This window comes from Xenopus tropicalis, chromosome 8 (genome assembly GCF_000004195.4).
Source record: "Xenopus tropicalis strain Nigerian chromosome 8, UCB_Xtro_10.0, whole genome shotgun sequence".
Lineage (NCBI taxonomy): Eukaryota > Metazoa > Chordata > Amphibia > Anura > Pipidae > Xenopus > Xenopus tropicalis.
In genome coordinates this window covers 25,373,142-25,509,647 of record NC_030684.2, presented here as the reverse complement: position 1 = coordinate 25,509,647, position 136,506 = coordinate 25,373,142, and the positions used below count along the sequence as shown (strand labels likewise).

General features: G+C 44.3%; 2 protein-coding genes across 5 annotated transcripts; one reads left to right on the top strand and one right to left on the bottom strand.

Moving 5' to 3' along the window:
* Positions 1-25,380: 25,380 nt before the first annotated feature.
* On the top strand, positions 25,381-125,204 carry fgd1 (FYVE, RhoGEF and PH domain containing 1). 3 transcript variants are annotated; one of them, XM_004914189.4, is made up of 18 exons: positions 25,381-26,372; positions 91,773-91,964; positions 93,928-94,108; positions 94,317-94,782; positions 100,764-100,853; positions 103,245-103,393; positions 103,619-103,775; positions 106,631-106,769; positions 111,821-111,879; positions 112,000-112,146; positions 113,119-113,211; positions 114,190-114,269; positions 115,330-115,360; positions 121,523-121,624; positions 121,999-122,124; positions 122,286-122,444; positions 122,685-122,828; positions 123,650-125,204. In XM_004914189.4, exons 1-18 carry the CDS (start codon positions 26,213-26,215, stop codon positions 123,914-123,916), a joined length of 2,742 nt encoding a protein of 913 aa, XP_004914246.1. In that variant the 5' UTR covers positions 25,381-26,212; the 3' UTR covers positions 123,917-125,204. The 3 variants fall into 3 exon arrangements, with proteins under 3 accessions (XP_004914246.1, XP_002939644.1, XP_012817252.1); XM_002939598.5 differs by lacking the exon at positions 25,381-26,372 and adding an exon at positions 65,973-67,138; XM_012961798.3 differs by lacking the exon at positions 25,381-26,372 and adding an exon at positions 86,280-86,402.
* A 1,825-nt stretch (positions 125,205-127,029) lies between these two features.
* Positions 127,030-135,255, bottom strand: tsr2 (TSR2, 20S rRNA accumulation, homolog). Of its 2 annotated transcripts, XM_002939592.5 has the most exons (5): positions 134,919-135,243; positions 134,735-134,825; positions 129,944-130,035; positions 128,700-128,873; positions 127,030-127,591 (listed from the first exon to the last, which is right to left on the bottom strand). In XM_002939592.5, the coding sequence occupies exons 1-5, from the start codon at positions 134,997-134,999 to the stop codon at positions 127,454-127,456; spliced, it is 576 nt and encodes a 191-aa protein (XP_002939638.1). In that variant the 5' UTR covers positions 135,000-135,243; the 3' UTR covers positions 127,030-127,453. The 2 variants fall into 2 exon arrangements, with proteins under 2 accessions (XP_002939638.1, XP_017952394.1); XM_018096905.2 differs by lacking the exon at positions 134,735-134,825 and having other exon boundaries at positions 134,919-135,255.
* Between the last annotated feature and the right edge of the window lie 1,251 nt (positions 135,256-136,506).

Below are 136,506 nucleotides of genomic sequence, written 5' to 3'. Positions count from 1 at the left end.
TCCCCGCCACTAGCGGTGTAGCCACAGAGGAAGGATTTATTTAAAGCAGACCCTCATGTAAGGGAGTCTACTTTTTCTATAGTTATGCCACTGCTTTGAGGGCCGGATTCTGTGAAAATGATGACGTCATACAGTGAGGTCCATGGAGCCCTTGAGCAGACTTGGGGGCATAAAAACCCTTTGGTAGGCAATATCTGGCCCATGGGCCTCCAGTTGGACAGCCTTGATGTATTGTAATAGACAGACGAATCAGGCACTATGTAAACATACACTCCAGCCTGCAAGGCTGTTACCATGTGACTGTTGGGGCTGATGGGAAAAAGAAAAGCAAGGTGATAAGAAAAGAACAGATCTGGCAGCAAAAACAAAGTGATCCTCCTCTGGGATACAAGTTTGGCAAAGTGCATATTCCCCTGTTTCTCTTACAGTGCCAGGCAAGGAAGGACTTCACTCTCCTTACACTTTAGACACAGGTTTATGTGCCAACAGGCCTGAACTGCAGGCATTGCAGATCTAGGGCCTAGTTAGGGCAAGCAAAATAAATGTATGTAGTGTTGTACAGTTGCGTCATGGCAGCCAGTTTACATGTCATTATTAGGGTTTGGCACAGTGGTATTTATTGCATTGTTTTGGAAATCATTCTTATTCTCTCCTAATATGGTTTGTGTAACAGAGAGAGATCTGTCTGCATTTTGGATAGTTGGTATTGCTTTAAGTAGGACACATTGTTGCACTGAGTTGCCTAATAATGTCTGAATGACTGAAATGGAACAATGTGCCCTACTTACAGCAATGCCAACTGTCCATAATGCTCTGCTTGTGCCAACAAAACACTAACAAATCTACTGTACCCGGTAGGGGGTAAGGTGGGTAAGTTTGTACCAGCTGAGACGCGTGCAGTCCAAAAAGGCATTTACAAACATTTGTCCAGTCTGTTGGGCTGCAATACTTAGCTCAAATTTACAGTGTGGCTAATATGTTAAAGGAACAGTAACATGAACAATGAAAATGTAGCAAAGTAATTAAAATATAATGTACTGTTGTGCTCCAGAAACACTACTAGTTTATATAAACAAAGCAGCTGGGTAGCTACTGAAATAGGAGTAAATGGCACAGGATAACAGATAGAAGAAAAGTTCTGTAAAACGCCATTGTTTTCTACAGAGCTAATCCTCTATCTGTTTTGTAATTTTCCCCAACCAGTGGCTCGGGAGCAGCATGTTGCTTACCACCCCCTTTGTTGTTGCTCCCAGCAGCCTCAAAGAAGGTTCCCATTTCTAAGCTTCTGGCTTGGAGGCAAGTTTTGAAAGCACCGAGACACCGTTTTACTCCAAGCAGAGCCTCCTGCAGGCCAGCAGTCCACATGCGGCTACCAAATAGCCAATCATAGTCCTTATTTGGCATCCCCAGAGAAATTGTTCATGCTTGTGTGGCTCACCAACACTTTTTACACCTGCATGTAGCTCATGAGTACAAAAGGTTGGGGATCTCTGCCTAAGACTTTAAACTCCACTGGTACAGGGGCTGGTGGAAATAATGTATAATCTCTTTAAAGCACTTTAGAATATGTTAGCCCGTTTGCCGGTTGCCAGGCCAGACCGGAGAGGCTTTCAACAACACAAGCTAAATGCTACACTGGACTCATTCACACTAAATGCTTGACTCCCTTGTTTTAATGGAGACATATAGGAAAAATGAAAAACCTCTAATCTTGTAGGCAATTATGACTAATATATGGTCTAAAAATTAATACTATCTGTAAAAGTCACCCCTTTGTTGGAGCTCCCTCTTGATCCTATCAGGGGTCCCTGTCTTAAAGGAGAAAGAAAGGTGAAAACTAAGTAAGCTTTATCAGAAAGGTCTATGTAAATACAGCCATAAGCACTCACAGAAACACTGCACTTAGTTCTCTGTCAAAGGATTTGTGTCAGTTATCCTCTGCCACAGACACGCAGCTCTCTGCTCTCTCCCCTCTCCTGCTCCCCCCCCCTCAAGAATGCTAAGAACTCACTCCCCCCCTTAGGAATGTGCATCTGAGCCAATCAGCAGGGAGCTGACTCATAGTCTAACTGACTGAGCATGTACACCGGTCTTGCTTTTGGTGCAGGAGCAAGGCATTATGGGAATTTTGTTTACACAGCTCAGTGGTTTTTTCTTCCTGTTTGGCCTCTGATCATCTGACCGGGAGAAATATTGGGTGACTTAAGGGCACCGAAGGTATGCCTGCAGCTTGAGATTAACTCTCACAGCCCTGCAGTCAAACAAGCAAAGACAGGCTTTGGCTCCCTATCAGGTCAGCCTAACTGCTGATTGGTTCATATTCTACAGTGCAGTGTGCTGAGTGCTGCCGGTCCCCATGCCCAGCCTGGCAAAGGAGGCAGCAGAAAGTGGAACAGATGGGTGGGGCGGGTCTGGGCGAGCAGGGTTTTTGCAGAAATGTTCAATACAGTTTAGTGCACATTCTATATTTAGATGAGTACAATTCATTGGCACAATATTGATTTTCAGACAATATGTCCCCTTTAAGGTCTGTAGTGTAAATCAGATTGCTGCACTCACAGTACAGTAGTAATCACATCCATTCCCTCCCACCCAAATCTTCTCCCAAGACCAGCACCTGACCATATCTGCTGAAGTATGCAGGAAAGAAAAAAACATGAGTGTCCAAGTTTCATAATAATCAATGACAGTCAGGCTGCTGACAGGCCTTATACTGGAGCTATCAGTCATTAGTTATCGAGCTGACATATTTTTGCAAATTCAGTAACCAGTAAGGGGTGCCGCTCCTCTCATGTTCCCCAAGGAATTCCTGCTGCAAGAATGTGCCTATGCTGCTTATGTTCCTTAATTATAACGGAAGATCCGTATTGCTTTAATCCCTGCTAAAGGTTTAGTGGGATAATACAATTATATATTTCCTGGTTTACAATGGAATTTCCCATGTTTGCAATACGGAATTTCCCTTTGTGGGACCAGGGAATGCTGAAGGCTTACTGGATGGGCATTTATCCCACTGTGGAGAAATGTGCTCATTCATGTGGGGGCATCAGACTGCATGACAGGGTGAGTCAGCGATGACAGCCAGGATGGTCAGTTCCGAGACATTGGCACACAGAGACAGCACACCCACTAACTGGTGTTCAGGCTGGGCCCCCTTAGCTCATAACAAGGTTACAGATATATAGAAACATTGGGGTAACAGTCACCCTGCTATAGTTCCAGGGGTAGCCAGGGCACAAATAAGCACTAACCCCAAATCCCCCCCTAACTGGCCTTCAGGCTGGGCCCCCTTAGCTCATAACAAGGTCACAGATATATAGAAACATTGAGATAACAGCTACCCTGCTATAGGATATATAGAATAATCTATCACAACATGTTTTACTGAACCCTTCAAGTAAAATAAAGGTAAAGTAACCCCTAATAATAAATGTTTCCACTAATAACGCTTCTATGCAGTCCTAGAGACACAAACAGCTTTTAGCATTTACAGATCATTTCTTCATAGGATTTACCATTTGACCTGAATACCATTAATAACTGTTGCTGGTAGTAACAGAATGTCTTGTATTTGGGTGAAATATTCATGTATCAAGTTCTGAAAGTATTTGTGGAATTTTTGTGTAAAAAACTGTAAAATTATACAAGTGAAAGAGTGATGGTTAGCTTTTCCAAGACCCGTGTAGCCAAACCTTTATTGAAACATCTTATCAGCCAGTGTCCCACTGCTCCCCCATACCTCTGCCCCCAGCAGACCCCTATTATATTGAGGCATTTAAACATAAGGGCTTTAAGACTGCAGCTCTTTTCTACCTGATTGTAGTAAAGATCAGTCTGCTCCATGTGTCATAGACCTTATGGCTATAGATCTCCTATAGCTCCAGATCCTATTCTTACTGCTTGCCTTCACCTTTGCCCCTGACAGCATTTTTTCCATGGTGTGTATCATCATAACATTAGGCTTGGGGTCATTACAGTATTTTGTTTTTATTGATCCTTCAACCTAGTGGTGCCCTGCCATGGGAGAAGGGCCATGAGAAGGCCATGATTGTGCTCCCTGTTGGAACAAAATGCTATGAGGATGTAAAGATGTACAGTTAGCAACAGTGTTTAAATAAGTTGTGCAAGCTGTCTGTTGGTTTTGGATTCCTGTGGTTATCCCTTAAAATAAAGGTGTAGGACAAGCTAAATTTTCATTTTGTTTAAATTGAAAATTCGGCTCTGCTAGTGCAGAATGGGACCCATTCCTGTTAATAACTGGGATGTGTCAAGGATCATATATATATATATGACACTAAATATCTGGGTGCTCATCATTTCATTGATTTTCTTTTTCTGTTTTAGATTCATGTGCAAGAAGGCAACCAAATGCCCCCCCCCCCCCCCCCGTGATGGATTCCATGCCAACAGAAATAACCATCTGTACACTTAGTATGTTATAATCCTCATATTTAACGACCGATGAATTAATAAAATGTCTTAATACTAAATACTATCATTCTACCTAACCTCACACACATTAGGGGTCCTTTAATTACTCAGGGGTGCAAATGCAAGTGAGCCAAGGGGAGCAAGAGTGTATCCCTTAGTAATAACTTATAGAGCAGTGGTTCTTAACCTTCCAAATGCTGCGACCCTTTAATACAGTTCCTCCTGTTATGGTGACCCCCAACCATAAAATTATTCCTAAGACCATCAGAAATAAGTGTTTTCCGATGGTCTAAGGCAACCCCTGTGAAAGGGGTCCCGACCCACAGGTTGAGAACCACTGTTATAGAGCACTGGTACAGCCATGATTGCTGCTCTTTGCACTGAGCACCGGATCAAAAATCGGCTCTTACGGCTGAAAGCAGCGTCAGAAGGTGCAGCCTGTGCCTTGTACCATTCCCAATCTTACATCTCTAAATGATGTGCAAGGCAGGGGGAGGGGAATGCCAACACACCTCCCTCGCCCACCCCTTACCTAAACACCACTTACTAATGCAGTCAGTGCTGTTTTAGTGAGGGGAGCCACAGGTCTCTTCTCTTTGAGAGGTCTGCGGCAAATTATACAGTGCAAGACAAATGGCTTTTTTTGTACTGTGTCCTGCATTGTAAATGAGCCCTTTGAGTTGTATTTTATTTATATCATCTGCCTTTATAAGTTGCTGTGCTCCTTTGTCTCCCTCTGGTGGGCGGTAGTGAACTATACCACCCACCAGAAGGAGACTTAGTGAGCTAATAAAATATCCAATCATTGGGCTGGGTTTCTTAAGCAGAACTCTACAATCTACATTTTAAACAGAACCTCGGTGGTAGTATTGAGAGTACCACCTTAGAATCTGTTCAGTGTGCAGGGTTTATTTGTGGGTTCCTACTGCTGTCTGAGGTGTGAAGAGGTGAACAATGTGGATGATTACAGTCTGAGCCTGAGGTGTGAACAATGCAGAGGGTGAACAATGTAGGGATTAAAAGGTGTGAACTATACACAGGATTACATGTTTAACCCTTTCACTGCCAGCCGTTTTGGTCAAAGCGGAACTTGTACTGCCAGACAGTTTTTGAACATTTTGCACTGTTTCACTTTAGGGGCCTTTCCTCGGGGGGACTTTTAGTTTACCCAGGAAAACTATATATTGTTTTTTTCAGAACAACCTAAGTTTTCAGAATATGGTATTTTGGTGTAATTCCAATTCTGTAACAAGATATAGGCTTCTAAGGGGCACATTTACTAATCCACGAATCCGAAACCCGAATGGGAAAAAATCGGATTGGAAATGAAAATTTTGCGACTTTTTCGTCGCCGTCGCGTTTTTTCCATATTCTGCGTGATTTTTTTCGTCGCCGTCACGACTTTATCGTAGTTTGCTCGACTTTTTCGGCGCCGTCGCAATTTTTTCGTATTGAGCAATTGTAAACGGCGGAAAAACGAATCCGATTTTTTTCGCACCGGCAACGAAAAAGTTGTGGAAAATATACGATAAAGTCGTAACGGCGACGAAAAAGTCGCGACGGCCACGGAAAAGTCGCAAAAATACCGATCATTACGAAAAAACGCGTTCGGATACTGGAAGCCCAGGTGATAGGTTCACTGGAGGAACTAAAAAACCTACTGTACAGGGGAACAAAGTATACAAAAAAGGCCTCCCCATTAATGAAGGTGACAATAAGGGCCTGGCAAGCAACCAATAGATTCTACCCTAAACCTCAAAAACACTACTCTGAATATACTCCGCTGTGGTGCAATCCCCATCTAAAGCATTTTAGATCAATACCAGATCCACAACTATGGGCTCAACACAACAATAAGTACCTGTCAGATATCATGGAGAACGGGATATTACTTCTTTACCCGGAACTTAAAAAAAAACATACACTTTCCAATAGGATGTTCTTCAGGTACTTACAACTAAGGCATGCTGCAGAAACTCAATTTGGGCATTTGCCAATTGAAACGACCCCAACCCACATAGAATCAATGATATACAGTGAAACTTTAAAGAAACCTCTCTCAAGCTTTTATGCACAGCTTATACAAGTGGGAAGTGTATCTTTGAATAGACTGTACACAAAATGGCAGGCGGATATCCCTCACCTTACTCAAGAGCACTGGGTAGATATCTTAGACTCAGCCTTTGAAGGAACTATTAGTAGCAAAGACAAGATGACGCAATTGAACTATCTACACAGTACCTACCTCACTCCACACAGACTACACGGCATGAATGCCAATATATCACAGAATTGGCCAAGATGTCAATACACGCCTGCAAATTTTATACATATGGTATGGGAATGCCCCATAATTAAAACCTACTGGAGTGAGGTTATACAGCAGATAAAAGAAAAAACTGATATAGCACTCCCAATGGATCCTATAACTATACTCCTTAACCAACTTGGGGAAATAACTCCAAGAAGGGCACAAAACACACTTTTATCCATACTGTGTATGTACGCCAAAAAAGCAATAGCGATCCACTGGAAGTCTAGAGGTGGACCATCACCACACTCTTGGGAACAACTGATAGAGATGGCAATTCCGCTCTACAAACTCACCTATATGAGAAGAGGCTGCCCAGATAAATTTTACAAAGTATGGGAACCCTGGATAGAAGTAGACCCAATTTCCGACTAGACCCTAGCACGACAAATACATAGAATTGGATGATATATACTTACTATACCTGTGAAACTCCTCCTAAATAGACTAGGTATGAACACATGAGAGAGAAAAACTCAGAAATCGAGGAAAAAAATGACACCATCATTGTTAATTTGTTAATTTGATTTATATAAATGTTTTATTATTTCTTATATTTTCTTTATTTCAATGTAAAACTGGGCAATGCAATGTAACTACATGTTTACAAATGTACAAATTTTCCTTTCTGTGATGCTCAATAAAAGAATTGTTAAAAAAAAAAAAACGCGTTCGGACTCTTTCAGTCCGTTCGTGGATTAGTAAATCTGCCCCTAAGTGTCTAAAAAATTTTTAAAAATCATATTTTCCATAATATAAACACATATACCAGAAACAAAAATTATTTTACGCACAAAAATTCAACTGATTTGGAAAGTCCCATGTCTCCTGAACATGCCAGTACCAAATATATATAGTTTTATGGAGATTTCTCACTTGTATAGGTCAAAAACTCCCAGCAGTACACTACCAAATTCCCAAAGCACTGCTCCAGAAAGCTGCATACTTTAGATTTCAAGGACAAAAATTCCACTAACAGAACAGATTCTGGGGAATCCAGAGTAGGCACAATTGTTTGTCTACTCCAAACTATCAATCTGTTCTAAAGTTATTGGTTTATATCAAAATTTGTGAAATTTTTAAAAAAATTGCTTCAAAGCTTCCAGTCTATAGTATCTTATCTCCTATAGGTCATAAAGTAACCAAATAAAACACCCTAAATATGAACGCCAGGGGACCACTGAACAGTTTGATGCCCAATATGTATAGGTTTACCTAAGTATGTGGCATATAGGGGCCCCAATGGGAACATATGATCTATCATTTCTGTCATTCCAGCTCCAGCAAAATCAACACATTTACATCATTATATGTGGGATAAAGCTAGTAAAAAGTACACTCACCCCAGAAAGTCATATCTTTTTGGAAAGTACACATTCCCCCAAATCTAAAAGCTTTGTGGCTTGGTACTTTGGAGTAGAAAGACATGAGTCTTTCTACTCCAAAGTTCCAAGCCACAAAGCTTTTCTAAATTTGGCAATTTTGATGACATCTCCAAAAAGCCCCTCAAAGCTTCAAATTTGCAGCATCTTATCTCCCACATAGCATTAGGTACCAAGATATAGCACCTAAATTTGAACGCCAGGGGTCTACTGAACAGTTTGATACCCAATATGTATAGGTTTACCTAAGTATGTGGCATGTAGGTAGTCATGCTGTCATAATAGGGAAAAGAAACTAAACTAAGTGGTAAAAAAAATAAAAAAAGTGTTTGTGTATACATGTGTGTACATGTGTAAAAGTTGTGTGTACCATATATACTCGAGTATAAGCCGAGTTTTCCAGCACTCAAAATGTGCTAAAAAAGGAAATCTCGGCTTATACTCGAGGCATGTAGTAGAGGCAGTGCGGGTTTACCTATCCAACCGGCCTTTTCCTTCGATTCCCCTGAGGGATCTACTTTAAAGATAAACTTGATTTCTTTGTCCGACGTAACAGGGATCGTGACACTGAGTCTATGGAGCTGTACATCACTTCACACGGCGCAAAGCACATCGCACGGCACGTCGCACAGCACAGCGCGTCACACAGCACGGCGCACATCACGCGATGTGCTGTCCATTCGCGCGATGTGCCGTGCGATGTGCTGTGCGACGTGCCGTGTGATGTGCTTTGCGCCGTGTGAAGTGATGTACAGCTCCATAGACTCAGTGTCACGATCCCTGTTACGTCGGACAAAGAAATCAAGTTTATCTTTAAAGTAGATCCCTCAGGGGAATCGAAGGAAAAGGCACAGAATAACCACAGTAACCACAGTGCATCATTCCTTGAACTCTGCCTCTGACTAATACCTGTGTGAGAACAATAACCTTGCCTTTCATGCTTCCCAATGTGTACAGTAAGTGAATATACTCTATCAGGATTGTGTAGGGGAACAGGGGGCCAATCTAGGTCAGGAGGCAGCTTTGACTGAACATCCAGCAATTCAGTCAGATCTTGGAACTGGCCACAGGGTTTGTGTTGTATAATAAGGCTTGGCTGTATATCATTTATAGTGCACACAATAATTGTTGCTTCAATGTACTAGAATTGGATGGTGAAAGTTGTAGTTCAGCTTGTTTAACAATGACTAAGCAAGGGCCTAATGTTAAGTGAAGATATTTTACTGATATAGTTGTAATGCTGGCAAAACAATATTGATCCAGGTTGTTATTTTGTCAGGCTGATGCCATATGGGGGCCAATTCTCAGCCTGTGCCGTGCGTGCGCGCGCACAACGGATGGCCAGTTGTATAGGTAATACGGGCTGCCCTTACTACTCGGACACAAGCTAGCATGCAGGTGTGTTAAAAGAAATGGATGCCTAGGCTTATACTTGGGTCAATAAGTTTTTCCAGTTTTCTTAGGTAAAATTAGGTACCTCGGCTTATATTCGGATCGGTTTATACTCGAGTATATACGGTATATGAGTGTATATAGGTGTATATAAGTGTGCAAAATGAAAAACAAAAAAACCCTGCAAAATTGTGTGCTGTAAGTGTGTGTAAATGCATGTAAGTGTATGCAAGTGTGTATAAATGTGTATAAATGCAAAAAAAAATCACCCTTACCTGTCTTGAAGCTTGCCTGGTCCTGGTGCTGCAGTCCTGTCCTCCATGTCACAGGAAGTCAGTCAGCCAGCACTGGGGGGAAGCAGGAAGTGGTACCAAGCAGCAGCGTCGCAGGGCCGACATGACAGCCCCCTTGGCTCGTTGCCCAGAGGGCTGTCATCGCTTCTGCAGAGAGTATCTTTATCTGCCAAACAACGTACGGTGCACGTTGTGTACAGATAATGCCTTTTACTACAACGACGTACGCCGTTGGCAGTAAAAGGGTTAAACAATACGGGGGTGTACAGCCTGAATCTGAGGTATGAGCAATGCAGGGGGCCAGTTAATCTCAGTACTGATACCATTTAAAGGTTAAACAGGTGGGGGGCCACACAGAGGGGGTGGCCCGCGGGCCGCCAGTTGGACAGCACTGGAATATTCTATTGAACACTTTTCTGCATCTAAGTTTACTAGGATCCCATGTTTGCATTTTTCCATGTTGTGTTGGTATATCAAGGCTAGGATCTGTCGTGGTGTCCTTTTGTGAAGTCTAATTGACAGGGTTAGTATCGTAGGTAAAATGTTGTAATCTGTCTTGCCTTCCAGTAGGAAGTAGGGTGGGGATGGACAAGCTGTAGCTGACTGTATGTTTGTGAACTACAACTCTCTGTACCCTACTGATTTGTCATAGGCTTTTGGGAGTATGTTGGGAGTTCAGCAGTGTCACATGATGCCCTTGCCTGATGTAGCCCTATGGCTTCCCCTATGTCTTATATACTTAAAATAGAATGTGTATAAGAACATCTGCATGTCACAAACATAGAACTCTCATTGGCTTTCATTTACCTGCTTACATTTTTATAACTCCCTATTGCAGGTAAATACCATAATATCACACTCACCCCTGGGGTCTTGCCTTGCTTTTTTTGAGCAGCTTGGGGACCTGTCACCTCGATAGGCAGTATGTTAACACTTTGTAAACATTCCTGGAAGACACAAATATCTTGGGTAAATGAAAGAGTTAAATTAACATTTGTTAATTCCCAATATTGTAGTAATAGTATGGGATCCCTTATCCAGAAATCAGTTATCCAGAAAGTTCCAAATTACGGAAAGGCCATCTCCCATAGACTCCATTATAAGAAAATAATCTTTTTTAAAAATGATTTCCTTTTTCTCTGTAATAATAAAACAGAACCTTGTACTTGATCTCAAATAAGATATAATGACTCCTTATCGGAGGCAAAACAATTCTATAATAATTTATTCTTGCATCCATTTTGCAGTTTCATTCATATACACTAGGTATTCTGATTTCTGTCCACATGATGGCAGCATTTACTTAAAGCATAATTACAAATTGACTATCAATCAGTGCTTCACAACAATGTGCAGTAGCTAGGGATGGGCAAAATGACGAATTGCGTGTTGACTTTTGACACATGTGTAGTTTTTTTTAAGCCCGCAGTGTTATTTGGAGGCACATGTCAAAAGAATGACGCTCACGTCAAAGAAAGCAAAGAAATCGTATTTTTCGCCGCGCAACTCATTTCGCCCATCCTTAGTAGTAGCTTTTCTGTGCATCTTTGTAGTGTTATGCGTCATCCAGTATTATTATTACATATTATTATTATTAGTACATTCCATCAGAAACAGATATGATGAATAGGGATGTGATGGAGTAGAGCCCGGGGGGTACTTGTGTATATTGCACAACAATGTAATAAGCTTTGCCAATCAATAGGAGGAAGGACTAGTAAAATTGTGTCCATGAATATGTATATGGTTGAGTATTGAGTAATGGGAGTAGTGGTTAATTTTGCCACTACTTTGTCACTAAGTGGAAAACACAGTGGGTGCTTTCAAGAAAGGGGTTGGGTATTGGGTTTTGGCAGCATAGGTTAATTTGCTATTTGTAATGCATTAGTAAGGCGCCAATTGGCATTAACAGTGGGTACTTTCGGTATATGGTTGAGTTTTGAATTATCAAAGGAGAGGTTAATATTGCCCATTTATAAAGTATTCAGAAGGCAGGTGCAGTGGGTATTTCCAAGAAAGGATTGGGTATGGAATTATGGGATTAGAGGTTAAATAGCCTGTCAATAAAGTGTTCAGAAGGCACCAAGTTGCAGATACAGTGAGTAAGTCACTATCATATTAGGGCACCTTGTGTGTGAGTTACACTTCCCCTTTAATTTAGAATCAAGGCCACGCTGTAGTCACACTTCTCATTTCTGTTTTCTTGGTTTGGATGATTTCAAATAGGCCTTTTAAAACTTTACCACATCCTCTCCCCTAGGTCTGATGTGTGTTTGTCAGCTTTGGTCTTGCTGCTGTTTAATCTTCTTCACAGCTGGACAGTAGGCGTGTAGACACCAAGTCTGCACTAGCCCGGGCCCCTTGGCTCATCTGCAGCTCATAAGGGGAGGCAGATTGTAGGAGGCAATAATTAGTGCTCTATCACGCAGCTTATTATTGCACACCAGTTGTTCTTTCCTTCTTACTCTCTCCTATTACTGGATGTTTTTGTCTGCCCTTTAGGCTAAGCCTGGCAATCTGTGAAATGTGGCAAATGCCAAAGGGACTGCTGGTAAGATGCTATAGACAGATGCTATAGACAGCCACGTCTATTTTTAGTTCCAGTCAGTAATTTCTGTACTTGCCCATAGTTATATTGGACCATGATCTCTTGATCACCAAGCTATGCCCCCTGTCTTCTTTTAAAGCAGTGTTGTCCAACTTTGTGGTACCAAGGGCCGGAATTTTTCTGGCCTACATGGTGAAGGGCCGATAATGGAAGCCAGGTTTGACCACTCCCCTTTTTAAAATCACATCCACTTCAAACCACACCCATGTTATCACAAGGACTTTTAAGACCATACCCACATTAATGGTGGTAGCACAGAAAAAAACCGAAGTGGTTGGTGCTCACTGTGGGGATATCACCCGTCATTCATATGTGAAAGAAGTTTATTATGTCATATCCATATTTCTCCTCCCCTGTGGATAGTACAGCAACCCACAGCATATAATTACACACCTTGGACACCATATAATATTTCCAAATGCTAACAAACCCCTGCCAGGTTCACCTCCCACAGGCAGCATAGGGCAGGCAGAGTATGGTAAACACAGGCAGCATAGGGCAGGCAGAGTATTGCACACAGGCAATATAAGACAGGCAGAGTATGGCACACACATGCAGGGTAGGGCAGGCAGCATAGGGCAGACAGAGTATTGCACACACAGGCAGCACAGGGCAGGTAGCGTATGGCACACACAGGCAGGGTAGGGCAGGCAGTATAGGGCAGACATAGTATGGCACACACAGGAGGCTTAGGGCAGGCAAAGTATGGCACACACAGGCAGCATAGGGCAGGCAGAGTATGGCACACAAAGATAGGGTAGGAAGTATGGCACACATGCAGGGTAGGGCAGGCAAAGTATGGCACACACAGGCAGCATTGGGCTGGTAGAGTATGGCACACACAGGCAGCATAGGGCAGGCAGAGTATGGCACACACAGGCAGAGTATGGCACACACAGGCAGCATAGGGCATGCAGAGTATGGCACACAAAGACAGGGTAGGGCAGGCGAAGTATGGCACACATGCAGGGTAGGGCAGGCAAAGTATGGCACACACAGGCAGCATTGGGCTGGTAGAGTATGGCACACACAGGCAGCATAGGACAGGCAGAGTATGGCACACACAGGCAGAGTATGGCACACACAGGCAGAGTATGGCACACACAGGCAGAGTATGGCACACACAGGCAGAGTATGGCACACACAGGCAGGGTAGGACAGGCAGTGCATACAGTGACACAATACTGGCACTGCTTCTACAGTCAGAGGTGTGAACAGGTGAATAATGTGGGTGCTTACAGTCTGATCTTGAGTTGTAAATAATGCAGGGGGTGAACAATGCAGGGATTAAAATTTGTGAACAATACAGGGAATTACAGCCTGAATCTGAGGTGTGAACAATGCAGGGGTCAAATTATTCCCAGTACTGATACCATTTAAATCTTACACAGAGTTAAGAAGATACAGCAGTGGAGGGCCACACAGGTGGAGGGCCACACAGGTGCGGCCGTGGGCCACCAATTGGACAGCACTGTTATAAAGAAATGGTGACACTACAAGAGGGAAAAGAGAGCTGATAAAGAAGATTATGGCTAGAGAGTCTCAAACAGTGGCAACCTTTCTAGGATAATACTGCAGGCAAGCAGAGTCAGTGTCACCCCTTTATAGAACCTAGATTTGACACTACAAATATATCACTGTTTTCCAGATTTTCTTTCTACCACAGACACCTTTAGATCAGCTTCAGACTTTAACACGTCTATGAAATCCATATTCTCCCAGGTATTGTACGATATTTTAAAGGGAGTTAGAAGAATGTTTAGAGGGCTTGTTTTATACTCTCTTGTGCCACCCCCATAAGACATTCTTGTAGAATCTATTTTATTTCCAACCACTATTGCAGCAGCAGTCATAAATAAGCCCCCATAGCTTTTAAAAATGTATTTGTTAGCTATCATTCAAATAAAGGGTTATGTGGCCACAAAAAAAAATTGAATCAGTTTACATTGATTATATATTAAATAGAACTATTACAAGAAGATTTGTCGCCTGCGGGAAATCTCCAGTACCCACTTGCAACAAATCTTAGCATTGGTGCTGGTATGAATCGCCTGCGATAAAACATAAGTGCAGTGATATTTCAAACATTGGTGTACAAGTTATTCAGATATCAGAATCCCAGATTTCCCCCTAACTGACCATCAAGTAGGGCTTTCAGGTGTTTCAAAGAGAGCAAATGGTGTTAGAGTTAGTGGCCTTTTAGCCGAGCCAAGCTACCACTGCTCTAGGTCCCACCACAGGGGCAGACTCAGTTTGAGAAACATTTTTATATGTAACTCCCCCAGTGATTGTAGTTAATGACCTTGTTTAGGTCCTGGCTGGTGCTTCTCTTTGCTGAAAGATACACCGGCCTGGGGTACATGCTGCCATCTTCAGCTGATTCCCAATGGCCCTTTTGGCTGTGCAGGACCGTAAACTAATCCAGACAAAACACACTATTTCTATTAGATGGCATCTCGTACAGGAACTGCAGTGGGTCTTAGTTGGTAAGTTACTACTCCCAAACCTATCTGTGCCACCTGAATGGGCTCTTAATTCCTTTATTTGCAGTTCCAAGTCTAGGAGGTAGGCAGGAGGTAATAAATAAGTGTGTTTGGAACTTGCTTTCAGGATGGGGCCAAAGTTACCCAAGTCAAGGAAGGTGTAACTATACCTGACTGTTGATAATACAAATAGAATCATAGACATTATTAAAAAAAGCAGCACATAATGTCCTTTTATCTTGAGCTTCGCTGAAACCTTTGAGCTAATGTCCGATTAGGTTGTTCGACCACAGAGAAATGCCTGAAACACCCATCCCACCTAGTGCTCTTTATGCTAGATTAAGCACCTTGCCTGATATTATCCTTAAAGTAAGGTCACACACCAATATTTTTATCACTATTATCTAGTAGGGTACTTTGGGCCTTCCCAGGGGTCCTGGAAGAAGTTCACTTGATGGCCAAGCCTGAAGGCCATTTAGGGTAATTTCTTATTTGCTCTTCTAGATCACACCAAAAAACCCAGCCTGAAGGTCAAGTAGGTGATATTTAGGGTGAATGCTTATGTACTACTCTGAGTATTTTTTTAACCTGTTGCTGACCGGTTTATAACAACAGAGTTGTAGAAGTGTAATCAATATGTTGGCTGCCTACATTGCTGAAGTTTAAGTGCTCATAGAATATTTATTGAGTGATACCAGACACCAACAGAGATGGTTGGCTGTAACAACAGAGCCCTGTGCACAGTTAAGCCCTCTAAGGGGCAAGAAACCCGCACAAAGATAAATCACTATAGATGCCTCTCTAATTGGCTGTTGCAATTTAAATCACAGTAAGGGAATTGCTAAAAGTATCTCCGCAGCAGCAGAATAATAGGCAATGTAGGTTATATGGTAGCCTGGTATTGAAACAAATTGAACTGATGGAATATAAATCTTGGGATTCTTAGAAAGTAAACATTTGTATGAACTTGACCTAAAGAAGAAAGTAGAGCACATATGGCTGAATATACCTACTTAGCTTCATTCTAGCTGATGCTGAAAATGTCAGCTCCTAGTGTTCAGGCTCCTGTTGCCTGTATGTATGTATATCTTTATGTATATAGTGCTACTAGGATACACAGTAGCACATTGTTCTTTGGCTGAAGAAGCCATAGTCTTAACCAGGGGTCCCAAACTTTTTACCTGTGAGCTTTATTCAAATGTAAAGAGTTGGGGAGCAGCACCACCCTGAAAAAAGTCCTAGGAGTGCCAAAAAAAGGCTGTGATTTGGTAGAACCCAGGTCAAAAGGGATTCTGGGAACAAATTCCTTAAGGCTCTTAGGATATGTTGGAAGCCATTTGTCCAGAGTGTAATTAATTGTTTTTAAGAGGAAAAAGCTATATCAAATATATAAATGACATTCCATGCTATGCCCTGGAATCCCGGCTATTTCCTGGTTGAATCGTGTATATATTTTGTTTCTTCGCAGAATTACGGGTGGGTACAGCGCTAACCATCACATTTCTGAAATAAAACAGAGAGGAGAAGAGGCAGAGGCCTGTAATTTGTACTAACCCTGTCTTTTTTGGAAGCAGACAGTTCCCTCCTCAAAGGAGCAGTGGAACATAAACGGAGTCTCTGAAACCAGGGTGGAAATGTTATAATCAAATAAATCTCTAACACAACCATGTGTGACATGAAAATCCTGTATAATTATCCAGCTTTGGTTCAATCTATTCATGTCACTTTGGCAATTAATACCAAAAACAAGTCTAATGGCTTGGCCACAGGGCAACATACACAAATTGCTTGTAGTGAATGTGATTGTAAGTACCGCTGGCATAGAACTTATGGGGATGATGTACAATCTCTGTAAAGTGCTGCGGTATATAGTGGTGCTACATCGTTAGGTGTGGGACCTGTTATCCAGAAACCCATTATCTAGAAAGTTATGGAAAAACCATCTCCTATAGACTTTATTATAAGCAAATTATTCTAATATTTTAAAATGATTGCTTTTTTCTCTGTAATAATAAAACAGTAGCCTGTACTTAATCCCAACTAAGGTATAATTTTAAAAAATCAGCCAAATATCATTTGGGAAGGTTTTGGCTTGTTGTTGTGGTCCTCTCCCTGACAGCCTACATCCCGCCAATGTGATTCAGTCGTTTGGCCCTTGGTCCAAATGATCGGATATCACCCATCTCAAGGTGGGCATATTGGGGAAAGATTCACTTCTTTGGCAATCTTGCCAACCGAGCGTATCTTTCAGTTTATGCTTTAATGGGGGCTAGCAGCAGCATGTAAATATCTGGCTTACTACACAATTACATTACATAGTGAAATATGCACAGTTTTTTTCTGTTGTTTATTGAACATATGTGCTCCAGATTACACAGGTCAGGGAAATGGCATTTTCACTTTTTTTTAATGTTCATCACAGCATACGCAAGTAGCACTGTATAAATAAAATATACTGTAAGTTAAAATTTGCAGTCAAAAAACTAAAACTCAGTAAGGAACTAGCCTATAAATGCTGCAGTGTTAAAGTGCAATACAAGGCAGCAGTCAACCATTTTTTACTTATTTATTGCACTATGCACACTGCTTTCTGCTCTTAACTAATTGCCAAACATCTCTGGGCTCTGTTCTGCATTCAGATGTGCTCATCGAGGGCCCTCCACCCCAACCATGGAGCCCCCTGACACCAATCCGAATCCCCCCTCGTGCAAGCCAAGCAGCTATGCTACAAGCTTAACTTAGTTAAGCTTAACTTCTTAACTGCTGCACAGAGCACACTGAGCATGTGCAGTGCCACTGACACTTAAAATATGTTAACAAGATCAGATGAGGAAAAATTGTAAGGGCCGGATTAGGACTGTTACAATTTGGATGAATCTCTGGGTTCGTATGGTAAATTCAGCAAATCTTGATCGGGCAGGTTTGTTCTTCTGTCGGGTGTGGTTTGTTGATGCTGTCCCTGATCCGACGACGCTTATGCCTGCCATTATAGTTTAATTATTTGGCCCTAGGGCTTTAAGTGGGCATATGGGGAGAATATCCACTCATTTGGCAACCTTTAGACCGATTTGCCAGCTTATCTGAACCTGTATGGGCAACACTGACGCGCTTTTCCAACCGACATCTGGCCTGAAATTGTCCTGATCTCGATTGGGCAGGTTTGATTTTTCAGTCAGATCGGGGACCACATCGCCTTGTTGATGCACCCCCCATTCGATGGCCCCTATGCATGCCGTTTTAATTTGGCCCTAGGGTCAAACAGTCGTAGGTGGGCACATCGGGAGAAGATCCACTCGCTTGGTGACCTCGCCAAGCGAGGGGATCTTACCGTGTATGGCCATCTTTAACTATCCCTACGGGGGACAGGTGTAAAGAGCAGGGAAGTGGCAGTATTACTATAGCAGTTTGACACACTGTTTTGGGGGCTACACCTAATGGCAGGTGCCCAACTTCTCTGTTGCCTGAAATGCAGTGACAGTTAAATCACTTGCCTAACATGATTGCAGGGTGTGCCCTTGTGTTTATTTTCCTTTGGAATCATACTTTTTTTGTGTTGTGGCCAATGCTAAATAGCGGTTATACTGCATAATATGCTATAAAATTACAAGGTGTGCAGAATGGATGTGCTTATTGAGCTTAGCATCTCCCAGACACTGAGGTACTACTTTGCCTTACTGAGCTAAAATTAGGACATTATGCAGGGAAACCATCTGAAAATCCAGAAAATGCTCCCACTGAAATGCATTAGTACATGAAGGTACTGCATAAAAAATAAGGTAAAATTTGGTTAAATGTAATACAAGAGAACATAAAATGGTGGGGTTTGATTTTAGTAATATTAAAGCCCTGTAGGTGGGCATGCATGCAGAACAATTCTTTGTTTAGCTATGGTTGTTTTTATGTTGCCTCCTAGTGAGTGAGCGCATGTAAGTCTCTAACAGTGAGTGGCACATAGTAATAGCTTTGTGGGCTAATGCTCCAAGGAGAGAGTAGTTTCTTGTGAGCGCGGGCAACTAATCTCTCCAAAATGCCTTTCCACCAGTAACAATGTGAATTGCTGGTGAAAAGGTCTACGCGTCACATCGTTTTTCTGAAGTCGCGCATGGTTTCCTCCTTTAGGCAACTTTGCGTGACTTCTGAAAGACAAAGTGATGCATAGGCCTTTCCACCAGTGATTCTCTTTGTTGCCAGTGGAAAGGCATTTCAGAGAGATTAGTCACCTGTGGTAGCAGAGATTTATCTTGATCTCTTCAAGGGGCATATTGGTCTTAAGATTGTAGGGAAAGATACCCTTAATTGGTGAGTTTGTCAAACTTTGGTCAAGGTAGATAAATCCAAGGTGGATACGATTGTTTCCTGCTAACTAAACTCCCAGCATCGCACTTTAAGCCATATACTTAAAGTAGGATCCGAAAGTTCAAAATCTGTGACAGCTGCTTGGGATTTTCCGCATAAGAAGTTTTACTATATTAAAAACATTTAACATTGCAAGGCAAGGCCTTCCCTGCCTTACCCCAAAACCAGCCCTGCCAAACCTAACATCAGTGGTATACCTGGTGGGGAGCAGACCCAATAAGGACACTTGGCCTCTGCACGCCTCACAGCCCATAATCCCCATTCTAGACCCTTGCAGCCCACAGTCTCTGTTCCTACAGCCCTTTGTGGACCCTCCTTTTACTTCTAGTACTAGTCTAGTGTGGGGGAAATAGAGGGTGGCAGGAGACCTTGGGTTACACTGAAGTTACGCTGCTTTCTAAAATTAATGTATCTACCTTAGGGTGAAGATACACAGAGCTACTTAGTAACAGCTACTTGTCATGGCTACTGAACGCCAGAATACCCTGCCATAGACAATACTGAGAATTTCCTCCACTAAAACACACGTAGAGACAGTTATCAGGAAATGATCAGCATTGTCTATTTTAGTAGCTGTTATATTAGCTGTTGCTAATAGTAGCTCTGTGTGTCTTCACCCTTATAACAATACTACTTACATCATATATGGCTATGCTTGGTGGCCCTGACCTTAAAAGGGACACTTTCATCATGAAAACATTTCAATATCATTTAAGGAATAAAAGTAGCACTCCTGTTACTGCTTTCCCCCACTGCTGTGATTCCAGCTCAGCCTTATTGAAATAACCTTGTCCTGGCTGATGCCACACGGGGCTGATTCTCAGCCAGTGAAAAAACACCATCGGGGATAAGCCCCTATGCTGGCACAAGCCTCCTGCCTTAACTGGAAGAACTGTCTCCACCTGAGTGCAGGCAGACACAGCTGATATCAGCCAAAAAATGCAAGAGTTTGCATTTCACAGCCGGTGTCAGTCGCATCTGCCTGCACCAGGGCAGAGACAGTGCTTCCGGGTGCAGTCAAGGTAGGAGGCTGATGCCAGTGTAGGGGCTGATGCCGGTGTAAGGGCTGATTCTCGGCCTGTGTTTTTCTGCAGGCTGAGAATCATCCCTGTGTGGCACTAGCCTAAAGGTGGCCATACACCGTAAGAAACGCTTGTTTGGCGAGGTCGCCAAGTGAGTGGATCTTCTCCCAATATCCCACCTTAGGGTGGGCGACATCAGGTTAATGTGGCCAAACGACCGTATTAGAACGGGGGGTATAGGTGCCCGTCGGTTTGGGGACCACATCAAAAGCCGTTGCGGTCCACGATACGACGAAGAATCAAATTTAACCCTTCTTATCTCTCCAGCCTGTTAATCATTGGTGATTTAAGTACAGTAGAAAGGACTATATGAACCGACTGGCTAGTGGTGGCTATATTTTTAATAGAAAATAATATACAATATAACATTTCAGGCGATAGTTTCCCTTTAAAGGGTAACATTTCACACTCCCCTGCTGCAGAGTTACAAGCCGGGCCATGCTCTGCCTATGGTCACACACTGGGAGTTGTGGCTGTGCAACAGCTGGAGTCCCCCACCCCGATTTCAGAACGTTTGACCTTGTCGGAGCTGTAGTTTCCCTTTTTAGGAGAATAAGCTCAGTGTATCCTGATGTATCAAGGGAAACATTCCCTCCTTTTCATCTCGTATCAGGTTGTGAAACCGTTGGGGCTCCGAGGGAGCAGAATCATTCAGCTTTACAGAGGGCAAAACAAGCGATGTCACAACTCCGTCTCTGGGTCATGGGACTCGGGAACCGTGCCTGGGGTGAACAAGCAAAGATGGTTATTATTTAGAGATTCCTAGCATTCCCCCAGCCTTCCACGAAGGAAGAACACTTATTTGGGGGGGGAGAAAAAAACAGGAAATAAAACGTAACTTGTTTTGGAATCAGGAGGGGTATTCTCAGTCCACAGTTTCAGATATGGATTTAATTAATTACTACTCTATATATAACAAAGCATACTACATATCCAGCTTTTCGCTTCACTTTTAGAATAAGCTGGCCGTACAAGAGACGATCTGCCTGATTTGGCCTTCTATTCCCTGAGGCCATTTAGGCTCACTCAGTAGCTAACAATGGGATTATACAGTTGAGCCTTTGGACAGCAGTATCAAGGGCCCACCAGGACTGCCACACCAGGGGCCCAACACCCCTTCAGGTGCCCCCTGCCCCAGTCGTGAACTGATGCTGCAACTCACTGCCCTACATGTATTTTATACTTACTTTGCCTATGGAGACCTGTCGAACAAGGATTGCATCAGTGTGTCCATGCAGTCCTTGGCTGACAGATATCTGTATATATAATCTGATAGATATCAGTTGCCAAGAACCCACACGAGGATAAGCTGCCATCTAAAGCTGGCCATACAAGTTCAGATCTTAGTCTTCTTCTGACGAAAGTTCGGAAATCGGTCGTACATTTAAATGTACATTGAGATTGTAGGGTAAAGCCCTTAAAATACAAATGAAATAGCTAGCAGACACCAATTGTACAAAAGTACTTCTATTGTAGGTCCCCCAAACATATTGCATGATACACAATCCATTCGCAGATTTTTTCGTTAGCTGATCAAAACTTTCTAACCTTGCTGATGGACACAATGGACGAAACAAGCAGTCGGCATGGTATGAAAATTATCGGGATGGTATTTGGGAGCGCACAAACGAAAAAAGATTTCGAACAATTTTATCAGTATGTGTATGGACAGCTTTATTTAGACAAATTGGCAGCTTTTATTGTCCTGTGTATGGGCAGCTTTATTTAGGATAACTATTTATTTAGACCCAGTCAACAACTTATTGGCCCATGTATGGGGCCATAAATTAATTGTGCTGGATTCAACATCCCACTCCTCACTCTAGTTGCCTGTATTTACCGTTGTTGTGATCCATGTACCAAACAATCAGATGAACCCACCATCACCCACCTTAACATGGGCATAGCAGGGAAATATACGCTAGCTTGGTAACTTTGCCAAAGGATCCTTAAATGTATGGCCAGCTTTATTCTCCCCAAGTGATCAACTGCTGTATATTCATGTATAATTATATATTCTTTAATGGAAAGCTATAACCCAAACAAAAACTTCACCTTTCTCCCCGTTCACCGAAATTCCATGTTATGCCAAATGCTGGAATAGTCACCTTGCAGAGAATGCTGGGAGATGAAGTTCAGTAACAGCATACATGGGCTGAAAAGCTGCCAACTCAGTCTTAAGAGGTGGAGTTGATAGCTTTTATAAGCCCATATATGACCAGTGAGCAAAAACTTAGTCTCCTCAAGAAGATATCAACTGATATATATATATTCATGTATAATTATATATTTTCCAGTGGAGAGGCTTTTTTGTTAGCCTCCCTAAACCCTCATCCCTTGATTTCTCAGACTTCCACGTAATGTTAAATGCAAATGAGAAGTCATCTTCCAGAGTACCATGAGTGATGTAGTTCAGCAACACTTATCCCTTGCGTTACAGAAGGAAGCCTATATTTCTGGTTGTGCTTCCAATAATAAACAGTGCCTGTATGTGTATTATTTTCATGGTTAGTAATGCAGAGGCATATCAGCATGTACAGTGTATACTGAAGGTGCACAAGAACCCTTATTTGTATGATGTGAGTGTATATTAAGGCTGGGAGCAACCTCTGCTCTGTCAGCAGTGGCAGGTTTTCTTCAAAGAGACAGCACAGTTCTAAGCCCTTTGTTAAAATTCTGTCACTTCCAACCATAGTGCCATCTGAGCACTCCTACAGTGTGGCCCTATTCCCACAGATGGGGTTGGGTTGTCACTTGGAACATCATGCTTGCATGCACTGCACTGTGCCTCGGGGTGAGAGAAGGTCAGACTTGACAGTGTTATTTATCTTCGTGGGAATGGTATTTGACTGTGTTTTAACAGGGGCCCATGTATTAAGTTCTACCTGCCTCTAGCACTGGTTAACCATACCATTTTTTCTTTCTTTAAAAAAGAGTTCAGTCTATCTGGTTTATATCTGGCTATTTTGCTGGGAGGAGAGTTGTCATGGTTGTCACTTAGGGGCCCCATCTCCAAACAGCTCCTGCATCTAGTATGTCCCTACAGTAAGGGATTGATCCATAATTAACCGAATGTTCACTTTTTGGCTGTGTCATCACTAGGAAGCAACTGTGGCTGTGGGATAGCAGGTATAGTAGGGGGAGATTGTGCCTATAGTAGCAGTGGGATAATAGCCTCTGGGAAGGGACTGTGGCTGTGGGATAGCAGGTATAGTAGGAGGAGATGATGCCTATAGTAGCAGTGGGGGGATAATAGCCTCTGGGAAGGGGCTGTGGCTGTGGGGCAGCAGGTATAGTAGGGAGAGATTGTGCCTATAGTAACAGTGGGATAATAGCCTCTGGGAAGGGACTGGGGCTGTGGGATAGCAGGTATAGTAGGGAGAGATGGTGCCTATAGTAGCAGTGGGGGGATAATAGCCTCTGGGAAGGGACTGGGGCTGTGGGATAGCAGGTATAGTAGGGAGAGATGGTGCCTATAGTAGCAGTGGGGGGATAATAGGTTCTGGGAAGGGACTGGGGCTGTGGGATAGCAGGTATAGTGGGAAGAGATGGTGCCTATAGTAACAGTGGGATAATAGCCTCTGGGGACTGTGGCTGTGGGATAGCAGGTATAGTAGGGAGAGATGGTGCCTTTAGCAACAGTGGGGATAATAGCTTCTGGGAAGGGACTGTGGCTGTGGGATAGCAGGTATAGTAGGGAGAGATTGTGCCTATAGTAGCAGTGGGGGGATAATAGCTTCTTGGAAGGGACAGTGGCTGTGGGATAGCAGGTATAGTAGGGAGAGATGGTGCCTATAGTAGCAGTGGGGGGGATAATAGCCTCTGGGAAGGGACTGTGGCTGTGGGATAGCAGGTATAGTAGGGAGAGATGGTGCCTTTAGCAACAGTGGGGATAATAGCTTCTGGGAAGGGACTGTGGCTGTGGGATAGCAGGTATAGTAGGGAGAGATTGTGCCTATAGTAGCAGTGGGGGGATAATAGCTTCTTGGAAGGGACAGTGGCTGTGGGATAGCAGGTATAGTAGGGAGAGATGGTGCCTATAGTAGCAGTGGGGGGGATAATAGCCTCTGGGAAGGGACTGTGGCTGTGGGATAGCAGGTATAGTAGGGAGAGATGGTGCCTATAGTAGCAGTGGGGGTAATAGCCTCTGGGAAGAGACTGTGGCTGTGGGATAGCAGGTATAGTAGGGAGAGATGGTGCCCATAGTAGCAGTGGGGGGGATAATAGCCTCTGGGAAGAGACTGTGGCTGTGGGATAGCAGGTATAGTAGGGAGAGATGGTGCCTATAGTAGCAGTGGGGGGATAATAGCCTCTGGGAAGGGACTGTGGCTGTGGGATAGCAGGTATAGTAGGGAGAGATGGTGCCTATAGTAGCAGTGGGGGAATAATAGTCTCTGGGAAGGGACTGGGGCTGTGGGATAGCAGGTATAGTAGGGAGAGATGGTGCCTTTAGTAACAGTGGGGATAATAGCTTCTGTGGGATAGCAGGTTCTAGATTTGCAGCATAAGCATTCAGCCCTCAGTTGTCAGAGATGTTTTGTGATACCTGTTGGCAGGGAAGCAGCAGTCTGGACTTGCTTTGAGGCTGAGATCCTAGTTGTTTTTAGTTCAGGACTCTCGCACTGACCAAATGCTGGACAAAGAAAATAAAGAAATCTGAGCAAGTTACAGTAAACAACATTATGGATACAAAAGAAGTAATTTTATTTTAATGGCTTATAGTTAGAAACAAAGAACAGCATTGGTCAAATTTGGGATGAGCTGTATAAATAATGTGATGTATTGCTGGGCTCCTAGTGTGCCTAGGTACAAAGAAGGTATGAATTGCACCTATAGACACAGAAAGCCCAGCAAGGGGATAGAGTGTTTATGGTTTTGGTGCCAGATGTGCTGCAATAGCAATCCATGCAACTCGCAGTGCAGGATGTTGCCTAAGACCTGATGAGGAAAAAAAGGGACACAGTATCACAGGGAGTGAAGGGGGAAACCATGTGCTGCTGGGAGGGGGGAATCCAGACCAGATTTTAAATACATCTGACGTGAAATTCAGCGGCAAGGAAAGAGAGTCAGATTTCACATAGACAGGGGAAAAAACTGAAGAGAAAGCAAGGCAAAAAAAACCCCTGAAAGCTGGAGTGTGTGTGAATGCCAAAATCAGCAGCAGTTACAGAGGAGAGAACAAAGAGGAGGAAGGAACAGGCTTATGTGAGGTGTAAGCCCTGCTTTTCTGCATTGATCAGCACCCAAGGGTGCTACTGAGGCTGCTACAGCTGGGGGTGCCCCTTCCAGAGAATGGCATTTCTTCAGTGCCTTGGATAACAGAGAGCAGGTAATTCATTGCAGCAGTAAAGGACTGTTCCAAAGCCAGCTGACCTTCAGGTCGAGAGATCTGCTTACTATGGAGAACAGAACTGGTGATGGGGAAGGCACCACAGGATATGCTCCATGCATGTAAATGGCTTGTGAATAAGCACAAAGTGACCCCCAGGATGGGCTCAGCCTCCTTACACAGGGCTGTAAAGGGTCTGTACATCGCTTCATGATACAAGCTACTGTGCAGCTGCTGCACAGGGTTGCTGGTGTTTTGCTGCAGTGCATCGTGAAAATTCCCAGCGGAACAGGACATGGACATCTAATGATGCTGGGATAAGGACACCTAAGGGTACTTAAACAGAAAAAGCATATACCCAAAACTAAACCATATCTTGGGAAATTTCATACAGGAAATCGTTGAGCACTAGGCATCGTTGCCAATGTGCTTCCACCAATGCCTGGACGTCCTTTCTGTTTGTGCAGCCGGACTCCTGATGCAGATCTCCCTATGCTGAATTGGGATTTAAAGGGACACAGGCCTAATTGCTCAAACCTACAAGCATGCAGGTGAACCGTCCAAGGAGCACTGCTTTCACCTATCCGCCATCCAACCCTCGGGAGCAAGCAGGAAGCTATGCCAGGCAGTACCAAACCAGACGTTTCTCCTACCATATTGGGGGGGCAGCACCTGCCCTTACCCCCCATTCTATACAGTATGAGGGTGAGTAGAACATATTGCTGCAGCAACCTAATCCATCAAAAATTCCCTGCTGTTTCCCTACTGTTAATCACTGCATGCTAAAATTTATATTCTAAGATTTTGATTTTAGAAGGCTCCTAAAGAATGAGAAAATGGTATATATTTATTCAGATTCCACACATATATATTAGATAATCAATAGGTAGGAGGGATGGTTCAAACCAATATGGCATCTCGTTAAAAGCTGTAGTTTTTTATATGATAGATATGATTTAGTTTGTCGTGTCAGTGGCTTTATTTGAATAGGCAAACTGCTGTTTTGCTGCTTCCCTTCCTTGACAGCCTTATGCCACTGAAGTTAAAGGCTTAGAAACCTACCTTCTGGGGGTCACCCTCCTTTAAGTCCAGGTTAATATGCTCAGTAAGAATGCACACCCTGCCCCTGAGGTATTGCAGTGCAAGTGCAGGAGCATTGGAATACCAATAGAGGTATGCCACTTGATTATCATTGCCCCAGTCTGGGAATCATTGGAGCGGCTTAGAGCAGCTGCCTTTGAGAAGTGTATACGAGTGGTAGGGCTGTGAAGTCATGTTTAATTGGAACTTTAGTTACTTTTTAGTGTCCATGTTACATTCATTTTAGCTTGGAATCATTTGGCAGCTTTTTTTTCTTCTATATCATTGGAAGGCAATGAATCAAGGATTTCTTGTGGGATTCAGTCAAATTCCATGGTTGTTATGCAGAATTCATGTTTGGACATATTTATTTTCAATCCTTGATACCAGGCTTGATTTTACTAGGCAACTGGTACAATTGGTAGGCCGGGGAGAAAACTACCTCCCAATTTGCACCTTTCGTTGAGCACCTGTGGACAATGACCTGTGCTTTTCCAATACACACTGTCTGTTTGGCAGTGCTGTATTCATGAATAATACATCACATGTCAAGTTCAGCCTTTATGGCTGTGGCACACTGGGGCAATTAAAGTGTTTCATTTTACATATGCAAATTAAGCTTCAGATTTGGTTAAATCTTTTGTGGAGGATTCAGTAAATTCAAGAATAAAATAATTCTGTGCATCGCTACTATTGGCTGTTTGGATTCCTGAGTATAGGGACCTAAAACTTACAGATGGAACTTTATTTTATGGCTATGGTCCCTTCAGTATGTGGGTTTGTTACAATCAGCAACGTTCCTATGGCCATTAAATACCAGCCAGGACATTATGGGGCTGATTTACTAAGACACGATTTCGAATCCGAATTGGAAAAATTCCGATTGGAAACGAACATTTTGCGACTTTTTCGTATGTTTTGCGATTTTTTCGGCGTCTTTACGATTTTTGCGTAAAAACGCGAGTTTTTCGGCGTCTTTACGATTTTTGCGTAAAAACGCGAGTTTTTTGGCATCTTTACGAAAGTTGCGCAAAGTCGTGTTTTTTTCGTAGCATTAACACTTGCGCGCAAAGTCGCGCCTTTTTCGTAGCGTTAAAACTTAAAAGGCGCGACGTTTTGTGCAAGTTTTAACGCTACGAAAAAATCGCGACTTTGCGCAACTTTCGTAAAGACGACGAAAAACTTGCGTTTTTACGCAAAAATCGTAAAGACGCCGAAAAACTTGCGTTTTTACGCAAAAATCGTAAAGACGCCGAAAAAAATCGCAACGTTACCGATCATTACGAAAAAAACGCAATCGGACGCATTCGGCCCGTTCGTGGGTTAGTAAATGTGCCCCTATGATTTCCTTGTGTGTAATGCAAGACATTGGCTAATGTCACCTGTGGGCATTAGTAGGATATCTAGAGATCCCCAAATGGAAATCCTTCCTCTGGCTTATAGTCTTGTCAGTGATACATCTCAGTCTATTACTAGGCAACTAGTATATAGACACTTTGTCTTTATAGACCATGTGAGGGTATTTGAGTGATTAGATTAATCTTAATTTCCCCCAAACGAGTGGATCTCACCCTGTATGACCATCTTAAGTGACCACAAATCCCATCCTTATCGATCCTTAGGTTTTTCCATCAGCTGTTTTTATGGACCAGTCATTTCGCTGATCTTCTGTCTTGATACTGAACATTTTAGAGACACATAACATGTCTGAATAATAATTAAGATTTACACTGATTAGAACTTGGAGATGCCCTTGACCTGCACTTATGACTCATTTAGGCATAATCTGATGCACTGGGACAGGCGTAGGGAGCCTGAATTACTTTTATTCCACAGCTGGGGTTTGTGGGGAGGGGTGAATGTAGAATTTGCTTGAGTTTATGCACCGAAGGTTGTGTTTCAGCATGAAACCAAAAGAATACTCAACCGCTGAATAGTTTTGCTTACCTAATGCATATTTCCCCACTCCAGTGTATCCTTCCTGTAGAATAGAATATTCCAAGCCAATGTAGATTCCTTTCCTCCTCTGTGTTCTTGCCAGCGATCCTAGTGTGAATGAAAGTCTAACGACTACATGAATCAGAATCCTTGGTTCTCTTACCTGTGAAATCAGATATTGTTTGGTGGGGTTGGTTCTAGTCATGTGAGTAGAGCTTAGGTACAGTTTGGGAAGTGTTGGCCCAGAATAGACTCACTGCCATTTCCTGATCTGCTTCTTCTCATTGGGGGGGGGATGTATGGTATATGAAAAATCTACTGGAATCAGCAGACAAGCTCTGTTCCTTATTTAGGGCTGCATTGTTGAGGCCTGGCTGTGTTTATAAAGCGTAGGCTGGAGAACATCTGGACAGCGAGTCAGCTAACCCATTTGAGTAACCAGTTTGTGTTTCTAGTGGGCCAAGCCAGACATAGATGTTTCCCAAAGAAACATGGCCCTTCTCTTATAACTTATGAAACAGTATATAGAGTGCTGATTTATTTGAAAGAAGGATCAGTTTGCTTACAGCAACTTAATAGTAAGTATAGTAAGTTGTTAGATGGAAAGTAAATATCACTCCGCCCCCCCCCCCCAATAATTGTACAGAAAAGCTTTCATTTAGTTTCAGTTAGAGTTCCGGGATTTTAACTGGTGGGACCTAAGGGCATGACGTCCTTGTAGAACAACAAAAGCTTTGGGAATGGACTTGTTGGACCTTTCTTTGTGACTCACAGGTTTTGCACCATAAGACCAGATTTACTTATTACTGAATGTTTTACAGTAAATTACAGATAAAGCAAACCCCGTAGTTGCAGTGGGGCCCAGGAGTGTAGAAGGCCCAGTGAAGTCCTAATTAATGTGCAATTTCAATATATCTCTGTAGAATAGGTCAACTTGGGGCCCTAAATTAAATTTGCTGTTGGACCCAGTACTATGCCACTGCCCTCTCCTTTGGAACTAAAGCTGGCATAAATTTGGATGGACAGTTTGGACAATTTGGACCATACAGTCCAACCACCTGGCTATGTATGGAAAGTCTAGAGGGCTGACTTGGTCAGACAAGAAGTGAAGAGAAGCCGCAACTCTTACAAATGTATAATTAGGTATTTTGAAGCCTGCCAGGTCATGTTTCTTTTCTTCCGTACATATATTCTTTACTTTATGCTGTTCTGCTTTTTTTGGTACCTGGCCCAAACAAACTGAACAATACAAAAATGGGCATACATATGTTCGGTCCCTTGTGCAGGTATTAGACCTATTATCCAGAATATGCGGGACCTGGGATTTTCCAGGTAAGGGATTTTTCTTTGATTTGGATCTGCTAACAAATAATTTCAACGCTAAATAAACCCAATAGGATTGTTTTGCCTCCAATAAGAATTAATTATATTGTAGCTGGTAAGTGTAAGGTACTGTTTTATTATTATTACAGAGAAAAAGGAAATAATGTAAAACTTTTAATTATTTGGTTGTAATGGAGTCTATGGGAGCCTTCTTGTAATTCAGAGCTTTCTGGATAATGGGTTTCCAGATAACAGATCCCATACCTGTATAGTATCTGTCAGAATACAGAAACTCCATGTAGCTTTAGCAAAGTCTTATAATGCTCCGGCACCAAATTTAGATAGTAAGCTCACATGGGCAGGTTATTTTTATTAGAGTAGATTTCGCTCTAGTACATTTCACCCTAGGCAACCAATGTGATATTTACTATAATTATTCTAATTGCAACAAACTGATCAAAGCTACAGTTGCTTATTGGTTGCTATGTGCCTTTCTAGGTAATGTGTTTGAAGTACAATACAGGAAAAGAATGCTCGTGGGCCCTGCACTTGAATTCCATGAGATAGGAGGTTCTTTAATGAAGGATTCTGGGGGTTATATTAACACTCTGAGAGTTTTAGAAAGGGACTATAAAAATATAAAGAATAATGTAGCCTTTCTTGTAAAATGTAAGATATTAGAAGTCACCAAGGAGTTCCATGACCATGTACAGATCATGGAAATCTAAGGTTGAATCCCCTGTTATATACTTTACAACAGGGGGTACGTTGTTTTTTTACAGTATGAGTCATGTGACACAAATAACATAACAAAACAGCGATTTTTAACTGATAGCAGCACTAATTGCCATTTAGAAGGATACCATTTACAGGATTTTTAAAAATTCTATCTGCAGAGGTCCGCAGATAGAAATGTAAAGGTTTCAAAAACAGAACAATGAATATCTGAAATTTCCAGTGCTATTTTTCCAGCATCGCTTTCCACCACTGATGTTTTTGATTGCCCCGGGCCCTTTAAATACACTGTATGCTTAGGTGTGTAATTACTCCAACATGCTCTCAGAAACACAGTATGAGTGGCATCTTTCAGCAAGCAGCTGGTTCAAAACAAGGTAACTGGCAATTATTTCATTTAATGTATTAACACATTTTTTGCATTTTTTAAACATTACTAGAACGCTGACCTTTACCCAAATTAGCAGTTTATAAAATGAGGAAAAAAGAAAACAACAAAATAGTTTAATGTAACCTTGTACAAAATTATCAGTGAGTGTAATAATGTCGTAAAAAAACATTTCCATTGAATTATTATTTAATTCCTTCTCTGCCTGTTTTCAGCCTGGGACTGAAAATGCAATCTGGTTGTCACAGTCACTGACCATGGCAAACAGATACATTTTTTAAAAGTTCTTCTCCTATTGATGTCCCATTTTGAATTGTAAACATTTGACTGGTTAATAGGGTAGTTAACAGACCTGGACTGGGATTCAAAATAGGCCCTGGCATTTCAAGTAGACAAAGGTTCAAACAACCCACCACAGGCCCTATAAATAATGACTGTCTATAGCATCTTACAGCAGCCTCTCTGGCATTTGCCAGAATCCAGAGAGTGCCAGTCCTGACCATGTGGGTAAGGTGAAGGAAAGTCATAGACCCCCCCCTCCAACTGGCCCAGGATACTCCTGTGCTGGCTAAACTGTTATTTTCCCAGGGAAAATGCTGTGTGTATTCTGAAGAGTAGCTCTGGCCCCTGGGTCTGAGGTTAGCGTGCCTAACAAATTGCCACCCCCTGTGCTTATGCCTTTCCTTCAACATCAAACCCTAGGAACAAGATAGCAGTTGAAATTGACAAACCTATCAGTTGCAGAACTAAAAAATTTAGATATTTCAAAAAACAATAAAAATGCAGACTAAGGGGCTGATTTACTAACCCACGAATCCGACCCGAATTGGAAAAGTTCCGACTTGAAAACGAACATTTTGCGACTTTTTCGTATGTTTTGCGATTTTTTCGGATTCTGTACGAATTTTTCGTTACCAATACGATTTTTGCGTAAAAACGCGAGTTTTTCGTATCCATTACGAAAGTTGCGTAAAAAGTTGCGCATTTTTCGTAGCGTTAAAGCTTACGCGAAAAGTTGCGCATTTTTCGTAGCGTTAAAACTTAACGCTACGAAAAATGCGCAACTTTTCGCGTAAGTTTTAACGCTACGCAAAATGTGCAACTTTTTACGCAACTTTCGTAATGGATAGGAAAACTCGCGTTTTTACGCAAAAATCGTATTGGATCCGAAAAATTCGTAAAGAATCCGAAAAAATCGCAAAACATACGAAAAAATCGCAAAGTACCGATCATTACGAAAAAAACGCAATCGGACTCCATTCGACCCGTTCGTGGGTAAGTAAATCAGCCCCTAATTGTAAGTTGCCTAAATATAACACAGGTATGGGATCCATTATCCGGAAACCCATTATCCCAAGCTCCGAATTATGGAAAGCCTGTCTCCCGTAGACTCCATTTTAATTAAATAGATTTTTTAAATTGATTTCCTTTTTTCTGTAATAATAAAACAGTACCTTGTACTTGATCCCAACTAAGATATAATTAATCCTTATTGGAGGCAAAACAATCCTAGACTTAAGGTATGGAGATCCAAATCTTGGTCCCGAGCATTCTGGATAACAGGTTCTATACCTGTACTGTCTACCTGTACTGTCTACATTGTGATAAAAGTTGATCTACCCCTTTAAAGAATAATAATTCCTTAAAACCATTTTGGGGTGATTTTTGCTGCCTGAGGTAGCAGATACAGTGCCCCCCCTGCCGTGCCTACCACTCCTGTGCTCAGGCTGGGACAGAGGTGAATTCACAAGTGCGGAGAGTATCATTGTTTTCTCCTACAAGATAGGAGCAGAATTGCTGCTTTAAAAAATGAAAATTCTGCTTAAAGTTACCAGCCACCCCTGTTAAAAAAAAAAAGTTACCACCCCTGTTAATGTGCCGCCTAAGGCACCTTATAGCGTGGCAAAAGCACCCTGCAGGGTCAGACTGGGCTGCCAGGGCACCGGGAAAAAACCCGGTGGGTCCCGAAGGCCCAGACCCGATCGCTGTCACCATTCCCCCGGCCACTGGTGTCCCTTCCCTGATTCGTTGAGTATTATGTAAGTAAGTTTCGGGAAGACGTCGGCCGGGTGCACCCAAGTTATCACAAGAGCTTTTAGGACCATGCCCACATTAATGGTGGTAGCGCAGCAAAAACACGAATGCTTGGTGCTCACTATGGTGCTCACTATATCAACCAGCATTCATATGTGAAAGAACTATATTATGGCATATTAAGACACACCCTTAAATCCATATGCCTCCTCCTCCCCTGTGGATAGTACAGCAACCCCCAGCACATAATTACACACCTTAGGGACCATTTAATGGCTAATTCCGACTGCTAACAAACCCCTGCCAGGTTCACCTCCCACAGCCAGCATAGGGCAGGCAAAGTATGGCACACACAGGCAGTATTCTGCCTGCCCTATGCTACCTGTGTGTGCCATACTCTGCCTGCCCTATGCTTCCTGTGTGTGCCATGCTCTGCCTGCCCTACCCTGCCTTTGTGTGCCATACTCTGCCTGTCCTGTGCTGCCTGTGTGTGACATACTCTACCTGTCCTATGCTGCCTGTGTGTGCCATACTTTGCCTGCCCTATGCTGCATATGTGTGCCATACTCTGCCTGCCCTATGCTGCCTGTGTGTGCCATACTCTGCCTGCCCTATGCTGCCTGTGTGTGCCATACTCTGCCTGCCCTATGCTGCCTGTGTGTGCCATACTCTGCCTGTCCTTAGCTGCCTGTGTGTGCCATACTCTGCCTGCCCTATGCTGCCTGTGTGTGCCATACTCTGCCTGTCCTTAGCTGCCTGTGTGTGCCATACTCTGCCTGCCCTATGCTGCCTGTGTGTGCCATACTCTGCCTGCCCTATGCTGCCTGTGTGTGCCATACACACAGGCAGTACATACAGTGACACAATGCTGGCATGTGAAGAGGTAAACAATGTGGGTGCTTACAGTCTGAGCCTGAGGTGTAAACAATGCAGGGGTGAACAATGCAGAAATTAAAAGGTGTGAACAGATTAGGGGATTACATGTTTAAACAATGCAAGGGAATTACAGGCTGAATCTGAGGTGTGAACCATGCAGGGGGCCAGTTAATCTCAATACTGATACAATTAAAAGTTTATATAAAGGTAAGCCATCAAAGCAGCCAGACAGTTGGAAAGGCCACACAGAGCAGGATCATGCAGCCCCCGGGCCGCCAGTTGGACAGCACTGCTATAGAGGATGCGGACCCCGAAGTCCGCCCCCCCAACTGCTCCTCAATGGGGCCTGCTTCCTCTATATTTACGCTAGTGTCCCCTGGTATTTGCAGCACTGCCACCTGCAACCATATAATCAGAATTCATATCTCGAATTTGGAAGTGACAATATCCAAGGGCAGGACAGGTGATGGAGAGTATCTCCAGCAGAATCCTGCATTGAAATACATTTTTCTATAATGCAAACTGTTTTTTTATATTTAATTTTGAAAATTTACATGGGGCTAGCCATATTCTTTATTTTGCAAGTTGCTACAGCCATGTGACCTGTGTTCTGATAAACTTCAGTCACACTTTACTGCTGCGCTGCAAGTTGGAGTGATATCACCCCTTCCCTTTCCCCCCAGCAGCCAATCAGCAGAACAATGGGAAGGGAGCAAGAAAGCAGCTCCTAGTAGATATCAGAATAGCACAATAGTAAGAAATCCAAGTCCGGCTTGGGACTCCTCCAGGCTACATGGGCGTAGGAGAAACAATAAGTTACCTGAAAACATTTCTAATGTGTAGCGCTGGCTCCTTCTGAAAGCTCAGGCTCAGGCACAATGCACTGAAATGGTGCCTACACACTAATATTACTGCTAACAATAATACATTTAAAATAGTAGAGTGAATTATTTGCTATGTAAACAGTATAATTTAGAAGTAGAAAGAATACCATAAAAATCATAACAGTATCCCTTTAAACAGACTGTAGATATTTTGCCACCCCCATAAGCTAATGCTTTTGTGACAACACGGCACGACTGGCAAACGCCTGACAGTCTGACTGCCTGGCCTGATTTCATCACTTGGAAAAGAGCCCATGGCCTGAAATGAGGCATGTCTGATTCATTTTCCAGGGCTTCCCATGAGTTTGTTTCTGGTAACACGGCTGCAGATCTTGGGGATTCCCATCTCTTTGTGTCCCCTGATCTTTCTGATACAATGCTGTATAATTGCATTGGGAATAAAGGAAAGTGGGGGGGGTGGCTCAAGTTACAACTGGCCTTGAACTTCCAGGCAATTCCCATTCATTTCAAGTGTGAAATCACCATATAAAACCTGTCCCTACTCTACTTGTAGATTTATAGGGTAAATGTCTTATTTGTTCTATCTATTATTAGGCTAAATCCCCAATCTACCCATCTCTAATGAATATTACACATTGTTTTAAGCTCAAGTAAATACTTTGTTTAATGATAGTGTAAAAGGAGAACGAAAGCCATAGATTAAAGTTCATCCAATCTGGACCTGACTTCCAACTGCAAATACACTATGTTTGGAATAAACACTTTCAGTAGAAGATTTGGCAAGGTGGCACCCGCCAGTTCCTCTCCGCTACTCTGCTTTTTGTTAACGAACACAAGGCCCACCTACAGGTATGTGACGGAGAATGGACATGGTAGGCCCATGCATGGCTGCCTTTAGCGTGAGACTCGGCCCTAATCTTGAATGGCAATATAATAAATAAATACAAATAGAACTGTGTTTAGCCTACCTATAGTAGATTCTTAGTTTGTTCTAGCACAACCACAACCTTATTAATTACCTCTAGTACTCCTTATGTTGTGCTGTAATTGTCTTGCAGGAAGCCAGATAGGGGTATGGGTTAAGGTCTCCATACACAGGCTTATAAAAGTCGATATTTGGCCAAAAACTGGCCAGATGTCAAACAGTCAGGTCATTGTCTTGACAGCTTCTACCCCACCAATGTGATTTGATCGTGATGTGAACCAGCCCGAGTGCTAAATGACTGGATCAATCCAGTATCGCTCACCTCAAGGCAGCATATCAGGAAAAGATCCATTCATTTGGCAAATGAGTGGGCCTTTCATTGTATGACCACCTTAGAAGTCTAACATGTCCCCATTGCAGGGATACCTCTTTAGGTTTTCTCATAGCATGTAGAGCAGTGATCCCCAACCAGTGGTTCATGAACATGTTGCTTACCAACCCCTTGGATGTTGCTCCCAGTGGCCTCAAAGTAGGTGCTTATTTTTGCATTTCTGCTTTGGAGGCCTAGAAGAGCCTTCTATAGGCTACCTGTCCACATAGGGGTTACCAAATAGCCAATTATAGCTCTTATTTGCACCCTCAGGAACTATTTCCATGCTTGTGTTGCTCCCCAACACTTTTTCCATTTGAATGTGGCTCACAGGTATAAATGGTTGGGGACCCTGATGTAGAGTAAGGTGCTATGAATCTATACCAGCTTAGGTAGACCCAGTTCCTGCGAACAATTTAAGATTATTATTTTTATTATAGCCTAAAACCTAGAAACAAAAGACATTGTGCTCCGTTCTGACATCTTTCTGCCAGCATTTTCTTGCCATTTCAACGATTCAGAATGAAAGCTGGGTGCCAAGAGAGGAAAGCTGCCAAAAAAAAATTGTGGAAAATAGCATGAAAATAATGCAGCATTCGTTTAGACTGCACACTGACTCAAGGCAATGATACAGATGCTGCATGTAAAAACACATTTATTACAGAGTTGAGCCCGATGGATTTTTCACTCGAAGCAACAAAGCCCCACAAGCTTGAAACTCTGAATAGGAAACGTTAGCAGCAACCTAAGCAGCAGCTCAAGCAGAGCCAGCTGAGCTCTTGCCAAGGGCACGCTGAGTATCAGATCTACAGCTTGCCTTGCCTTTCAACCTGGAGCACTGCTAGAACAAACAAAGCTTGGCCAGCTATTGGCAAAACACCCTGGGCCAAGGACATAAGCATAAGAGAAGGTTTTGGACTATAGGGGTCATTTGCTATGTGCAAGGCAGTGAGAAAGGGCAAAACAGGACACAACGTTTTAGCACTCTGCTCCTTTCTTTATATATTGAATTAGTGTAAGGCTGGCCATACACGCACCGATAATAGCGTACAAAACCTTGTTCCGAACAATATCCGGTGCGTGTATGGCAAGTTGGCGAGTCGACCGATATCGCAGGAGGCTGCTAATATCGGTCGACTCGCCGATCCGGCGGGTTAAAAGATTTTGATCGGGCGCCATAGAAGGCGCCTGATCAAAATCTGCCTTCAGGGCTGAATTGGCAGAAGGAGGTAGAAATCCTATTGTTTCTACCTCCTTATCTGCCGTTTCAGCCCTGAACGTTAGTGGCCGATTGCAATGATATTTTGTGTGACCGATGGTCGCACGAAAGATCGGAAATCGCCACATGTGTGGCCACCTTAAGCCCAATTTTGGACCACAGAGACCTGCATATGTCCCATGAATACAGTGCAATCAGCACCACTGTATTCATGATGGACGGGCATAGAGATGCATTTCACCACCCCATGCATCCCCTAACATGCATGTCATGTAGACTATGCTCTGTACTACGCCTGACCAAGGTGCATAGTACAGCCAGATGCTGGACATAAGGGGTATGCTTTTGCACTCTTCTTGCATTATTCTTGGTCTTTTATCCACGGTCTTCATAAATAATAATAGGCTGCAGCCATCTGCGCCAAAATGCATTTAATTGTACATAAAATTATATATTGTTCCATAACTCTATTGCTGGTTCATTTGGCTTTAAAGCCATAGTATCTGGACCATTCAGCTATGTAATCATGATAAGACTTTGGAGAAAAAAGTGCAGAAAAATTGCCTGGACATTATATGACATGATGATTGCCCACTAATGGCATAATCGGCTTGTCCTGAACCTGAGGTATAAGTAACAGTAATGGATTGCCCAGTGACCAAATCTGGACTGTTCTGCTTATTTCAATACAGTTGGACTGTATGTCATAGCTGCATCTCAGGGCGAGTCTAGTGGGTGCTGGTAGGCCCTTGATTTTTATTTGATGCAAGCTGTGCCTTTACCAAGTCTTGTCCAGGTGGTGGGTGTGGATAAAGACCTGTATGTCTGTAGCGTGTCTCTCTTATAGGGGCCATCTATTTTATAGACTTGTGTAATGTCTAGGAATCCGATTTGCATCACGGATCAGTAATGGTAATTATTGTAGGCTGTACCTAGATACTTGGCAACCATCTTGTCTCCGCTGACGCAGGCAGTCATCTATAAACCTTGACACTTGAGTGAAACTCCTGGATTGATCTGCTGCTGCCTTAAACATGAATTCATTAGCATTCTCCTAGCGCTTCTATGCATTCATGTGAGTGTAGCCAATCTCTGCAGCAGCAAGGGCCTGAGCCGTGCACACAATTCTTGCTGATGCTAACAGATCCCTGCAAGCTGCCCTGTAATTTTCACCTTCTATTTTGGGACTGTGTGTTTCCCCTCCAGGGAGTCCAAATGGCTTTCATGCATTCTCTTTGATTTTAACTTATGATTTTTTTCTTCTAGTGCTGGCAGAGTTGTGAGAGCTGATATATATATAGAGAGTGAATCTGTCAGTCTCCTAGAATTTCCCTGTATTTGCAGTTCATTTCAGATTGTAATTACTGGAGTGAGAGAATATACATCATAGCTGCCAACAAAGGCATTATAACAAGGAAATAAACGTTTTCCTGTATTAAAGGCATATTGTCAGCCCTTATATATTTAATATTTAGAACGGGACACTGAGTTTATAGTGTGGTACTTTTTTTTGTTTGGTTACAGAAACATTTGGTTAACAGTCACCCTGCTGTAGTTCCAGGGGTACCCAGGGCACAAATAAGCACTTGTCCCAAATCTCCCCATAACTGGCCTTCAGGCTGGGCCCCCTTAGCTCATAACAAAGTTACAAATATATAAAAACGTTGGGGTAACAGTCACCCTGCTATAGTTCCAGGGGTACCCAGGGCACAAATAAGCACTCGTCCCAAATCTCCCCCTAACTGGCCTTCAGGCTGGGCCCCCTTAGCTCATAACAAGGTTACAGATATACAGAAACATTGGGGTAACAGTCACCCTGCTGTAGTTCCAAGGGTACCCAGGGCACAAATAAGCACTCACCCCAAATCTCGCCCTAAAAGACCTTCAGACTGAGCCCCCTTAACTCATAACAAGGTTACAGATATATAGAAGCACTGGGGTCACTCCCCCCAAATCTCACCTAATCAATCATGCTGAGCCAACTGAGCCACTAGAGCACTAGAACTACACACTGCCTTGCCTTTGGATCCAGAGCATTACTAAAACAAATAAAGCATGGCCAGCTATTGGGAAGACACCCTGTGACAGGGGTATAAGCATAGATAAAGGGGACAACCATAACTCAAACAAACATATTAGTTAATTTTTATTTGCCATTGTGGACACCTGTAAATATAGTGAAACTGCTTTTTGAACTGTGGTTTATCTGCAGCTGACTGAAACTTAATGCATTACAACTGCCCATCAGACAAGATCCTTTCATGTGCAAGGCTGATTCAGCTCTGTTGTAGTTTCTAATATTGTTCTTTTGTGCAAGTTGCCTATTAAGAGTTTGTTTATTAGTGTGGTTGAGATTCAATAAGATATTTTGTGTATTGCTTTACAAGGCACAAATATCTAAAGGACCATTATACTCTTATCCAAGCCAATCCAGGCCTGGATTGGCAGTATATGAATTGTTGCAAATGCCAGAGGGGCTGCTATAAGATGCCATAGACAGCTGCTAATTATTGGGCTGGTGGGGGGGCTATTTGGGTATCTGTGTACTTTAAATGCCGGTCCAGACCTGGTTTTGTTCTTTTGTGTTCCCCAATAAATCTTTAGCCTTAAAGAGAAGGAAATTGCTAATGAAAAGCGGTGTATTAGGCAGTGTCTGAAGGCATCAAGTTGCACAATAAAAAGATTTTTATCATTTAATTGTGCTATAGAAGTGGTCAGTGGACTGAAGAGATTGTGGCTCTGGGAGGGGATGTATAGGGTTGCAATAATCACGGTCAATCACTAGGGCAGCTTTTTGCTCTAGGTCTGGAAAAGACGGAAAGGAGAAAATGCAGACAGCAACACAGATATTTCTTGGATACTCCTTTCCAGTTTTTCTTTTAGGACATGAGGTTGATGATGTTTTTTCCCAAATGCCTTTTTAGACCATTTTAAATTACCTTGTCCTATATAGATTATTGCCTAAGAAAATGTCTGACTATGGTTCATCATAATTGAAAATGTGCCTTCTGGTGTGCAATGCTAAACAGGAGTTTGATGTGATGGATACCTACTTCAAGAGGGTCTACAAGAGTAATTATGATAGGGTGCCTTTACCTAAAGCAACACGTTCTTTTAATGAAATTAATTTTATTTTGTTGGGATTCAGCCAAACCCAGCACCTTATTCATCTGAATCTTTAGAGTTTGGCTTTAGTTTGGTAGAGGTTTAAAGTATTTGACTAATCTCTTGCAGAGGATTCATAGTTTGGCCAAATGCAGACTACCTTCTGACAACTTGGTTTGGATTTACTCATTCAGAGCCCACTGAACCAAAATTAAAGGTCAAGATTCTTAAGGCCACACATTAATCCTTTTGTTGCTAGAGGGTCTTCCAGTCACTTAATATATACTATTTCTAAGCTTTCTTGAATGACCCTAGCAAAGTCATGTATTTAGGTGCCTTTCACAAAGAATAAGCACCTACTTTAATTTGTTTTTAAATGCATACCTCCCAACTGTCCCGATTTTCGCGGGACAGTCCCGCTTTTGACAGCTCAACCCGCAGTCCCGGATTCTTACTGAAAAGTCCTTAATTTCTCTTTGATCTCCTGCACTGAAGCTAAAAAAGATACAAATTTAGGCTGATGTCAGACGTGGCGTATGGCGTATATTTTCGGCAAGCGGAAAAACGCAGACAATACCGCCATACGCCTCCTACCTGTGCCTGCACCCGAATGAATGAGATACGCTTGGGTGCAGGCACATGTAGCCTATATCTGCATAATAACGTGAGAGAATGCAAAGTCTCACGTTTTTAATGCGTATTTTGGCTACATGTGCCTGCACCCGAGCGTATCTCATTCATTCGGGTGCAGGCACAGGTAGAAGGCGTATGGCGTCTGACATCAGCCTTAATTAGAAGTAGCTTTTGGCAGAGAGCCCAGAAATCTTAACAAGCATCATCTGCACTTAGAAACATTGTTTCTCGCTTTTAATTAAATAAGTGGGCTTTTGGCAGAGAGCCCAGAAAGGTAAAAAGCCACAACTGCACTGAGATACAATTGTAACTAAGTCTGATGTCAGATGAGGCGTAATGCGGATATTTTCTGAAAATTCCGCCCTACGCCTCCTACTTGTGCCTGCACCTGAATGAATGGAATACGCTTGGGCACATGTAGCGGAAATACGCATAAAAACGCAAAAGTTTGAAAGTCTCGCATTTTTATGCGTGCCGAAAATATCCGTATTGTCTGGCATTAGCCTAATAAGCTAAACAGATCTCTAGGGGGAACTGAGACACACAGCTTAAAGGAACAGTAACACCAAAAAATGAAAGTGTTCTAAAGTAATTGAAATATAATCTACTGTTGCCCTGCAATGGTAAAACTGGTAAGTTTGCAACAGAAACGCTACTATAGTTTATATAAATACCCTGCTGTGTAGCCCCGGGGGCAGCCATTCAAGCTGGAAAAAAGGAGAAAAGGCACAGGTTCCATAACAGATAACAGATAAGACACCATTGTATTCTACAGGGTTTATCTGTTAGCTGCTATATAACCTGTGCCTTTTCTTCTTTTGAATGGCAGCCCCCATGGCTACACAGCAGGGTTTATATAAACTCTAGTAATGTTTCTAAAGCAAACACACAACTTTTACCAGTGCAGGGCAGTAGTACATTATAGTTTAATTTCTTCAAAATATATACATTTTTTGGTGTTACTGTTCCTTTAAAGGGCAAATTCACCTTTTCAGCAAAAAGAAAATAAAAAAAACACACAAAACAGGACCCCAAAACCCCCAGAAATGTGTTCGAACTTTAAATAACCTGCCAAATTTAGTCAAATGGGAGTGGTATTTAGGGGGTGTGGTCGCAAAAATGGGCGTGGTCAAAATATTTTGCTGCGCACAGCATTTATTTTTGTCCCTCTTTCATAGTAACATAGTAACATAGTAAGTTGGGTTGAAAAAAGACATACGTCCATCTAGTTCAACCATAATGCCTATATATAACCTGCCTAACTACTAGTTGATCCAGAGGAAGGCAAAAAACCCCATCTGAAGCCTCTCTAATTTGCCACAGAGGGGAAAAAATTCCTTCCTGACTCCAAGATGGCAATCGGACCAGTCCCTGGATCAATTTGTACTAAGAGCTATCTCCCATAACCCTGTATTCCCTCACTTGCTAAGAATCCATCCAGCCCCTTCTTAAAGTTATATAATGTATCAGCCAGCACAACTGATTCGGGGAGGGAATTCCAGAACCTCACAGCTCTCACTGTAAAAAATCCTTTCCGAATGTTTAAATGGAACCTCCCTTCTTCTAAACGGAGTGGGTGCCCTCGTGTTCGTTGGAAGGGCCTACTGGCAAATAAAACATTAGAGAGGTTATTATATGATCCCTTTATATATTTATACATAGTTATCATGTCACCTCTTAAGCGCCTCTTCTCCAGTGTAAACAGACCCAACTTGGCCAGTCTTTCTTCATAACTGAGACTTTCCATACCCTTTACCAGCTTAGTTGCCCTTCTCTGGACCCTCTCTAACTCAGTAATGTCCCGTTTGAGCACTGGAGACCAAAACTGAACAGCATATTCTAGATGGGGCCTTACCAGCGCTCTGTAAAGGGGAAGAATAACCCCCTCCTCCCGTGAATCTATACCCCTTTTAATACAGCTCAAAACCTTGTTTGCCCTTGCAGCTGCTGCCTGGCATTGCTTGCTACAGCCAAGTTTATTATCTACAAGGACTCCAAGGTCCTTCTCCATTATGGATTTACCTAGTGCAGTCCCATTAAGGGTATACGGGGCTTGCATATTTTTACATCCCAGGTGCATGACCTTACATTTATCCACATTAAATCTCATCTGCCACTTAGCTGCCCAGATTGCCAGTTGGTCAAGATCCTGCTGCAGGGATGTCACATCCTGGATAGAATTGACTGCTCTGCAGAGTTTTGTGTCATCTGCAAACACTGATACATTACTCATAATACCCTCCCCTAAGTCATTTATGAACAAATTAAACAAAAGTGGACCCAGTACAGAACCCTGAGGGACCCCACTGAGGACCTTATTCCAAGTAGAGAATGTACCATTAACAACCACCCTCTGTACCCGATCCTGTAGCCAGTTTTCTATCCATGTGCAAACGGCTTCACTAAGACCAATAGACCTTAGCTTAGAAAGCAGTCGTTTGTGGGGAACGGTATCAAATGCTTTGGCAAAATCCAAATAGATGATATCTACTGCATCCCCAATGTCCAGCTTCTTACTTACCTCATCATAAAAAGCAATTAAATTGGTCTGACATGACCTGTCCTTCATAAAGCCATGCTGATTACTGCTCATAATGGCATTCTCCACTACATAATTTTGTATGTGATCCCTTAACAAGCCTTCAAATAACTTGCCCACCACGGATGTCAAACTTACAGGCCTATAATTGCCAGGCTGAGATCTTACTCCCTTTTTAAATATGGGAATGACATTCGCCTTCTTCCAATCCCTAGGTACCATACCTGATGAAAGAGAGTCTGAGAATATCAGAAACAAGGGCCACTGCAATTCTGCCCCTAGCTCTCTCAGTACCCGAGGGTGTATTCCATCTGGCCCAGGTGCCTTGTTTACATTTATCGTGTGTAACCCTTTAAGCACCATATCCTGTGCCAACCACTGTGTAGTTGGAGCTGAGGCAACAGTGAAGCTATTGGGTGGGACTTGGCCCACTGGCTCCTCTACTGTATACACAGAAGAAAAGAACTGGTTAAGCACATCTGCCTTTTCTGTATCCGCTGTAACCATATTGTTATTATAACTCAATGGGGCCACACCCTCAACCTGCATCTTTTTACTATTAATATACTTAAAAAACTTTTTGGGGTTAGTCTTGGCCTCGGCCGCGATGCGCTCCTCATTTTCTATCTTTGCCTTCCGGATTGCTGTTTTACAACACTTGTTATAGTGTTTATAATCATTAAACGCATCTACTGTCCCCTCTGACTTATATTTCTTAAAAGCTTTCCTTTTTCTCCCTATTAACTTCTTTACCTCAGAGTTAAGCCACATAGGGTGATTCTTAACACTTCTACTTTTTCTTATTAATGGAATAAATTGAGAACAGTAATGATTTAATATCATTTTAAATGACAACCATTTCTGCTCTGTGTTTTTATCAGAAAACATAATGCCCCAATCTATGCCCTGAAGCGCTGCCCTTAAGGAGCTAAAATTTGCCTTCCTAAAATTCATTGTCTTTGTTGCCCCCGTGTAAATTTGTTTCCTGCACCAAACATTAAATGAAATAACATTATGGTCACTATTACCCAGGGGTTCAACCACTTGCACATTTGCAATACGTTCTGGGTCATTAGAGAACACTAGATCCAGTATAGCATGGTTCCTGGTTGGCTCCTCAACAACCTGTGACATAAAGTTGTCATGCAGCAAGTTTATAAACTTGTTCCCATTTACTGTCCTGGCAGTACTATTGCCCCAGTCAATATCAGGGTAATTAAAATCCCCCATTATTATCACTTGCCCCAAACTAGCAGCCTTTTCTATTTGCAACAGGAGCTGGGCCTCCTCCTCTTCGCTTACATTAGGGGGTCTATAGCATACCCCTACAATTAGTTTGGTAGATTCTTTACTATCTGTGAGAAGCTCAACCCATAAGGATTCAGCTCCCTCTGTTAACCCCATCACTTCCTCCCTAATATTTGCTTTTAATTCCTGCTTAATGAACAGACACACTCCTCCTCCTTTTCTATTGCCCCTGTCCCTCCGAAACAATGTATACCCCCCAATATTAACTGCCCAGTCATGAGACTCATTCAACCAAGTTTCAGCAACTCCAATCACATCATATTTCCGCTCCAACGCCAGTACCTCCAGCTCTCCCATTTTACCAGTCAGACTCCTTGCATTGGTAAACATACATTTAATACTTTGAGGCTATCTGCATTCTTGGGTGACCATGCAGGAGTTAACATATTGCATTATTGGATGAGACAGGCTTTGTGTTTTCCATGCTCTTTGCTCTTTACTCTTTGCATAAAATCATCTTACCACTTCGGTGGCACTCTTTCCCCGCCTGGGGCACTGTCCGCCAGACAACATGTTTACTGCTATTACATAGAAATATAGCATGGTCAGACAATAAAGCTTGGAGCACTACATAGTATGCTCCTTTCTGTCTGGGACACGTGACAGAGAGATGCAGTAACAGCTTCAGCGCACAATATTGGCTGAGTCACATTAACAAAATGGAGTCAGAGAAACCACTGAAAGACATCAGACAGGATATGCCTGAGCATATACCACCCAAACCAAAGAAAGCTACTTGAAAAAAGTCTACTAGTAAGAGGGCTGTAGATACCAGGACACACAAGTGCACTATTTGTAAACATACCCTATTCAAGAATGAGTAGGACCCTTGCTTGGATTGTAGGGAGGTGCTGGAGGAATCTCAAACACAGGTTTTTAAAGAAGCAACAGAAGAGGGATCTGACATATTACAGTTAGAACAGGATACTGCTCAGCTACAAGTATTCTTATCAACTACTTCACAAATAACTGATGATAATCCTCAATCCTCAGCGATATTACCACCACAAATATTGATTGGTTGAAATCCATCGTTACAACCACTTTAAAACAGCCAGAGGTGTCAGCACACTCACATAGCAAGAAAAGACTTCTACAACAGCTTACATCTGATTCATCAGATTCAGACTCTGGGAATAATACTGATTCCGATTCAGGAGAGATCCATGATACTTTTTTTAGAGAATTCAGATATACAGTAGATGAAAGACAGTTCACTATCACAGGGCCAGACACAGTGAAAAGCTTGGTAAAGAAATTGCTAACTACTTTCGAGATCAAGGATGAACACACAACGGAATCAAAGGCTGACCGGGTACTAGGTAGTCGAGCCAAAAAAATAGGACTTTCCCAATACTCAATTCTATTACACGATTGAAACAGAGTGGTCAAAACCAGACCTCAGAATTGCACTTACACAGAGATTCTGCAGTATGTACCCCATTCCGGAAGACCAGAAGAAGACCTGGGATAGACCACCAAAAGTGGATTCAGCAGTGGGAAGACTGTAAAAAAATACAACCTTACCAGCAGAGGACGTGACCCTCACAGAACCTATGGACAAAAGAATGGAGGCCATGCTTCAGAAAGGGTTTGTTCATTCAAAGTCCATCCTTAGGCTAGCGATAGCATTAGCAGGACTCATACGTACGGCAAGACACTGGTGCCAGGAACTTCTAAAACATCCCCCAAGGTCCCAACAAGAGTTCATGATGGAATTATAAAAACTCATTCAAGCATTAGCATTTTTGGCAGATGCATCCATGGACCTGGTCAGGCTGCCTGCTAAGTCCAGTATCAACACAGTAGTAGCCAGAGTAGTAGTAGCCTTTGGCTGTGTCATTGGGCGGGAGACACGGCTTCTAAGCACAGGCTCCTATCACTCAAATTTACCAGGGACTCACTATTCGGCCAGACCTAAAACAGATCATAGCTGATGTTACGGGTGGCAAGAGCACCTTTCTTCCTTCAGGAAAGAAACCTAGACAGGAGACTTCACATAATCCTTACAACCAACGTTCCTGGAACTCGCAGAATAGGTCCTTTTACTCCTTTCAGGGCTCCACATATAAATCAAACCAGTTCACACAGGACTCCAAGCATAGTAGACCAACATGGCAGACACAACAGAGATCAAATAAGAGACCAACCAATACAAAAAACAATTCTGCATGACAATCAAAGAGTCATACAAACCGCAGGGGTAGAAGGAAGACTGGCAACTTACTTCTCCACATGGCATATACATGTACATTGGGTACTCATGGTCAACAGAGTTGGATATCTAATTACATTTTCCTCGCGCCCAACTCACACAGATTTGTAACCTCCACACCCAGAGACCTGAAAAAATCCAGGCCCTGCACACCGCAATAGACAACCTATTAGAGAGCAACGTTATAATTCCAGTACCAACTCAGCAGAGGTGCCAATTATATTCTTAGTAAAGAAACAGGAAGGAAAATTCCCACCGGTACTCAACCTAAAGGCCCTCAGCCCATTCATCAAGAACCAGAGGTTCCAGACTCTAAATCCTGTACTCACAGCAATTGAACCAGAGACCTATCTCATGACAATAGATTTGCAGGATGCATAGCTGCACATACCCATCAGAGAAATGTCTCAGAGATATCTACGTTTCACGACGCAGGGACAACACTTCCAGTTTCAAGCACTACCGATTGGACTCTGCACAGTGCCCTGTTACTTTACCAAGGTGCTCAACCATATCAGACAGAACTTGTGTCAACACATTGACACAACACAGATGTGTCATAAACTACAAGAAGAGCCATCTAACATGTACTCAAGAAATAAAATTTCTTGGGATGATCTTCAACACAAAGAAATAATCAATCAGACTTCCTCCAGACAAAGTGAACAAGATCATCGAGGAGGTGAGACAGACTTGCTCCAAGGAATGGAGATCAGTAGAGGTTTCTCCATTCCATAAAAACAAACAGATTAACCTGCCATCACTTGTGTCCATAACTGTCCAATGAGAAAGAAAAAGACCTACATACCTACATAGATGTAGATAGAGCAATTAAACACTACCTGCATAGTACAGCGCTGTGTTCATAAGTAGTGCTTTATAAATAAAGACATACATACATACATAGAACCAAGGAATTCAGAAAATCAGATGCATTTCTTGGCATATGGCATAACCAAGAAATGGTCACCGGCCTCAAACAGAACTATAAGTAGGTGGATAGTGGAAAATATAAATTTTGTTTACAGCACTAGGAAGGCATTCTCATTAGATCCCACTCTCTACTTTTGCTTTCTACAGTTATTGTTATACTATATTTTTTCTGCCTGTTGTGTGGTATGTCATTTTGTTTTGTATTGTTACTACACAGAAAATAGTGTGCGACTTAAAACTGGATCTGGTGGGAGGAGTACAGCCTTATATGGAGGAGGTGTGCCACCCTTTTCAAGTTTTTCTTCTGTCCTGCTTCCAGAGGTCAAGAAATTCTCAAACCCCCTAACAGTCCGGGCCTACGAGAAAAGGAAATCCTCTTATTTGAATGATCCTTGAATGACTAACAGCAGAATGCCAAATTTAAACCATTTGCCCATTTCAGAAAGAGAAGTCTTAAAGAACAAGAAGTTTAAGGGAGAAGCTTTACAATAAGATCACATGAGTAAAGAGTGACTTAAACGGTGGAGAACTTCATATGAAAACATGTAATACATCTAATACACATGTGGCAATCTATGAGAGAGTGCTTCTTCTTGTGTGTACTGTGCTATAGCTACAACCTGGTATTTATGTGGGTCCATTGGGCACTATTTGGATCTGACTAACAGAGAATCGTTGCCAGGGAGTGTATGGCAGACTGGCCCTGAACCCCTTTCAGGACATTACAGGGAACTAGATGTTCTGTATGAAATGGAGAGTGGGAGGATTGAAGGTCCTATGCAAGGCAAAGCAGCTTTATGGGCCAAGCAGCTGCTAGTAATTTCATACCTTGCCTGTGTGATGTGGTAGCATGACTGCTTATTCCTCCTGCATGCAGGTGGGTAGCAGAAAGTGTGTCAGGCAGGAATTCCAGGAAAACAATCAGCGACGTGTTCCTGCCTATATATGTTAGGAAGTATTTGGGACACTAATGGACAACACTTGTTCTTCTCTTTGCTGCTTTTAAGGGCCTCATTTAAATAACACATTCCTCCTTTCTATGACAAGAGACCACAACGCCCCCCAACACTTGCTTTAAGCAATACCACTGTACTGCAGTACCAGCGTATTTTGATCCCCCATGTACATGAGATGCCATTAGAACACCATTGGTTGTTTGACCTCTGTGTGGCTTTGTGTATTTGGCAGCATTTTTACCCAGAAGACCCTTATTCCCCTTCATGCAGTCTTTTTTTTTTTTTTTTTATAAACACGAGCTACCCCAGTTCTTAGGTGGGGCTTGTCTAAATAGCACAAGTGAAGATTACTCCCAGATGTGAGCCTGGAATCTGCATTGCCATCTTATTGACATGCTGGAGTCTCAATTGCCCAGTATGAAATGTGTTTGGCCAGGGGAGGAGGGTGAATTTTTTTTGTCTGTGGAGGTTACCAATAGATGACTATATGTAGGGCAGTTGGACTTCCTAAAGCTTCATTATTGTCCTCCTACGAACATGGCCATATCTTATAATACCAGTTGCTGTTCATATTCATTTTTTGGTCAAATATTATTTTAATTCGACTTCCTCTCTGGGTTTGGTACCGTACATTGTGAGACATAATAAGTGCCAACTGCTTTTCATGTTTTCTGTCAATATTCAGGCCATCCAGCCAGTATCAGACTGGATTAACTGGGGCCAACACCCCACTGTACACCATACCCCCCCCCACCCACCCACTGGGGCCCACCTGTATTTCTCCTGGTACCCTGATGGACCAGTTCAGTCCTGCATCCAGTCATTGAGGTGAAAATGTTAAAGGAAAACTATACCCCCGAACAATATATATTGCATAAAACAGGCCATATGTAAAACCCTGGTTCATCGAGAAAAATAAACCATTTTCATAAAAATGTATTTTTTTAGTTCGATGTGGGTACTCGGCAATCTTAAATAGAAAATAGACATATTAAATACTAAAGGCCTTCCCCTGGAATCATATAATTCATAGTGCACTCAAACAAACCAAGGGCACATGTACATGTTAGGTCACATCAGCCAATTAATGGACAGAGTTCTGTCTTTTACTCCAACGCTACTTCCTCTTACAATTAGAGCTGCATTATTTCCTGTCAGGTGATCTCTGATGGAACACACAGTCTATCACAAAATGGTGGCTCAAGGTAGTAATATTTACTGATGTAAACAGATGTTTTTTATATTTAATTTTGAAATTTCACATGGGGCTAGCCATATTCTTTATTTCCTAGGCTGCAACAGCCATGTAAACTTGCGCTGCAAGTTGGAGTGATATCCCCCCCTCCCAGCAGCCGACCAGCAGAACAATTGGATGGGAGCAAGATAGCAGCTCCCAGTAGATATCAGAATAGCTCTCAATAGTAAGAAATCCCAAGTCCAGCTTGGGACTCCTCCGGTTACATGGGAGTAGGAGAAACAATAGGTTACCTGAAAGCAGTTCTAATGTGTAGCGCTGGCTTCTTTTGAAAGCTCAGACTTAGGCACAATGCACTAAGATGGCTGCCTACACACCAGTATTACAAAAAAATACATTTGTTGGTTCAAGAATAATATTTTAAATGGTAGAGTGAATTATTTGCTATGTAAACAGTGTAATTTAAAAATTAAACGTATGCCATAAAAATCATAACAGTATTCATTCTGATGATGGGAATCACAGTTGAGGGAAAGACCTATCACACAGTGACCTGAGTTAATGTGAATATATATAAGGGTGTTGGTTCATTTTCCAACAGTGCACTGCTTAGAACTGACCACAGCCACTTAATCCCACAATTGAGAACCTGCTTGAAATGAGTGTGGCTAGATGGGAATTCCATATACTTTTTGAGGGCAAACTGTGTTTGATAACATTGTATGTGGGTGAGTAACTTCCCCTTCTTCCTGGGCAGTTCCACTCTCTATTGTATCCCCCTTTCCATCTTACACCTCTCCTTTCCAGATACTCCCCTCTCTTATAATTTCCCACATCCTTACTGGCAAATCCCTTCCCAGCTGCTGCATTCTATCTTACAGAGGGGAGTGGGGGCTGTACCAAGATTTCTGCAGTGCTAAGCCTAAGCAAGGAAATAGTTATCTTTGTAAAACAGAGGGCACCAAATGACCTTCAGTGCGTGGCCTCAGAGATTGCCTAACAATTAGACAGGTTTTCTTACAAACACCTGCACAGTAAAAAAAAAAAACTCTAGCAAATACAGAGGGACAATGTGACCACCTTGACCCATGAAGACTTGCATGCAGCTCAGACCCGAGATCAGAGACCCCAACCAGTGGCTCTTGAGCAACATGTCGATCACCGCCCCCTTTGAAGTTGATCCCAATGGCCTCAAAGTAGGTGCCCATTTTTAAATTTCTGGCTTAGAGGCAAGTTTTGGAAGCACAGAGACACAGTTTTACTTCAAGCAGCAGAGCCTCCTGCAGGCCAGTAGTCCACATGGGGCTAACAAATAGCCAATAACAGTCCTTATTTGTCATCCCCAAAGAACTTTTTTTCATGCCTGTGTGGCTCACAAACACTTTTTACATCTGAGTGTGGCTAACAAGTAAAAAAGGTTGGGCATCTCTGCCCTATATAGATACTCAGTCTTAAGACCAACCTGACTGACCCAGAGGTAAACCTATAAGAATCCAGCCACCCTAGACTACAAGGTCATCAGAGCTTGTCCTGATTTTGTTGAGCGTTACACAATTTTCAACCCCTGCCCCCCAGCCTCCCGTCATTATGCCTAATTCCCATAATCTACCGTCATGTAATAGAGGTGGAGTAACCATGTCATTTAAGGGTATTGCAAATTTACCAGCAACTACATTGGCAGGTAAATTTGTAATACTTGCCCTAAGCTTGGCAGGTGTTTTACCAGCTAGGCTTCGCTAGAAGTAAAGCAGTGACTGCTTATGCAAGGCTTAAGGTGGCCATACACAGGCCAATTCTAGCTGCTGATATCGACCAATTCGGCAGCTTATCTGCCCATGTATGGGCACAAATGACGAGCCTCCCCGACCAACATCTGGGCTGAAATCATCCAGATTGCGATTGGGCATGTTTGATATTTCCGTCAGATCAGGGAACCGCATCGGCCATTGATGCGGTTTCTGATCCAATGCCATTCTAATTCAATACCCAGGGCCAAACGACTGAATTACATGATATTGCCCACCTGTAGGTGGGGACATCTGGAAAAGAGCTGCTTGCTTGGCGACCTCACCAAGTGAGCGCATCTTACCGTGTATGGCCAGCTTCAGGCTAGTGTCACACTGTTCTGATTGTGGGCCTGCATGAGAATCTGCCCCATGTGGCACTAGACTGGGCAGGAACAAATATGTAGAAGGTTGCAGACATAAAACGAAAGGAAAATATATATGCATATTGTTCCTTTATTTATTTTCCAGAGGGAAAATAAGTTTTGATAGTATCCCTTTAAAAGAAAAGTAACACTAACATTTTTTAAGTAAAAAATCTATTCTACCCTGCTCCAATAATTGCCCTATCCTTCCCAGCGTTTATTATTTTAAATGCTTTATTAGAAAATACCTTGTAAAACGTTGCATCCAGTCATTTCAAATACGGCGATAGGGCGATCCAGAAGATGCAGAATCCACTATGCAACGATGGACATCTCCTCTTAGCCCAACTCCTTCCTGTACAGAAGGAAGACTAGGAGGAGATGTCGATCGTCACATAGTGAATTCTGCATCTTCTGGATCGCCGTATTTGAAAAGACCAGATGCAACGTGTTACAAGGTATTTTCTAATAAAGCATTTAAAATAATAAACACTGGGAAGGATAGAGCAATTATTGGAACAGGGTAGAATAGATTTTTTACTTGAAAAATTTTAGCGTTACTTTTCCTTTAAGGAATAGCATCTGTGAAGGTAAACATATGCACACCAATGCTAATTTCTGTCATTTTATACCAACCAATAATGGATTCAGGATATAATCTGTTTTATTTGGCATTTTATCCTGGCTACAATAAGGGAACTCCCATGTCTGAGAGGTTCTGTATATTCAGTAGTATTTGCTTGGCAGAGATGGGAAAGCATTCCTCCATTTTTTTCCTGATAATCTGGCCACTAGAGGGTGCCTGTGGATGAGGCACAGAGCAATCACAGTGGCACCCGCTGATATTCAATTTTTGAATATCACAATTTTTTTTATATATATATATACACACATATGCAACAAATACATTTTTGTTTAACCGCTTACATGCCATAGATCTCTAGGACTGATTTGTTAAGTGCATGACAGCACATAAAATATATGGGGCGATCCATAGATCTTACGCTTCCAGTTTCTCCTCTGATCTGTTGAGTGCCACGTAGCAAGATCAAAGAATTCATGTGGGGAAAGGGTTAAAGGAGTGCTGCTCTTTAATTTTTTGTGTGAATGTGTTAGTGATGTGTGGGTATATCCTATACTGTAGGTTAACCTGCTGTTTGGGTCACAAAGTGGCATTGCTGGTACAGGTTTGGCAGATGGAGGCAGTACCAAGAGGCCAAGAGTACTTGAGGCAAGTTCTTGGAAATTTCAACCTCCTTCTTTGACCATTGCTTCTTGTCTGTGTATGAACTTAGAGCAAGCTAGGGCAGGAAGATGGCAGGAAAGGGGTCATGGAGGGGGGAGTTCTATAATGGCTTTCAGCCACTGTATTAATATGTAAATATATAAAACTTCTATGGGTAAGATACAGCCATGTAGGCATTCAGTGAATGGGGATGCTATAAGTTCTAGATCAGCACCAGATGGGTCAGTTTCTGATTTGGAACCTTCCCCACGCAGCAGCAAATACCTAGAATGCTGTGTGCATCAGGTGGCGTTTCCTCCACGTAACCCCAGCCCACCGCCGCCGTCGCTGCAGCAAAAATGCTATCCTAAGCTGTTTAGCAACAAAAAACCTGAATCTGCTCACAAGTAGCTTTTCTTTCTTCTAGCAAATCGCTGCTTTAGCCCTCTAATACTTTCCACATGTCACATTGGGGGAAATGGAGAAAAAAAAAAAGAAAAAGCACAGTTGGATGGAGCAGTGCAGAGCTGGCAGTAACCACTAGGCTCTTGGTCCTGTTGCCGGCGCTGCATTCCAAAGAGATGTATATAATGGAATTTCCAGACTGTCAGGACGTATGGATAAAGGACATTTTATCTTTGGAAAGGTCTAGTGAAAGCTTGCTCGATTGTGCTCCTGTGCTATCTGTTTTAAGGCTATTAGATATATATTTTCCCCTGCAAGTTGTGGCCACGTGGAAACCAAACAATGGCAATCAGGGTCATGTGCCCTAGGTACAGAGGGTAGCCAGACTCTGGATGCAAGTGCTTTTGTACCTCATAGTGCTCTTGAACTCATGTTTTAAAATGTCCCCTTAGGTGCTGCACTCTGCAAAAGTGCACCCTCTTGTGTTCATTCTGAATGTATTTGTGAATAGGGTATGCCTATGCCCTGCACCTAATTGCAGAGGGCAGCGCCAATGGGTGTAAGGCAGCCCTGTCCTATCACCTGCCATAGAGCAGACAGTAAATGCAGGCCTCTCATTGGTTGGTTACGGGTTAATTAGAAAAGTTTTGCCAGGTAGCCTTGGTGGACATACATGCCCAGTTGGTCAAATAGTGATATAAGAGTAATATAAGATTTCTGCAGTGCATTTGTGACCTTAGAGATCCTTACTGTTGACACAAATTCACTGGGTGTTATATATAGGCAGATTTAATAGCATGGATCAGTGCATTAGACGTACTATAAATAATTATAACACAGAGTTAATGAGCTGCTGCCACCCATTATTGGAGCAATAAGAACGACACGTAGCTATTAGCTTAATAAGTAACTGTGTTCAAGCAGTGATGGTGGTATTGTAATGCATGCTGATTGAGCCGGAAGGTAGTAAGCATGAGTTGTTGCACCCCGACAGTGGGGCACTTATTGCAATAACAGGCAATATCTGAATATGGTAAGAAGGTGGGTAGCTGCACATTTATCAGTAGGCCATAAGCACTGATATCACTGAAATAACCTTATATATTCAGCCTGTGATCGAGTGCCCTCGCTCTCTCGATCACAGGCTGAATATATAAGGTTATTTCTATGCCGGCCCATGAGTGCTCATGACTCTCAGATTAGAGCGTCTCTAAGCAACAGCTCAGATAAGACCAGACTGGGTGCTGATAGCTGAGCTTAGTTGAGCACGGGGATGGCCATGCCCTGTCACGTTATCTGTGGAACTGCGGTGGCCCACTTACAAAGGCACCTCTAGGCAATCAGCTGGATATCTGACCACCCCATTCCTCATTGCGGCCTTATGAGTAAGTCATGCTTATTATTTACAATAGAGGACTATTATTCCCTATATACAACACAAAAGCCATGAATTTCCTGTAAAATATATCCTTATAAACCATGCCAGGGTCTGATTACTCACTAGGCACCTGCCTGTCAATGGGACCTAAATAGCTCCATAGTCAGGCTGTATGACTCTAGTGTCAAGCTGTAGGTATCAGGGCCCACCAGAAACCACACCCCAAGGGCCCTCCACCCCTGTTGTGTAACCACCTTCCTCCAGCCACTATCAAGATCCAAAGCTGCAAACATGCACCCTTGGACAAAATGCTCCCCCCATCTCGGCAGCAGATTCTGGGTCGGCAGCAGCCCAGGTGTTGTGGCACCCACAATGTACTAATGTACTAGCGGGTCATTCTAACCTTGTATGATTTCCCTGCCTGTCTTCAGGAGCTGTTCAGGAATATCCAGGTGTCATAAAGACACCCATATTTGATTACCGGGCATTACCTGGGTATGTATCTGCCCATAGTTCTTTAAAGTTATTGCAGTCCCAGTTGATAAGCAGCCAGCCATAGTACAACCATTTCTTCTGTTCTATCTGAGGATTGGCTCAGGGGGTGATGACAGCCCCCACCGGCCCACTAAACAGCGATTGTCTTGGCATCTTACAGCAGCTTATCAGGCATGCTTCTGAATCCACAGATTGCCAGTCTGGGCCTTTGACTCTCGCCTTGCTGACCGATGAAGGCGCTGTGCTGTCTATCATATGTAATGAAATACAACCATGGGTGGAAGCACCGTTGGGTTTTGGACCACTGGTGAGAGAAGAGACCTTACCTGGGGGGTTTTGGTTATGACACATGTGAGTGTGGGAATTAAAAAACCTCCCAAAGTGTATTGCCAGTAGGATTTGGTGCATTTGGTTGTTATCACTTTCAAACAAAGATCTCCAATCCTCACCTTTTTTTTAATCTAATTTATCTTTTCCCCCCTTAGGGTGAAGACACATGGAGCTACTAGTACCAGCTACTTGCCGTGGCTATAAAAACAGACAATGCTGATCATTTACTGATAATTGTCTCTACGTGTGTTTAGCAGAGGCAATTCTCAGTATTGTCTATGGCAGGGGATTTTCTGGCGTTTAGTAGCCATGGCAAGTAGCTGCTACTAGTAGCTCAGTGTGTCCTCACCCTTAAACAGCGCAGCATAAAGGCAGTGCCTATTGAACATGTACACAATATATGCATATGAGCAGCCATATGCATGAATGGGCACTGATTGATGGCACGCCTCAGCTGAGCCATTCTCCATAGACATTCAATATAATTGCTGAGCGGTTATTTAATGATTGTGCTATTCTGTTGCAGTCAATGGGGAATACCTCTTGTGAGGAAATCAATATGGCAGCTGTCGTTCGTGTGTATAAATGCAAATGTGTAGCAAAGTAATAACTTTGGGCATACAATAAGGTAGCTATCTCCCCCATTGGTTATTAGATAGCACAGTTAGCCTTCAGAGAAGGACGCCACAGCATTTGGGATCGTTTCAGTGTCTTTCTGTCGTCTCTGCAAAGATGAGATTAACAGTCCCTATGAGTCAGTCCACACTACTGGCTCCCATTTAGCAATGCTGTTTGTTAAGCGATAATCATCCTTAAAAAAAAAAGAGAAACCATATTTCTAGGTTTACAATAGACAAGGAACAAGATGGCTGCCCACAACAAAATCTACACTACTGGGAATGCCACATGATCCATATAATCATCACGTGGCCTTGGCTGTTATTTTATTGGCTAATCCAATGAAATACCAGCTGGGGGCAACCCTAACGGCACCAGGGCACTAAATGAAATCCTGGTGGGCCCCTGTGCTGTTGGTATGAGGGTATGATTGCCATCAGCTGTTAACCAGCAACAGGGTTGGGAGGAAGTAGTACAGAGACAGATAGTGGGCCCTGGTCTGAACTGAGATTCAAACTAGGCGCTGCACACACAGCCCACACAGGCCCAATAAATAGTGACTGTCTATGGCATCTTACAGCAGCCCCCCCCCCCCCCCCCACAATGTAAAGATGCTGGTACTGTGACTGGTTTGGTAGTGCAAGGAGGAGGGCAGGCTGCAGACTTAAAGGACAAATGGATTATGAAAATAAACAACAAAAACTGAAGCAGCATGCCATCAGTGGTGTAACTATGTATATAGCAGACCCTGCGGTCACGTGGGGGGGGGGCCCGGGCAACATAGGGCTTGGACCGCGGGTCTGCTGTACTATAGTCCCCCCACCCTAGCCCTTCTCCTACCTTTAAATATAGCAGTGCAGTCGAGGCCAGGAGGTGGTGGGGCAGGGGAGGAAGCACTGGTTGAGCCGGGCCCCCTTAGAGGATTTTTTTGCAGGGGGCCCGGAGTTGCGCTGCTGCATGCCATGGCCAAATCTAATAAAATCTAACTTTATTATACACAAGAGCACAGTAAAATAAATCCTTATAATTTCTAATATCCTTATAAGTATGGCGTGGGGCAAAGTTCCCATGGAGCAGGACCTGGTTACTGGGTTTTATGAGCGCTGTGAGTGCCTGGTAAAGGTGCCACTGAATATCGCAGTTTCTAGTGGGGAAACTGCACCTGGTGATCTTTTTGTGATTCTATTAGAGTGCATGTTGCTCAGCTGTTGCCCCCTATCCACAAGTGCATGCTCCACCGGCAGATGACAAAGTGGAGCTGAAGCTACTTTCTTCTGCCTGCAACTCCGTCAGTGTGGGAATAGCCTGCCAGAGTACCAGAGGACTTCCCAGTGGTCCCACTCTGGCATAACTCCATTTACACTGTCTAATTGTTGTGACATTGGCCCCTGGGTGATAGGTTCTCTGGTGGGCCCTGTAATACCCAGTCTGACACTGGCCAGCACAAATGAACAGAACAGGAATATGGCTATATACTATAAGTTTATGGCTGCTTGATCGGCGTTTGGCCTTCGCCCCCCAGTGTTTGACTGGGGTGTCTGGGGCTGTCACCTCAGGGGCCCCCCATCCCAATCACAAACCTTCCTACTCCTTCCCTTTCCCCCTGTACCACATGTACGTTGTATCTCTTACTTGCAGGGGGTTGAGAAAGAGCACCCAAATATCCTGGCTCGGAGCAGGGAGTGTGCCTGGAGCAGCAGAGCCCACTAGGTTATTTCCAAGTGGCACAGTCCAGCCCTGTTTGCCCAACCAATTGGATATTGAAGCATACTTACTAGCAGACCTGGACTGGGTTTCAGAATAGACCCTGGCATTTCAGGTACAAAGAGCCCCAAACAGCACCCACCAGCTCAATAAATAGCGACTGTCTATGGCATCTTACAGCAGCCTCTTTGGCATTTCCCAGAACTTGCAGATTGCTGGTCCAGGGCATGCTGATCAGTTAATGGCCACCTTTATACCAGCAACATTTGCTGCCTAATAGTAAACAAGAATCTTGTTCTGGTGTTTTACATGAGCTGATCAGCTGCTACTGGCAGGACAGACAGATCCAGAGGCCACTGAACTGTGAGCAGTAACAGACAGCCCTTCTGTATGCATTTCTGTTGGGGGAGGCCCTAGTGCGCTCAGTACCCACTGATATCCCAGGCGGCAGCAGCCTCAGCACAGGAGTTAAATATAGTAACAGCCCCGCAGCACATGGCAAGACAAGGAGGTCCCATTATAAGAATCTAAGGAGGGGACTGGACAGGAAATGGGGTGGAAGGGGGGCCACGTGGGTTCAGTACAAGGTACACAAAACATATTCTCTTTGGGAAGCCCAATCATGCGTGTCACATTGTGGCCCTTCCTTAAATTGACTTTATGAGCTCCTTGCATGGTGTGTGAGCCTGAACAGATATCAGCAGAGCTGCTTGAAACCCTCAGGCACCGGCAAGGTATAATACCCCCTTGGGGCCCATTAATCTACTGGAAAGCACAGCTCCATTTTTTATGCTCCACTTCCTCCCTTTTGCTTCAGGATTCTTAGGACAAATGACACACTTGTGCATTGTAAGGAATTTGTGCCTCCCCAAATTGCGTCCCAGTTGTTGCTGAACTGCATCTCCCCACATGCTTTAGCAGCCAGATGCTGTTCGATCAACTTGGGAATTGTATATTAACTATAGATCAAGGTATACAAGATGAGCATCCGTAGTATAGGACCTAACGAGGAAAGTTTCAACTGTTGCACTCTTTATGTATTATATGTATTATGTTAATGTTATTTGTAATTGCACTTTCTGGCTGATGCCATACAGGGCTGATTCTTGGCCTGCAGGAAACAACAGGCCGGATAAGCCCCTCTGCTGGCATCGGCCTACACATCGCTTCCTGCACATCTATTCTTTGCACTGCTGGTCCTAACTGTTGAAACAGAGTAGCTATCCTCAGGCCTCCAGTTTCTACAATACCTTGCATGTAAAATCTAGAAAAGCATTTTGGTGGAGAGGAGTTATACTCCTTTTTAACAACTTCCAATCCTAATTAGCGCATATGTTAATTTGGATTTGGTTCGAGATTCTGCAGAATCATTCAGGGTGGGTTTGGGAGTTTTAGGGACAGGTTTCAATATGCCAAGAAAAACACATTGGTAAGTTGATGCGTTCCACGTCTGACTGGTCAATGTAGACCCCAATGGATGATCAAACCGTTGGCTACATTAGCCAGATGTCAATTGGGCAGTATTCAATATGCCATCTGAGGAGGAACGCACTGGCATGTTGATGTGGCTCTCATCCAGCTAGTCTGTGTTTGTCCCAATGGATGATCCGACCATTGGCCAGACACCAAATGGGCTGGTTTAAAAACCCTGTTGAATGAGGAGTGCATCAGCCCAGGGCCAACAATTGGATTGAGCCAGATCTGCTTATTTAAGGTCCCCATACACCGGATTATCTAGGCGGCAATGGGGCAGTCGGTTCGGGGACCGCATCAACGAGCCAATGCGGCCCCCGATCCGACTGAATCTTTTAACCTGGCCGACCGATATCTGGCCAATTTCAGGCCAGATAACGGTCGGCCAGCCCGCTCCTTTCTGCCCCTACACAGGCAGATAAGCTGCCGAATCGGTCCAAGGGACCGATATCGGCAGCTTCTATCGGCCCGTGTATGGGGGCCTTTACTATCCTTGCCAAACAAACAAACTGAATGTGCCTGTGTACTGCCAATTTTAGGATCAGTATTGTAGAGAATATAAAGGGGCGGGAGAAGAGCTACCTCTTGAGTTACAGTAAGTTACTAGGTAGCCTGAGTTCAATTCCTGTAAACTAAAGATGATCTCCCCAGTGGTACTGATGAGCCATATATATGTGCAGAGCTGTCCTTGTGCCCTCAGGCTTTGTCTTAAAATTAGTGTAACAATTTATTTGAAGAAGCTAATGTTCCTTTAAATGAACTAGATTTGCTATTAGATTAGCCATGTGCATGTAATTGTATTTGTATGGCTACAAGGGAGATCCTTTCATGTGACTGAGATTGAATCATTTGATAGGCTATGCTGGCCATAAGGAGAGGTTTACCAAGCAATTTAACATGGATTATAAAACCCCTTATCTCTAACCAACCGTTAACATTCTAAATGCCTATAATGTGCGGTGCTATAACTGATAAAGAGAAGTCTCTAGTGGCATGCATGCAATGATAGCACAGCACTAGTCCTTTCTGATAACAGTCTGGGATGCACAGGGCTCCCTCTGCTTATGGCACTCACTGTTACTCATTGTTTTCCTCTAGTTGCACAGCAGCAGATGTAGCTTACCAAATATCCAATAACACACCGCAAAGTCATTTCTTGATTATGCGCTGCTACATCACCTATAGAAACAGTGAGATAACAATGCGCAGCGGCGCGTTTTTGCGCAAATCGCCGAAAAAGCCTTGCAAGTCTTTTTCGGCGATTTCCTGAAATCGCGCCGCCGCGTGTGCCATCCCACCGGCGACTTACATTTTCGCTGGTGGGATGGCAGGTGAACGCAACTCGGGGAGATTAGTCTCCCGCGAACAGGGAGTTATACATACATACATACATACAACTTGCCAATGTGTTTTTCTTGGCATATTGAAACCTGTCCAATTGGGCAGTGGTACACGGGAAGATTAATCGCCCTGCAACAAATCTTTGTTGCTTAACCTAAAATTATACCTACATACATACAGTGGGGATAAGGCACTGTGGCTGTGGGATAGCAGGTATAGTAGGGAGAAATGGTGCCTATAGTAACAGTGGGATAATAGCCTCTGGGAAGGGACTGTGGCTGTGAGATAGCAGGTATAGTAGGGAGAGATGGTGCCTATAGTAAAAGTGGGATAATAGCCTTTTGGGAAGGGACTGGGGCTGTGGGATAGCAGGTATAGTAGGTAGAGATGGTGCCTATAGTAGCAGTGGGGGGATAATAGCCTCTGAGAAGGGACTGTGGCTGTGGGATAGCAGGTATAGTACGGAGAGATGGTGCCTATAGTAGCAGTGGGATAATAGCCTCTGGGAAGGGACTGTGGCTGTGGGATAGCAGGTATAGTAGGGAGAGATGGTGCCTATAGTAGCAGTGGGATAATAGCCTCTGGGAAGGGACTGTGGCTGTGGGATAGCAGGTATAGTAGGGAGAGATGGTGCCTATAGTAACAGTGGGGGGATAATAGCCTCTGGGAAGGGACTGGGGCTGTGGGATAGCAGGTATAGTAGGGAGAGATGGTGCCTATAGTAGCAGTGGGATAATAGCCTCTGGGAAGGGACTGGGACTGTGGGATAGCAGGTATAGTAGGGAGAGATGGTGCCTATAGTAGCAGTGGGATAATAGCCTCTGGGAAGGGACTGGGGCTGTGGGATAGCAGGTATAGTAGGGAGAGATGGTGCCTATAGTAGCAGTGGGGGGATAATAGCCTCTGGGAAGGGACTGTGGCTGTGGGAAAGCAGGTATAGTAGGGAGAGATGGTGCCTATAGTAGCAGTGGGGATATTGTAGGGCAAGATGGCAGCAGTTTCTGTGTTAGCAGGGTTGCCCAAGCTGCAGGCTTTTCACCTTTTGTTGCTCTACTGAAGAATGTCCCACTGGCAGCTTCCACCTGGGGTCTTATGGTGAAAGAAAGAAAGAGTGAAACTGGCTGTACACGTTAAGATTTTTAAAAGATACTTTAGTTATTGTAGGACCAAGCTTATCCTGAAACGATTGTTTAAAATTATGATTTGTCCATCAACGAAAACAACCATTTCAAGCTATATCGTCTAGTTGAAGCTAGGAACACTACCTGCTTGGTCTTGCAAACAATTAGACAATGGGCAAATGAGCTAAGGATGAAAATTCTCAAACCTGCCCAATCGATTTTCTGACTGATGTAGGATGAAAAATCACTAGGTGTGCGATCATTCTGTGCCCACTAACCTTATGATAATTTAACGGATTTGTAAAATCAAACTGAAATTGGTCGTTAGGGAGAAAAATATAGTGTCATGGTGTAATTGTTGATTAAAACGAGCATTGTGGCTTTCCTGGGAGATGTTTCAGATAACAGCTATTGCAGTAAAAATGGCTAATTGTGGGCCCTGTAGGGCACTTTTTGCCTATTTGCCTTTATGTAAATAACCATGTAAGTAACTGTGTAAGTAGCTATATTTTCCCCCTGGCCCCTGTCACCATTATGCCCTGGGTACTATTTTCTTTAGTTTTTTCCAGTAAATGCAGCAGAAGGCATCTGTATGTGGGCTTGGAGCACAGACACTCATGTGCATATGAATGGGGCAGGATTGATAAATGCTTTACCTTTCAAAAGGTGTTGAATATTGTGGGGGTGGAACAGGTCCGACAAGCCTTTACCTGGAATTGTTTCTTTTGCATTTGAATAGGCCTTAGCTATGGCTGCCTGCACAATTACTGAGGTGTCTGGGTAAAACACATTATCCTTTTATAGATTTGTATGTTTTTAATTGCCTCCATTCTAGCAGGGGATTTGGTCTTCAATACCAAAATGTGTGTCTTTCCACATCAAATGTATAAGGCTAGGCCTAAGGGTAACAACAAATCAGTTGGAGTGTAAAGGGCCCATTGGGGTCTTTACTAATGTACAGGTTTACTGTTTAATGTGTGGTGCACAGTAACTGTACAAAAGTTTATGGGGGGTTAGAAATGCCTGCATGTATATACACTAGGGGGCATATTTATTAAACTGTGTAAAATGAATTCGCTGAAAAAAACGGTGTAAAAAGCTGGATGAACGCCAGATTTTACACTGTTATTTTCCGTAAGTTATGGCGGAAAAAAAAAACGCATAAAAAAATGACGCCGATTTTACGCCTTTTAGCTTATAACAAGGTTCCAAATATAGGAAAACAGTGATCTATTGGTCATTCAGCCACAGTTCATTGGTCATTCAGTAAATAAGTTTGTACCCTAGATCTTTACATAACTGACCTTCAACATTGGATTGTATCTAGAAGTGCAAATTATGGAATTATCCCCAAATTTCACCCCTAGTGGCCTTTAGACCCATGCCAGAACCACTGCTCTAAGTTATGGCTAACCAGTCAGACTGGGCCAGAGGGACTAGGGTGAAAACCCCCCTCCAGAAATCCTGGGCACCCCCCCGATCTTCCCCCTCTCCAATCACAGGTGCAAGGGAGAGTACAAGGTTGGGGACTAGGGGGCTAAGGCGTTGCTTGGATCTTACAACTGGAGCAGGGGGCCCTAGGGGTGTGTTGGGGCTCCTTACATGGCAGTGCCAATGGGCCCTGGATCCCCCAGTTTAACAGTTACAGCTAAAGGGGGAAATGGGAAATTTCCAGCATAGTTCCTGAAAATACCCTGACATTAGGATCCATGGGAATCGCCTCCTTAGGGCAGTGGTACACGGGAAGATTAGTTGCCCTGCGCCAAATCTTCGTTGTCGCGCGCAACTAATCTCCCCGCAATGCCATCCCACCGGCTAGAATGTAAATCGCTGGAGGGATGGCATACATGTTACTGTGATGTCCTGTAGTCGCCCAAAGTTGTCTTGAGAGGAAACTGGGCGTCTGCGGGACATCGCAGCAACTTGTATGCCATCCCACCAGCGATTTACATTCTAGCCGGTGGGATGGCATTGCGGGGAGATAAGTCGCCTGCAACAACAAAGATTTGTCACAAGGTAACTAATCTCCCTGTGTACCAGTGCCCTTATTGTGTCAAAAGGCAACTGGCAGGTAAAACATATGAATTGCATCCCAAGGGACCCCCATTTTCCTGCAATTGACAAAGGTCCCCTTGTGCCATCACCCGTAGAGTCCAGGAAAAGTGCCAATTTGCAACAGTCTGTGCTTTAATTGTAACTCAGTCTGGGCTTTCTAACCAGGCTGGGGGAAACATTTTTGGTTGCACCAGTGGCTTCCTGAAGTTTGTAAGCAATAAATAAAGAAAAAAGGAGCCATGTGCTTCTCCTACGGTATCTTACACTAAAAGCACAAACGTGTGCCCAGAAAAGTAGGCAACTCTTACCCCCCCCCCATATTCAGAACTCAGAGGGCAATATTAATGTATTACACCATGCCGAATTACTGTTCGCTCTACAAATCAGCATCTGCACACAATGTAACATATGGCAGCAAGCGTTGATTTGGTGAGGGTGTCCCTTTAAGAGGTCCATTCACGCAGAATAATCTGGTCTCTAGGGATCCAGCTGTCAGATTTGCTCAGAAATCAAATTACATTTGTATAATTGTGAGTCCGGGGCAGAAATACGTTAGAGAGCATACTAGGCTGGAAAATGTGATTGCAACAGATAAAATCATTCCAGCAGCCCTGGCACAGCCCCGCGTGTGTGGTCACGGCAGAGCAAATTTAGGAGATTTTCGTCTCCATGTTGAGCGATGTGGTGAGCAATGTCTGCTTGCGGAAGACAAACGTACAGACAGAGACACACAGACAGGCACAGATGCCCCCAGACACAGGCTCACTACTGGCTAGCAGCTGATATATCATATGGTGTGTATATATACAATAGTATTCCCAAATGGCCACATTGCCCTTAAATTGCAGAATATAAATAATATAATATAAATTGCAGCTCTGTAATTACCCCTGACCTGGAAGGCAGTGGCACAATCAATACCCCATTTCATTACTAGAAAAGGGTCAATGTCAGGGCACCCTGTGTTACATGATACCCCCTAGATTACTCCCTGGGGGGGGGGGGTCATTGTCCCATTGCCCAGATTGTACCCCCAGGTCACATATAGCAAGGACAACATTAAACAAGATTAATTTTTTCCTGTTGCAACACTTTATTGATGAAGTATTTCAGTTCTGTCCTGTAATATTTATATTTGTCTTTCTTTCGGTCCCCCTCCTCCTCCATCTTCTTCTTTTCCCCCCTTCGCTTCTTTCCTCTCCTCCCTTTCAATTTTTTTTTACAATCCCCTCCCTACTCTCCTCCTCTTCTCCTTCCCACTACACTTCTTCTCTTCCCCCTTCTCATAAAGATGTGATTCCGCCTTCCAGGCTTTGCAGTATTTTCATTCGTTAACGCTGTCCTGTAGGCCTCTATTAGTTGCCATGGAAATGCTTTTTGAATGGGAGGGGGGTTTTGTTTAGGGAGGGGAGCGTGCAGCTAAAATTACAGTGGGTGCAAAAATTAGTGAAAAGCTGTGAGGGGGCAGTGCTTTGCCAGAAAAGGAGGAGGGGGAAGCTCCCAGACTCAGTTCCTGGATTCCCAGATTTGCAAAGGATTCCTGGGAAGATTTTGGGACAGGAGCCAAAGTCCCCCCCCACACACACACACACATCCTGTCCCTGTCAGACGGCAGCCAACGGAGGTCCTGGTGTTCCCATCCACACGGTGTCCTAAGACTTGGAACCCCTTGAAAGTTGCCATTTGGATGGAGGGCTTCAGCCTGCAAATGAGTGAGTGACTCTCTGCACATCTCCGTGGGCCTTGTAACGTGGACTTCAAGCTCAATGAGTCAAAAGTGGACCATAAAGATTGTGACTGGGTTTAGATCTGCAGGAATAAGTGAATCCTGAATTATTATTGGCCTTCATCCTTAGATGGTCAACCTACTCTACATAATGACTGTTCTGCTCCCCTAGAATTTCCCTCCACCCCAGCAAGGGGCATCGTGCCAGCAAAGCAGGGGAAACGACCTTTTGGATCCATTGGATTGCGCACACACAGGATCCAGGGAAATTGGGAAGTTGCCTGTTGGAATGGAGTAAAAATAACGGATCTATGGAGCTAAAAATATTTGGCATTTTTCTGTAACAATGGTTCCACCACGATGCCTGGATACTCAGCTGCTGGATTCATTTAGCTTTCTTCTCAGTGGAAAACTATACTATTTCATATAGCACTGGAAAATGCCTGGATTCCTCTTTTTTTTGTATTAAGCTTTGCTGGCGATATTTCAGTGTAGTGCACAATTCAAGGGGCAAGGAGGGTTTCTGATGGGTGAGCAATGCTGAAACCAGACCAGAAGCAACCCCAATCAGTGAGTGCTTGCTTGCCTGATCTGTCTGCCCATGCCTGATCCGTCTGCCCATGCCTGATCTGTCTGCCTATGCCTCATTTGCTTGTAGAAATGCCCTTACCAACAGTGAGTCCAAACCAAGGCTAATAACTGTGGCCTTGTGGATTGGACAACAGCTACATCCCCCCATAATTAGGAGGAAGGTGTGAGATCTTTCTGTCTTGATAGAGTGGATTTGCTTGCGCGCAATCTTCTTCATGTATATGGATAAGAGCAACCTGCGAGGTAAGTTGAATTTAGAGTATTCTTTGGGTGGGAGTGGGGTTTCAAATGATGGAAGGTATTAAATGTTATATAATGCACCATGCAATCACCTTTTATTATTGCATCTGTAGTAGCAATGGCATAATAGCCTCTGGGAAGGGACTGTGGCTGTGGGATAGCAGGTATAGTAGGGAGAGATGGTGCCTATAGTAGCAGTGGGGGGATAATAGCCTCTGGGAAGGGACTGTGGCTGTGGGATAGCAGGTATAGTAGGGAGAGATGGTGCCTATAGTAGCAGTGGGATAATAGCCTCTGGGAAGGGTCTGTGGCTGTGGGATAGCAGGTATAGTAGGGAGAGATGGTGCCTATAGTAGCAGTGGGGGGATAATAGCCTCTGGGAAGGTACTGGGACTGTGGGATAGCAGGTATAGTAGGGAGAGATGGTGCCTATAGTAGCAGTGGGGGTAATAGCCTCTGGGAAGGGACTGTGGCTGTGGGATAGCAGGTATAGTAGGGAGAGATGGTGCCTATAGTAGCAGTGGGATAATAGCCTCTGGGAAGGGACTGGGGCTGTGGGATAGCAGGTATAGTAGGGAGAGATGGTGCCTATAGTAGCAGTGGGGGGATAATAGCCTCTGGGAAGGGACTGTGGCTGTGGGATAGCAGGTATAGTAGGGAGAGATGGTGCCTATAGTAGCAGTGGGATAATAGCCTCTGGGAAGGGTCTGTGGCTGTGGGATAGCAGGTATAGTAGGGAGAGATGGTGCCTATAGTAGCAGTGGGGGGATAATAGCCTCTGGGAAGGGACTGGGACTGTGGGATAGCAGGTATAGTAGGGAGAGATGGTGCCTATAGTAGCAGTGGGGGGATAATAGCCTCTGGGAAGGGACTGTGGCTGTGGGATAGCAGATATAGTAGGGAGAGATGGTGCCTATAATAGCAGTGGGATAATAGCCTCTGGGAAGGGACTGTGGCTGTGGGATAGCAGGTATAGTAGGGAGAGATGGTGCCTATAGTAGCAGTGGGGGGATAATAGCCTCTGGGAAGGGACTGTGGCTGTGGGATAGCAGGTATAGTAGGGAGAGATGGTAACTATAGTAACAGTGGGATAATAGGTTCTGGGAAGGGACTGTGGCTGTGGGATAGCAGGTATAGAAGGGAGAGATGGTGCCTATAGTAGCAGAGGAATAAGGGTGAAGACACATGGAGCTACTTGATCTGGCTACTAAAATAGATAATGCCTTTCATTTACTGATAATTGTCTCTACGTGTGTTTTAGCAGAGGCAAGTTATTTTTTGGGGTTTAGTAGCCATGAAAAAGTAGCTGCTACTAGTCGCTCAGTGTGTCTTCACCCTAAGGGATGTAGTTTTGCAGGTATAGTAGGTAGAGATGGTGCCTAAAGTAGCAGTGGAGTTAGTTGTTCACAGGAAGGCAAAATAGTGGTGGAATAACAGGAATAGTATAGAGAGAGCATAACAGTAAAACATGTTTGTGCTTATGGGAGCTGTAGTTTAGCAGTACCTGAAGGGCACATGGTTGGACAACCCTCAAATACATAAACAATTCCTTTTTTGTCCGGCCAAAATTAGGAGACCAGCCATGGTTTAGGCTGTAAATGTGCTGTAGAGAGCAGTGAAGGTTACAGGGTCACCATCCTTCTATTGCTATACACAGCCTGTACCCTGTTGGCGCTAACCTCTGTCTATGCAATCAGTGTCTGTGCCTTTTGCTGCCACCGGGGAGCATGCCCAGAGCTGTTTAATGTGCTATCATAATTATTTCCCCTCTTTCTGGAGCCTGACAGATGTCCGCCCCCACAGATTATTTGGAGTCTGCTTTTCCTTACCAGCAGCCGGCATTTTTAGAAATAGTGGCAGTTGGGTTACGTCTGTCTTGGCATTGATCTGCCGTGCCCTGGCATTGCTGAGAGCTATTATCATATTTAATCACTTCTGTTACCCAATCGCGTCTAGGTGACTTGGAGCGGCGGCAGTTTGAGGGGGGGGGGGGGGGGGGTTCACTTTACAGATCCCTTGGTAAAAAATGGCTTAATAAAAAATGACTCATGGCTTGTTTAATAATTAAGACAAGAGTTAATTATTAATGTGCAGAACAGCTGCCGACTTGACGCCTTTCTGTGCCAAAGAAACTGGAGAGAAAACTCCTAGTTGCTGACATGGAAGTTTGATGTTATCAGTAAGAACCACTGACTGCTTTTCTCCACGATCTCCCAGCAGCCTTTGCTAACTGAGGTATGCTGGGAGTTGTATTGCACCATTGCCAGCTTGAACTCCCACCCACATCCAGTTAGAAGTGGCAGAATGGAGAGTGTGAAGGGCAGTTTAATACATTCTAGGTTGCCCCTTATTGGAGGCAGAGCACAGAGGAGTGGAACGCAATTGTGTGCAGTGCAGGGTGCAGTGATTATGATTGCAGTTCAGCCAACACAGTCCCACAGAAATGTGGGGGAAACAGCTAAGGTAGTCCCAGTTTTAAGATGGCCATGCACGTTCAGATTTATGATGGTGATTGGCCCCTTCAGACCAAGTCAGCAGCTAATCTACCCATGCATGGTCCCTCCCCGGCAGATATTTGGCTAAAGGTTGGCCAGATATCAGGCAGATGTAAAAATCCCTCCTGGCAAACCACTTTGGCTTGTTGATGTGGTCCTGTGTTGACGGTCTCTTTTATTGCCAGCTTGAGTCTGCTTGAGTTGCTTTGCTTCATCACTTTGGGCTGTTAATCAATTCAATACTAAACAGACAATTGCATACAAAAGGATATCTGGGTGACTTAGTTTACATATGTTAGCATCTCGTTAATTAAGTGCTTTTATACTGGGCTATGGGGAGCCACCACCAGATAATTAAATCTGTATATATCACTGTCATATGTAAAAAGATTGCGAAGTATAGGAAGTTGTCATGTGCTAAACACATGGGGGGACAGTGTTTATGCTGCACTTCACTTCCTGCTCTGGAGTCATCAATGTATTGTGCAATACTAGTTGGACATTTAAACTTATAGTTGTGGATTATACATTGAATTTTGAGCCCCATGTCAATGGTATTGCACACACTAAGGCTGCTTCCATCAGGAAGTACAATGTAAGTGCAATATAAATATTGTTCCCCCAGGCTGCTACTTTTAGCACATGACAGACGTATGATCCTTCAGTTCCTCTGCTGCTATCATAATTGTGTTTAAATGGCAATACAGATGATTTATATATGGTTCCCATAAGTAGTAATGGGGAGCTGATTTGGGGATTTTTACACAATAGTCCTGAGGCTCTCAATGAAAACTGCTGCCTTTATCTGCCAGCATACCCTGCTGTGTGTCCTGTGGTGCTGCAGGCTAGTGATACTATTGCTTTATATATGCGGCTCTAACCCTTATTAAAGCAGAGCCATGTGCCCTCTCTGGCTGCCATGAGGAGTGAGAATGACACCCCCCCCCCCAAAAAAAGCCACCCCCCTAACATTATGATCACATAATAGCATCAGTCACACACAGACACTGGTAGCGCATACAAGCTCCCCACATATAGTTCCCTGGTTGGATTCGAACCTAGGACCTCAGTAGTGAAAGACAACATTTTTTTTTTTTTTTAATCAAGCAGCACCCCAAGAGACACTAAAAGTTAAGGTGGCCATACAGCTCGAGATTCTCTTGTTTGGCACCTTTCCCCACGAAATTCCCACCTTGAGTGGCCGATATTGTGCTAATGCAATTGTTTGGCCCTAGGGGCAAATGATCTTATGACAATGAAAGGGAAACAAGAGGTTGGCTCGAGGACCACATCCATGAGCCTATGTAGCCCTTGATCCAATAGGAGTATTAATTAAAAGTTGCGGCATATTAGGGTGAAGACACAAAGAGCTACTTAGTAGCAGCTACTTGTCATGGCTACTAAACGCCAGAAAATCCCCTGCCATAAACAATACTGACAATTGCCTCTGCTAAAACACATGTAGAGACAATTATCAGTAAAAGATCAGCATTGTCTATTTTAGTAGCCGTGACAAGTAAATGCTACTATTAGCTCTGTGTATCTTCACCTTAAGGGCTCTGGCACACGGGGAGATTAGTCGCCCGCGACAAAACTCCCTGTTCGCGGGCGACTAATCTCCCTGAGTTGCCATCACCTGCCATCGGCGAAAATGTAAGTCGCTGGTGGGATGGCACACACGGCTGCGCGATTTCAGCAAATCGGCGAAAAAGCCTTGCGAGGCTACTTCGGCGATTTGCCAAAATCGTGCCGCCGCGTGTGCCATTTCACCAGCGACTTACATTTTCGCCGGTGGGATGGCAGGTGAGGCCAACTCGGGTGATTAGTCGCCCGCGAACAGGGAGATTTTTCGCGGGCGACTAATCTCCCCGTGTGCCAGAGCCCTAAAGGTGGCCATACACAGTAAGATCTGCTCGCTTATCGAGGTCACCAAGTGAAAAGATCTTTTCCTGATATCCCCACCTACGGGTGGGCGATGTCAGGCTAATTCAGTCGTTTGGCCCTGGGGCCAAACGATCGAATTAGAACGGCGAGTATAGATGTCTGTTGGTTCGGAGTCCACATCAATTAGCAGATGCTGCCCCCAATCCAAAAAAAAATCAAACCTGCCCGATCAAGATATGGCCATCGAGAATTCAGGCATGCCCGTCGTTAGTGCCCATACACGAGCTGATAATCTGCCGAATCCGTCTAAAGGACTGATATTGGCAGCTAGAATTGGCCCATGTATGGCCACCTTTATACCCCTTATTGTAATTTGATTGTTTGGACCTAGGATCCCTGTTATCTGTTATTGCCCACTTTAGGAGGTAATATCAGGAGAAAAATCCACTTATTTGATGACCTTGCCGCCTACCTTAACCTACTGGTTAGTAATTCTGCCTAGGGCACCAGGTTTGATTCCAGCCATGAAACAATCTGCTAATGCTTTCTTATGGCCCATTTGTTTTGCTGTGCCAAGCAGCTACACTATCTTCCTCAAGGGAAGTAGACGTCAGCATAAGATGAGGGATGCCAATAAGCGGTCTATGAAATTGTACATGCTGGGTAAACTCTGAATGTAGCCTCGCCTGTATCGATCAGGTGGCCTTCCCCCCTCTTGTGTTTCCCATCCTACGTCTTTCTCCTTTAGGGTGGCACTTTACCAAGTTAACTTTTATAGTGATATAGATAGGGATGCACCGAACCCAGTTTTTTGGGTTCGGCCGAACCCCTGAATCCATGTTAAGGGAAAATTTTTACACTTCTGTGTTTATGCGGCGACATTAACACTTCCAAATCCTAATTAGCAAATGCTAATTAGGCTTTGGATTCAGTTCAGCCAGGACCGTGGATTCGCCTGAATCCGAACCCTGCTGAAAAAGGCCGAATCATGGGCGAATACCGAACCGAATCCTAGATATAGATGGTATCATTTTAAAAAATCAGCTACCCTCAGGCTTGGAATTACAGCTGCTGTCTTGTTGCTAGGGCCCCGCAACCAGCAAGTGTCAAAAATACATTGTAATCCAGAAAAATGGGAATCGGCACTTGTAAAACACTCTACACGCAGCAACCCAGCAGCAAAGGGCATATACCGATGGTTTGACTCCTACAGGCTACAAAGCAATATATCTGATTTTGCCCTAAACTAAGCCCTTGAGGTTGATTTATTTTCTTTTTAATTGCTACGTTCAGTGACCCTGACAACCAGCAATTTTATTAGTAGGTTGGAAAGAGACTGAGGAGAAACGTGATGGAACTAAACACCCACAGTCCAAGGTGCAGATTTGATTTTGCAGCTCCCCCCACAATGCACCACATTGTATCCCATTAGGCCTGCAGAGAATCAGCCCCTATGCTGGTATCAGCCTTTCCCTGTGCCGACACTTAGAGCTATTTCCTTGGCCCAGGTGCAGGTATATGGGGCGGATTTTGGCCCTGAAATGCACGATTATGCATTGCAGAGCCAAAATCCACTCTGTGTACTTACTGACGCAGTGGACTGTGCACTGTGGTGAGTGCAGGCCAGCCCTGTCCTTAGCACCTACCATGAACAGGAATTAAAGGAATCAAAACTATACCCCAAGAATGAATACCGTATATACTCGAGTATAAGCCGATCCGAATATAAGCCGAGGTACCTAATTTTACCTAAGAAAACTGGAAAAACTTATTGACTCGAGTATAAGCCTAGGGTGGGAAATGCAGCCGCTACTAAATAATAAAAGGACACTCAGCGTAACCCCCTGAGAACTCTTCATAAATATATCATGTTGGCAGCTGCAGATAAGGGAAAGGTGGATGGAGGACCCTTTGACCATCCTGCCTTTAAGAGTTACAGCACTGCTGATAACTTCAGGGAAAGAAAAATGCTACAGTAGCAGACAAAAGCAGGTTATTCTCCCTCTTTATGCAGCACCCATTCTCCCTCTGTATGCAGCACCCATTCTCCCTCTGTATGCAGCACCCATTCTCCCTCTGTATGCAGCACCCATTCTCCCTCTGTATGCAGCACCCATTCTCCCTCTGTATGCAGCACCCGTTCTCCCTCTGTATGCAGCACCCGTTCTCCCTCTGTATGCAGCACCCGTTCTCCCTCTGTATGCAGCACCCGTTCTCCCTCTTTATGCAGCACCTGTTCTCCCTCTGTTCCATGTACACTCCCTCAGTATGCCGACGCTCTCACGCTCTTCCGCTCTCCCTCTGTATGTAGACTTGACTCCATGCAAGCACCTCCTCCATGGACGCGCGATGTAAAATGCCCTTTCAGTTGACTCTATTTCATTGATCCAGCACCTCGCCAGCCATCGGGTGCGCAACTTACTCTAATTCATATCCAGAACCGGGAATCTGTTGCGCACACACACGTCACGTACCTTTCCAGCGATTGGTCGCGTTGCACGTATCCACCACACACGTCACGCGCATGAGGGGGGGGGGGGCTGGATACGTGCATGCGATTGCGACAGATGCCCAGGGCTGGATATGAATTAGAGTAAGTTGCGCGCCCGATGGCTGGCGAGGTGCTGGATCAATGAAATAGAGTCAACTGAAAGGGCATTTTACATCGCGCGTCCATGGAGGAGGTGCTTGCATGGAGTCAAGTCTACATACAGAGGGAGAGCGGAAGAGCGTGAGAGCGTCGGCATACTGAGGGAGTGCACATGGAACACAGGGAGAACAGGTGCTGCATAAAGAGGGAGAACGGGAAAGTAAGTCAACGCTCGCAAGCGAGCGCACGGCCGGGAGAACGTAACTACCGTATATACCCGAGTATAAGCCGAGGGTGCCTTTTTGAGCACATTATTAGGGCTGAAAAACTCGGCTTATACTCGAGTATATACGGTACTTAACCAACAGATAGTTTAAATTATGTTAAGTGGCCTATTAAAGAATCTTGCCAAATTGGAATATAAATATCAGTAAATATTGCCCTTTTACATCCTTTCCCTTGATCCCCCATTTAGTGATTGGCTATGTGCTCTTTTAGAGATCACATGACAGGAAATAATGCAGCTCTAACTATAACAAGAAGTAGTGTGGGAGTAAAAGACAGAGCTGATGGGGCCTAGCATGTATGTGTGCCTTGGCTTGTTTGTGTGCACTGTGAATCCCTTAATTCTTAAAATGGCAATTTTCTATTTAGGATTACCCATGGCACATACTAGTAAAATAGTATATTTTTATGAAAATGGTTTATTTAGATGAAGCAGGGTTTAAATATGAGCTTGTTTATGCAATATATGTCTATAGAGTCCTACATTGTTTGGGGGTATAGTTTTCCTCTAAGTATGAGGCACCGCTGGGGCCTGCGTCTGAAGGCAGGAGAGGGGACGCCTATGTGCGAAACAGCTGCTCCCTCCAGCCGCTGAATGATTAAACACTTTTCAGATTCATTTATTATTAATCAACACCTTTTAGGGAGAGTGTCAGACTTCATTTCTCCTGGGCCAAAATAAATACATTTGTAAACTCATTTAACTTAATTAAACAGACACTTGCACTCAGGCTATAGAAACAAGCATGAAAGGTGCAGCTGGGATGTCTCACTGTGTTCATGCGCATCTGCAATGTCTTCCTGACTGCCAGGCCCTAGGATACACAGTGCTAGGCACTCCTAATGATACTGGCTGGCTGAGGATTATGGCATACCTCCCAACATTTGAGAAATGTAAAGAGGGATAAAAAGAAATGGTGCGTGTAGTGCAGTGATTTTTTTTGACCACGCCCATTTTTGTGATCACACCCCCTAAATACCACTCCCATTTTACAAAATTTGGCAGGTTATTTAAAGTTTGAACATATTTTCTTTAAGCTGCAAGGCTCAGTTCCCCCAAGAGACCTGTTTAGCTTATTAGTTACAATTGTATCTAAGTGCAGGTGTAACTTGTTGAGTTTCAGGGCTCTCTGCCAAATTAAGTTTGAGAAACATTGTATCTTTTTTAGCATTCAGTGCAGGTTCAGTGCAGGAGATCAAAGGCAAAGGAGGGACTTTTCAGAAACAATGAGGGCTCTGGCACACGGGGAGATTAGTCGCCCGCGGCAAAACTCCCTGTTCGCGGGCGACTAATCTCCCCGTGTGCCAGAGCCCTGAGAGGGGCCCTGTAAATATTGCTTGCTTTAGATCAGGTTCTTGGTACAAGCCAGTGGTGGGCTGTAAACTAGATTTATAGGTTCATGGCACACGTGTCTCATACCACATGGAACTTTATCTCTGTGTATTTATACTTTATTATTTAATTATTTATTGTAACACGCGTCTTCCCTGTGTGTAATTGTGTATATTGAAAATTTGTACAGTGCTGCGTGCGTATCCTTGTAGCGCTTCATAAATAAAGTTATACATACATACATACACACACACAGGGACGGGCCAAGCCGACCGTGCACCCTAGGCAACCCAGTCGGCCACCTTGTCCCTGCACCCTCCCTCCTGCATGCGGCTGCGCAATACAGTTGCGGTAGGGTCATTGCAATGACAAGTGGCGGGGGCAATGACAAGGGGGTACAGACTAGGGGTAGGCAGGAGAGGAACCTGCCTGGCAACCCCACTATCGTTGCACCCTTGGCAGGTGCCAGTTCTGCCCAACCCTAGTTCTGGCCCTGCATCAGCAGACCCTGCAACTGCAGTGGGCGGCTCGTTAAAGACCACCATACACTTTGCAGTCCATGCACTTGTGGACACTTGTGGTGGGCCCATGAAGTTAAATGGTAGTTCATAGTTTACTATGATGAGACAATTTGCAACCTTGTCTTCATTTTTTATTTTCATGGTTTTTGAATAGTTTAGCTTTTTGTTTAGCAGCTATCCAATTTGGAATATCAGCAGCTACCTGGTTGCTAGGGTACTATCTACCCTAGTAACCAATGGCTTGAATAAGAGACTATATATAAATAGGAGATGGGCGGAATAGAAAGTAACAATAAAATTGTACAGGGTCGGACTGGGGGGTGCAGGGCCCACCGGGGCTCCCGCCCCAGGGGCCCTGCAGGTGCCCCAGCCGCGTCCCCTAACCCCCCCGCAGGGCCCCCGCCTGACGTCCTCCCCGAGCGCGTATAAATTGAACGCGTCGGGGAGGAACAGTCAGTAGGGGGAGCGCCAGCAAAGGTCGGACTGGGCCGCTGGGGCCCACTAGGGCCGGGACCCACCGGGATTTTTCCCGGTGTCCCAGCGGCCCAGTCCGACCCTGAAATTGTAGCCTCACAACAATTGAATAGATTAGAATAGGTTAGCTATTACTGTAGAATAGGTAATTCTGTAAAATACTAAAAATTACTACCCCTGCTTTACAACCTGTGTGAATTTGCTAGTGCATCACTCAATTCCCATTGCCAGTAGTATCGGGGGGGGGTGGGGTTGATAGTAGAAAAGTTTAAAGGGGCAAATCACCTGCAGTGCACCCCAATCTCCTGCTATTACTGTCCCCATTGACACCAAAAGGGGTGATTAAAGGGACTGAATATAAAAAAAATGTAATGATTTAATGCCTGAAATGTCCCTTGGTGAAGCTAAAAACCAAAGAGATTTTAGAAGCCAGAAGGCCTTGCCAATGCAAATTGCTGCCTTTATTTGCTAGTGCTCCCTGCTGTGCAGCCTGTGGTGCTGCAAGCTAGTAATACTTGTGCTTGTGTTCCTGGCTGCCTCCCCTGCACTCCGTCTTGCCCCAAAACCTCCTCAAAGCAGCTTTCCAATCTACATTTATTAAACATTTCAGGGGTCATTATAAATGTAATTGCTATTGAAAGGCAGTGTTTGTTTATCCCTCTGCTCTCATGCCAAGATACGCCCCTTCCTTCCACAAGTAACAGCTAAAACACTAATCCATGCCCTTATACTTTCCCGCTTAGATTACTGCAATCTCCTACTAACCGGCCTCCCAGACTCCCACCTCTCTCCCCTGCAATCAATCTTAAACTCTGCTGCCAGGATCCTCCTGCTCTCTCCTAAGAGGGATCCTGCTCAGCCTCACTTAAGCTCACTAGCATGGCTGCCTGTTAAGCAAAGGAAAGCTTACAAAATCCTTCTGATAACATTCAAAGCCCTTCACTCCTCTGCTCCTCACTATATTTCTTCACTGGTCTCCCTGCACATTCCTGGTCGTCTCCTCCGCTCCTCTCAGAGCCTCCGTCTTTTTACACCATCCACACCCACTGTTTATCTCGCTGCTCCTTACCTCTGGAACTCTATCCCTGAATCTCTCGGTAGGGAACACTCACCCACTCTCTTTAAGATTAAACTCAGATGCTACCTTCTCGAGCACTAAAATATTATTTTGTCTAGTCTTGTGCTTAAGGGCAAATGCCCATACCTGATGCACTCTTACCTTCCAATTTGTGCCTGTATGTTACCCAACCACTTAGACTGTAAGCTCTACGGGCAGAGACCTCCTTCCTACTGTGTCTCTTACCCCATGGCACTTATTCCCTGTGTATTTATACTTATTTATTGTATTTATTATAACACTTGTCCTCCCTGTGTGTAATTCTGTATATTGTAAGATTGTACAGCGCTGCGTACCCTTGTGGTACTTTATAAATAAAGTTATACATACATACGTGCCTAGTTGTGACTTCTGAAACAATGTAGCAGAAGCCAGCCTGGCTAACTACCCTTCAATTACTAGGGGATAGATTGCTAGCTCTGTAGGTTCTTAGGTGCTCATATATGCATTCTGTTTGTTTTGGATGCAAATTAAAGGCAAAGGTACTAGCGATGCACTGAAAAATTCGACCAAATCCATGCTCCTGGCCGAACTGAATCCTTAAAATCACGTGCCTTTTTTGTTACATAAACACATGACTTTTTGTCACATAAACAAGAAATGTTAAAGAGAATGGCACGCGCCCTGCATCCACAGTTCTCTTTAACCCCTCTTTTTCCCTAATTTAGTAGTAAAGTATTCTGGGTTCAGCCGAATCCCAAAATAATGGATTCGGTGCATCCCTAAAAGGTACACTGCACATATATAAAATGCATACTGGCCTGACAGTGCTGGTATGGTGTGCAAGCCAACATGGCCAGTGATGTTGCTCATAGCAGCCAATCAGATCTTTGCTTTTGTTTTCTAACTTTTAGGTGAAAAAAAGTTCAAAATCGAAGATCGAATTGCTCATTGGTTGCTATGGGCAACTATAATAAATAAAGTAATAAATACAGTATGTCCCTTATTAAAGGCAGGGATCCTGATTATAGGGGTACATATACATTGGATTCTCCTATACCATATAACAGTGCTGTCCAACTGGGGGCCATCTGTTGTGTAAGCTTTAACCGGCAGAATTTCACACTTCAGTTAAGCTCAGCACCAGACTTTTTTACTGTTTGTGCTCTCTTATTTTAAGGGCATTTATTGGGGGGGGTTAGTTTAGGAAAGAAAACAATATATCATTTTTTTTCCAGGAGAACCAGAGCTATCTAAATCTGCTTGCATTTTTATGTATTTCCACTTCTGGAACAAGATTTAGAGCCCTAAATACCAATACAAAGAAAAATAGCTATATTTTGATATAGGGATTTATACTATAAAAATACTCAAAATGGGCAAAAACTCAACTGATTCGGAAAGTTTCATGTCTCTCAAGCATGCCAATACCAGATATGTATAGTATTGTGGAGATTTCTATAGATCAAAAACCTTGTCTTTCTACCAAACAGAAATGCTTTTCTGAACCTAGCAGTTTCTATAAAAATGTATGAAAATCCTAAAAAATCACCTCAAAGCTTCCACTCTGAAGCACCTTATCTCCTACATAACATTAGGTACCAAGAAAAAACATCCTAAAAATGAGAGAGATCACTTCAGCTACTAAAAAATTTAACACCTTTACTACATTTTTGTGGGGTAAAGACACAAAAAAATACGCTGACCCCCAAAATCATACTTTTTTAGAAAGTACACATTTGGGTAAATTCAAAATGGGCACCCATGTCTTTCTACTCCAAACTACAGAGTCACAATGCTTTCCCAAAATTGGCGGTTTTGATGAAATACCTAAAAATCACCTCAAAGCTTTCACTTTCAAGCGCCTTATCTCCCACAAAGCATTAGGTACCAAGAAAACACATACTAAATATGAAAGCCAAGGGTCCATGGAACAGTTTGATGCCCATTGTGCATAGGATCCCCAAAGTATCTGGCATTTAGAGACCCATAAAAGAAGTTAGTGCATTCATATTTGATTCTACTACAACAATTACATTGCCTGATTTATGTGTGGTAAAAGGGGCAAATAAGTAAAATTACCCCAGAAAACCTCATATTTTCAGTGCCCAAAAATGTAATATAAGCAACAAAATACAAAAGGTATTGCACAGTGCGGTTAGCGAATACGCTTTTTGCAATGGCAATAAAAAAAATTTCAGGCAAAACCGCACTGTGCAATACCAATACAGAAAAATCTACAAAATTGTGTAAGGGTGTATGTGTGTTTGTACACTTGGAAAAAATGCATGTTGTGTGTGTGTGTGAGTGCTGTGAATGTGTGAAACCTCCCAAAATGTATGTGTGTGTGCAAGTATAAGTGTGTGAGGCTTTAAAAGCCGATCTCCCTTCTCCCAAACCTGGAAGTGCACCAAAACATAGAATCTATGATCTGTGGCACTTCAATCCTTTTATCCACAGACCGTAGATTCTATGATCTGTGGCACTTAAATGCCTGTAAGCGCCTCCGTTGTTCATGCCTGTAAGGACCTGTATTGTTCACACCTGTAAGACCTCAGACTGCAGATGCCCACCTTGCACACCTCAGACAGACTGTAGGAGCAGCACTGGCATTGTGTCACTAAACATTGTACAATACAGCATGTTACAGTGGTCATAATCAGTTACTTGCATAGTTATGATAGGTTTCCCTGTCTCTTTCCCATTCTGCCTGCCCTGTGCTATGATGCCTGTGTGCGCCATACTCTGCCTGCCCTATGCTGCCTGTGTGTACCATGCTCTGCCTACCCTATGCTGCCTGTGTGTGCCATACTCTGCCTGCCCTATGCTGCCTGTTTGTGCCATACTCTGCCTGCCCTATGCTGCCTGTGTGTGCCATACTCTTCCTGCCCTATGCTGCCTGTATGTGCCATACTCTGCCTGCCCTATGCTGCCTGTGTGTGCCATACTCTGCCTGCCCTATGCTGCCTGTGTGTGCCATACTCTGCCTGCCCTATGCTGCCTGTGTGTGCCATAATCTGCCTGCCCTATGCTGCCTGTGTGCCATACTCTGCCTCTCCTATGTTGCCTGTGGGTGGTGAACCTGGCAGGGGTTTGTTCTGGGAGTTTGTAAACATTTGTAAATAGTTCTTAATGGGTCTCTAAGTCTAAGGTGATTAATTATGTGCTGGGGGTTTCTGTGTTATCCGCGGGGGGGGGGGGGGGGGGGGGGGAGCTTATAAGAGTATGTGGCTTAATATGACAAAATAAACATATGGGTGAAGGGTGATATCCTTGCAGTGAGCACCAATTTGTTTTTTTGCTGCACTACCACCATTAATGTGGGTACAGTCTTAAAAGCTCTTGTGATAACATGTGTGTGGTTTGAAGTGGCTGCGCTTTAAAAAAGGGGGAGTGGTCCAACCTGGCCCTCCACCAAGGCCGGAAAAATTCCAGCCCTCGGTACCGCAGAACTTGGACAGCACTTCCATATAACAGGGGGCGGGGTTCCCCTTTTGTGCCCTAGAAAAGATCTGACACTGGTACTGACTGCGTACACAATGATGAAGGAAACCAGAAACAATCTGTGCCCCAGTTGCGATCAAATACACAGAAGGCAGTCGCTAAAGGCTTTTTGTGAAAGAGTAATCAAATGTGAGCCCCGGAGTCGCATAGTGCAGTGTAGGGAATGCAGAACCTAGAGCTCTTGCTGGTTGGAACATGCAGCAGCCGTTGCTTCCAGCGCTCACATTTCCAGCTGTTGCTAACCCTTCTCTTTAACCCCTCCACTGCCAGACACATAACAGGGCATATGACTCTGCTGTCTTAGCGCCTGGAATAAAATGAGAGCTGTGTGGATGTTTGGTATAGATGTTTCTCTGATTTGGGAAGCTGCATTCTTTTTAAAAATGGTGTCTTGCAGGTCCAGGCCAAGTAGTGCCTGGCATAGATGTGCCGAGGCATACGCCTCCTCTGCCTACCCCTAGTTTTAGTCAGGCCCAGACTAACAGTCTGTAGATTGTGGCAAATGCCAGAGGGACTGCTGTAAGATGTCATAGACAGTCACAATTTAGTGGGCTTGTGTGGGGGTTGTATGGGCCTACGTCAGGTCAGGTACCAGCAGGTACCCAAGGAATGCCTGTAAAATGATCAGGTTTTCAGACCTGATTAGAAGGTCCTTGGTTCCCTGACAGTGCCTGGGTTCCCAGTAAAGTGCATGCTTTAATACCCCTCCTCCTTGAAGTTAAAGGAACTTTTCCCCTGACCTGGTTGACCCACCTCCAAGTGATGTTACTTCTGGTCCACAGAGCATTCTGGTTTGGCAGGTCCAGGTCAGGGTGTAACTCAGAGGACCAAATAAGGCATGGGTCTGCCTGACCGGACCCATGCAGGGCTCTAGCCTCTGTGTTCTTGACATTCCAGAACCTATTTTGAATCTCATTCAGAACCTTGTAGTATCCCGGGGTCCTTTTATCTATCATCTAGCTCACAGAAAATTTTTTGGCACCCCCCCCCAAACACTGCAGATGGCCTATTTCCAAATGTATATTAAAGCCCCCAGGCACCCTGATTTTAAGTCCCTCTCACCCGCAGTTATAGATCAATTGCGCTGTCAGTAATTTAAACCGTTTTATTGAAATGCATAGAATTCCATGATGCACCTTGATCCTAGACAAAAATCTAATTTGACAGCAGTGTAGTAAACATAAACAAGTCTTTCATATAAAGGCTTATTGATCCTTTTCTTTGTGTTCTAATGAAAGTATCCCTTCAAATATAGAGCATAGAATTCTATACAAGAGTGCTTGTGTATTACATACTTCAGAAGAACAGCACCTTTAGTAGCAGCAAATATTGCTGAATGGTTCTGCACTCAGGGGTAACTACACCAGATACATTATTATAGATTGTAGTGCATCTGTGCATAGGAACTGACAGTTTCAAATTCTATTTATGCAGACTTTCAGCCTCTGCTCCCTGCAGGTGTCCCATAAATAAAAACTGTTACTGGGATGAATAACCTTGACGTACAGGATGAAAGCCCCATGGTCAATTCTGCATGTTACCAGATAATAATCTGCCCCCTGATGCTGTGCCTGTTGGTATATATGTCCTGAACTGCTACCAACTCCGTGCAAAATGCATTATAAGAGTTTCCATTGCACGCCAGTAAATCCAGATTTCTGAAAGCTGGTTAGATTAACAGCCCCATAAACTTTCCATACAGATGCCAGTCTCCATCCCCCCCCAAGCCCAACTAAATAAAACAGTGGTGCCTGGAAATCTTAACCTCCTCGGGCCCAGTGTTGTACTGTGTTCAACTCACAGTCGTCATTGCACTAAAAATAATAGCAGCTTCCCGGGTCTCTTATTTAATGGAGAGATTGAGGCTGTGGGATAGCATGTATAGTAAGAAGAGATGGTGCCTATAGTAGCAGCGGGGATAATAGCCCCTGGGAAGGGACTGTGGCTGTGGGATAGCAGGTATAGTAAGAAGAGATGGTGCCTATAGTAGCAGTGGGGGTAAAAGCCTCTGGGAAGGGACTGTGGTTTTGGGATAGCAGGTATAGTAGGGAGAGATGGTGCCTATAGTAACAGTGGGATAATAGCCTTTTGGGAAGGGACTGTGGCTGTGGGATAGCAGGTATAGTAGGGAGAGTTGGTGCCTATAGTAGCAGTGGGATAATAGCCTATGGGAAGGGACTGTGGCTGTGGGATAGTAGGGAAAGATGGTGTCTATAGTAACAGTGGGATAATAGCCTCTGGGAAGATACTGTGGCTGTGGGATAGCAGGTATAGTAGGGAGAGATGGTGCCTATAGCAGCATGGGGGGGGGGGGGAATAATAATAGCCTCTGGGAAGAGACTGTGGCTGTGGGATAGCAGGTATAGTAGGGAGAGATGGTGCCAATAGTAGCAGTGGGGGGATAATAGCCTCTGGGAAGGGACTGGGGCTGTGGGATAGCAGGTATAGTAGGGAGAGATGGTGCCTATAGTAGCAGTGGGGGGGATAATAGCATCAGGGAAGGGACTGGGGCTGTGGGATAGCAGGTATAGTAGGGAGAGATGGTGCCTATAGTAGCAGTGGGGGGATAATACCCTCTGGGAAGGGACTGTGGCTGTGGGATAGCAGGTATAGTAGGGAGAGATGGTGCCTATAGTAGCAGTGGGGGGATAATACCCTCTGGGGAGGGACTGTGGCTGTGGGATAGCAGGTATAGTAGGGAGAGATGGTGCCTATAGTAGCAGTGGGGGGATAATAGCCTCTGGGAAGGGACTGTGTCTGTGGGATAGCAGGTATAGTAGGGAGAGATGGTGCCTATAGTAGCAGTGGGATAATAGCCTCTGGGAAGGGACTGTGGCTGTGGGATAGCAAGTATAGTAGGGAGAGATGGTGCCTATAGTAGCAGTGGGATAATAGCCTCTGGGAAGGGACTGGGGCTGTGGGATAGCAGGTATAGTAGGGAGAGATGGTGCCTATAGTAGCAGTGGGATAATAGCCTCTGGGAAGGGACTGTGGCTGTGGGATAGCAGGTATAGTAGGGAGAGATGGTGCCTATAGTAGCAGTGGGATACATGCCTGAGGGGGTGCCAGGTTTAAAGGAACTCAGAGGTAATTCAAGTTGCTTACTATCTACCCAAGAGAAGAAGCTCCTCTTTTTCAAAGAATGCACCATTATAGGGTACTTTCTGTACTGTATTGTTTCTCTGTCCCAGGTACCCCCTGTGGTGCCCAGGGTGAGGCCATACACAGTACAAAACAGTTTCCATGATTTCAGAAATGTTCCCTCAGCCACTGCATTTTTGGAAGAAGAGGAGTGCTGGTCCGGGCTAGTGACTGGAACCAACTTGCCATTCCCCTGACTCTACTTTCCCTCCCCATGGATCCCTGTATATAGACTTTGGACCATGTGTAGTAAATAGGAAGATAAGGAATTAATTCTCAGGGGACTGCTTACATTTAAAAAGTCCAACTTCCCGCTCCTAACCTGGACCAGGAAGAGTGATTGGTGTGCTGGGTGTTTGTTGGGGAAAGGTTACATGAGAGTAACAAGGCGTGCAACCTGGGCCGAGAGCTCAAGTGTGTTGGGGGTGGATGCCGGTGAATCATTCCTATCGATGACTGGAATGAGATGACAGGTAACTGACTAAGAATGTAAAATCATCCACTCCTTTTCCTTTCCTGTCCTTACATAGTTACATAGGGTTGAAAAAAGACCAACGTCCATCAGGTTCAACCCTTCCAAGTAAACCCAGCACACACAACCTATAATGACCTATCTATACACTCACATACATAAACCATATATACCAATATCAATACTAACTGTAGATATTAGTATCACAATAGCCATGGATACTATGCTTGTTCAAGAACTCATCCAAGCCCCTCTTATAGGCATTAACAGAATCTGTCAGCCCAACATCACCTTACTCCAACCCTCCCTTTCTATTGTGTCTTTTTTCCCCCTTGCACAAAAGCCATGTCAAATGCAAGGATTTCTGCCATTTTTGCTTTTTGTGAAACATCAACTTCCTACTGTTAAGTAATATGGCAGCTCCCATACATATATTTTAGTAACATAGTAATTTAGGTTAAAAAGGCACATTTATTCTGCCTAGCTGCTAGTTGATCCAGAGGAAGGCAAAACCTGAGTAGATCTGCCTGACTGAAAGATATTTATGCCATGACATGGAGGTGGCTTGCAGTTGTGCAAATAAGTGACAGCAGTTTGTCACACACTCCTCTCACATAGCCGTACCAGAAACACACCTCCCTGCTAGAATTGCTTGTCACCCACTGTGTCGGGGTGATCCCTGACTGTGTTGGTGTCAGAGCTGCTGTGCCCCAAAGAGGGATACATTAGGGTCTTGTTAGGGGCAGGCTGGTATTGTGTAGCTTTGTGGGTACAGGGAACATCACAATGTGGTGGTGTTCTCTGGTGTGCAAGGGATTGTTCTGGGCTGTTTCAGTCAAGGGGCTCTAGAATTTTCTGTGTTATGGGTTTTTAATAGGTAAGGCATCATAGAGAATGGGAAACAAAAAGGGTTTTTGGAAGTATTTTGGGGGGCTTGTTTGCTGGTTTGAGGCAGGGAAAGGTTTACACAGTGATTCTTGTTGGTGTGAGGCAGGGAAAGGGTTACGCAGTGATGCTCTTCTGGCATAATCACAGTAATGCTCTGCACAGCTGAGCAAGAGAAAGGGTTACACAGTGACGCTGCATTGGCCTGAGGCAGGGGAAGGGTTACACAGTTTTGCTCTGCACACCTGAGCCAGAGAAAGGGTTAATGCTTTGCTAACCATAGTATAGAATGAGATGGCGCTGCCCTGGCACGAAAGGGGTTACTCAGTGATGCTCTTTACATGTCCCGTCCCATTCAGGTTGGCACAGCTGGGCCTTTGTTCTGTCGGGCGCCTCACCCTTCTGGCTCACACATCACAGAGCAGGCCCTGCTGTTTGACTTGGCCACCCCCTCCCCTTGCTAACAACTTTACAAACACAAGTTATGGAAGTTGTGTCCTTGTGTCCCTCCCACCTTTCCTACCTGCCACGAACAGCTGCTGAGACAGCAGCCACCCCGGGGAGACTCCAGTTGTGTGTATGGCACGCAGGTACAGTGCCCGAGCTATAGGGGAGCACTCTGCTGGGTAAGTGCCATTCTACTGCCCTGCTTATCTTTCCTTTCACCCACAGGCACAGGATAGAGCTTCTCTGCCATGGCTAGCACCACCTTCTCTTATCAACCTTTCCCATGCCCCCACTGTCTGCCAGTTTGGGGGAGGTTCCCTGTGTGTTATAAGTCTAAAATGTTATATTTTCTTTACATTTTTTTTCACCTCTGTGCTTCTCATCGCATGTTTATTTAACTCGTCACGCCTGTGTAACGCTCAAGAGATGCCTAAAGCCTTTTATAAGTGATTGAGCAGGAACAGGCTTCTTTGGCACTGGCAGCAATACAGTCTGTACAATTAGAGATGCTGGTGAATTGTGAATTGTGGATGATTTATATAGGCCCCTGCCTGCCCAGGGGCTCAGTAGCGCTCATTGTGTGGTATTACACATTCAATGAAAATCTGCTTTCTGCATTGGATAACATTGACAGATTGGCCGCCTCTCGTGTTGGCATAGTTGGAATTGGGCATTTAAAGGTGGCGTGAGGCTTGTGCCGCCGGCGTGCCCTACAATTGCAAAGCCTTCCTTGTTGCACATATGACTTGCAGGTACTTGCTGTGGGACAGGCGTGAGCCTCGGGAATGCAGTGCTTAAAAAGTAACCCCTGCAGTCTGTGTTATTGCTAGCCGCGGCAGTGAAAGCGAAACAATAGAGCGAGAGGTTTCTAACAAAGGATGTTTGCATTCCAGCAAAGCCATTCTGTGTTCCCTTACACAAAACAATAATAATGGTTGCTAGGGAGGAGTGCCCACTGCTCTTACAGAATTCTATGTAGGAAATGCCAAGTATTCATACTGAAGATGGCTTCTTTATAATACTGTGATCACAGCAGGGCTGTATGGAGCCAGTGAGGCTCATCACCTGAAGTGCAGACAACACAGGCAAAATTCCATGTTTTTTGGCCGCGCAATATCTGTATTTGCTTATGGAATTGTGTCAAGATTTGATCCTGATAAGTGAATGGCATGTAGTTGGGTTCCCACCATATAAAGGGCAGCAGGTGGGCAGCCAGTTGGGGGGTATATGCAGCTTTACTAGAAGGGACATCTTTTGGCACAAAGCACATTGGGAGTCTTATTACTTCTCTTGTGCACTCTGCACCTTGTGCCATCAAAGGAAACTCTCCTGTTGAAAATAGTGCCCCCCCCCATTGCCTGCTGTGACAGTTGCGTGAAAGTGCTCATACAGACGACTATCGGTCCATTTTTCTTGCCAGACAAGTACTTGCAAGCTGTTGCCATGTCATGCAATGGGTGCCGTTTGGATAAAGATCAGGGGTATCAAAGTGCCCAAAAATATTCTGTGTGCCTTTTCCTTGATGCTTGTGGTTTCCCCAGGCTATAATTCCCTATATTGTTTTCTGTAGTGGATTTGGCAGTTAGCATTCCCTATATTACTCCAGGCTAGCCCAGGTTACTATTCCTTACAGTGCTTTTGGCTCTCCCAGGCTTAAATTCACAACAGTGCTTTTGGCTTTTTCATGCTAGAATTCCCTACAATGCTCTAGGTCTATGCTGTCCAACTTCTGGGGTAAGTAGGGCTGGAATTTTTCTGGCCTACATGGTGGAGGGACAATAATGCAAGCCATTTTATCATAAGAGCTTTTGAAGCTGGCCATTTATATACCGATAAAAAAAATTTCGGACAGTGTGTGGGCTCATCGTCATGATAATATTCATACTAATTTCATACAATTGTTTAGTTGATTGCACAGGTTAGAAAATTTTGGTCACAAAATCTGCACATGTATTGTGTATCGGACGATATACTCGGGGGACCTACAATGGAAGTCTCTTTGGGATGATTGGTGTCTGCCAACTATTTCATGTTCAGAAAATCCTCCAATTTGTATTTTTAGGACTTTATAATAAGCCACTTCCTTATCAATATGCCCCCTCCTCCCCTGTAGATGGCTCAGCATCCCCAGCATATAATTATACAACTTAGGGATCCCCTAACAACTTTTTCAAATGCTAACAAACTCCCAGAACAATCCCCTGCCAGGTTCACCACCCACAGACAGTATAGGGCAGCCTTTGGCACACAGGCAGCATAGGACAGGCAGAGTATGGCACACACAGGCAGCATAGGGCAGGCAGAGTGTGGCACACACAAGCAGCATAGGGCAGGCAGAGTATGGCAGACACAGGCAGCATAGGGCAGGCAGAGTATGGCACACACAGGCAGCATAGGGCAGACAGAGTATGACACACACAGGCAGCATAGGGCAGGCACAGTATGGCACACACAGGCACCATAGGGCAGGCAGAGTATGGCACACACAAGCAGGGTAGGGCAGGCAGAGTATGGCACACACAGGCAGCATAGGACAGACAGAGTATGGCACACACAGGCAGCATAGGGCAGGCAGAGTATGGCACACACAGACAGGGTAGGGCAGGCAGAGTATGGCACACACAGACAGCATAGGGCAGGCACAGTATGGCACATAGAGGGAGCATAGGGCAGGCAGAGTATGGCACACACAGGCAGGGTAGGGCAGGCAGAGTATGGCACACACAAACAGGGTAGGGCAGGCAGAGTATGACACACACAGGCAGCATAGGGCAGGCAGAGTATGGCAGACACGGGGGTGGGGGGGGGTTGCGTGCGCCAGTTGGACAGCACTGCTCTAGGCTGTTCCAGGCTAGGATTCCCTATAGTGCTCTAGGCTATTCCAGGGTACAATAGACTACAACGCTCTAGTCTATTTAAAACTGATTCCCAACAGTGCTCTAAGCTATTTTAGGCTAGCATTCCCTACAATGCTGTAGAGTTTATTAAGTCATAATAAGCCACTCCCTTATCAATATGCCTCTTCCTCTCCCTGTAGATAGGTCAGCATCCCCCAGCATATAATTATAAATCCTAGGGACCCCCTAACAACTTACAACAACAAACTCCCAGAACAAAGCCCAGGTTCACCACCCACAGGCAGCATAGGGCACAGTTTGGCATACACAGGCAGCATAGGACAGGTGGAGTATGGCACACACAGGCAGCATAGGACAGCTGGAGTATGGCACACACAGGCAGCATAGGGTAGGCAGAGTATGGCACACACAGGCAGCATAGGGCAGGCAGAGTATGGCACACACAGAGGCAGCATAGGGCAGGCAGAGTATGACACACACAGGCAGCATAGGGCAGGCAGAGTATAGCACACACAGGCAGCATAGGACAGGTGGAGTATGGCACACACAGGCACTATAGGGCAGGCAGAGTATGGCACACACAGGCTGCATAGGATAGGTAGAGTATGGCACACACAGGCAGCATAGGGTAGGCAGAGTATGACCTATAGACTAACAGCAGTTATTCTCAGTACTAATACCTTTTAAAGGTACACATGGGGGCGCCAGTTGGATAGCACTGCTCTAGGCTATTCTAGGCTAGGATTCCCTGTTCCAGGCTAGGATTCCCTGTTCCAGGCTAGGATTCCCTACAGTGCTGTAGACTATTCCAGGCTTCAATAGACTACAGCGCTCTAGTCTGTTTAAAACTATGATTCCCTACAGTGCTCTAGGCTATTTTAGGCTAGTATTCCCTACAATGCTCTAGATTATTTCAGGCTAGTATTCCCTACAGTGCTCTAGGCTATTTCTGGGCTGTTCCATGCTGAGATTCCTTGCACTGCTCTAGGCTAGTACTTTACATTGGTACTTGTGGTTTCCCCAGGCTATAATTCCCTACAATGCTCTTGTGCTCTTGGCTTTCCCAAGCTTGCATTCTCAACACTGCTTTTGGATGTCTCGTGGTAGTATTCTTTATAAGACTCTTGGTTACCCCAGACTAGGATTCCCTCTAATACTTTTGGCTTTTCCAGGCTAGGATTCCCTATAAGGTTCTTGGCTGTCCCATGCTAGGATTTCCTCTAATGCTTTTGGTTATCCAAGGCTAGGATTTCCTACAATGCTCTTAGCCATCTCAAGCTTAGATTCCCTCTAATGCTTTTGGCTTTTCTAGGCTAGTTCCCTCTAATGCTTTTGGTTATCCCAGGCTAGGATTCCTTGTAACGCTCTTGGCTATCGTAGGCTAGCATTCCCTATAATGCTCTTGGCTATCCCAGACTAGAATTCCCTATAATGCTCTTGGCTATCCCAGAGTAGAATTCCCTAAAATGCTCTTGGCTATCCCAGACTAGGATTCCCTGTAATGCTCTTGGCTATCCCAGACTAGGATTCCCTATAATGCTCTTGGCTATCCAAGACTAGGATTCCCTATAATGCTCTTGGCTATCCCAGACTAGGATTCCCTATAATGCTCTTGGCTATCCAAGACTAGGATTCCCTATAATGCTCTTGGCTATCCCAGACTAGGATTCCCTATAATACTTTTGGCTATTCCCTGATAGGCTCTTGGCTACCACAGGCTAGGGTTCCCTATAAGACTATCCCAGACTAGGACTCCCTGTAAGGCTCTTGGATATTACAGGCTAGGGTTCCCTATAAGGTTATCCCAGACTAAGACTCCCTGTAAGGCTCTTGGCTATCACAGGCTAGGGTTCCCTATAAGGCTATCCCAGGCTAGGACTCCCTGTAAGGCTCTTGGCTATCACAGGCTAGGGTTCCCTATAAGGCTATCCCAGACTAGGACTCCCTCTAATGCTTTTGGCTACCCCAGGCTAAAATCTAAAACCTTTCTGTTCACAGCTAGTTTAAATTTGCAACTCACAGCACTATCTTCCCCACAAAATAGCTACTTCCAAGCAGTAAAATTGTAAACCTTCCTGCTCCCAGTTGAGTCTACCTCTGTCTGAGGACATTAGGTGCTCTTGTGTCAGATGTTCAGAAAAGCTAGAGGCCAAGAAAAACACTTTACTGCAGGGGCTGCTAATTACACAGTGTGGGCAAGTGGCTGGTGAAAGGCTGATGCCTCAGAGAGCCTAAAAAGTAGAAAGAGTAGTGAATCTAATCCTGCTTAGGGCACATTTACCCTTTAACTATAAGACATTTAAATAGGACTGGGCATATTTCTTCGCAGATGTGCAGCGGATGTATGCAGGCGTTAAACACAGACAGATGTTTTCAGTCCCCAGCACATATATCCGTTTAACCCTTTCTAGCCTGCATGGAAGCAAAATGAAACTCTTGTAGCTGAAAGTGTTGTTAACCCATTGCCCTGGAGCCACAGATGTCATATCTATTTAATTCTAAGCAAACTTGCAACAAATATTCAGTGCTTTTAAAAGTATTTGTAAATCTAATTGCACCTGCCCTTTTGGGTTTACAGGGCAACACAATGATCTGAATGACAGATTATTTGCACCTCTATTACTGCTAACCTATGTGTCTGTCTCTGCTTTCCTGCCCTCTGGAGTACTAACCTGCATTATTGAATTTCAGGTCCCCAGCACAGGCCTCAGCCGCTTGTTAAAAGCCTTTCCTTGGAGCCAGCTCACGTTTCTGCGCACCCGGAAAAGCCCCAGCGGCAGCGCTCGGATTCTGCAACCTCTTCTGACTACAACGGGGTACACCCAGACCCCTCTACACCTAAACCACTGGCTCCAAGGCGCTCTCTGACTCCTAAACCTGAAGGTAATAGTTTCCCTGTGTTTTATGAACACTGATCTGACACTGGGCCATAATCAATTGTGGGCACAAACAAATTTGGAGCCTGTGCCTGAAATGATTGTGTTTTCAATGCAGGTTCTATGTTTGCAATGCATTACTCACAAACTGTCACTGATACAACAACTGACTCAACCCTGTCTATGCCAGTAAGCCTACAGCAGAGACATACACTATATGGTCAAACGTATCCAGACACTCCATCTAAAATGCATAATGCTGGTTGTGTAGGAGGAGGTATGGTGCTGTTTTTATGGTTTGGGCCAGGGTCCCTGGCTCCATTGAAAGCAAATGATAATAGTACAGGTTATAGTGACATTCGTGACAATGTGCTTCCTACTTTGAGGCAACAGTTTGTGGAGTGTTCTTTCCTATTTCACCACAATAACATCCCCATGCATGTAAAGAGATCTGTACAGAATGGGTTTGTGGAGATGGGAGTAGAAGAACATGACTGGCTTGTACAAAGCCCTGACCTCAACCCAAAATTAGAAGCCTGAGAGCCAGTCCTGATCCCCAAAATCAGTGCCCAAGTTCACTAATGCTCTTGTGGCTGAATGAAAGCAGCAATGTTCCACCATCTAGTGGGGCCTTCCCTGAAGAGTAGAGACTTCATATTAATACCCTTGGACTGAGAATTATTTGTTGGACCTTCAGGTACCAGTATACTTTTAGCCATTTGAAGGAATGCTGCTATCAGTGAAAGCTGACTTACAGACCCTACCTTTAGGGCTCTGGTACACGGGGAGATTAGTCGCCCGCGGCAAAACTCCCTGCTCGCGGGCGACTAATCTCCCCGAGTTGCCTTCCCTCTGCCATCCCACCGGCGAACATGTAAGTCGCCGGCGGGATGGCAGACGCGGCGGCGCGATTTCGCGCAAATCGCCGAAAAAGACTCGCGAGGCTTTTTCGGCGATTTCCCGAAATCGCCTCGCCGCGTCTGCCATCCCGCCGGCGACTTACATGTTCGCCGGTGGGATGGCAGAGGGAAGGCAACTCGGGGAGATTAGTTGCCCGCGAGCAGGGAGTTTTGCCGCGGGCGACTAATCTCCCCGTGTACCAGAGCCCTTAGAACTGGTCAGGTTCAAGTACCATGAGATTTGTAATAGACATGCATACATACGTACACTCAGATGCTAAACTGAGCATTTATTTTTTTTAAATGCATTAAGTTGGTTAAAATAATTGGTCCCCTGCTTCAAGTTAAACACTCACAGGTAGATAGTGTAAGGATAACATCATTAAATTCATTAAGCCTTCTACACTACAGCAGTAATTTGTGTGTTTAACATTCTTTTGTCTTTATTGCCCCCTCAGAGCACAAAGTAAACAGGTCTGGTGTGTTTTCTTAACCCTCTTTGTAAAATTGGAGATTTTTCAGAGTAATGAATTTGGACTTCCCCTTCCCTTCCCAGCTTATTCCAGCTCCTCTATTTCATCCGCGCCCTTTAGCAAATTTTCACAGCACCGTGAAGCCATAAAGAACAATCTCCAGAAACAACTTAGCCACGGTGGTTCAAATGGTAATAAAGATCAGGATGGAGAGAACCAGTGTGACCTGGGAAGATCCGTTCTCTGAGCTCTGGCAGGCAATAAAATTCTGCTTATAAGGAATACCAGTTTCATGTACTGACATGATCAGTCAGCTGTGGTATAATCAGACAGTTTGGGGATAAATATGTATGACCAAATAGCACATTGCGTATCTAATGGATTAGATGTTTTCTGGGACATCAATTTGTGCTGTTACTCCGTGCCCCTGGGTGAAGCAATTTTCCTTGGAACTTATTGTGCTTATATGCTGTCACCATAAAGTGATTGACGGAAGGGATACATAGGAATCTGCCTTATAAGTAGCACATTTAATTGGTGTCTTTAACCACTTCTTTAATTTAATCTGATATCAGATTGGTCTGTTTTCCTCCCACAGTCCCTCCCAAGCCTGCGCACTTACAAAGCATAAGAAGGCCACGACCTCCTGGGCATATCCCACCACCTCCCTCCCGGCCATTGCCAGCGGACCCCCGGCTCGCAAGGATTTGTTTGTCACGTCCTGACAACAAAGATGGAACCCCTTCAGCAGTCACATCTCTGATTGAGAAATTTGAGAGGTAAGTAGGAAAAGGAGTAAGCTATTATATACTACTTACTCTGGTCTGGAAAGGGTTACCTGCTGCTGCAAGGCAGCTGCACAGCAAATTCTGTGATATTCCACAGGGCAGTGTTCAGGAAGGCGTTATAAATTAATGTTCTGCACAACTTTCTCTCCTTAGCCAGGTGGCTAATAAATCATCCACTCTCACCTCCTTTATTCCACAGGGAGCCAATCATCCTCCCCATAGAAAGAACAACTCTGGGTCATGGCACCGACATAAACCCTGACATGGACAGTTCTCCCTCTCCCTCCCTCCAGCATTCAGGGTACAGCATGGGGGAACTGGGGCACAAGCTCCTTGACTTGTTGGAACCTGAGGTATCCCAAGGCAGCCTGGAAAGGAGACGGCGGCTTGGTGTGGAGGGAGGAGATGCTGGTGAAATGGGTGAACAGGACTCTGGGGGGAAACTGGCAAACAGAGACAGTGGCATTGACAGCATTAGCTCTCCCTCCACCAGCGAGGAGATGTGCTTCCTTGGTGAGGTGGATGAGGGTGGCCGGGAGGAGAGCGAAACCTGTTATAGTGTGGCCCAACGCTGCTCAGCGCGTGACTCCGAAGGCGACAGTGACATGGAGGACGGAAGTGGTGACGAGGGTGAATTGCCACCTGAAAGACTGGATCCATGTGAGGTAAAGCCAGGCCACTGCATCAACCTTTTTCTAGGCGAGTGGATAATGATTGCAGAATGATAAAGGCTCACATTAAGAGGAATGTCGTCTTTATCTTAAAGAGATACTGACACCTGAAATTACATTTTTTAAAGTTAGCATTACACTACACTTTACATGAGCTCTAGAATTTTGCCATAAAATTATTTGTCCAATTCTTTAACGTAACCTAACTGATCCCCATTGCTTCTCTTTGAGGTGGCATCCATATTTGTGCAGCAGTAATCTGACAGGCGATCGATTGATCGAGCCTTGCCTGACTCCTTCCTATACAGAAGCAAGGCTAGACTTGATCAATCGATCGCCGCATAGAGGATGCTTCCCCCAATACTTCCCCTGCATCGCCATATCGCCTTTCTTCAAATGACCGGAAGCCAAGTTTTAACAGGTATTTTGTACTAAAGCATTCAAAATAATAAATGGTTTGCAGGATAGGGCAGTTATTGGGGCAGGGTAGAATAGATTTTTACTTAAAATTTTTTAGTGTTACTTTTCCTTTAAGTAACAATTACTTACAAAAGCAGCCCTATCAGAAAAAAATGATCAACATGATCTATAGGTAACTTTTAATGTACATTAATATTTTGAAAAGTAGTTTTTTTGTGTCACTTTAAGCTATAAGTTGTCTATATTTAAGCTGGTGTGTGCATTCTGCCATGACGCCTCTTCACACACTGGTTTCCCTCATGCTGTAACTGCATATCCCTGCGCCTCTTCACACACTGGTTTCCCTCATGCTGTAACTGCATATCCCTGCGCCTCTTCACACACTGGTTTCCCTCATGCTGTAACTGCATATCCATGCGCCTCTTCATAGACTGGTTTCCCTCATGCTGTAACTGCTTATCCCTGCGCCTCTTCACACACTGGTTTCCCTCATGCTGTAACTGCATATCCATGTGCCTCTTCATAGACTGGTTTCCCTCATGCTGTAACTGCTTATCCCTGCGCCTCTTCACACACTGGTTTCCCTCATGCTGTAACTGCATATCCATGCGCCTCTTCATACACTGGTTTCCCTCGTGCTGTAACTGCATATCCCTGCGCCTCTTCACACACTGGTTTCCCTTGTGCTGTAACTGCATATCCCTGTGCCTCTTCACACACTGGTTTCCCTCATGCTGTAACTGCATATCCATGCGCCTCTTCATACACTGGTTTCCCTCATGCTGTAACTGCATATCCCTGCGCCTCTTCATACACTGGTTTCCCTCATGCTGTAACTGCATATCCCTGCGCCTCTTCAAACACTGGTTTCCCTCATGCTGTAACTGCATATCCCTGCGCCTCTTCATACACTGGTTTCCCTCATGCTGTAACTGCATATCCCTGCGCCTCTTCATAGACTGGTTTCCCTCATGCTGTAACTGCATATCCCTGCGCCTCTTCATACACTGGTTTCCCTCATGCTGTAACTGCATATCCCTGTGCCTCTTCATAGACTGGTTTCCCTCATGCTGTAACTGCTTATCCCTGCGCCTCTTCACACACACTGGTTTCCCTCATGCTGTAACTGCATATCCCTGCGCCTCTTCATAGTCTGGTTTCCCTCATGCTGTAACTGCATATCCCTGTGCCTCTTCATAGACTGGTTTCCCTCATGCTGTAACTGCTTATCCCTGCGCCTCTTCAAACACTGGTTTCCCTCATGCTGTAACTGCATATCCCTGCGCCTCTTCATACACTGGTTTCCCTCATGCTGTAACTGCATATCCCTGTGCCTCTTCATAGACTGGTTTCCCTCATGCTGTAACTGCTTATCCCTGCGCCTCTTCACACACACTGGTTTCCCTCATGCTGTAACTGCATATCCCTGCGCCTCTTCATAGTCTGGTTTCCCTCATGCTGTAACTGCATATCCCTGTGCCTCTTCATAGACTGGTTTCCCTCATGCTGTAACTGCTTATCCCTGCGCCTCTTCATACACTGGTTTCCCTCATGCTGTAACTGCTTATCCCTGCGCCTCTTCAAACACTGGTTTCCCTCATGCTGTAACTGCATATCCATGCGCCTCTTCACACACTGGTTTCCCTCATGCTGTAACTGCATATCCCTGCGCCTCTTCACACACTGGTTTCCCTCATGCTGTAACTGCATATCCATGCGCCTCTTCATACACTGGTTTCCCTCGTGCTGTAACTGCATATCCCTGCGCCTCTTCATACACTGGTTTCCCTCATGCTGTAACTGCTTATCCCTGCGCCTCTTCATACACTGGTTTCCCTCATGCTGTAACTGCTTATCCCTGCGCCTCTTTATACACTGGTTTCCCTCATGCTGTAACTGCTTATCCCTGCGCCTCTTCAAACACTGGTTTCCCTCATGCTGTAACTGCATATCCATGCGCCTCTTCACACACTGGTTTCCCTCATGCTGTAACTGCATATCCCTGCGCCTCTTCACACACTGGTTTCCCTCGTGCTGTAACTGCATATCCCTGCGCCTCTTCATACACTGGTTTCCCTCATGCTGTAACTGCATATCCCTGCGCCTCTTCATACACTGGTTTCCCTCATGCTGTAACTGCTTATCCCTGCGCCTCTTCATACACTGGTTTCCCTCGTGCTGTAACTGCATATCCCTGCGCCTCTTCATACACTGGTTTCCCTCATGCTGTAACTGCATATCCCTGCGCCTCTTCAAACACTGGTTTCCCTCATGCTGTAACTGCATATCCATGCGCCTCTTCATAGACTGGTTTCCCTCATGCTGTAACTGCATATCCCTGCGCCTCTTCACACACTGGTTTCCCTCATGCTGTAACTGCATATCCCTGCGCCTCTTCATACACTGGTTTCCCTCATGCTGTAACTGCTTATCCCTGCGCCTCTTCACACACTGGTTTCCCTCGTGCTGTAACTGCATATCCCTGCGCCTCTTCATACACTGGTTTCCCTCATGCTGTAACTGCATATCCCTGCGCCTCTTCATACACTGGTTTCCCTCATGCTGTAACTGCTTATCCCTGCGCCTCTTCACACACTGGTTTCCCTCGTGCTGTAACTGCATATCCCTGCGCCTCTTCATACACTGGTTTCCCTCATGCTGTAACTGCATATTCCTGCGCCTCTTCAAACACTGGTTTCCCTCATGCTGTAACTGCATATCCCTGCGCCTCTTCACACACTGGTTTCCCTCATGCTGTAACTGCATATCCCTGCGCCTCTTCACACACTGGTTTCCCTCATGCTGTAACTGCATATCCCTGCGCCTCTTCACACACTGGTTTCCCTCGTGCTGTAACTGCATATCCCTGCGCCTCTTCATACACTGGTTTCCCTCATGCTGTAACTGCATATCCCTGCGCCTCTTCACACACTGGTTTCCCTCATGCTGTAACTGCATATCCCTGCGCCTCTTCATACACTGGTTTCCCTCATGCTGTAACTGCTTATCCCTGTGCCTCTTCATACACTGGTTTCCCTCGTGCTGTAACTGCATATCCCTGCGCCTCTTCATATACTGGTTTCCCTCATGCTGTAACTGCATATCCCTGCGCCTCTTCAAACACTGGTTTCCCTCATGCTGTAACTGCATATCCATGCGCCTCTTCATAGACTGGTTTCCCTCATGCTGTAACTGCATATCCCTGCGCCTCTTCATACACTGGTTTCCCTCATGCTGTAACTGCATATCCCTGCGCCTCTTCATACACTGGTTTCCCTCATGCTGTAACTGCTTATCCCTGCGCCTCTTCACACACTGGTTTCCCTCGTGCTGTAACTGCATATCCCTGCGCCTCTTCATACACTGGTTTCCCTCATGCTGTAACTGCATATCCCTGCGCCTCTTCAAACACTGGTTTCCCTCATGCTGTAACTGCATATCCCTGCGCCTCTTCACACACTGGTTTCCCTCATGCTGTAACTGCATATCCCTGCGCCTCTTCACACACTGGTTTCCCTCGTGCTGTAACTGCATATCCCTGCGCCTCTTCATACACTGGTTTCCCTCATGCTGTAACTGCATATCCCTGCGCCTCTTCACACACTGGTTTCCCTCATGCTGTAACTGCATATCCCTGCGCCTCTTCACACACTGGTTTCCCTCATGCTGTAACTGCATATCCCTGCGCCTCTTCACACACTGGTTTCCCTCATGCTGTAACTGCATATCCCTGCGCCTCTTCATACACTGGTTTCCCTCATGCTGTAACTGCATATCCCTGCGCCTCTTCAAACACTGGTTTCCCTCATGCTGTAACTGCATATCCCTGCGCCTCTTCAAACACTGGTTTCCCTCATGCTGTAACTGCATATCCCTGCGCCTCTTCAAACACTGGTTTCCCTCATGCTGTAACTGCATATCCCTGCGCCTCTTCATACACTGGTTTCCCTCATGCTGTAACTGCATATCCCTGTGCCTCTTCATACACTGGTTTCCCTCATGCTGTAACTGCATATCCCTGCGCCTCTTCATAGACTGGTTTCCCTCATGCTGTAACTGCATATCCCTGCGCCTCTTCACACACTGGTTTCCCTCATGCTGTAACATATCCATGCACCTCTTCATACACTGGTTTCCCTCATGCTGTAACATATCCATGCACCTCTTCATACACTGGTTTCCCTCATGCTGTAACATATCCCTGCGCCTCTTCATACACTGGTTTCCCTCATGCTGTAACTGCATATCCCTGCGCCTCTTCATACACTGGTTTCCCTCATGCTGTAACTGCATATCCCTGCGCCTCTTCACACACTGGTTTCCCTCATGCTGTAACTGCATATCCCTGCGCCTCTTCAAACACTGGTTTCCCTCATGCTGTAACATATCCCTGCGCCTCTTCACACACTGGTTTCCCTCATGCTGTAACATATCCATGCACCTCTTCACACACTGGTTTCCCTCATGCTGTAACATATCCATGCACCTCTTCATACACTGGTTTCCCTCATGCTGTAACATATCCCTGCGCCTCTTCATACACTGGTTTCCCTCATGCTGTAACTGCATATCCCTGCGCCTCTTCACACACTGGTTTCCCTCATGCTGTAACTGCATATCCCTGCGCCTCTTCACACACTGGTTTCCCTCATGCTGTAACTGCATATCCCTGCGCCTCTTCATACACTGGTTTCCCTCATGCTGTAACTGCATATCCCTGCGCCTCTTCACACACTGGTTTCCCTCATGCTGTAACTGCATATCCCTGCGCCTCTTCACACACTGGTTTCCCTCATGCTGTAACATATCCATGCACCTCTTCATACACTGGTTTCCCTCATGCTGTAATCATATCCCTGCGCCTCTTCATACACTGGTTTCCCTCATGCTGTAACTGCATATCCCTGCGCCTCTTCACACACTGGTTTCCCTCATGCTGTAACTGCATATCCCTGCGCCTCTTCACACACTGGTTTCCCTCATGCTGTAACTGCATATCCCTGCGCCTCTTCACACACTGGTTTCCCTCATGCTGTAACTGCATATCCCTGCGCCTCTTCACACACTGGTTTCCCTCATGCTGTAACTGCATATCCCTGCGCCTCTTCACACACTGGTTTCCCTCATGCTGTAACATATCCATGCACTTCTTCATACACTGGTTTCCCTCATGCTGTAACTGCGTATCCCTGCGCCTCTTCATAGACTGGTTTCCCTCATGCTGTAACATATCCTTGCTCTCTTCATACATTGGTTTCTTACAGTAACTTACAGGTTACAGGTTACCTTACAGTAACTTTCCAGTCATTAGGATGATTTTGCACTTCTGAAAATGATGAAGGAAACAGGTCTCATATCCACTTCCTCTTTTCCTGACAACTTCCTGATTTTCCTTTTCCTTCCATGTTCTGTTTCCTTTCTTCCCCTTCTATTTCCCTGCTTTACTTGCTTCAGTTTGGGGTTGCTGGGGTTTGGTTTGCCTTGTCTCCATGTTATTTCTGGATGATCTCTGCCACCCCCTCATTTTTTTCATTTTGTCGCTCTCTCCCCCACAGTTCACAGCTCGGCAGAAGGTGTACAAAATCGCTAATGAGCTGCTGCAGACAGAGAAAGCCTACGTGTCACGCTTACATCTGCTGGACCAGGTGATACACTGTGCCTGCTTTCTAATCTCTCATTCTCTGTCCTCCCCTTATTCTCTGTCTGTGTCTCTGTTTTGTGGATTTTAATTTATCTTTGCTTCGCTCTCCTATTACTTTTTGAAATTCATATTTATTTGTCCCTGTTTTATTCTATTCATTCTTGTATAGTTGACTTGCCTGGTTCCTATCTCCAACCTTTCTTACTTTGCTCCTTGCATTCTTTGTTTTTTTGCAGCTTGTTTCTCCTTCCCTTCTTTTCCTCCTCCATACACTAACATTTACCGGTTATGACAAGAATCAGCCCCTACGCTTGAATCCGCCTAACCATGTGACTGCATTTAGAGGCACTGTGTTGGCCCGAGGGCAAGCACACAGAGCTGATTTTGGTGCTGAAACACGTAGGCAAAGGAGCATGCACAATGGTGCCGGAATCCACTCAGTGTGCCCTGCAGTCAGGCCAAAGCAGTGGCTTTGGGTACAGTCACAGAGTAAGTCAGATTCAAGCATAAGGGCTGATTCTCAGCCTGAGAATAAATCAGGACCTATGCTTAAATCAGCCACGTGGCATAGGTCTCCATGCCTGCTTACCCCCCATGCCTGCTTACCCCCCATTTCTTTGCATCCCTTTTTTCCTACACATTAACATCTTTAGTTTAGTTTAGTTTACTTCCTTATTTCTATTTTCTCTCCCTGTTTACCAACTCAGTACTAGCTAAGCATTTGTCCCTCTTAGTGATGTTTTCCTATTAAAGGACATGTAAAGCCTACATTTTACTACAATGTATATATGTTGGGCACATCACCCCCACCCAAATGGCATCATGTGTACTGCATATATCCCCTCCGTTTGGCAGCACCATCACATTTTCCTATAACAAATAGCAGCTTTCACCATATTCCCTCTGACACATTTAAATCTGCAAACAGCATACTTGCACAAATGCAGGCTTACACAAGCAGAACTTGCTTTGATAAAAAGTTCTGCTTGGATTGAGCACTGTAACGGTTAAGCTGAGCTCAGGAGAGGAGTTTAGGAGAAAAAAATTGGAGCAGCCATCTAGAGCAGAGTTTCTATGGGAACCAGCAATACCATGTCTTCTTTGGCTGCTAGACTGGAGGATGTGTTTAGTAATCTGATCTGGGAAAAACTGGGCATGCCCAGGAGCCAATAGCCAAAGTAAATTCATGAGGGAGGGGGCCTAGTGGTTTAGAGGAGGAGATAAGTGATTAAGGGGATGCCGCAGCCTTACTATTAATCTTTGAAGAACCATAGTGCCAGGTATTTCAAGATTTTAAAGAGGGTGTTCAATTTTTTTGTTGTGGGGTTTACATGTTATTTAAAGGAGAAGAAAAGGCATTTTGGCATTTTAGATTATCCACGTTAGTGCCACCTAGAACACTATATTCTGCAAAAGACTTACCATACCTGAGTAAACAGCCCTAGAGGCTCCGTTTATTTAAGATAGCAGTCAGGGTCAGACTGGGGGGTGAAGGGCCACCGGGGCTCCTGCCCCAGGGGCCCTGCAGGTGCCCATGCACCCCCCCTAACCCGCAGGGCCCCCCACCCACGTCCTCCCCCGAGCGCCTTACTTTAACGCGTCAGGGGAGGAGCGGTCAGGCAAGGGGAGCGCCAGCAAGGGTCGGTCTGGCCTGCCGGGGCCCACCGGGATTTTTCCCGGTGTCCTGGCGGCCCAGTCCAACCCTGATAGCTCGGTCTCAGTAGCTTCCATGCAGCAGGTCTAGCTGCTGGTAGCTCAGATCACACATTCTTATGGGAGGGGCGGCAAGAAAAGAGAGGGGGCGGGAGAGAGGAGAGAGCTGCACAGACTCATGCCCCTGCCCTGAGGCTAATGCCACACCATGCGTATGGCGTATATTTTCGGCAAGCCAAAAACGCATGGTGTGGCATTAGCTTAAAGGAGCCATAAAGGAGAGGAAGTCTGATACCTGCTTCCCTGTCTTTTCCTCCCTTTCTGTCCTTCATACTTGCTGCTGTCCCTCTGTCCATTCTTATATACCTTCCTTACTCTGCCCTTCTCTCCCCATATCCTACATATTTGGTAGACCTTGTCTGTTTATCCATTGCTATATTCTTGCCTGCCTTGGTCTTTTTCTCCCTTCTGCCTTGCTCTCTGTTCCCTAAGCATTTACACTAACATTAGTCTGAACTGGGATTAAAAATGGAATTTTGCATTGCAGGTGCACAGAGGCACAAACAGCTACCCCCTAACCCAGGCCTAATAAATAATGACTGCCTATGGCATCTTACAGTAGATTGGATTGCTAGTCCGTTGCTGCATTTACCTCACTCTGTCCTTCGATCCATTCCTATAAATTAACCTGCTTTCTATCACACTCTTACCTTACACTCACTTCTTGGCATTTGCTCTACAGGTGTTCTGCGCTCGGCTCATGGATGAAGCACGCACAAGGGCCTCATTCCCTGTGGAGGTGGTGATGGGAATCTTTTCCAACATATGCTCCATTTACTGTTTTCATCAGCAATTTTTGCTGCCCGAGCTTGAAAAACGCATGCAAGAGTGGTATGTACCAGCTATAGGTTCCTGGTATTTGAAGAAGAAGGGGGAGATTTTTGTGACTTTGTGCTGCAAGCAGAGGGAGGTGGGGGTGGCCCTTGGTAGGCATTGCAATTAGCTTAATTGACTATAGGATGATGGAAAACTGTGTTCTATAAAGAAGGGGTTACATCAATGACATTAATAGAAGTGCTGCTAGAAACATAAGTGATCCCTATTTCTTTACTGCAGGGACAGCAACCCCCGCATCGGTGATATCCTGCAGAAATTAGCGCCCTTTCTTAAAATGTACGGAGAATATGTCAAAAACTTTGACCGGGCTATGGAACTGCTAAATGTCTGGACTGAGAGATCATCCCAGTTTAAGAGTGTAATCCAGGAGGTGCAGGTGAGAAGCAGCATCAATATTTCTACTTTGATTTGCTTTCAGTTTGTCAGAGTGGGGACACTGTTACTGGGGCAGAAATTACCACCAGTTTGAAAATGGAGGGAGGGATTTTAAGGAGACTCCCGGTTTACCCGGGACACTTTATTATTATTAACATTTATTTATAAAGCGCCAACATATTCCGCAGCACTGTAGAATTGACACCTTTGTGTTTGGGTGGATGGTGTGTGTTGCAACTTCCTCTTCCCCTCCAAATAGATTTTTTTGGAATTCATTAAACAAGCATCCCTAGTGGCAAAATTATGTATTGATTTACTTTACCAAGCAATGACTTTTGAGTAGCCTTAAAGGGGTTGTTCACCTTAAAATCAACTTTTAGTATGATATAGCAAGAGCTATTCTGAGACAGGTTGCAATTGATCTTAATTTTTCTTATTTGCAGTTTTGTAATTATTTAGCTTTTTGCTTAGCTGCTCTCCAGTTTGGAATTTGCAGCAACTGTCTGGTTGCTAGGGTTCAAATTACCATAGCAACCAGGCAGTGGTTTGAATGAGAAACTGGTAATGAATAGGAGTGGGCCTGAACAACTAAAAAGTTGCTGTTGAATCAGCCATTCTAAAACCACCCCTTTAATCTATTCAATAGAGTCAAACAGAATGCAAGCAATGTGAGCACAGATGAGAGGGTAAAAATGTGAGGATCTGTCTGGAAGCACAAAACCCAAGAACACAAGGATAAAAAGAGTGAAATTATAGCGGGGGCTGACTCTGCTGGGTCTTTCTGAAGTTTTGAGGTGCCATAAAAAGCTGTAACCTGTAATTAATTCCAACCCCCCCATGTGAACCCTTTTCCCAGGGTCAGAATTATTCCTGTAGGTGGATCTCAGGGGGGTTTGACTACAGCAAACATAGATCTTTTTGCCCTTTACTTTAAAGCCCAATCAGGCCTGGTTATGTTTGTAGCGATGCTGGGAAATGCTTGGACTTCAGGGAAAAGAACCCTACAAACAACCAATAAAAGAGGGGTGAGTGACAGTTTAAAGTGAGCCTGCAATGCGCGTCCCAAATAGGCTAAGGTGAACATAAACATTCCAGCATTAATTATATACAGTTTGTTGGTCACAGGGGGCTGCTCGTACATGTTTGCACAAATTGTACAGCAGTTTTATGACCCAGAATTACCAGATGCTCAAGATCATAGAGCTAGGAGGAATTTCTGGCTTAGTAGAAACTGTATTTTGCTTTACCGTACCCTGTTCTGACAGAGCCCAAAGGCTGATTTAAAGGGACCATGCCTATAATATGTGCTTATAACCAGATGGGTACCTGCCTGCATAGGAATGCCGCACAATAATGCTGCTTGTTATGGAGGCAGGAATGTCACTCACTCTTGAATCCAGAGCTATTAAACTCATGTGGGAAACCAGCTAAAGGAGACTGACAAGCTCAATAGCATGTAGTCCTGTACAGGTCCAGTTTTTGAAGACTATATCTGACCCACAACCCATATTTTTACCCAATACTCAACCCGCACTATGAAACTTGAAGTGTTGTTGCTGCAAACCAGAAATTATATCATCAGGGGCGGGCGCCCAGTTGGCTTGACCCGCCCCTTCCTGTGACCCACCAGCTCATCCTTGTACCTGCATTTACCCACATCTACAAGTCCTACCTGCAACCCACAGGTTAGATGCTTTTCTAGGGATAACCCTTCTGGCTTGCTAGGTTAGAGGAAGAAGAGAGACTGGGGAGAAGTGATTACAATACAGCAGACCCTGCCATCAGCCTCCCAGTGTCCCCTCAGTGTCTGCTGTATAGGTAGTTACGCCACAATAGGATATAATCTGCTTGTCTTCATCTTATTTGCCCTTGCTCCAGAAATATCCATTTCTGCTTTTAGGTCTCCTTTCAGCCACACGCCCTGTTACTATGGCAAAGCTTTTTGGAATGGGATTGTAAATTTAGAGGCATTAATATGACTTATAATAAAGCTGTTTCAACCAACTGATGAGTTATTATAGCCCAAAAGGAAGATGGTCTTGAGAGGCATCTTTGGGCAACTATGGGACATTTATGTTTCCCCACCAGCAATTTACCTTAATGCCGATGAACAGGAAACTTGGATGGTTTGTAGCCCACATTAGAGGAGATTAAGCACTTGTTGCCTGTCACCATCTAACCCAGTGATCCCCAACCAGCGGCTCTGGGGCAACATGTTGCTCACCAACCCCTTGGATGTTGCTCTCAGTGCCCCCAAACCAGGTAGTTATTTTTGAATTCCTGACTTGGTGGCAAGTTTTGGTTGAATAAAAACAAGATTTCCTACCAAATAAAGCCCCCTGTAAGCTGATAGTGTGCATAGAGGCCCCTAATAGCCAATCTTAGCCCTTATTTGGCACCTCCATGAACATTTATGATGCTTGTGTTGCTCTCCAAGTCTTTTAACATTTGACTGTGGCTCACGGGTAAAAAAGGTTGGGGATCCCTGATCTAACCCCTCCATCCCACGGGCCCCCCTGTTTCTCAAGGCTTCCCCCTGAGGCCATCGGGTCTGCCCCTTCTAAAGTTATGCCACTGAACCAGCTGTTACCCTAAATTCAACCAGTTGTGCCATGGATAAAATTGTACAAAACAAAGTTTCAGGTTATTGTCCATATGTGCATGCTTGGGGGATGATCCCAACCTATATCTGTACCATCACTCTAGATCTGTCTGGTACATCTTCTTGGATTTCCTTTTCTAGAACCCTGTGTCCAGAATAAGTTTTGCTGCTCACAAACCAAATTGCCATAGGCGGTTGTGTGTTACAGTGATGTACTCACTAGAAATCTCTAACCGCTGTGTCTCTCTCTATAGAGGGAAGAGGCATGTGGGAACCTGACGTTACAGCACCACATGTTAGAGCCTGTGCAGAGGATCCCACGTTACGAGCTTCTGCTTAAGGACTATCTCCTGAAGTTGCCCGAGGATTCCAAAGACCGATGTGATGCAGAAAGTAAGTCCAATCATTGGCTCATTTTAAACGGCGTCCCAAGAGCTGATGTATATTGCTATTTCTGTAAATAAGGCTGAAAAATAATACTTTGCAGCAGATGTGACTGATGTCCCTCATATCTGTGCATACTTTACACATGAGAAACAGTGACCCCTGCTGGCAAGGATAGCTTCCCATTATATTACTGGTACATTTCTATAATGTCATTCTTGCATTCATTTTATTTTCCATTTCATTTTATTCAAGTTTCATTGCTCTTAGCTAGATGCTTCACCTTACTGTATCCCCTTGCTAAGAAAATAAGCTAATGACCAGTACACAGATAGTCCCACTAGATCCCTCCTCTGGGTACTTTCCATTATTTGAGCATAAAAAATAGGGCTTTTAAGCTGAGCCTTAAAAAAATGTGTAATATTTGTTAAAGAACTAGTTATCATAGTTGAGAAAAAAGGGTTAAACCCTGTCTGTCTGTTCCTTTTTATTCTCTGCTGAGGGGGTTCTGGGTAGTAAAAAAATGTCAAAATTACAGAAACTACCAAAAAATGGTTTGATGCAAACTTTTTTTTGTTGTGCGAAAAAAAATTTTTGCTGCACAACAAAACTTTGGCAGTGAATATGACTTTTGCCGCGACATTCTTTTTTTGTCGTGCAATGCATTAAAAAATTAAAGTCTAGGGGTGTTTTGTTTGCGGGGGGCACCTTTTTTCAGTTTTGGGACTACCAATAAAAAAATTTCCCTTACAATTAAGCTTTGTTAAATGTGAAGTTAATCTGCCATCATGCTTTGCTTTTTGTCAGAATTCACAAACTATTTGCTGAATTGTATTGGAGTCAGTGGGAAGACCAATTGACATGAATGCTTCGCTTAGAATACTGTCCCTACACACATGCCCTACATTAACTGCTCTGCTACAAGTGGTTTTTCAAATTAAAAAAAGGGCTCCTATTTTGCCAGTTTCTTCAAAACGTCTGTGATTTTTTTACATTACTTTTGGTAAAAAAGTACGATTTATAGTTTATATATTACAACTAGCTTACAAACACAGCCACAACTAATAATAAATCAGAACAGATAATATCTGGGTGCTTTGTATCCCACATTAAAGTGAATAACCCATATATTTATGTGTAAATGTAATGAAATATTATGTAATGTAATGTTACATGACTGAGATCGAGAATAGTCATAGTTGTTATATAATCCAAACAGCTTCAAGTACCATATGATTAGTAGTTAAATGAAAAAAACTCCAAATGTAGAAGACAGAACAACTATTTTAATATAAGAATAAAAAAACAGCACAATGGTGCTAATAATAACAAAAATATATAAACAAGGAGGAGTAAGCAGCATGTATTTTATCTCCTGCAGCTCCTGGCTTATTTGATTGACCTGCTGTATAAACCCAAACAGCAGATTTGTGTGGTAGTCTTTCTCCCCGGTTTGTATAGCAACATGGTGAGAACATGCTGCTACTGCTGTTGCCACTTCTTATTCCTGTTCTGGCAGCTGAGGAGCTTCTGCTGGTTCCAGTCCTGCCAGCTGGAGATTTGCAGGAGATGGTGGTGGTGCTACTGGTGGTCCTGCTGCATCTGGTGCTGCTGCTTCTTCAGGTGCTGCGCCATTTGCACCTGGATTCACTTGGAGCCATTCAGCTAGCAATGAAAGAATTTCTGTTTGAGTAATACAGCACTTGCATTTATACAGAACAAATTATGCAGGCTAAGGTGTGTCATAGAGAGAGGAAACTTCCATGATTTCACTGAAATGCCATCCCACTGGCGATTTACAGTTTCGCCGGTGGGATGGCATTTCGGGGAGATTAGTCGCCTGCGAACAGGGCGATTTGTCGTGGGCGACTAATCTCCCCGTGTGCCAGAGCCCTAAGGATGGCAGGTATAGGGTGGGCAACACCATTAAGAGATTTTTGCAGCAGATTTACTTGTTCTCTGCAATTACTGTATATGACCGTCAGCTGTTCCAATCCTGATGTAAAATTATTCACCTAAACACACTTTTGCTCAAAAATAGCAAAATAAATAGGAAACAAGTGACTTTATTGTAATTAAGAAGAGATATCTATTTATTCTATTTAAATCTACCTTCCACTTCTGCCTGTAGCTCATCATCGAAATCAGGGTGCTGCCTCTTCACGTCACTCCAGATACGTTAAACCCTTAGATTCACATTGAAATGAGGCCACAGCCTCTCCATAATTCCCCTTTTCAAAGCCTAAATACTGGGGGTCCCTAGAGGGATATTGTCATACCCCTCCTGGTGTAGGAACGGTATAAAGTAGCGCAGCTGCTGCTCATTCAGAGTGCCAGGTCCTGCCATGCTGTTACTGGAAAAGTTTTCCACTCCTACAGGTGTAAGGGCAGTTAGGTACTTATACTGGTGACACTTATTTTTGACACGCAAACGCCGATTTGACACACAAGCGTATCATTTGACACGCTAGCGCCTATTTTGACGATTCTGCTATTGAACTGAGAGGGCCTTACATCCATTGTGCTTTTTTTGATTGTACCTTACACATAATGCAAGCTTTCAATACAAGTATAACCCAGCATTAGTTGAAGACTTTGACGAGATTGTTATTTGTATGGCAACAGGATCTTGATAATAGTGTGGCTGCAGGCTGCAAACAACCCATGGAAGAGTAATTTTGTCAACACTCATCTCGGCAGCAGTAGCAGGAAGATTATAAGAAAACAACAGGTCCCAAATCAGAAGAAATTTGACAGTATTGCTGCAGTAATAGTAGGAAGATAATTAGGAGTCTTAACAGACCCCAAATCATAAGAAATTTGAAGATATTTTAGCAGCAGTAGCAACAACATTATTAGGAGCCGTAACTGAGACCCCAAACCAGAAGAAATTTATAATATTGCGGCAGTAATAGCAGCAACAGTAGTATAAGCATTGACAGGCCCCAACCAGTGAAAAAATTGCCGACAATGCAGCAGTAGTAGCAGCAACAGGAGGAGGGTGACGTGCCTGAGGAGGAGGAGGAACGGGAGTGGTGGGACAGGGGCCACGCAGAAGATGGCAGTGAGAAGGAGGAGGAGACAGAGGGGGCTGCAGAAGAGGCCGAGCTGCACAGTGGTTGCCTCAAATTGTGAGCCTCAGAATCCTCTTCCCTTGCTATAGGGATTGGGGAGCTAGCACCTCTTGCCTGAGGAATGAGAGGAGGTAGACTGGAAGCACCACTGCCCCCCAGTTCCCTGCCACTACAGTGCTGCTCCCACATTATCCTGTAATGACATTTCATATGGGAACTTAACACTGATGTTCCCATTTGTGACCCTGCCTTCCCCATACAAACTTTCTGCTGGCAGAGCTGGCACACTGCTACAGAGTGGTCTTGACTATGGCATGTGAAAAGTGCCCACACTGCTGAAGTGCGGGCCACCACCTTGCCTGCTGTTGAAGGCTGGGGATCCAAAGACTGATGGTCCCTGTCCATATGCCCAGAGCTTTCAGACCCAGGTGCAGTGCTGCCCCGATGCCTGCCCCCTAGCAGTGGTTGGTGAGATCTTCTGCCGTCATGGGGCTGGCTCTTTATTACCATCCTCAACAACACACAGTTTCCCCTCTGAACTGTTCCATGTATTACACTGTAGGTCAGAAACCAGCTAAGCCAGTCACAGTGCCGTAGCATTAAGTGCATTATACTGTAATTAACACCTCCTCACATCCTTGCAGAGAGAAGTTTAACATCCTGCAGAGTTAATATAACCTTTTCTGTGCCCTTAGAATATATTCAGCCAAAGCAGCATATATTAACTTGCAATTCAACAGTACTCCCTCTCACTAAACTTCCTCTCCCTCCCCAGGGGGAAGGCCACAACTGTCAATCCATGGACTCTGGCAAATGCCAGAGGGGCTGCTTTAAGATGCTATAGACAGTCAATATTTATTGGGCCTGTGTGGGCTGTTTGGGCATATCACCTCTTACACACCTCTTCTCCAGTGTAAACCTCTCTAACTTGGCCAGTCTTTCTTCATAACTGAGACTTTCCATACCCTTTACCAGCTTAGTTGCCCTTCTCTGGACCCTCTCTAACCCAATAATGTCCCGTTTGAGCACTGGAGACCAAAACTGCATGGCATATTCTAGATGGGGCCTTACCAGCACTCTAAAGTGCAAGAATAAACCTCCTCCCGTAAATCTATGCCTATTTAATGCAGCTCAAAACCATGTTTCCCCTTGCAGCTGCTGTCTGGCTTTTCTTGCTACAGCCAAGTTTATTACAAGGACTACAAGGTCCTTCTCCATTATGGATTTGCCTAGTGCCGTCCCATTAAGGTTATAAGTGGCTGCATATTTTTTATTTCCCAAAGTCATTAATAAACAGTTAAAGTGGACCCAGTACAGAACCCTGAGGGACCCCACTGAGGACCTTATTCCAAGTAGAGAATGTACCATTAACAACCACCCTCTGTACCCGATCCTGTAGCCAGTTTTCTATCCATGTCAAACGACTTTACTAAGACCAATAGACCTTAGTTTAGAAAGCAGTTGTTGGTGGGGAACGGTATCAAATGTTTTGGCAAAATCCAAATCACATCTACTGCACCCAGATCACATCTACTGCCCCCCCACTGTCCAGCCTCCTATTTGCCTCATCATAAGAAGCAATTAAATTTGTCTGACATGACCTGTCCTTCATAAAGCCATGCTGATTACTGCTCAAATAACTTTCCCACCACGAATGTCAAACTTACTGGCCTATAATGGTGAATTTATTCTTCTCAGCGCCTCCACTCACAGCTGATATAACACCCCTCCTTTTTCTCTTCTCTTCACATATTTCTTTGTTCATTAGCTGCCCTATTTTGCTCATTAACCTCAAGCTTGCCATATATACCATTATGGTTGGTCATATTGGTTATACCAACTAGTCATTTCAAGCCATGCAGTGTAGTTAGGTGTTTGGTTCAATTAATCAGCTATATGTATACTTTGCAAGGGAATTATAGCTTCCATATTTGTCCCTTGTGTTTATGCACGTGTTCCTAATTGTAATCACTTTTTTCCTTGCAGAGTCCCTGGAGTTAATAGCCACAGCAGCTGAGCATTCCAATGCAGCCATCAGGAAAATGGTGAGTGACAGGGTGGATCCTGCTACCCCATCAATGGATAAGCCCCTCAATTACTGCCACTGACAGCCCTAATAACCTCAGTCACTTCATCTCTTCTTATGTCTTCTTTCCATGTTACAGGAGCGGATGCACAAACTCCTTAAAGTGTATGAACTTCTGGGTGGAGAGGAGGACATTGTCAGTCCCACCAATGAGCTGATCAAAGAAGGGCATATATTAAAGCTTTCAGCCAAGAATGGCACCACCCAGGACAGATACCTCATACTGGTAAGAAGATTTAGTTGTTCCCCTGATAAATTTCTCTTTTTTTGTGGTCGAAAAGATACAGATATATGGAAACAGTCACTCTGCTATAGTTCCAGGGGTACCCAGGGTACAAATAAGCACTCACCCCAAATCTCCCCCTAACTGACCTTCAGGTTGGGCCCCCTTAGCTCATAACAAGGTTACAGATATATAGAAACATTGTGGTAACAGTCACCCTGCTATAGTTCCAGGGGTACCCAGGACACAAATAAGCACTCACCCCAAATCTCCCCCTAACTGGCCTTCACGCTGGGCCCCCTTAGCTCATAACAAAGATGGGTAAAAGTCACCCTGCTATAGTTCCAGGGGTACTAAATAAGCCCATCCCTCTTATCCCATAACAAGGTACCAGGCATAAGAAAATACTTATTTTTCAATATTTCAGCCATTGTTCCAAGAGTGGTGGTGGGTGGGCAAATGTGTTTCCTGTCTCAGTCTAAAGCTGGGCAATATAATCTAAAGCTGCACCAATATAATCGCACAAAACATTGTTTTGTGCGATTTTCAGACAGTGTGTTGGCTCCAAATTATCATTCCGATAATTTCCGTACCATGGGTAATGGTCATTTAGTCGATCGGACAGGTTAGAAAATCTGTGCATGTATTGTATATCTGACTACATCCTTGGGGGACCTACAATGCATTTTCAGGAAGTCACTTTCGTACAACTGGTGTCAACTATTTCAAGTTCAGAACATCCTCTGATTTGTATTTTTAGGGTCTTATCCTACAATTGAAGGTTAGTTTTAGATTGGTGCATTTCAACATGCGATCATCGATTCTTCAATCGGAAGAAGATGTGTATAGCCAGCTTAAGAGACCTTTACGCCTGGTCTCCAGGTGTATCTTGGAGATCAAATAGATGCTTTCTATAGGATAAGCCACCTAGCACCAAGTGTCATTGTATAACCCTGTACATTTTGTATTTCCTAGTTTAATGACCGGTTGCTGTACTGTGTTCCCAAACTGCGCCTCATTGGCCAGAAATACAGCGTACGGGCTAGAATTGATGTGGAAGGGATGGAGGTAAGTGCAAGATGTCTCCTGTATTTGTCCTTCTCGCTCCTTATTTCCATACAGACCTGCTCCTACCTACCTCTAAGTGCTACACAGTGAGGGCCTAGTACAGGGGTTGTCAAACTTTTTAAACAGGGGGCCAGTTCATGGTCTCTCAGACTGTTGGGGGGCCAGACTATAGTCCTCAAATTATGCCCCTTCCCCCTCAAACTACGACTTGCTCTCACTGCCTGCTCCCTGCTGCGGGGTCAAACGAAGGCCCATTCCCCGCGGTGTCCTCCCACTCCCTGCTCCATCCTCTCTCTCCCAGCTCCCCCCTGCATCGTCCCACTCCCTGCTCCGTCCTCTCTCTCCCAGCTCCCCCCTGCATCCTCCCGCTCCGTCCTCTCTCTCTCAGCTCTCCACTGTGTCCTCCCACTCCCTGCTCCGTCCTCTCTCTCCCAGCTCCCCCCTGCATCCTCCCGCTCCGTCCTCTCTCTCTCTCTCAGCTCCCCGCTGTGTCCTCCCACTCCCTGCTCCATCCTCTCTCTCCCAGCTCCCCCCCTGCATCCTCCCGCTCCGTCCTCTCTCTCTCTCTCTCAGCTCCCCGCTGTGTCCTCCCACTCCCTGCTCCATCCTCTCTCTCCCAGCTCCCCCCTGCATCCTCCCGCTCTGTCCTCTCTCTCTCAGCTCTCCACTGCATCCTCCCGCTCTGTCCTCTCTCTCTCAGCTCCCCCCTGCATCCTCCCGCTCTGTCCTCTCTCTCTCAGCTCCCCCCTGCATCCACCCGCTCTGTCCTCTCTCTCTCAGCTCTCCACTGCGTCCTCCCACTCCCTGATCCGTCCACCCTCTCCCAGCTCCCCCCTGCCAGGGGTGAGGATACAGCGAGGCCAGATCCGGACCGCAGGCCTTAGTGTGAGGATGCCTGGCCTAGTACGTTGAAGGGCCCACCCTTCTCCTCTAAGAAAACTATATATTGTTTGTGTGTAACATTCTGTCTCTCCACAGCTGAAGCACAGCAGCAGCCCTAACCTGACACGGACATTCCGGGTGTCTGGAAAACAGAGGTCACTGGAGCTACAGGCCAGGTACTTATCCTGTGAGACACACAGGGCAGGGTATAAGAGTAGAAGCAGTTGCAGGCAGACAGTTGCAGCTCCTCTAGAGGCCTGCAGGTGGATACAGTCCAACTCTGAGCAAACTATTCAGTGGTTGAATGGGGTAGGTCTTTCTCTTTGAATGCTTACACTTTTGTATCAACGCCTTCAACAGCAGGCAAGGCAAAGGGGGAATGTTTTGGCCCTGGAGCCTGGTTGTGTGCAGGAATGTAGAGCGCAGCTGGAGAACATGTGTTTCTGTTGGAAGTCACTAACATAAAAGGAAGTCTTTAACTCCTCCCTGGTCCATGAATGTGCCATCTTCTTCCTTTCTGTTGTTCTATAAATTACCCTCCAGTCACATACCTGCTGGCACACACACCATGCTGAAGTTTGAAGGCAAGCTGATTTTGTGCAATATTTTCTGCAGTCTCAGCAGTGCACATGCAGCCAAACTGTTAAATTAAATGTTGTGTTCATTATTGCACAGTGATACATAGGCAGGCCCAGACTGGCACTCTGTTGGATCTGGCAAATGCCAGAGGGGCTGCTGTAAGATGCCACAGACTATTTAGTGGGCCCGTGGGGGCTGTTTGGGCCTCTGTGTATTTTAAATGCCAGGGCCTATTTTAAATCCCAGTCCGGGCCTATAAATAGGGCACAGCAGTATATTTACTCTTTGTCTTGCTTAATAACATTTCTGTGCGCTAATAAGTGCTACTATGTGTAAACGTGAATCAGAAGAAAGAGACAAGTGCTTCTTATAGCGGTACAAAGGTGGTAATTACTTGTGACAGCCTAATTAACCCTTTTGCCCAAAATAATCTCATGTCATGCCTACTTCTGTATCCACCTTTGGGCCTGGTATAACTGTTCAGTGTGAGCTTGGGCTCATTATCACATCTAACTATAATTGGCTCCATATTGAATGCATACTGGATTGTGTGAATCTGTATTGAGTATTATTAACTATAATTGGCTCCATATTGAATGCGTACTGGATTGTGTGAATCTGTATTGAGTCAATTCTTTTTGTTCTTTTGGCTTGCAGAACAGAAGAAGAGAAGAAAGACTGGATCCAGGTCAGTATCACCTTCATCCACACTCAGACACTGACAATGTAGCCCCTTTGTGAAATATAAGGATATAATAAGTCACTAAGGCGTTCCATGGCCATATAAAGGGACAAAGCCAAATGCCAAGTGTTTTTATACAGGCCATGGAATTTGTGATTTCTAATATCCTCATATTTTACAACAGGGTGTATATTATTTATTATACTACACGTTTCATGTGACAGAAATGACATGAATAAGTGTTCTTTATAAGGATATTCATGGTTCATATATGTGCAGGATTATAAAAAATAACCAAAGTTCTACAGTATAGTGTGGCAAAGAGATCACTAGATCACAACAATAAATGGAAAAAAATAAATGGAAAAAAATGATTTTATATTACATAGTAACATAGTAACATAGTAAGTTGGGTTGAAAAAAGACATACGTCCATCAAGTTCAACCATAATGCCTATATATAACCTGCCTAACTACTAGTTGATCCAGAGGAAGGCAAAAAACCCCCATCTGAAGCCTCTCTAATTTGCCGCAGAGGGGAAAAAATTCCTTCCTGACTCCAAGATGGCAATCGGACCAGTCCCTGGATCAACTAGTACTAAGAGCTATCTCCCATAACCCTGTATTCCCTCACTTGCTAAGAATCCATCCAGCCCCTTCTTAAAGTTATATAATGTATCAGCCAGCACGACTGATTCGGGGAGGGAATTCCAGAACTTCACAGCTCTCACTGTAAAAAATCCTTTCCGAATGTTTAAATGGAACCTCCCTTCTTCTAAACGGAGTGGGTGCCCTCGTGTCCGTTGGAAGGACCTACTGGTAAATAAAACATTAGAAAGGTTATTATATGATCCCTTTATATATTTATACATAGTTATCATGTCACCTCTTAAGCGCCTCTTCTCCAGTGTAAACAGCCCCAACTTGGCCAGTCTTTCTTCATAACTGAGACTTTCCATACCCTTTACCAGCTTAGTTGCCCTTCTCTGGACCCTCTCTAACTCAGTAATGTCCCGTTTGAGCACTGGAGACCAAAACTGAACAGCATATTCTAGATGGGGCCTTACCAGCGCTCTGTAAAGGGGAAGAATAACCCCCTCCTCCCGTGAATCTATACCCCTTTTAATACAGCTCAAAACCTTGTTTGCCCTTGCAGCTGCTGCCTGGCATTGCTTGCTACAGCCAAGTTTATTATCTACAAGGACTCCAAGGTCCTTCTCCATTATGGATTTGCCTAGTGCAGTCCCATTAAGGGTATACGGGGCTTGCATGTTTTTACATCCCAGGTGCATGACCTTACATTTATCCACATTAAATCTCATCTGCCACTTAGCTGCCCAGATTGCCAGTTGGTCAAGATCCTGCTGCAGGGATGTCACATCCTGGATAGAATTGACTGGTCTGCAGAGTTTTGTGTCATCTGCAAACACTGATACATTACTCATAATACCCTCCCCTAAGTCATTTATGAACAAATTAAACAAAAGTGGACCCAGTACAGAACCCTGAGGGACCCCACTGAGGACCTTATTCCAAGTAGAGAATGTACCATTAACAACCACCCTCTGTACCCGATCCTGTAGCCAGTTTTCTATCCATGTGCAAACGGCTTCACTAAGACCAATAGACCTTAGCTTAGAAAGCAGTCGTTTGTGGGGAACGGTATCAAATGCTTTGGCAAAATCCAAATAGATGATATCTACTGCATCCCCACTGTCCAGCTTCTTACTTACCTCATCATAAAAAGCAATTAAATTGGTCTGACATGACCTGTCCTTCATAAAGCCATGCTGATTACTGCTCATAATGCCATTCTCCACTACATAATTTTGTATGTGATCCCTTAACAAGCCTTCAAATAACTTGCCCACCACGGATGTCAAACTTACAGGCCTATAATTGCCAGGCTGAGATCTTACTCCCTTTTTAAATATGGGAATGACATTCGCCTTCTTCCAATCCCTAGGTACCATACCTGATGAAAGAGAGTCTGAGAATATCAGAAACAAGGGCCACTGCAATTCTGCCCCTAGCTCTCTCAGTACCCGAGGGTGTATTCCATCTGGCCCAGGTGCCTTGTTTACATTTATCGTGTGTAACCCTTTAAGCACCATATCCTGTGCCAACCACTGTGTAGTTGGAGCTGAGGCAACAGTGAAGCTATTGGGTGGGACTTGGCCCACTGGCTCCTCTACTGTATACACAGAAGAAAAGAACTGGTTAAGCACATCTGCCTTTTCTGTATCCGCTGTAACCATATTGTTATTATAACTCAATGGGGCCACACCCTCAACCTGCATCTTTTTACTATTAATATACTTAAAAAACTTTTTGGGGTTAGTCTTGGCCTCGGCCGCGATGCGCTCCTCATTTTCTATCTTTGCCTTCCGGATTGCTGTTTTATAACACTTGTTATAGTGTTTATAATCATTAAACGCAGCTACTGTCCCCTCTGACTTATATTTCTTAAAAGCTTTCCTTTTTCTCCCTATTAACTTCTTTACCTCAGAGTTAAGCCACATAGGGTGATTCTTAACACTTCTACTTTTTCTTATTAATGGAATAAATTGAGAACAGTAATGATTTAATATAATTTTAAATGACAACCATTTCTGCTCTGTATTTTTATCAGAAAACATAATGCCCCAATCTATGCCCTGAAGCGCTGCCCTTAAGGAGCTAAAATTTGCCTTCCTAAAATTCATTGTCTTTGTTGCCCCTGTGTAAATTTGTTTCCTGCACCAAACATTAAATGAAATAACATTATGGTCACTATTACCCAGGGGTTCAACCACTTGCACATTTGCTATACGTTCTGGGTCATTAGAGATCACTAGATCTAGTATAGCATGGTTCCTGGTTGGCTCCTCAACAACCTGTGACATAAAGTTGTCATGCAGCAAGTTTATAAACTTGTTCCCATTTACTGTCCTGGCAGTACTATTGCTCCAGTCAATATCAGGGTAATTAAAATCCCCCATTATTATCACTTGCCCCAAACTAGCAGCCTTTTCTATTTGCAACAGGAGCTGGGCCTCCTCCTCCTCACTTACATTAGGGGGTCTATAGCATACCCCTACAATTAGTTTGGTAGATTCCTTACTATCTGTGAGAAGCTCAACCCATAAGGATTCAGCTCCCTCTGTTAACCCCATCACTTCCTCCCTAATATTTGCTTTTAATTCCTGCTTAATGAACAGACACACTCCTCCTCCTTTTCTATTGCCCCTGTCCCTCCGAAACAATGTATACCCCCCAATATTAACTGCCCAGTCATGAGACTCATTCAACCAAGTTTCAGCAACTCCAATCACATCATATTTCCGCTCCAACGCCAGTACCTCCAGCTCTCCCATTTTACCAGTCAGACTCCTTGCATTGGTAAACATACATTTAATACTGGTTCCGGCGTGAGAATGACGTGTAAACAACTTATGGGCCTCCCTGCCATTATCAGTATCCCGAAGCAAGTCTCCTCCCCCATTTTCCCTTACTATGCCCACTACCTCATCTATCCTGTCTACCACAGAATTTCCCTCTGCACCCTCCCCCCCCCACTCCTAGTTTAAAATCTCCTCCAACCCGCTAGCCATCTTTTCCCCCAAAGCAGCTGCCCCATCATCATTGAGGTGCAGCCCATCCCTGGCAAAGAGCCTGTAGCCGACTGAGAAATCAGCCCAGTTCTGGAGAAACCCAAAGCCCTCCTCCCTACACCAATCTCTCAGCCACGCATTAATCTCCCTAAGCTCCCGCTGCCTTCTTAATGTTGCTCGTGGCACAGGTAATATCTCTGAGAAAATTACCTTGGAAGTCCTCGCCCTCAACTTCGCACCTAGCTTTTTAAAATCGTTCTTGAGGACTTCCCCCCCTCCTCTAACTTTGTCATTGGTACCTATGTGTACCAAGACCGCCGGGTCTTCCCCAGCCCCTCCCAACAATTTGTCCACTCGTTCCACCACATGCCGAACCCTAGCACCAGGCAAGCAACACACAGTTCGGCATGTAGGGTCTTTGCGACAAATTACCCTATCCACCTTTCTAATAATTGAATCCCCTACAACTATAGCCTGCCTTCCCTTCCTAGCACTACTCCCCCCACCTGTATTAGAGGTGCCGGCTCCCAGGGTGCTCTGAGAGTCAGCCCGCTCCATACATGCTAGCTCAGAGCTGTCTTCCCCAGCATCTTCACCTAAAGCGGCAAATCTGTTGGATTGTACAAGCTGTGAACCAGCCCCCCTACCCTTGTGTCCCCTACTTCCCCTCTTAACTGTTACAAATTTGTCTCCCTCATTAACCTCCACTGTCCCTTCTCCACCCCCCACTACACCGGCCCCTGCCAGTGGTTGCTCAGTGAGCCTCCTGTTCTCCCCCATGTTTGCAGCTGCCCTCAGTGCTGCCAGTTCCCCTCTTAGATTCTGCACCTCAGATTCCAAGAGGAAAACCCACCTGCATCTCTCACAAGTAAATGCTGCATGGAACTGCTGCTCCAGGACCACATACATGCGGCAAGATGCACACTGAGTAACACCAGCAATCATACTGCAACTCATATTGCCACTGGGTACTTACAGTCTCCCGAGTGCAATCCCTTGTATAGTGCCTTTTAAGTTTCAAACGCCTTTTTTGTTTTTAACGCCTACTATACACTTAATCTACTTAATATTGTTTGTAAACAAATATTTACATAAACCATAAAGTAGATAAAACAAGAGACTACCATATACACAGAAAGGTCATACAAAACAAATATACTACAATACACTACAAATATACAAAACTTAACTAAACACACTAAAATGAAACCCAGAGGCCCAACCACCTATATAATAATAATATCCCACACCACACCATATAAACACACTCTATGAAACCTTAACCCTAGAGGATTACACAGCCTAAGGATACCTCTCCTTTGGTTTGATAAGGTGCCTGGTCTGTGATGTCAGGATTCCCTCTGATTTGGTACGGTGGTCACTCCTCTCCTGGCCCTGTGTCTACCTGTGCTAGCACATACCAGTCAGTTACAGGAAGTCATCCGTCCGCCATTATGGGTATTTCAGTCTTCATGTCTGCGTCTCCAGCAAGACTGTCCTTCCCGCTCGTTTCTGCCCATACACGGGCCGATAGAAGCTGCCGATATGGGTCCCTTGGACCGATTCGGCAGCTAATCGGCCCGTGTATGGGCAGAAACGAGCGGCCTGGCCGACCAATATCTGGCCTGAAATTGGCCAGATATCGATCGGCCAGGTTAGAAAATCCAGTCGGATCGGGGACCGCATCGGCTCGTTGATGCGGTCCCCGAACCGACTGCCCCATGGCCGCAACTGTAATTATTTTTTTTTTAAAGCAACTTGCTACCCGATATCGCCCACCCGTAGGTGGGGATATCGGGTAAAGATCCGCTCGCTTGGCGACATCGCCAAGCGAGCAGATCTTATAGTGTATGGGGACCTTAACTGATTAAGCATATCACCAGGGATCCATTCAGCTGGCTCCAGTGTCCTTGACCCTTTGTTAATGTTAATTAGAGTTTAGGTGGGACAGCACCTTTCCCAGACCAGTACCTTTGTTTTCCAAATTAGGAAACTCCTGTTGTTTGGATCAGACAACCAGGTGCTAAGCTAATTACTAATTGACTGTTTCCTCTACTAGAGTCAAAGGTTTCATTATTGATTAATAAATTATAAGAACTCACAATATATATATTACAAGAATCTTACATATGTATACATTACTTTTACTCATGAGTCTTGCATATTATATATATATATATATATATATATATATATATTAATTACTTCTCTTCTGAAAACACAAAGTATGAGCACATCGCTTACTGCTTTCTCATGAGATTTATTTCATTTAAGTTCATTCCTGGAATTTAAACTTGGGGAATGTTCCTTACTCATTTAGCTAGGACAAGATGGGGAAAAGTCTATATTAAAGAAGAACTTAAGCGCAACAAATAAATAGGCTTGAAATGCTAAAACCCTAAAGGTCTGGATCATGATTGCTGGCCCTCTGGGCTGGTACAGTGCAGCATATACAACATTAATACAGCATCTATCCAAGAATAGTCATATTATTTTTTGTTTATATTCTACTTTCATTTGTCATGGTTTAAACAACACAATCATAGCTGCCTTTTGTCTTGCTTTGCCTTTACAGGCTATTGAGGCTACAATAAATCGGCATGAACAGGCAATGGAGTCATGCAAACTGCTCTGCACGTCCATTCGTGAGGATGAGGAGACGCCACCAAACTCTCCGGTACATTTAGAGGCCATCCTCTGGCCACAGCGAAAGAACATATCTGGGTCTGACTCTGAAAACAATGTTACAGGAGTCAAGTTTCCTCTTGGTCTGTTAATCAACTGGCTTGCGATATTGTTTCATGAGTCAGATCCAGGAGTGCAAGAATATAAACACTTGGCTGGCAAATGCTGTCAGGATAGTTAGTATCGTGTTCTTGCAGGTAGAATAAGAAGAATAAAGGGAGTGGGTTTGGGTTTGGGTATAGAAGGGGAGCAGGAAGGGGTCAGGAGGGTTTTGGGAATTAGATTGTCTTATTCTACCTGCAACAGCACTTATTAAGTTATTGAGGTAACACAGCAACAGTTCCTAATGAAACGTCTGTCACACAGAACACAGACCTGGGAAAACGAGCACCAACCCCCATCCGAGAAAAGGAAGTGACCATGTGCATGAAATGCCAGGAACCATTTAACTCCATTACCAAAAGGAGACACCACTGCAAGGCTTGCGGCCATGTGAGTGCCCAGTTTTATTGCATCTTCTTTTACTGTCACCAATCACTATTTCAGGCCCAGACAGGCAATCTGTCAGAGGGCCTGGGGGAGCTGTTTGGGCCTCTGTGTACTTGAAATGTTAGGGCCTATTTTTAATCTCAGTACTTATTTCCTTACTCCAGGTGGTATGCGGAAAGTGCTCTGAGTTTCGTGCCAGGCTTGTTTACGATAATAACCGCACAAATCGAGTCTGTGTGGACTGTTATGGTGCTCTACGTGGGTCTTTGGCCAGCCCAGTATACAACGCTCACACGCCACAGCGCAGGAAATCCATACTAGAGGTATGTCAGGCATCTTTTCACTGCCCAGTCTGTACATGGCGCCAGCTTGCACAGCAGTTAGTGTTTATCACTGGCACTTAAAGGGTGTCAGTCAAGTGTCTATTTTAAATGTGGGGTACTGCGTGCTGATAAATAGCTGCTTTTAAGACAGGCACGGCCATACCTAGACTGAATAGCGCAAGATTCCTATACTGTGTCAGGTGTACATCAGACTAAATGCATTCAATGTGTGATCCCCAGAAACAGGCCTCGGTGGTGGCAGAACACAGTGTTATGTGTAGTTACATGCATTACATGGAGAAAGGTGCCAAGAGCTGGCACAAAGCTTGGTTTGTCATCCCTCAGAACGAGCCTTTGGTGCTATACATCTATGGCGCTCCTCAGGTGAGTACCCAGTGCAAGTGCCTCACTGTCACTTGATGAAAATGCAATTGAACTCTTCTTTCTTTTATGTGTAGGGGTCTGTGTAGCCACATACGTTTAGGCTGATGCCACACGTGGCGTTTTTCCGCTGCATTTTTTCTCGGCCTAAAAACACCACACAGCCCCTGACTAAGGCGTTTTTCAGCCTAGTACTGGTGACGTAGCAAATCCCCCGTTTCCATGGTGCTAATAGTGCGAAATAGTAAATAACGCAGCGTATTTCCGCCTTAGGGCTTATTAGAGCAGTCCTTTAACTTTATTCCTAGTCAGTCAGTAGAGCATTCCAGTGGGAGTCTATAGTGAGCAGGTCTGTATTTATGGCTAATTGCCTGACCCCACTCCCACAGAGTGCCCATCTGTCCTGCACATGCACCGATAACTGGGAAAATGGTACCCCCCTCCAAACCCAGCTCTGCCATTAGATTTAGCCTATAGTATCTGGCACAGGCTTGGGGGAATTTTTTTTATTTTAAAAAAATTTTTTATTTATCATATTGGCACCTATGGGCCACCCCCCTAAAGCTGCCGACCTAGGCACAAGCCCACGGATGCATATATGGTAGATACGGCCCAGATTTTGGCACGCCAACTCACTTGCATTTACCCTGATTTAACCCCCCTACTCCAATCACCTGTAGTAGCAGTCCCAAAATTAGATGTAGATCACTTACGCAGGGAGTTTTCAGGGAAGGTATAGTGGCCCATTAAATAGCTCAAATGCTATGGACATGGAAGCACTTGATTAATCTGTAAGTAAATGTTGTGCCATTCCTTTGCTGTAGGATGTAAAGGCTCAGCGCAGTATTCCCCTCATTGGATTTGAGGTGAGTCCTACAGAACCAGGTGAGCGCTCTGACCGCAGACACGTCTTCAAAATCAGCCAGAGTCAGCTCAGTTTTTACTTCAGCCCTGAGACAGAGGAGCTGCAAAGTCGCTGGGTGAGCGCTTTGTCCCGGGCAGGACGGGGGGAAGACTGCCACCCCAAAATACTTTTGTTGGAAACTGAGGAGGAGTCCGAGGTATTTGAAAGCCCTTTAGGAAACACTTGAGAACCAATCTATAGTGACTCCTTAACAAGAAATATAAGGAGCTTGTGTTTGGGTCTAATCCATTTATCTTCCATGGGGGACTGTATCAATTGTGGGGGCTGGACTTTTATCATCACTACCCCACTTGGGGAGGGCTGGACTCACCCATAGTACTTCCATGTTCTAAGACACGCCTGCACGGAGGACTGGATTCAGCCATTCTAACCTGAGTGTTGCCTTTTTCACTAATCAGCATCAGGATACAAAGAATGGCCCATTGTGGATCATGGGTGGAGCCTGTGCGCTGGACTATCCACGCTGGTTCTGTAGGGGGGCACCCATTGGCTGGAATCATTACCACCTCTTTCCGACAGCCTCCTGCACTCCTTTTACGCAACACCAACACCGGCACTTTCTCTTTTTTTTTTTTTTTTATATCGTATGTATTATAATTATTTTATTAATATTTAGCAAACCTTTTTTTTATTTTGAGTTTTGTTTTCTGCTGCTTGTGTTCCCTTTTCCGACTCTCCATTGTTCAACGCTGACCAATACGCCCATTGCCAAATCTGAGCTTGCCTTCCCCTTGCCTGCCTGTCAGTGTGTGCATGTGAGGTCCTGGGTATAGGCCTTCAGCCCTTTGGATGTTCAACTACAACTGCCAGTGGCTTCCCAGCAACTGGGATGTGGTGGAAGTTATAGTTCAACAATTTTTTGAGGGACTGAGGATACCCATTCCTTTGTACAGGGTAATTGTGCCACATTAAGGGCAGGGAAATGAGTGCCATACCTGGAAAACAAATGTGCCATAGCATCAGAGATATTTAATATGTTGGGAATTTTTTTAGTCACAAAGCCATGATTTAAAAGAAGAAATCCTCTAGGTGGCACTGCAAACCATTTCTGTTGCCCTGTGTATTTCCTGTTCCTGTGGAAGTGTACTGTGTGCGTAGCCTCTCCTTTGCCGCACTTTGTATGCTTTTTGTACCCAACCCTGCCACTAACAATCTCATGGTGGCTTTGGGGGGTGGGGGTAAACACTGCCAATACTGGAACCAAGAGAGCAATAATTCAGACCCGGAAGTGCACCAAGAACCCACTGCACTTACAAACACTTTCCATATCTGACTGGTGGCTGCACAGCAATCAGACTCGGTTGGTTATACCAGTCTCCACCCCTGAAATTTGGCTCTTCTCTCGTCACTTCCAGTGTGTGCGGGTTTAGGCATGATAGTGGCAGGCCACTGGGGAAGTTCATGTGATATGCCTGGCCCTGCTCTGTGCTGTTCAATATAGTCTGTTTACTTCACCCCTTTGTGGTCCTTTGTGTAATTTGTTATGAGCGCTCAATGTCTGATTTGTACTGAAAGGAAGAAAGTCACCGGCTCCTGCACCTATTCATATCAGAAATCCTTTGGTGCCACTGCCATCATCTTGCACATTCAAGAAAATGCTTGCCTTTTCTAAAACCAGTTTAAAAAGTTGCTAATAGGCCATTCTATAACATTACCAGAAAGGTGAACTTCCCCTTTAAACTTATACAGAGTATTGTAATTGCATCTCTGGCTTCCTGATATCACATTCACTTTCACTGTAAGGCCTCCTGAACATATTCATTTTAATCTGCGGTGAGTAGTACAAATACATTTAGGTGACCTACTGATTCATTATTAAAGGATAATAATTGTGTGACTTAAAAAACATAAAATTGGTTTTCTCATTTTGCAATTTAGATTTATTATTTTTTTCAGTTTCACAGTTTTAATAAAAAAAATTTTTTGAACTAACTGCCAATATAATGAATTTTGCAACAACAGCGCCAGCTGCTGGTCAGTTCCTGTAACTGTACAGTCAAAGAAAGACACATTCAGAATGAAGAGAAGTGTTCTGATGTTGTTCTGCTCAAAAATGAGGCTGGAGAGGGCATCTGAGGCTTCTGATCTCTTTCCTACGCAGAGCAACATCAAAACCCTTCTCTGTTTTCTTTATGAACGCGTCTCTTGACTGTACAGTTACAGGAACTAGCCAGCAGGTGGTGCTTACAAATTTCATTATATTGGCAGGTAATAAAAAATTAAATAGCTTTAAAACTGAAAAACAAGAACAAATAATGAATGTAAATTGCAGAAAATTAGAAAATCACTTCTACGGTTATTTTTACAGTAATTTTTAAGGTTTACTTCTCCTTTAGAGAAGCCAAATACAGAATATACTTTCAGGATGGTCTCTAATTCCTTACCACAGATCAATAGTAACACTTATCAGTATGTGATTTTCTTGAGAACAGATGGACAGCAAGCATGGAATCTTCTTAGTGAATGCTAGGATTGCACTGCCAGGTATGTGAGAGATGTTAAAGTTTGTAACTGAAGTGGAAGTTTCCCTTTTAAAGAATACTCTAGTCCTAATGGTGCCAGCATGACATCAAGGAGCATTAAAATTCAGTTACCAGCTATGGCCAGGAGGGGAGCTCCTGATCCGTCATTTTCACCCTTAAAGGAGACATATTGGATAAATGGGAAAACCCTAATTTTGTAGGCAATTATGAATAATATACGGTGCTGGTTTCCCTTTGGGCTAAACATTAATCCTATCTGTAACAATGGCCCCTTTATTGGAGCTCCCTATAGATCCTATCGCTTCTCTGTCTGAGTCTGAAATGGAGAGTGGGCGTGTCCTAACGGTCCCTGCCAGAAGCACAGTAGGAGGGGGAGAGCCAATCACAGCCCTGCAGTCACACAAGCACAGACAGGCTTCAGTTCCCTATTAGGTCAGCCTAGCTGCTGATTGGTTCTTATCTTATAGTGCAGTGTATGGAGGGCCGCCGGCTCCCCAGCTCATCCAGAGAATTCAGCCAGCAGGAAGTGGAACAGATGGGCGGGACTAGTAGAGTTTTGGTGTAATTTCTCAATAAATCAGTCTGAAATACAACATTTTTAAGCACAATCCTTCTATATGTAGAGGAGTATAATTCTCTGGTACATTCTTAATTTTTATAGGATATGTCTCCTTTAACACAATATACATAAAGTATAGAAGACTATAAATTACTGTATACTGTTATGGACTTGAGGCACAGTAGATTCACTTGGGGGGGGGGGGAGGGTCAGTAGTACAAGTAATGCAAAACAGAATCATTTGTAAGAATTATTTTTTGTTTGTTCTTTAGAGAGAGAATACAAATACTATTATTCACAATTAAAAGCCACACATTAATGTTTTTTTCACTCATCATAGGCACCCAAGTCTCTGAAGCATAGAACCCCTTTTGTATGCGCTTGTGCAAACTGTAGCAGCCCCCTCTGCATAGCCCAGGAGACTGGAAGACACCCTTGAAGTCCAGCAATAAAATAATATATTTACATTAGCACATGAGGACAAAAAAAGGTGGTGCGCAACAGTCTCCTAACATTTCCCTTGTTTGTGATAGGGAACAGCCACTTTGCTGTAAACCCAGCCTCCATGAAGTCAAAGGCACCTTTGTTTTGAAGTTGTCCACTAGGTGGCAGAGCGGCAGCACCAGTCTTTCTGGGAATCTGTTAAAAACCCCTTAGCAGATCATTTCTTTTTCCGGCACACCACTGTCCAGCCATCGTCCTCTGCTTCTTCCTCCTTCTTAGGAGCTGGGCTGGGCCCGAGAGTCCCTGACGCACTGGCTGCATATGAGGAACTTGGAGTGTTCTCACAATCCATGGCCTGTATGAAAGGATGGAATTTCAATAAAAACAACTTTTCCCCTACACAGTTACAGTTATGACCAGGCCCAGACTGGCAAATACTAGAGGCGCTGCTCTAAGATGCCACAGACAGTCACTATTTATTGGGCAGGTGTCGGGCTGTTTGGGTCTCTGAGTACTTGGAATGACAGGGCCCATTTTTGAATCCCAGTCCAGACCTGGTTGTGACACTTTTGAATCAGTTGTCACATACAGACTGCAAAGAACAGGATATTCTACTCTTGTCATTTATTTCTCTGCATGTTAGGGTTAATTCATATCAATGTCAGCAGCCATGATTGTTTTTATGTGAGTGCCCTCCAGTGGTCAAACTGAACAAAGCATGTCAGACAAGTACCTATGTTTTATACAGAAAATAATACATAGTTTGGTCTTTAACTGGTTAGTTTAATGGTTAGTATAATGCCCCTTTTATGGTCAGGCCCCCATACCTATACCTATGGTTTTGTTTGACAGATATAGCTTTACAGATATAGCTGCAGCAGGAACAATTCCCTAGGTCAGGGCTCCCCAACCTTTTTTACTTGTGAGCCACAGTCAAATGTAAAAAGACTTGGAGAGCAACACAAGCACCATAAAAATTCATGGAGGAGTCAAATAAGGGCTAAGATTGGCTATTAGGGAGTCTCTATGCACACTATCAGCTTACAGGAGGGTTTATTTGGTAGTAAATCTTTTTATTCAACCAAAACTTGCCACAAAGTCAGGAATTCCAAAATAATTATCTGGTTTGGGGGCACTGAGAGCAACATCCAAGGGGTTGGTGAGCAACATGTTGCTCCTGAGCCACTGGTTGGGGATTACTGCCCTAGGTATTCTAACAGCTTATAGATGTCTAATAAAGCTGGGTCAGCGTTGATATTACCCTGTACTACACTTCTGCAGGAGAAAGTAGTGGCCCATTGACATGACTACAGTAGGCAGCAATACCATGCTTAGTTGTACCCATGGGGGACCTTTCTATCATTAGGATCGGCTGGCAAGAAACCCCCATCTAAGTGACATCAAGAGATCTATTGCATATACAGGGTTATCCTTGTGGCTCTGTACCGTAAAGACAGATTTACCTCCTCTTTATCATCACTGCTTTCTTCATCATCATCATCATCACTGGGCGTCACCTCTTGCACCTTGGCTTTGACGTCGTACTTTTTTTGGGCCAGTTGCGTGATTTTCTCTTGCACCGCTGCGGTGTCTCCCTGCCAGCACTGGGAGTACAACAGACACAGCTGCTGGGCCACCTGCAAAGTGGGAGTATAAAAAAGGGAAATAAATGCCCCCAGGCCTGGCATGTTAGGGAGCCTCCTACAGCACCTAGCCATACCATAAGCACAACATTCTCTGGTCTCTGGGAAAGCCTAACGTCTGTAAGCACCTAGAATATGTAATTATGAGTTGGCCACTAGGCTGGGACCCCTGCCCTGGGATCTCCAGTGCTTTGAGCCTCCACAGGAGGTAACATGCACCCTTCTCCCTGAGGCCTCATCAGTCAATGCAACCAACTGTGGCTTATAACAAAGGAATGCAAACAGTCATCTTATTCCATCTATCCACCACCACTGCATTGATTCAATAGGCTGGACAGCAGAATATAGGCACACGGGCTGGCCCAAAACCCACAGGTCCAGGACAGTAATTTGGCTAGTTGCAAGAGGGCCTAAATATAGGCAAGACCCTCTCTGCCCATTACCCCCCCCCCCCCCCCCCCCCCCCACTATCCTGCCCATTATCCCCCCCCCCAACCATCTCTAACTCCTCTGGCACTAACTTGTATAGATTGTTTCTGCCCCTTCTCTAGTGTTAGAGATGGGTGGGCCAGGCACTGGTATATAAATGATTAAATCAATGATTCCCATATACAAGAAGTGGGGGCAGGGGGAAGTAGGTCATCAGCCAATCTAATTTTTGAATTTCCTTTTCAACTATCATCACTTGGTGACCTCTGATTTTGAGCCTGTGAGGCTAACCTTACTTACTATGGCTTTCTTACAGGCCCAGACTGGCAATCTGTTAATTCTGGCAAATGCCAGAGGGGCTGCTGTAAGATGCCATAGACACTATTTTGCTATTTATTGGGCCTATTGGGGGCTGTTTGGGCCTCTGTGTACTTGAAATGCCAGGGTCTTGTTTGATTCTCAGTCCAGGCCTGCATCCTTACCACTATGCCATCAGGGAAACATAATTCCCATACATCTAGGAAAGTACAAGGCGTAATTGAACAGGTATTGTACCCACAAGCCACTGCTACAATAACTATGTGAGAGGGACAAGTACAACATGTGAATCTATGTTCAAAAGAAGCTGCATTTACCAGAGAATGACTCCCATCCTCCACAATTGTGTCAAATTCATCATTCATCATCCCCATGATGGAGTCCTCCACTTCATACTGCTCCAGATCCACTGCAAGAGAAGGCAAGGGCTCAGCCAGGAGTACTCAACGGCGCAAACAAACAGGAAGAAAACTCCAGCGGGTAATTCCCCTTAATAGGGACCTGTCACCCGCACACAAAAAGTTGGATAATAAAAATATTTTGCAAATTAAACATGAAACCCAAATTCTTTTTTTTTTTTTAAATTAAAAAATCCAAACCTTTTTTAAATGCATTTGAAAATCTGAGCTGTCAATCATACATTGCCTGGGGCATAGAGGCAGGGCAGGCATTTCCTTTCACTTTTAGCACTTCCTAGATTTCCCTGCACTCCTCACAGTCTATAATTGTGTTGCCTGTACATGGACATAAGGTCCCCCACAAGATTTCAGGGTGATACAAAACTTGCCTTAATCAGAGTGCCCACAAAATGGTGCCTGACTGCTGGCTGTGACTGAAGGAAACAAAATGTAAACTATTTATATAGTGCAAGTAAAGTTTTTGCTGCTCAACAGAATGACAGAAAAGGCTTTGGACTTATCGCTTAAGGTAACAGGAGCCCATTAAATGAACATTAAGTATGATGAATACAGTGACCTTTTAGCCAATTTGAAATTGGTCTTTGTTTTTTTTAGTTTTTTGAGAACACAATTGAGATTAACCGAGGTGGTGGTCTATGGTTTTCTTACGGTTTTTTTTTTTTTTTTTAAATTAAAAGCTTCACAAGATTAAATTGTGAACAATACATGGTGCTGATTTCACTTTGTGCTAAAAATTAATCCTATCAGTAAAAGTGGCCCCTTTATTGGAGCTCCCTATAGATCCTATAGGTTCTCCGTGTTTGAAATGAAAGGTGGGCGTGTCCTAATAGTCCCTACTAGAAACACAGTAGGAGGGGGAAAGCGAATCACAGCCCTGCAGTCACACAAGCAAAGACCGGCTTCAGTTCCCTATCAGGTCAGTCTAGCTGCTGCAGTACAGTACAGTGTACAGAGGGCCCGCAGGCTCCCCTGCACATCCAGAGAATTCAGCCAGCAGGAAGTGGAACAGATGGGCGGGACTAGTGGGGTTTTGGTGGATTTCCTCAATAAATCAGTCTGAAACAACTTTTTTAAGCACATTCCTTCTATATCTAGAGGAGTATAATTCACTGGTACATTCATAATTTTTATAGGATATGTCTCCTTTAACATAACTCAGACGGGGCACTGGGTACACATATAACCCAGTAGAGAGATATAATATATTGCCACTAGAATCACATATATTACATATGTTCAGTGGTGCAGAAGCTGGGTAACCCCTCAGTGTTCTCTGGTTTCCTCCCACACTCCAACAACATACAGGCAGGTACATTGGCTGCTGATAAAACTGCCCCCAGTGTGTGTAAATGCGATAGGAACCTTAGACTGTAAGCTCCACTGGGGCAGGAGCTGATGCACAGTGGTGTGAAAAACTATTTGCCCCCTTCCTGATTTCTTATTCTTTTGCATGTTTGTCACACTTAAATGTTTCTGCTCATCAAAAACCGTTAACTATTAGTCAAAGATAACATAATTGAACACAAAATGCAGTTTTTAAATGAAGGTTTACGTTATTAAGGGAGAAAAAAAACTCCAAATCTACATGGCCCTGTGTGAAAAAGTGATTGCCCCCCTTGTTAAAAAATAACTTAACTGTGGTTTATCACACCTGAGTTCAATTTCTGTAGTCACCCCCAGGCCTGATTACTGCCACACCTGTTTCAATCAAGAAATCACTTAAATAGGAGCTACCTGACACAGAGAAGTAGACCAAAAGCACCTCAAAAGCTAGACATCATGCCAAGATCCAAAGAAATTCAGGAACAAATGAGAACAAAAGTAATTGAGATCTATCAGTCTGGTAAAGGTTATAAAGCCATTTCTAAAGCTTTGGGACTCCAGCGAACCACAGTGAGAGCCATTATCCACAAATGGCAAAAACATGGAACAGTGGTGAACCTTCCCAGGAGTGGCCGGCCGACCAAAATTACCCCAAGAGCGCAGAGACAACTCATCCGAGAGGCCACAAAAGACCCCAGGACAACATCTAAAGAACTGCAGGCCTCACTTGCCTCAATTAAGGTCAGTGTTCACGACTCCACCATAAGAAAGAGACTGGGCAAAAACGGCCTGCATGGCAGATTTCCAAGGCGCAAACCACTTTTAAGCAAAAAGAACATTAAGGCTCGTCTCAATTTTGCTAAAAAACATCTCAATGATTGCCAAGACTTTTGGGAAAATACCTTGTGGGCCGACGAGACAAAAGTTGAACTTTTTGGAAGGTGCGTGTCCCGTTACATCTGGCGTAAAAGTAACACAGCATTTCAGAAAAAGAACATCATACCAACAGTAAAATATGGTGGTGGTAGTGTGATGGTCTGGGGTTGTTTTGCTGCTTCAGGCTTGCTGTGATAGATGGAACCATGAATTCTACTGTCTACCAAAAAATCCTGAAGGAGAATGTCCGGCCATCTGTTCGTCAACTCAAGCTGAAGCGATCTTGGGTGCTGCAGCAGGACAATGACCCAAAACACACCAGCAAATCCACCTCTGAATGGCTGAAGAAAAACAAAATGAAGACTTTGGAGTGGCCTAGTCAAAGTCCTGACCTGAATCCTATTGAGATGTTGTGGCATGACCTTAAAAAGGCGGTTCATGCTAGAAAACCCTCAAATAAAGCTGAATTACAACAATTCTGCAAAGATGAGTGGGCCAAAATTCCTCCAGAGCGCTGTAAAAGACTCGTTGCAAGTTATCGCAAACGCTTGATTGCAGTTATTGCTGCTAAGGGTGGCCCAACCAGTTATTAAGTTCAGGGGGCAATTACTTTTTCACACATGGCCATGTAGGTTTGGATTTTTTTTCTCCCTAAATAATAAAAACCCTCATTTAAAAACTGCATTTTGTGTTTACTTGTGTTATCTTTGACTAATAGTTAAATGTGTTTGATGATCAGAAACATTTTGTGTGACAAACATGCAAAAGAAGAAGAAATCAGGAAGGGGGCAAATAGTTTTTCACACCACTGTATAATCTCTATATGGCCAAAGTCACACCTGGCTTGTCTCAGCCTGCATTTTGTAGGCACTCCACTAACAGTCACAGGTTTGGCCTGAGTGCAGCTACATGGAGGGGAGTGGAGATCAACCAAAAAAAAAAAACAAAACCCATTAATGTTAAGGTGAATATCCCTTTAACACAGGCACAATCACAACTGTGGAAACAAAGGCAGATTTATGAAACCTGAGGGTGCTGCATTAGTTTTATGAGATTTGGCAAAGGCCAAGCCATCAGCTTACGTGCACATAACTCCCATCAGATAGCTGGCAGCTTAGAGTATCCTATTGGGAGAGGACCATGTGGGATCATTGATGCTGTCCTTGCTCAGCAAGTAATCTGAGCTTAGAACAACTGAGCATGCCCACAAGCCAACAGCCAAAGCAAATTCCTGAGGGAGGGGGCTGAGTGGGTTACAGGAGGAGAAGCAAATCTAAGTGATTAAGGGGGTTGCAGCCTTACTATTAACCTCTGGACAACCAGTGTGGCAGGAATTGAAAGATTTCAAAGAGGCTGTTCACTGATTACATTTTTGTGTGTGGGGTTTACATGTCCTTTAAAGCTGTATTCTATATAGAGTTGTGAGCTAAATATAAACATCAGTCAGCAGTCTAAAGGAGAAAAAAAGCTCAACAAATTTTAAAGCTATAAATGTTAGACCCCATGTCTTGAGCTTCTATATCTGCCCAAAGATGCCCCCAATAGCTCCCATTCTTCTTTTCTGCTGACTCGCTGCAGTGTGTGTGTGTATACACACAATATACAATTCATAATACAAGCAGATTATTTAGTGCAGGTTCACATTACATGGCAGCCTAGAAACCAGTGCACACTGCATAGAATGACTTCTCTCGACCCCTAAGCTTTGCTTCTCTACAGCTGCCCAGTGCTCACTGAGCATGTGCAATGTCACTGACACTCAAAATAAGGCCCAACAAAACCGTAAGATGCATATTTCTATGGTATAAACATAAAACCATGGGTAATTAATATCACAGGGCTGCCGAGTCTCTGGCCTAGCCCAGAAGTTCAGTAGATGCAACAAAGCATTTCTAGTCATTATTTAGTGTTTATTTGTCATTTCATGGCAAACATTTAGGCAACTTGCAAATAGCTGATAATAAAAAGAGAAAAGCCACCAATACCAAGGCGCACAACAGGGCATGTAGAGCAGTAAATTAAAGACGAACTTAGAAAGGCAAATAAGTATTATATTTACCCTTTAACTATCAATCTATAAATAGCGAGAGTATTCGCTGTTAGTACGAGTATCTCACATCCTATTTGTGTCTGTTAGTTACCCTCCCATATAGATTGTAAGCTCTACGGGGCAGGGACCTCCTTCCTCTTGTGTCCTCGACTCTTAACTTATTGCAGCTGTATTTATCTGTATCTATCTGTATTTATTGTTGTACTTTGTATTTATCTATTATTATCTTTATAACCCCCTGTTTGTATTAATGTATTCTACTGTACAGTGCTGCGTACATAAGTAGCGCTTTATAAATAAAGACATACATACATACAAACATACATACATACATGCTCAAACCTCAATAAAACCTGTGGTGGGGCCCCCAACCCCCCATTCTACACATCCCTTCACTAGTTCATTAGTTAAAAGCCCATAAATGATCACCTTTCACGTACCATTAGAGTTAAAATACTGGTCAATTGCTCCAACCATCCACTCCGCCTTCTCCTGGCTGTGAGGCCCACCAAATCCATTCTCCACCGCGATCTATGAAACGACATTTGCAAGTAATGTACAGGCACAGACTCGCTTGCTTACTAATACCCGTATATAAAATGTTCATTGAATGCAGCAAATCACCTGCAGCACCGGCCAGCTGCCCAGAACAGCCCTGACAGCTTCGCCGAACAGCACACGTGAATCTACGCAGCGCGCCGCCATGACACCTCTCTCCCAGCAGCAACCGCGTCATTCAGGCCCAAAGGAGGAGGCGCCGATCACATCGATAGAGAATGCCGCAGCCATCAGCGCAGAGCGGATCACAGGAGCGTCTCCATGGAGACAGGCATAGTCATACATGCGCACTATAGGGGAATGGCAGCTATTAATCAGCTTAGTAACTGCTGCTCCGTATGGCAAGGCTGTAGGGCCCAAGGGGTCCCTGCTAGTATCAGAGGGGCACAGTAGGAAGTAGAAGGGGGACACACAAATTGGAAAAATGTTAAACACTTGAAAAAAAAAAGAAATGCTGTGGTGGAAACTTTCTGACCACTCCCATTTTTGTGACCACATCCCTAAAATATCACTCCCATTTACAAAATTTGGCAGGTTATTTAAAATTTTAACACATGTTTGGGGGGGTCTTGGTTTATTGTGTTATTACAATTTTGATTGTAATTGTATCTTTTTTTAGCATTCAGTGCAGGAGATCAAAGGGAAATGAGGGACAGAGTACACAGAGGCCCAAACAGCCCACAACAGCCCAATAATTAGTGACTGTCTATGGCCAGGGCCGGATTTCTACTTGGGGCGCCCCAAGGCCGCCCCCATTCGACGCCCCCCCCACCCCCGCCGCAAAAATGCAAATGCGCCTAACTTGCGCATTCCCCATTCCTCCGTATGGGAGCAAAATGTTAAAATTTGCTTGCAGCGGGGCGGCATGCCACCCCTGTGTATGTGCCGCCCTAGGCCCGGGCCTTTGTGGCCTCGCCACAAATCCGGGCCTGTCTATGGCATCTTACAGCAGTGCCTGTGCTACAGAGGAAGCAGGCCCTGGATTTGCAGTGAGGCCCTAATAATGAGTAATTTCAATAATCATATAGTATTCACATTAAGTTTTGCCTGATGCACCACACTCTGTTACAGTGCAGTTAAGCACGCATACTGGCATAACTATAGAGGAAGCAAACCCTTCAGTCACGAGAGGGGGGCAGACTGTGGGGTCTGCTACCTCTGCAGCTCTAAAAAATTCCCCTCCCGAGCTACTAGCTTACCTATCTGGTGTGTTTGGCTGAGCGCTTGAAGGGAGGTCCATGCCAGGTCCCCTGCAGGTTTCTTTGCAGGGGGGCCCAGAGCAGCATTATTACACCACTGCATCCACATCATAGGCAAGTGTTGCACAGTAATACATAGTATTACCCCCATTGCAAGCATGCTCTTCTATGTCACTAGTGAAAAATCCATTGTGGGAACAGTGCCTGGCACACTAAGTTACATTTGCACAGCACTGGAGTATCACACGGTACTCCAGCATGCCAAAGAGCATGCTCAGCTGATGCTTTTGCCTTTTTCTGTGCCACCACACCATTATTCCTGTCAGGAAAAATCGGTGGTGGGCACAGGCAGCTGCAGTTGGTCTTATGATGGACATGGAGCTAAACATATAGAGCATACCTCCCAACATTTGAAAAATGAAAAGAGGGACAAAAAGATTTGGCGTGCGCAGCGC

Coding starts and splice junctions, on each gene's coding strand:
- fgd1 (XM_004914189.4), top strand. CDS start 26,213: ATGCAGGTGAACCGTCCAAGGAGCACTGCTTTCACCTATCCGCCATCC. Junction 103,394..103,618: donor GAAAAACGCATGCAAGAGTG/GTATGTACCAGC, acceptor TCTTTACTGCAG/GGACAGCAACCCCCGCATCG. Junction 122,125..122,285: donor ACTGCAAGGCTTGCGGCCAT/GTGAGTGCCCAG, acceptor TCCTTACTCCAG/GTGGTATGCGGAAAGTGCTC.
- tsr2 (XM_002939592.5), bottom strand. CDS start 134,999: ATGGCGGCGCGCTGCGTAGATTCACGTGTGCTGTTCGGCGAAGCTGTC. Junction 128,874..129,943: donor AGGATGGGAGTCATTCTCTG/GTAAATGCAGCT, acceptor CCCACTTTGCAG/GTGGCCCAGCAGCTGTGTCT. Junction 127,592..128,699: donor GCAGTGATGATAAAGAGGAG/GTAAATCTGTCT, acceptor CCTTTCATACAG/GCCATGGATTGTGAGAACAC.